Below are 144,179 nucleotides of genomic sequence, written 5' to 3' on the forward strand. Positions count from 1 at the left end.
AGATCCTACAAGATCTGGCTGTTAAAAAAAGTCTGGCTCCTCCTTCTCCTCTGCTTGCTCCCTTCCTCTCTCACCAGGTGATCGCTGCACACACCAGCTCCCCTTCACGTTCCACCATGAGTGGAAGCAGCCTGAAGACCTCACCAGAAACAGATGCTGGCGCCATGCTTCTTGTACAGCCTGCAGAACCATGAGCCAAAGAAATCTCTTTTCTTTGTAAATCACCCAGCCTCAGGTCTTTCTTTACAGCACACAAAGGGGCTAAGACAGCCCGAATGTCCTTCCGTCTTCTCTGCACCTGCTTGACTCCTATTCATTCTCAAAGGCTTTGGGGATCTCCTCTCCGGGGTCTAGAAAGGGACTTTGGTGAATTGACTGTGTGTTCCAGTATAGCCGCCACTCTGTGTGCCATGGTTTGTCCCAAGCACTTTAAATATATTAACTCATTTAATTTTGCAAAAACCGTATGAGGTAGACACAATTATTATTTCCACTTAGCAGATAAGACTGTTGAAGCACAGTGCATCTGCCACTCTAGTAGTTCACCAGAGGAAGTTTGACACAGGGCTCTGACTACAAGGCTGTTGCAAGAACACAAAAAACAAATGGAGGTTGCAAGACAATCCAAAGATGAGAAACAGTAGGAAGCTGCTGCTCCAGGTTGGAGGGACAGAAGGAAGTGGGGATGTCACCAGAGGTGAGGCACTGGGACTGCCCAGCGGGAACTGGAGCTCTAGAGGAGGCGCAACCACTATCAGAGCAGCCACCCCAAACTGAGAGGGGCTTAAGTACCCTGACGTTGCCTCCTCCTACTGCTAAGCTCCACCACTGCTTCCCATTGGCTAAGTTAACCAGCCATTCATTGGCAGGAGCCTGGGAAAATGTAGTCTGCAGAGGTCGCGGTAAAGATGGGGAACAAACTGAGAGAAACAGGTAGAAGATAGGCTCAGAGAAGTTCATTACTTTTTCCAAGCTCTGACAACTTCTAAGTTGCAAGGTCTAAGTAGTTTGGCCCCAGAGTGTGTCCCCTTAACCACTGATGTACACTGCCGTTCTGAGAACCTGGGGCCAGGCACTGAGTCACTGAGTCTCAGACGTGTAAAATGGAAATAATAGTGATATCCTCTATATGGGGCTATGATAAAGGGAAAATAAGTTGACACACTTCAAATATTTTGAATACTGCCTGGAATATCATAAGCACAGTAAGTTTTGGTCATTCTTGCAGAGATAAGGATCCCAAGGGAAGGCAGTGGTCTGGACGTGGGAACTCTGCCCAGCACTGTTCTAGACTCTTTCTCTAGAAGGTAGTTGCTATCTCCATTTTACAGATAATAAAACCAAAGCCTCAAGAGTTTGACTTACCTAGCAAAAGTGGGAGTAGGACTCAAGAATTTGATTCCAGAGTCAACGTGTATATGCCATATTAAAATTCCTGTGTGATGGACTCTCTTCCAGCTAAGCTACGGTTTCTATGGGGACACACCTGTGCCTTTTTTGCCTTTGATTCCCTAGCACAGGCTCAGCACCTGGTGCCTTGGAAGGCACTCAGTATATATTTGCTTCGTGAATTATTAAATGGCCTGGTGATTTGCTGGTGCCGTGGAAGTGGAAGTTGTACAGACGTGTTTCTGGACTTCTTGGTGAGCAGTGAGGTGCTGGAGGCCCAGCCTCTCTTCAGAAACTCATTCCAGGCCATCTCCATAGTGCATGCCCGAGTGTTCCAGCTCTGCCATTTCATCCATCTCTGTGATGGCTTCCCCTGGACCTCCGCTTTGTGGAGGCCATCTATTTTGTACGTCCTCGAGTGCTCAGTGGTGACCAAGGCAAGAGGATAAGAGTCAGAGTGAGGAAAATTGCATCGGGGATTGGAAGAGAAAATGAAATGGAGTAAAAGGTCACCATTACACCATTAAGGAGTTCTCAAGAGTGCTTCATAATCATAATATAATCTGCAAATGCACATCTGGAGGTAATTATATCTACCTAGGACAAATTACTTATACTTTTATCTTAGCAATTGACCTAGTATATGAAGTGGAAGCAATTCACTCTTCTCTGCCTGTTTCCCCACTTAAACAAGAGGGAAAAGATCATTTTCACTGAGTGTTGGAAAAGTACCTTTTCATCCTTAGAGAAAGTCTATAAAAACTGAGTTACTGAATCTGGCTTTGGCATGAGGACATGGGCTAAAACTGAGCTTTTGATCTGTTGCAACTGGTATGTTGTTGGGGATGCTGCCATTTCTTGAAGTTTCTCTCATCTTTCCAGCAGAAAGAGCTGGGCATCTTGTAAGAAGCTGATGTATATTTATTAACAGATAATATGAGTTATGTATCTAATAATGGTTTCTTCTTCCCTTTGGCTGCTTAAAAAGGGCAGAGCCAAATAGGCCAGCACTGGAAGAATGTGGGATTTCACAGAACGCCTTTTATGGCCTAACCACAGCCCTGCTACTCATTTTTCTATCCTATCTTTTTCTCTCATCACTTTTATTTAACTGATTGTATCTTGCTGAATTGTGTGCATCTTGGTAAGCCATCCTCAAGCCTTCCCAGGACAACACAAATAGGTAAATAAATAGTTATTGACTCAAATGTTTTTAATCATAGACTTGATTCCTGGTTTTGCTTTAGTGAAGCACTTTGAGTTACTGGCACTCAAGTAACTCAAAGTATCAATGTTCCATCACTTTCTAGAATTAACCAATCCAGCAGAGATCAATTTATGACAGAAAGCTATAGTATATTAAACTCCAGAGTTCCCAGCTGGAAGAAATTGTAATTTTAGAATTGGTTGATCAAGAAATAGATGTTGACAATTGACTCAATTTTGGTAATGTTTTAAATGAATCTGTATTTTATTAATACATATACAAATGATAAATTTATAATTTGTTTATTGTATTTTATTAGTCACAACCAATCTACATACACTTGAAAATGGTGGCATATACATATGGTGAAAATAGCATTTTCACTGGATCTCAAATTATGTTGGTGAGCTTATAAACTAGAAGATCCCTTGCAAGAAGGCCATAGATTCCCCAGAGGCGAAGCTTTGCAGGCTGGAAATCTTGGCATTCTTCCTTTACTCATTTGTTAAAGCATATTGGGTTAGGTGCTGGTGTCCCTAGGCAGGCTTTTGTACTACAGTGCTTCACGTTCTTGAAAACTGGAAAACAAATGGTTCAAACTCAACCTTTAGTAATAAAATTTCCCTTCTGACTTTCTAGACATGTGTCAAAATTACTTCATTAAATTTCAACAGTGTTTAAGCATGCGTTTGTACTGTGATTTTCACTTATTAAGTGCTCTGATGTAATATCTTATTATTATCAATTATATGTAATTTATCAATTATATATTCCTATTAAAGAACAGGTCTAACAAGAGAGGAATCTGATTTTGTGAAAAAGAAATTGTAGGGAAGAAAATCACTGGACTGAGGTCATGCTGCAAGTTAGAGGCCAATCCTAGACAAGAACTTTGTTTTCTAATTTTTTAAAGAGATGGGGTCTTGCTACTTTGCCCAGGTTGGCCTCACACTCCTGGGCTCCAGTGATCCTCCTGCTTCAGCCTGCTCAATAGCTGGACTACAGGCACAAGCCACCACACCCAGCTAGACCTTTTTCTTTCCTTTCTTCTTTTCTTTTTCCTCCTTCTCCTTCCTTCTTTCCTTCTTTCCTCTTTCTCTCTCCTTCCTTCCTCCCCTCTCTCCTTCCCTCCCTCCCTCCCTCCCTCCCTCCCTCCCTCCCTCCCTCCCTCCCTCCCTCCCTCCCTTCCTTCCTTCCTTCCTTCCTTCCTTCCTTCCTTCCTTCCTTCCTTCCTTCCTTCCTTCCTTCCTTCCTTCCTTCCTTCCTTGTCTCTCTCTACCCTGCTCAAGCCATCCCTGCCGCCTCAGCCTCCCCCACCCCCTCAGAGTAGCTGGTACTGCAGGTGCACGCCACCATGTTCAGCTACTTTTTGTATGTTTGTAGAGATGGGGTTTCACCATGTTGCCCAGGCTGGTCTCATACTCCTGGGCTCAAGTGATCCTTCCACCTTGGCCTCCCAAAGTGCTGGGATTACAGGTGTTTACCACCACGTTGGCAGAATTTTATTTCTTAAAATGATTTTTGCTGTTTTTTCCTTTATCTTATATTGCCTAAGGACTGTCTTTCTTTTTCTTTTTTTAAAAAAATATTTTTAAGTAAACAGGGTCTTAAGCCTCCAGCCACCCCTTCATCTCTTACATTTCCCTCCAGCGAAATTGTGGTACTATGCACACGCCTGGGTCTCCTTGTCCTTCACCAACTTTGGCTCCAGCTGGGGTCTTGAAATCCCTCCGCCATCTATATACAATAAGAAATCCAGATTATCCACTCCAGCTGGCACTTTTTCTGCCACACAGATTAGCTTTTAATGAACAAAAACTGTCACATCGATCTATTGGAATTTTATGGCTGCTGAATGGAATTTATTGAGACCAGCTCAGCAAAGTAGTGTCCTCTATGTCTAGTCATGCCTCAGGAAGGGTCTGGACTTAAACCCCAATATGAAAAAGCTTTCAAATCCCAGCACTTTGGGAAAACGAGGCAGGAGGATCATGGGGGTCGGGAGTTCGAGACCAGCCTGACCAACATGGAGAAACCCCGTCTCTATTAAAAATACAAGCTTAGCTGGGCGTGGTGGCGGGAGCCTGTAATTCCAGCTACTTGGGAGGCTGAGGCAGGAGAATCTCTTGAACCCGGGCGGCGGAGGTTGCCTTGAGCTGAGATCTCGCCACTGCACTCCAGCCTGGGCAACAAGAGCGAAACTCCATCTCAAAAATAAACAAACAAACGAACAAACAAACAAAAGGCCCTCTTGCTTGAACAACGTCCCCTGCAGATACTTTCTGGGCACGAGGGATGCCGTAAGGGCTCCACTTTGCTTATCTCCGTGCGAATCTTTTACTCATCCTGACACGGGCTGGTTCTAATTGATATCCGTCTTGCTTCCTGGGGATCCCTGAGGAATTTTTAAGAGAAAAATGCAACTTGCTTTGTGAACGGAAAACCAAGTTTGGCTAAGAGTAAACAAATAATAATGCAAGAAAAGCGCATGAGAAGAATAAAAATGAAACACAAGCACTCTTTCTTTCCTTTAGGGCAGGGCAGTGCAGGGGAAGGAAGGACAGTGGGAGAGGGTGGGAAAGGCAGAGGAGGAGGCTGAGTTTATTTTTAACACCAAGTTAAAGGCATACTCTGTGTTCTTTCCTTTTAAAAATAGACTTTAACCTCTTGAAGCATTTTGACTCTATTCTGCCTGTGGGGTAAAACCCCTTTTGTGGCTGGCAACTCCCACTGGGTCTTTTCCCATCATTACAGGCTTACTAGCCAAGTAGTTAGAGCGATGGAAAAACCCCAGCATTTTTCTTCAAAGGGTTCCTCATTAGCATATGCACACAGCTTCTGTGCGCCGAGAAGCTTAGAAACACCGGCTGCTTACCTGCAGCTTGAGCTTCCCTGCATTTTTCAGAACTGATGGTTAGGGGAAAATTCTCTTTTTAAAATAGTTTGGATTAATAAACTAATGGAGACAGTCTTTTTTCAGTCCACTGCAAAATTTATTAGTTGAGTTTATGAATAATGCAACATACCGACACCTATAAAATTTGATATGGGTGAACAGATATGGTGATAGCTCACTCTAACACTTTTTGAAGGCTTCCTATGGGCCAGATACTGTCTTTATGCATTTAATGCTCTGAGCAGTGCTCTCAGGGTACATAATATTACCATCCCATTTTACAGACGAAGAAACTTGAACTCAAGGCTATTAAATAACAAACTCAGTGAGTGAGTTTAGGTAAAGAGATTCAAACTCAGGCAAGACAGTCAGTTCAGGTCCACTGCTAGCTCATACCATAAGCACATAATTAGAAAAGACACCCCTACTTTAAGATATTGTTGCTTCCATCTTTTAGAAAGTTACCAAAAATACCAATTTTGTTAGAAGACATTTTGCGGCCACTTACAAGACTGTTGTCACAATAAATATATAGATCTGCAATGTATTGATGAGGTGAAGCATGCCCCCTTAGATGTGACAACCTTGTGCAGTGCACTGCCTGCACAAAGGTACATGACAGCCATTCAGTACACGTACACCTGCAAGCACACATGTGTACTTCCACAGAAGAAAAAAAAGACTGTTTTAGTTTAGTCTTTTGGTCTTTTAGAGGTAACCAGGCTGATCTGACTTCAGGAACAGCTCTTCTATGTGGCTCAGTCTAGAATGAGTATAGATCATATAAAAGGGTCTGAGACTGGTTGTATTTGTACACAGTTCAAAAATACCCTACTCTTACTTCCTCTTTGCTTCTCCTCTGGGGAATAAACACTGAATAAACATTTTACACAGGAAGTTCCATGTATACAGGTGTGTTACAGGATGAGGATAAAAGAAATAGAATAATTCACAAACCTGGGGAGATTAAACTTTTATTATAGAAAATTTCAAACAAATACTGAAGTAGAACAAAAAGTATAATGAACCCCACTTGCCTCTGTGAACCTAACATCCAGATGTAAAAATCATCGGCTGATAGCCATTCCTGCTTCATCTGGATTTCCACTCACTCTCCTTCATATTGAAGCAATTCCTAGACACATCATTTTAGCCAAAAATATTTCAGTACATTTCTCTATAAGATATGAAATCTTTTCAAAATATAACCACAATACCATTATTACATCTTAACAAAAATAATAAGAAGTCTTTAATATCATCATATAGCCAGTGTTCAAAATTTTAATTGTCTCCCAAATGTCCCAAATTTTCTTTTTTCATTTGTCTGTTTTTACCTTGTGTTTGTTTGAAATGGGAACCAACTAAGTTCAAACATCACATTGGTTGTTATGTTTAAGTCTCTTTTAATGTACAAGTTCTCCCTTTATCTTCCTTCATCTCTCTCTTTTTTTTTTTTTTTTAACAGAGTCTGCATTTTGCTGATGGCATCCAGGTAATGTTTAACGTGGTTCTCTGCTGCAGAATCCTTTCTGTATCTGTATATTCTTTTAAGGTGCTTGGGTGAATTTGATCCATAGCCAGGCTTGGAAAATACTGGAGAAGTTGTGTTTCTGCTTCTGGATTTCTTAATGTCTGTTATTTCTTTTTTTAAATTTCATTTTTCTATTTCTTTTTTTTTTTTTTTTTTGAGACAGAGTCTCTCTCTGTGGCCCAGGCTGGAGTGCAGTGGCCGGATCTCAGCTCACTGCAAGCTCCGCCTCCTGGGTTTACGCCATTCTCCTGCCTCAGCCTCTCAAGTAGCTGGGACTACAGGTGCCCGCCACCTCGCCCGGCTAGTTTTTTTTTTTTGTATTTTTTAGTAGAGATGGGGTTTCACCGTGTTAGCCAGGATGGTCTTGATCTCCTGACCTCGTGATCCGCCCGTCTCGGCCTCCCAAAGTGCTAGGATTACAGGCTTGAGCCACCGCGCCTGGCCATCATTTTTCTATTTCTTAAATCCTCTATAGGAAATATGGATTTCTGAATGTCTTGGTTGAAAAAACAAAGCTCGGAGGAACTTGAGTGCAATCACAAAACTACATGTCCACCACCTGTTGACAGATAATGAATGTTGGCTTGAATGTTGAGGGCATCTAGAATCCCTGGTGCAACTAAGGGATTGTTACGGGAACCACTTCTCAGCCAGGCTTGAGACGGGCAATAGATCTGAATTAGCAGTGCTGGAGAAAAAGAGGACCTCCCAGCTGGGGGATTTGGTCTCACTTGAGGCCCTGTAGGAACTAGTAACCAGCAGGTGAATTGTTAATTAGCAGGCAAAGCCTGGCCTGGAATAAGCTGGTGCTTGACTTAAGTGGAGTTTAAATAGCTGGGAAAACAATTGTTCTAAGGATACTTGACTGGAGGCATTTCCAGCTTATGCTTGTGGCAGAAGGAGTGATGTGTTCTGTCTTAGGCACCTCTGCTGCTTCTGTCATCAACCTGGGTGATATGCTTTGGCTGTGTCCCCACCCAAATCCTATGTGTCGTGGAAGGGACTCGGTGGGAGGTAATTGATTCATGGGGACAGGCCTTTCCTGTGCTATTCTCGTGATAGTGAATAAGTCCCATGAGATCTGACAGTTTTATAAAGGAGAGATCACCCACACATGCTCTTTTGCCTTCTGCCATGTAACACGTGACTTTGCTCCTCCTTTGCCTTCCGCCATGATGATGAGGCCTCCCCAGCCATGTGGAACTGTGAGTCCGTTAAGCCACTTTCCTTATAAATTACCCAGTCTCAGGTATGTCTTTATTAGCAGCATGAGAACAGACTAATACACTTGGCTTGCTTTCTTCTGTGCCTCTTTTTTTTTTTTTTTTTTTTTTTAGACGGAGTCTCGCTCTGTAGCCCGGGCTGGAGTGCAGTGGCGTGATCTTGGCTCACTGCAACCTCTGCCTCCCAGGTTCAAGCCGTTCTCTGCCTCAGCCTCCCAAGTAGCTAAGATTACAGGCACACACCACCATGCCCGGCTAAATTTTTGTATTTTAGCAGAGATGGGGTTTCACCATGTTGGCCAGGCTGGTCTCGAACTCCTGATCTCAAGTGATCCACCTGCCTTGGCCTCCCAAAGTGTTGGGATTATAGGTGTGAGCCACCACACCAGGCCTCTTCTGTGCATCTCAAAGGCTTGAGAAGATTTAAAAAACAAAATAAATAACAGAGCATTACATTTTCTTGGTGAGGGGTTTTGGGCTTTCTTTCCCCATGTCCACATTGATCTGTCAACACCTGCTCCAGGCCCCTGCTGTTCTCCTCGCCCCATACCTGCTGCCAAAAGAGGTGCTTGCTGTCAGAAAGCCAGCGGTCGAAGTGTCTCTACCACTGGCTAGCTGGGCAACCTTGGGTAGGTTCCTCAGTTCTCTGAGCTCTGTAATCTTTACCTGTAAAATAAAGATTGTATCACCTGCTCCACCTACCATAAGAGGCCGTTGTGAGAATCAGCCTCTTATGGTAGGTGGAGCAGGTGATCCAAAAGAGTTAAGGTAGGTGAAAGTCCTGTCCTTCATTAAACCACAAATCATCATACAATTGCTCTTGTTGCCTGCTGCCTCCCCTCTGCTTGCAGTCATTCATTCCTGGCTGAGAGGGCAGAAGGTGAACAGGTCCCCAAGACTTTTTAGTTGTATCATTTGGGGCAAGTCATGCTGTGAATTTCTGTTTCCTCATACATAAAATGGGAATAACTTTACCTAGCATTTATTTACATCCTTCTTTATTTACACTGCACCTTGACCCAATGATGTTATCAGCACGAAAGCTGAGATAGACACACATACAGCATCTAACCTAGACTTGGCGCCCAGTCGTTACTCAGTAAATGGGAATTCTTTCCTTCCCTGTTTGTGGAAATTGGACTATGGTATAACCCAGCTGATATGCCTTCCTTTATAAAGAAGGAACTGCTCCCCTAATTGCCGAGGATAGTACTGTCTTCTACTCCTTCACCCTCAACTTTTAATCTCAGTGCTTTGCTCAAGGCCCAAACATGCTTTAAATTCTCTTCGGAAGTCTGTAGACTAGGGAGTTAAATAATGGAGTCTTTTTTTTATTACTTGGGGATAAAAGTTCCTCAACAGCATGTGTGAAAAAGACTCAAATGTTTGTTTGACTACAAAATTAACATGAGTCAACAGTGTGACGAACAAGCAAGAAATGTATTTTAGGAAGTGTGAAGGGAATGGTCCAGTGAGAGGACAGTCTTAGATTCATTCTCCTCTTGTTGGTCCGACTACGCTTGGACTAAAGGACTCAGTTCCAGACGCTGACACCTGGGGACAGATCATCAGAAAGGAGTGCTGGCAAAGAACTTGGGATGCAGAGTGTTTGAGTAACTTTCAGAAAAACTGAGACTCCTTAAACTGCAAAAGATGTATTTCAGGAGAGATATGTATTGTCTTTTTTTTTTGAACGGACTGAACAAAACACCACCACTTTGGATTTACTTAAGAGTAACAATTTCTAAGGAGTATGTAGAAGTACACATTGGAGGTTATGTGACTCCCAGGGGAAGAATTAGGGATGGTAGCTAGAAGTTATACAGCAGTAGTTTTAGTGGTATTTCTGTTTCTATTCCTATTCACAACTCTGGGTTTTTGGAAGAATTGGTTATTAAAACGATTTAAAACTGGGCTTTCTTACAGCCAGTTTCAGCATTATGTTACATACAAAAGACATTCAAAGCAATATTGAAATTGTGAATTAGAAAAGGACACAACCACCAATATACCAGAAATTAAAACAGTTAACAAGAGACAATCAGGTATGACTTTATGTCAATTAACTCAGAAGATATACAAAATGGTTAACTTCCAGGAAACAATAATCAATATAAATTTAAGAAGAAATAACCTAAATTCTATGATCCTGAAAGATATTACATCAATGATTATAGCTACCTATATTATGAAATAACATACAAATATATATATTTTTTTAAAGACAGTCTCGGCTCACTGCAATTTCTGCCTCCTGGGTTCAAGCAATTCTCCTGGTTCAGCCTCCCAAGTAGCTAGGATTACAGGCACCCACCACCAAACCTGGTTAAATTTTGTATTTTTAGTAGAGACGGGGATTTCACCATGTTGACCAGGCTGGTCTCGAACTCCTGACCTCAAGTGACCCTCCAGCCTCAGCCTCCCAAAGTGCTGGGATTACCGGAGTGAGCCACCATGCCTGGCCACAAATAATTTTTTACAGGTGAGTTTTACCAGATTTTCAAGGTATATATAATCCCAATCTTATATAAACTATTCCAGAGAGTACCCCAAAGCTCATTTTATTAGACTGACATCAACTTGAATCCAAAATAAGACAAGGACAGTAAAGGAAATTGTAGGGGGTTCTAGCTGAACAGTGAGGCAGGAAAAGGAAGACATACTCATTGTAAAAACAAAACAAAACAATCGCTATTTACAGAAATTACCTTCGTAGAGTCTAAGAGAAAATACAGACAAGCAATTGGAGCTAAGATAAAAAATCAACAAGTTACTAAGTACAATATTAGTATAAAGCACAATATTAGTATAAAGATGACATCAACATCAATAAATAATTTTTAAAATATTAAATATTATAAAAAGTCAGTTCTTCCTTAATTAATTCAAAACAATCCCACTTTTTTTTTTTGGATACTTGACAAGATGATTTAAAAAGCCATGTGGAAGAGCAAAGGACCAAGAAGTTTGTAGAAGACCAAGATAGGAAGGCTCACTTTAACCTATCAAATATGTCAGTCAGGGTTCAATCAAGGAACTAGAGCCACAAAGGCTGTTATGACATGGGATTTAGTCTAGAAAGCAGACCTTATCCAATTGTGGGAGGAGCTGGGGAGATGAAAATCTCGAAGAAGAAGCTGGGAGCTCAGAGAAGAGTCTAAACCATCTTCTGAGAGCGCTGGCATAAGTGGACAAGTCAGAGTTTACAGAAAAAATTTAAGAAGCCAACTACACATCCAACTACTGAGTTTGTCCTGCAGAGGGAACTCATGGAGATGTCTGTGTTTAGCTGTTGCCTTTGTGAAGCCACCTCCTCTGTGGCTCTTAGCCAAGTATCTGGTAGTAGGTCTTGGGCTGCAGGACCAGAATTTGGGAAGAAGAGCAGGATGCAAAGCAGAGGAGAACAAGGGCAAGTTGGAATCTGTTAGATACTTCTGTGTCTGTCATCCCATCTAACTGTGAAGAGCTTCACAGAGTAAAGGACTCCCCTTCACTTCCACATCCCAAAGTCTCACACAAGGTCTTCTGTTGGCCAACGTGGACATGGAACCAGACAGGAAAGGGAATTCCTAGCTCAACCAAAGTAATGAAATAACCTAGCATGTCAAGATGAATGTTAAAGTTATTGTAATTAAGACAGTGAAAGCCTGGGCAACAGAGGGAGACCCTGTCTCTACAAAAAAAAAATAATAATTAGCAGGTGCAGTGGCATGTACCGGTGGTCCCAGCTACTCAGGAAGCTAAGGCAGAAAGATCACTTGAGGCCAGGAGTTCCAGACCAGCCTAGGCAACATAGTGAGATCCCATCTCTACAAAAAATAAAAAAATTAGCTGGGCAAGGTGAAGTGCACCTGTAATCCCAGCTACTCAGGAGGCTGAGGCAGAAGGATTGCTTGAGACTAAGAGTTTGAGGTTGCAGTGAGCTATGATCAAGCCACCGCAGTCCAGCATGGGCAGTAGAATTAAACTGTCTCAAAACAAACAAACAAACTAACAAAAAGAAATGCTTGTTGTAGGCAAAAAACAAACAAACAAACCAGAAAGAAAGAAAGTGAAAGAAAGAAAGAAAGAAAGAGAAAGAAGGAAATGTTTGTTGTAGGAAAAAAAAAAAAAGACAAAAACCCCCCAAAATAGAGTAATGGAATACAGAGCCTAAAACCAGACCTATTCATATATAGAAATAACATGAAAAAAATGACATTACAAACTCATTAATGATATCACAATATTTGGTTTCTCATATGGAGAAGTGATTGAAAAAACTCCTTACCTCATACCAGTCACAAAATTAAATTCGACGTGGATTAAATAATAAAATCCTAAATGTGAAGAACAAACTTTAAAAACTTTTACAAATAAAATATAGAAGAGTATTGGTATGACTGCACTGAAGAGAAGGATTGATTAAACAAAAGACAAAAGAATACAAAGAATGATATATTGACTAGATTCCAATTTAAAACTGCTTAACAAAAAATGTCATAAAAATGAAAAAGACAAGCCAGACTAAAAGAAGATATTTCCAACATATAACCACAAATAAATTATTATTGTTCAGGATAGTTAAAGGATACCTACAAGTCAAAATGATAAGTCCTAGGGTAAGGAAAGGAATAGGAAATTCACAGGAGACAAGATTTGAATGGCCAATTCAAAATGTTAAAACAGGGCTCACTTATTGAGCACTCACTATATTATTCTAAAGGCTTTACTGAGCATTAACTATATATTATTCCAAATGCTTTGCATATGTTAACACACATATTCCTGGCATTGAGTGCATGAGGTAGGTGTTACAATCTCTTCCTTCTTCCAGAGACAGAAAGTAGGGCTGAAGTCATACAACTAGTTAACAGTAAAGTCAGCATTTGAATACCAGTGATTTGACTCTAAAATCTGAGTTCTTAACTATCTTCCATTTTATCAACTTGTTAAATTTAAACATTTGGCAATACTCACTGTTGTCAAGGATGTGGCAGAATGGGAACAAGTGGACCCCATTTGTTGGGGTGTAAATTGATACCACTACTTAGTTGGAGAGCAATCTGCCTTTACAAATTGAGACTGTTAGGTCCACAGCCTAAAGTCATACCCATATAAACAAGGAACATGTACAAGAATGTTTATTGCTGCAGTGTTTGTAGCGGAGCAAAAACACAGTGTAAAATATTTATACTATGGAGTATTAATATGAAATAATCTAAGTAAAACCCTATAACATAATATTGATTTAAAAAAGCAAGTTGGAAATAGATATATACAGAGTATGATGCCACTCATATAAAATTTAAAAGTATGCAAAACATGACATGGTTCATATACGTTGTAAATTTATAAAACACGAAAAAATAAATTTAAAATTCCGGAAAATGGTTGCCATTATGAAGGGGAATGAAAGAATGAGATGAGGGATTTTGCAGGAAGGATCAATTGTATCTGTAATAATGTATTTCTTTGAAAAATGAGTAAATAGGGCAAGATATTAAGAAACAGCACAACTAGGTGGTGAATATGTTCTATTCTTCTTTGTATTTTTAACTTCAATGGCCTGACCCACATTTTTTATCTCAGTTGTCACTCTTCCCCTCTTTCATATCACTGCCTCATGGGGCCTCCTACCTTTCACTGAACAAGCCATGCTGCCTCACACCACACTTTCCCTCACTTGGGAATGTCTTCTGCTTAGAAAAACCCTGTTCATCTTTCATGGCTTAGAATATTTCATTTAGGAAAGCACCTGAAAGTACACCCATGTTCATAGCAGCATTGTTCACAATAGCTAAAGGGTTGAAGTAATCCAAGTGTCCATCAACTAATAAATGAATAAACAAAATGTGGTATATCCACACAATGGAATATTATTCAGCTGTAAAAAGGAAGGAAATTCTGACACATGCTACAACGTAGATGAAACCTGAAGACATTATGCTAAGTGAAATAAGCCTGTCAAAAATGCACAAATACTGTATGAGTCCAGTTATATAAAGTACCTAGAGTAGTCAAATTCACAGAAGCAGAAACTAGAATGGTGATTGCCAGGGGCTGAGAGAAGTAGGTGATATAGTTTGGCTGTATCCCTACCCAAATCTCATCTTGAATTGTAGCTCCCATAATCCCCACATGTTGTGGAAGGGACCCAGTGGGAGGTAATTGAATCACGGGGGTGTGTTCTTCCCATGCTGTTCTCATGATAGTGAATAAGCTTCATGAGATCTGATGGTTTTATAAAGGGCAATTTCCCTACACATGCTCTCTTGCCCGCCGCCATGTAAGACATGCCTTTGCTCCTCCTTTGCCTTCTGCCATGATTGTGAGGCCTCCCCAGCCATGTGGAACTGCGAGTCCATTAAACCTCTTTTTCTTTATAAATTAACCAGTCTCAGATATTTATTCATAGTAGTATGAAGATGAACTAATATGATAGATAATAGGGAGTTATTAATGAAGACAGAGTTTCAGTTTGTGGAGATGAAAAAATTCTGGAGATGAATGATGGTGCTGGTTGTACAACATTGTGAACATACTTAATGCCACTCAACTGTACACTAAAAAAATTGGCTAAAATGGTGAATTTTAGGTTACATACACAGTTTACCATATTAAAACAAGCAAGCAAGCAAACAAAAGCAAGCTGAAAGGCAACTTATAGTATTATTAGAAGTCTCTAAAAGAGGAGGCAGAGGGAGACTGCCTCCTAGGTAGATGCCATCCAGCCCCAGCCCCTGTGAGCTCCTTGTCTCCTCTTACCTTGTCGATGGGTGTGTTCTGTTTTTCCAGTGATATCTTTGCTTTTTCCTGTAAGGCAAACTCAAGTTGTCACTTCTCCACTTTTGCTCCCTACTCATCACCCCAGTGATGACAGTAAACCCTGGGGTGCTTTCTCTCTTGTTTAGTCTGTTCTTACACTGCTATAATAAATACCCAAGACTGGGTAATTTATAAAGGAAAAGAGGTTTAATGGACTCACAGTTCCACATGACTGGGAAGGCTTCATAATCATGGCAGAAGGTGAAGGTGGAGCAAAAGGCATGTCTTACATGGCAGCAGGCAAGAGGGCATTTGCAGGGGAACTGCCCTTTATAAAACAATCAGATCTCATGAAATGTATTCACTATCACAAGAATAGCATGGGGAAAAACCTGCCCCCGTGATTTAATAACCTCCCCCTGGGTCCCTCCCACAACAAGTGGGGATAATGGGAACTACAATTCAAGATGAGATTTGGCTGGGGACACAGCCAAATCATATCATCTCCCCTTCTGACTAGACCCAGCGTTCTCAGTCCCTTGCCTTTCAGAGTGTATTTCTACCTTCTCCATTGATTTCCCTCCCCTGCCCAGGCTTTGAGTATCTGTTTTCAGAATTGTAACCTTACCTCATGTTCTGATTGCTTCCTGGGCCTGGCAATTTGGTTTTGGCTTCTTGACTCAGTTGTGAGTTGTAACCAGGATTCACCCAGCAACTCAGCTTTGTAGAAAGGGCCAAGCCCTTTTCTGACTGGAACTACGTGATTCCACTTCATGGTTTATCAAATGTGGACTTCCTTGTTATTATGAAATCACTTTAAAGCCTTTATGGTGATCTACTTAAATGCATATATATATGTTTATATATGTTTGTGTGTGTGTTTATATCCATATATATACACATATATATCTATATATAGAGAGAGACAGATATATGTGTGTGTGTGTATATATCTCCCCATTTGCTTGTGGATGCGTAGAAAATGACAGAAACTGATAACAGAAGTTTCTAGAGGAAGGGCAGTCTTTGGTTCAGTGCTGGGGCTGAGTGAGAGCAGAAGAAAAATTCCTTGTGAACTTTCCACCTTTTCTTCACCTGGAATTGTTTATAATAAGCATATGTCATTTATATAATAAAAGTAAATATTCACAGTGAAACACTGTGTTCTAACTGGTATAATAAGCTCTTAGTATTTGATCCTGAGAGCCCCTCTTTCAGAGGCACTGTCAGTTGAATACACTGCTAGGGCTAATGTCAGCTTCCAGGGGAAATCGTCGTTGGGAGATGCAATTTCAGATCCAGCTGGAGAGAGGCAAGGGTGTGGCTGCAAACCCCTTTTCTAATCTGAACAGGATATTTGTAAGGTAGTCACTGTGTGGAGATGAGTGATAGGGCTGCCATTCTGGTCCCGCCACTGCTTCTTCCTCTGAAAGCAATTTAGAGGAGAGCCAAGAGGAACAGAGCCTACCCCTTTAATTAGCCTGCGGAGCCAGGCAAGGTAAATATTTGTGACTGAAACAGTGTGGATCCATGGAAGCTGGGATTTTAGCCTAGAAGCCTTGTGCTGCCAAGTTGCCATGAGACCAGAAGCTGGAGCTATGTTTTGCCTCAGAAAGTGCTTCTGAGTTGAAGAGAAGTGGGAAGGAAATCAGCAGTAGAATTAAGGTCTGTGTATTAGCTGAGGATAATAAGAGTGTATCTATCCCTTAGGGTAAACGCACAAATTTTACCTATTTTTTATTTTGTCTTTATATTGATTTCTTATATTTAAAAAAATTCAGGCTGGGCGTCGTGGCTCATGCGTATAATCCTAGCACTTTGGGAGGCCCAGGCGGGAGGGTCGCTTGAGCCTAGGAGTTTGAGACCAGCCTAGGCAACAAAACAAGACCCTGTCTGTATAAAAAATTAGCCAGGCGTGGTGGTGTGCACCTGTAGTCCCAGCTGCTTGGGAAGCTGAAGTGGGAAGATCGCTTGAGCTCAGAAGTTGGAGGCTGCAGAGAACTATGACGGCGCCACTGCTGGGTGACAGAGAAAGACCCTGTCTCTAAAATAAGAATAACAATTTTTCAAAGTAAGAAAAACAAATAAATAAAAAATTTAGTGTCCTGAATGTTGACTTATTGAACTTCCTGCATCTACTAGCTCATTCTTTGGTTTCCAGGGATCCTGAATAAAAATGAGATCGTTTCACTGCTCTTCTTATAACTTTTCAATGCCTCTTCATTTCTCTTAGGATAAAATCCTGACTCCTGTAGTTCGTGTGTAGGGTGACTGTATGACTGATATTCAAACTGGGATGGCTGTGAATACGAATGTAAGGAAAACAGATGCAAGGAGGACTGTCACGGGAAAACCAAGATGTATCCACGAGACCCTGCTAGATCTGGCTGCGGCCCCAACTCTCCCTGTCCCCATCTGCCCACCTTGCTCCAGGTATGACTCCCTTTCTTGTTGTTCAATGACATCACCATGGAGTCTTCACTGCCCCTCAGTCATGCTCCTGTCTGCCTTATTTATCTTTGGGGTCTCAGATGTCTCCTCAGAGAGGCTTTCCGTGACCACCCATTCTGGAATGGTCTCCCCAGTTGCTGTGTATTTTATCTCTGCACATTTCCGTCATCACATCTGAAATAATCTGTGAAGATATTGTTTGTGCATTTGTTGACTATCTGTATTAGCTACCAGGCTGAGGCCAGGGACTTGTTTGTCTTGCTCACTTGCCTGGCACATGGTAGGGACCCAGTAAATACATAGCATTTACTGGGTGAAGTAATGAACGATCAGGTGAAGATCTTTAAGTTGGACTGAATGACCCAGAGATGCCCACTGCCTTGATTCTCATCATGTGAATTAGGTCCATCTTCAGTAGAAGAGAATGAATGCAAACAGAGAAAAGCAGAGGGAATAGAACGAGAGAGCATGCTGGACAAATCCTGGTTACAGGCGTTACGGGTATACACTTTATCCTTCATTTGTTCCTTAATGGGGTGAGCCATTTAAATAAGTTATAAATAAGCTTCTCCTCCCCTTCCTAGCCTGAACTAGAATTGGGATTGGGGTTCCATATTTACAACCAAAGACTTCTAGGAAAACACCATTAGCCCCTTTCTTTTGGAATATATGTTCCCCTGCCCACCCCCCTTCTTTTTTCTCAACCGGACTGGAGTGCAATGGCAAGATCTCAGCTCACTGCAACCTCCACCTCCTGGGTTCAAGCAATTCTCCTGCCTCACCTCCCCAGTAGCTGGAATTACAGGCTCATGTCACCACGCCCCGCTAATTTTTTGTATGTTTAGTAGAGACGAGGTTTCACCATGTTGGCCAGGCTGGTCATATATTCCCATTTTTAAAGGACAACACTGTGGCAGAATATATTAGTTATGCTCCATTATCAATTTTATCTTCTTCCTTGGTAAATTAAGGGAGAATGGATTAGTTTCATATTTCTGCTGTAACAAATTGCCATATAACTAGGGGATTAAAACAATATACATTTATTATCTCACTTTTCTAGAGGTCAGAAGTCTAAAATGAGTTGAAAGGGCTGTTCCTTCTGGGGGCTCAAGAGAAGAATCTGTTTCTTTGCCTTTTCCAGCTTTTAGAGGCTACATGCTTTTCTTGACTTAGAGTGCCCTGCTCACATTGCTATCTCTGTTTCCATGATCACATTTCCTTATCTGAATGTGATCCTTCTTTATAAAGACTTTTGTGATTACATTATCCAGGATTCACGTTGATAATTCAGGATAACCTCTCCATCAAAAGATATTTGACTTAATCACATCTGCAAAGCTCCTTTTTCCATGAAAGATGACATATTTACAGGTTTCAGGCATTGGGACCTGGGCATCTTCAGCAGGCCATTATTCTGTGTGTCACAAACGGCAATGGCCCTCCTCACCTGTTTCTTCTTCTCATCCCATGGCTGCGATGTGGCTATACCAGCTGGAACTCAAGCAGCCATCTTGGGCCATTGTTTAGAAGTCACGCACTGGGGATAGGGTAGTAGTGAGGTTGAACGCTCTGGGATCCTAACAGTTTTGTGAGCTACTCTGCCAGTCCTAGACTATTGTTCTTCTGACTTCTTTGAGATGCTTTTAGGTTTTCTAAATCTGACCGATACAGTTGTACCCTTTACACTTTTTAAAAATGTTCTCCCATTTCCACTTGGTTTTATATCCCAACTATTTCTCCATGCTATTAAGTATTTAAGTGTTTTACAACAACTGTTTTGTTGTTGTTTTTAAAGACAGAGTCTTGCTCTGTTGCCCAGGCTGAAGTTCAGTGGCACAATCAAGTTCAAGGCTCATTGCAGCTTTGAACTCCTGGGCTCAAGCCATCCTCTCACCTCAACCTCCCTAGTAGCTGGGACTACAAGCACATGCCACCACATCTGGCTAATTTTTTTTTTTTCTTCTTCTTCTTTTTAAATTGTGGAGACAAAGTCTCACTATATTGCCTAGGCTGATTTCAAACTGCTGACCTTAATTAATCCTCCCATCTCAGCGTCCCAAAGTCCTGGGATTACAGGCATGAGTCACCATGCTTGGCCCCACAAACTTGAGTTTTGATGACTGTATAATATTCCACATTTTATTTAATGATTCCTCAACTATTTAAAAATTAGATTATTATTTTTATTTTATTTTATTTTGAGATGGAGTCTTGCTCTGCAACCCAGGCTGGAGTGCAGTGGCATGATCTCGACTCACTGCAACCTCTGCCTCCCACTTCAAGTGATTCTCCTGCCTCAGCCTCCCAAGTAGCTGGGATTACAGGTGTGTGCCACCATGCCTGGCTAATTTTTGTATTTTTAGTAGAGACAGGATTTCCCCATGTTGGACGGGCTGGTCTTGAACCCCTGACCCCAAGTGATCTTCCCACCTCGGCCTTCGAAAGTGCTGGGATTACAGGTGTGAGCCACTGCACCTGGCCAACAATTAGATTATTTTTAAAAATCCTTTTGAATAAAACATTCCAGTGTTTTAACAGAAGGATTATAAGAGGAAATTCATGGTTTAATGTGCATCTCACATTATAGCATGTGCTTATATTAGACCAATACAAATCTAGGTCAGGGCCAGCTGCCGTAGCTTACACCTGTAATCCTAGCACTTTGTGAGGATCCTTCCTGAGACGGGGGGATCGCTTGAGCCCAGGAGTTTGAGACCAGTTTGGGTAACATAAGGAGACCCCCATCTCTACAAAAAAATTTTAAAAATTAACCGGGCTTGGTGGTATCCTTCTGTGGTTCCAGCTACCTGGGAGGCTGAGGCAGGATAATTGATTAATTGAGACTGGGGGTTTGAAGCTGCAGTGAGCGAGTTCCCATCTCAAAAACAAAAATTAAAAAAATGGCTAAGTCGGATGGGAGCAAATCACCCTGGTTAAAAGAACAGCCTCTGTAAGAAAACCTTCAATTTTACCTGCTCTGAATTTGAAAGCCTAAATCCAGTAAAGTGACAGGAACATGATATATGTAATATTTTTTAAGCTATCACAGTGACAGTAACATAGCCCAGGGAACTTAAAAAAGAACAGTTTTTCATACTTGAGTAAAACTTGGTTTTATTAAATATTTTTAGTTGAATTTTCCTGCAAAGAAGGTTGCAGGGAAAAAATTGAGTCATTCGTACCATCGCTGCCCCGTGGGGCAATAGCAAATGACATTCTCTCAACATCCCACACAAATAGCACATTAGGCAATCTTTAGTGCTCTATATTATTTCCCTGAATAACAGCTATAAAAGAAGCTAAAAGGAATGCAAATATAGGTCAATGATAAGAACTCTTTTCTAATATGCAGTCTCAGGGGTGTGGATAATTATAGTGAATATAAAAAGTCCACAATGCATCCTGCTGCAGAATGGCTGTCACTTGCACGTGAAACTTAAGATGTTATTTACTCCCTGTTCATTTAGCTCACCACTCCCTTTTTTTTTTTTTTAACGCTGTATCTTTCTTCACTGCACTCGTTATAGCTTAATATTACATATTTATTTGTTTACTTGTTTTTTTGGCTACATTATTAAAATGTGGCAGGGATCCCGCCCGCCTTCTTCACTGGAATAGCCTGTGTCCAGCACTGTTGCAGGCACAAAGTAAATCACAAACACCTGCTGCAAGGTGGGTGGGGATTTTGGTGATGAACTAAAGGGATGTGGAGGGACTGAGTCATGAAGGCACTGAAGAGGACTTGACTGGAACCTGAGGCAGTGGGGAGGTCACAGAAGGATATTAAACTGAAGTTGGAGGATGGTGAGGGACAAGATCAGACTTGGATTTTAGATAAATAACTCTGGGTTTGTTGTGGAGGAAGGGTTTGGGATGGCAAATAGCCTGGAGTTGGACCAGTGAGGAGGCTTTTGCAACATTCTAGGTAAGTGGAGATAAGAGCCCAAGCTTGAAAGTTGGTAATAATGAGATGATAACAATAATTATCAGTACAGCAAAATTTGCTGTATAGACAGCTAGTCATTACAATCCATTGTCTAGCCTACACTTCCCAGCCTCCTTTGCAGTTAGGTGTGGCCATGTGATTATGTTCTGGCCAATGGGATTTGAGCAGGAAGAATGACCTCCATAGAATTCTCTGGTACATACTCCTTCATTTTCTTTCCCTTTTCTGGCCAGTTGGGATGGAGAAGCTATGTACTGAAGATAACTGGGCATCTATTAACATAGTCCCTGTAAAACCATGTAAACAAATGAGGAAGAAATATCTATTATATAGTCAAGCCATTGGACGATCTTAGGTCTGTTTGTTATAGCAGCTAGTGTTACCCTAATGAATTTTAGCACATGTATTTTTACTAAGCATCATTCTTAATGCTTTATATATGATAACTCATTTAGTCTTCCCAACAGTTTATTTAGGATCATTTTATTGTTATTATCCTCAATTTATGGGTGAGGAAATGGAAACACAAAGGGGCTGTGTAACCTACTGACGGTTACACAGCTGGGAAACGATGGAGCCAGATTTCAGAGTTCTGGCTCTGATATTTTAAGCAATATCTGATTGTGGAGCTGGATAGGAATTAATACCTAAAAAAAAAAGATATAGATGTTCCTTCCTTTCAATTAAACATTCTGAATTAAATTGAAACCTTAAAAAAGTTGAAATGGTCAAGCATAAACATTAATTAAAAAGCAAGTCATTTTTATAAGATAATAATATTTCAAGTAAAATGTAAATAAAACCACCTTAGGTGGGGTTTCCTGGAATCAGACCCTGTGCCTAAGATTTCTATGCAGGAGCTTTATAGGGAAGAATTCCTTGGAAGTAAGGGAATCAGGACTGGGCAGAAGGAGAAGGTAAGCTATAATACAGCCAACACAGAGCCCATGGTGTGGGATGAGTCCTCAAGCTGGGATCACCCGTCAGAGTTATCAGCCATGAAGGCAAGGGGTCTGGGCTTCTGTGCTCCGCCTCAACCAGTCACTGGACATGGGCTGCCAGTGTGGAGGGGATGTGAGCTTGAGTAAGGCAGCTTCTTTGGAGAGAGATTTAGCTGTGACTCCGCACTCCCCTGCAGTTGGAAGAATAAGAATCATGGTCTTGAAGGATCTGAGTGGCACATCACAGTATCCACCACAGAAATCATGAACTACTCTATTTACAAATGTTCAGTTGCTCCAGATTGTCCCACTGGGCTTCAGACTCATGTAGCTCACTATCTGCTAATTGTGCCTAAAGCATAAAAATATATGCTGCAGGAGGATTGACTAGAAATAGGATTTCAGGCTGGGCATGGTGGCTCACACCTGTAATCCAAGCACTTTGGAAGGCCAAGGCGGGTGGATCATGAGGTCAGGAGTTCTAGACCAACCTGGCCAAGATGGTGAAACCCCATCTCTATTAAAAAAATACCAAAAAAATAGCCAGGCGTGGTGGTGGGTGCCTATAATCTCAGCTACTCAGGAGGCTGAGGCAGAGAATTGCCTGAACCTGGGAGGTGCAGGTTGCTGTGAGCCGAGATTGCACCACTGCACTCCAGCCTGGGTGACAGAGCAAGACTCCATCTCAAAAAAAAAAAAAAAAAAAAAAAAAAAAGAGCATTTCAGAGGTGAGCTGGGGTGAAAGCCTTAAATGGTATGCCAGGGAGTTTGGGTCAGAGGGAAGCCTGGTGGCTTCATGAGATGGATTAGCACAAGAATAGAGCACTGGCAAGTAGATCATTCAGGGGCTGTTACAACAGCTCATTGCAGTGAGGAGCAGAGTCTGAATCAGTATCAATGGAATGGAGAAGTGCTGAACTTGCAAAACGTTTTAAATGTTGTATTCAATGGTTTTGATGGCTGAATGTGGAAGACGAGGTAATGTTTGAAGTAAAGTCCATAACTCTATATTGAAAGACTATGAAAGGTGATGCTTTAAGAAAGATCGTGGTCATGTTCACTCTGTGGAGATATGTGGGGCCAGGCATGGTGGTTCATGCCTATAATCACAACAGTTTGGGAGGCTGAGGGGGGGCGGATCACTTCAGGTCAGGAGTTCGAGACCAGCCTGGCCAACATGGTGAAACCTCATCTCTACTAAAAATACAAAATTTGTTGGGCATGGTGGCACACATCTGTAGTCCTGTCTATTCAGGAGGCTGAGGCAGGATAATCACTTGAACCTAGGAGGCAGAGATTGCAGTAAGCCAAGACTGAGCCACTGCGCTCCAGCCTGGTTAACACAGTGAGACTCTGTCTCAAAAACAAAAAGAGGGAGACATGTGGGGCATGAAACCCTTGACTATCTTTTTTTTTTTTTTTTTTTTTTTTTTTTAAGTTGGAGTCTCACTCTGTCACCCAGGCGGGAGTGCAGTGGTGCAATCTTGGTTCACTGCAACCTCCTCTGCCTCCTAGGTTCAACTGCCTCAGCCTCCCAAGTAACTGGGACTACAGGTGCCCGCCACCACACCTGTCTAATTTTGTATCTTTAGTAGACGCAGGGTTTCACTATGTTGTCCAGGCTAGTCTCAAACTCCCGACCTCAAATGATCCACCCACCTCTGCCTTCCAAAGTGCTGGGATTACAGGCATGAGCCACTGTGCTTGGCCCCTTGACTATCATTTTAATTGGCATAATAAAAATAAGTAATTCTCCAATTGGCTGCTTCTTTCTTTATTTTTCCTTTCTTTTGGAGAAACTTTCTGTTGCTTCCTCTGGTAACTAAAAATTAGTTGTGCTTTCCATCTATCATTGGTTTCTTCATCAGCCTGCTTTAACAAAAAGCTTCTTTCTGATATGCCTTTCTCTTTTCAGTTGCAAATCTAAGTGTAACAGAACAAAACATATACTTAAAATAACTAAACATAAAGTTTTAAAGCATACAATGAAATTCATTTTTTTCTTTATTTCTCAGCAGTTCTATCGTGGTCCTTATTAGAAGTTCTAATAACGGTCCTAGATTGTAGGTGCATCGAGAGGTGACATGAAGTGTGCTGGGCTTGGGGACAATGTCCGGTTGTTAGCAGCTGGTTGTTCACAGTTTTGTAGATAAACAAGATTGCTCATTAGAGCTGAGTCTGAATGACAATATTAAATCGCTTTGCACACCTGGTGAGTGTAGCTGTTAGGTAGCTCTAGCCATTGTACTTTGCCCTTTGTGTTTTCTGGAATAAAAGTGATTTTTCTGACCTGATTTAGACAAGATTAAAATCTAGCTAGCCTTTTGCATGCTGTATTTTCGCCAAGAAATTTGAAAAATTTCTAACAGTCTAGAAATTTATTTAAAAAATGGAAAAGCAAAAAGTTAACCATTAAGCGGGATCAAATTTGTGTAGCAAACATCCATGTTGTGTTTACCTGGGTTAAATCAATCATTCACTTAACAAACATTTATTATATAACTTCTCTGTGCCAGGCACTCTTCTAAGTGTGCCGAGAATATAGAGGTAGGTGAGGGAGATGAAATCCTTCCTCTCGCAGAACTTACCTTCCAATGGTTGGAGGCAGAAAATAAGAAATAATAAGAAAGCTTACAATGTTTGTAAGTAGTAGGAAGAAAATAAAAGTTGAGATTTAATTTGCTCTTCTAGCTCTTCCCTCTCATCGTAAGAGGCTTCCCTGGTGAGTAACAGGGTCTTTTATGGTCCTATGAGCAGGATAATGTGAACTCAAACCTATTATGTAGAGAGGCAAGTTGACAGACTCTGGAAATTTATTTGGATAGGGAGGATGGGATTTTAAAACTTTGAGTGTGAATGGATACATATGATTTAAACTCCTGCCTGGGACTGTCACCAGTCATTGTCCACAAATACACTGCTTAATATTAATGATTAACTAATAATAATAAAAAAAAACTGTAGTGGGCACTCTTTAAACCAACTTCTACTTAAGCGACTCGTAGGAGGAACCAGTGTCCGTTCCCTCTGTAAGTCTTGGGCTGGTGCTCAAAACACACTGAACAGAGCTGTCCACTTTGTCCACACCGATCCCTTTCTTCTCTGAGAAGCTGAGTTTTGTGCTTTGTGAGAATCAGAATTGTTTGTTCCCTGACATATTTGTGCTAGTTTTACTTGTTATTAAAATTATGCTATTTACTTTAATATTACTTTAATAACATGAGAGTGAAGAGAGAGAATTACTACAATGACATTTAACTGGAATACTTTGGAAAGACTCACTAATGTTAAATTAGTTAGCAATAAGAGATTAGGAAAAATAATAAACTCTACAGTATTTTGCTCATGAGTATCTTTAAGTTCTCACCCACTACAAAGAAAGAAAAGTTGGAAATGAAAAATGAGATCTTATGGGTGTGGTTTAGGCAAAAAAAAGGTGGTATTGGACCCTTGCCAGTGAATCTATAGTGAGAGAAAGAACCATGGCCTTCCACCAGATTGGCAAATACATTTATATTTATTTAATTTAAAATATAATGTTTATGGGCCAGGTGCGGTGGCTCACGCCTGTAATTTCAGCACTTTGGGAGGCCGAAGTGGGCGGATCGCCTAAGGTCAGGAGTTCAAGACCATCCTGGCCAACGTGGTGAAACCCCACCTCTACTAAAAAATACAAAAAAAATTAGCCGGGTGTGATGACACATGCCTGTGATACCAGCTACTCGGGAGGCTGAGGCTGGAGAATCACTTGAACCCAGGAGATGGAGGTTGCAGTGAGCTGAGATCACACCACTGCACTCCAGCCTGGGAAACAGAGCGAGACTCCATCTTAAAAAGATTAAAAAAATAAGTAAAATATAATGTTTATGAAACCACCTTTGCAAAGATTACAACAGTGAGAGAAGTCTAGCATGGCTGACTCCAACTTGCTTCTAGCTTCACAGGCTGGCAGTCCTCATTCATTCCCAGGTGTACGCCAAGCTAACCATGGGAGGAATTTAGTGCATAGTTTAACTTTGAAACAAGGATCATAATAGTACCTACCTAAAACTGATCATCTCCTTGTTCAGGGGCTGAAACTGCCTTTGTAAGACGAATGAAAAGCTACAAGATTAGGATTATGGAAGGGGCCTGAATTCTGCTAAGGTATAGGCAGAGTTTCTATCATCTCTTATTGCTGAGGAGTCATGTGGCCAGAGGTCACAAGATTTATGACTTCCCCAGTGGCTCCTATAGATAACATCTCTATTGTAGAACCTAAGTTTGGTCTTTTGAGATGTGTTTCAGGCTTTTGCATTCTGGCAACCTGCTAACCCTACCTGGACTTGTGACTCATGACTCAACCTGTCCTGTGGCCCCCACCCAGAGGCAGACTTAGCACATGAAGATTATTTTTTTTCACATTCCTCTGATTGCATCCTCAACCAGTCAAGAACACCCATTCTCTAGTCCCTGGCCCACCAAACTACCCTTGGAAAACCTTAGCCTCTGAGCCTTCGGGGAGACCAGCTTGGGTGATAATGCCAGTCCTTCCACTGGGTGGCCCTGCATGAATTAAACTCATTCTTCACTCCAATACCATGGTGTCAGTGAACTGATTTCTTCTGTGCATCGGGCGGGAAGAACCTGTAGAGTGATTACATTTACAACCTAAATGTATCCCCTTTTTTTTTCTTGACTGACATTACTGATTAGCTCATGAATGAGCAGTTCTGATTGTGTTGAGTAAGATTTTCACTGTTTTGTAAGGTGTGTGCTAAGCACGGCAGGTACTCACGATGCCTCCATTCAAGGAGCTCAGGAGTATTATCCTAATATGATTAGACAAAGAATTGATGTGCCTGCCAATAATTCTTTTACCGGATCCAAATCCCCTTTCTCTCACATGCATAGTGGAAGCACAGAAAATGTTTTCACTTTTCGGCAGCACCTTTCCTTTGAGAATATCAAAGCTCTTACAGGGACAACTTTCTAAATAAGCAATAATGCTCATATTGCCCTAGGGAGGTGGATAGAGGTATTTATGATCCTCTTACCGTGGATGTTAGACCAGTGTTGAGTAGCTAACAAATGCCTCCATGCTGACTCTCAGGAGAACTCTGTTTCTGCTAATCTCCCTGCTGCATTGCGCCCTGTTCCCTCTTCTGAAGAATTCCCGGTATTACTGAGAACTCTGTGAGCATAAAAAGAGCACTTGTCTGTGAGCCAGAACACACAGGCTCAGACCCTGGCTGTGCTACTAACTGTGGCACTGTGGACACTGTTGTCAGCCCCTCTGTATGTGCCTCAGTGCCTTTATCTGGAAAATGGGAATGTCAGTGCTCATGATACCAGAGACCAGATTGTGGGAAAGGAGTGTTTGTCAAAACAAATATGGACATGGTAGCTGCAGATAGTGAGAACAACAGGGGTCTATAGGTTTCCTTCTGTTTCCCTTATTCCCATTTCAGAATTCCTGCTTTCTGTTAAGGTATTTTTGATCACGAGTCGATTTGTAGGTTCTGGTTTGCACATTCATTATTGATGCCAGAAATGAAAGTGTTGCCTCAAATTCTCTTATTCTAGTTTAGCCCATCTACCAAACTTTATTATTTTCCAATGATGGTCTTAGACTCACAATAAGAAATGCAAGGAAAGGACTGGATTACAGCTGGGCTAATGATCTGTTCTGCTCTGCACTGCAAGACCCCATTACATGGTGTTTTCTAAAGGTTTGGGTAACTCATTGTTATCTCTTCACTTATTCACAAAGATACTGCTGATAATAGTAAAAGAAAAAAAGTAAAATGTACTAAATTTCCAACAATAGGGAATTGCTCAGGTAAATGACGTTATGATGGAAGGCTACTAATAGAAGATGTAGATGAATATTTATTGGCATAGAAAGATAATTGTGGCAATTAAATGAAATATTAACTTCAAAAGGGTAAATGTACAATATAATTCCACCATTATTAAAAATATGCATTTGAATCAAACTATTTGGAGGAATGTACAGTGGAGATCTCTGAGTGGCAGGATTATAAACATTTAAATCTCCCTTCCTTACACTTACCTGTATTTTCTAATTTTTTGTAGTGGATATATGTTGTTTTTGGCAAAAGAAAAAAACTGATTTAGGTTGTATAAAATCCTGTTCCAAAAGCTATTTGTAGGAATGAAGAAAAACATTTTGAAAATAAGTAAGTGCCAACTCTAAAAAATTAATTAAGCAGGGAAAAAAATTTTAAATGGCAAAAATGGTGGGAAGGAATACAAATAGAAATAAACATAAATAGCAAAAATGAATTTCATTCTTTTTTAAAAGGATAGAGTCATTTAATGACAAATGTTTGAAATAAACCAAGTATCAATCTCCAACCTGTTTCTTCTTAGCTGAATTCTACCTGAAAGTGCTTCTAAAAGGAGCTCAGAGTCTGGGAAGTAAGCAGGATACTTTGAAATATACAAAATAAATAATCATAAGTAGCAACCGAATCTGATTTCTTTCTTTTTTTAACTTGCAAAAATATCACTTTAAAATAAATCAAGTTCTTAGACAGAGGGCAAATATATTTATCTTTCCAACCATAATAAAAACTGTCAGTTATCAAGTGCCTTTTATGCACCCATGTGTCAGATACTTATAAGTCTTTCCTCAAATTCATTAAATTTAATGGTTGGTTTATTTAATCCTCACTGTTTTAGGAGATAGGTATTATTGTGTTCATGTTATAATTGCTGAAAACCAAAACTCATACAAATTAAGTTTCTTTTCTAACTCTTACATAGTAGAACCAAATGACCTTTTAAAAAAATCATGTAACAAATATTTATTAAATCTACTTTGTATTCGCATTGTGTGTCATGTGCTAGGAATAATACCAATGAAAATACATTGTGGTCCCACCGCTTAAAGAAGCTTGTATTCTGTGTGAATGCCATGAAGCCAAACGTTGTAAATGTGATGAATCTCACAAAAGAGGAAACCCAGGATGTGAAGGGGGAGGTCATCTGGTTTGTGACATCTGTCCTGTGGTCAAGACATTTAAACTGAGATCTGAAGCATAGGTAGGAATTAACTAGGCAAAGAGTGGTCGTGCAAGACGATTTCTAGTAGAGGGAAGGGTGTGTGCGAAGGCACTGAGATTTTGCTATAGCAGTGTGCTACAACCAACTACCCACAACTCTAGTTTGAAACAATAAGCATTGATTCCTCCCACATGAGTCTGTGGGTCAGCTGCAACTGGTAGGGCTTGGCTGGACTCCAGGGTTCAGGTCTCCCTTGTATGTTACTCATCCTGTGTTGACCAATAACTTCCGGGAACATGTTCCTTACATAGCACACGATAGGAGCACAGGAGCCCAAATGGAATCACACAAGCACATTTAAGGTCTCTTAACATGTTCAGGAACACTTCATTGGCTAAAGGAGGCCATACGGCCTAGCCCAAAATCAATGGGATGGGGAAAATATTTTACCCATTGTGGGTGTTATTTTGGAAGAATGTAGATGAATGTGGATAAATCATTTAATATGGGAAAGATGTGAAAAATTGTGAACGATGATTCAATCAACCACGACTAGGTTTTTCAAGCAATCCATTGCCAATATGGCTAAAGAATAGTGAGCCAGGGAGTGATAGTACTGGTTGATTTTATAATTGCCTGTCCTTGGGAACTTCTTTTTTTTTTTTTTTTTTTTTTTGAGACTGGGTCTCACTCTCTCCCCTAGGCTGGAGTGCAGCGGTACGATCTTGGTTCACTGCAACCTCTGCCTCCCAGGTTCAAGCGATTCTCCTGCCTCAGCCTCCCGAGTAGTTGGGATTACAGGTGTGAACCACCACACCTGGCTAATTTTTGTAGTTTTAATAGAGACGGGGTTTCACCATGTTGGTCAGGCTGGTCTCGAACTTCTGACCTCATGATCCACCCACCTCGGCCTCCCAAAGTGCTGGGATTACAGGCATGAGGCACCGCGCCCAGCCGAGAACTTCTTGTTATAGAGGATATTTTTAATATATTATATATAATAAGCATTATACATATATAAGAAGCACAAAAATATACTTACTTCAAAAAATATATTTATGTGCTTACTCAAAAAAAAAACGTATCCAACTTCTACTTGAAGTTTATTCCCAGAGAGAGAAACACATTGAAATAACATGATTAACCCACAAAGCTGATATAGTGTCCATTGACTTAAATGTTCCTCCTTAGTTATGTGCCAAGCATTGGGTCTCTGTGTAACAGTAGCACATTTAGAAACTTTGCCTCAGAGGCAATGAAACCAGATTTGAACCCCTGAGCAAATAGCATTAAATTTGGTTGCTGCTCATTCTCCTGGAATGAAGGTCAGCTATTTTATACTCAGTGAATAAGCCAAACCAATCGTAAAACGTGAGGAAACATCTCATTTGACTACTTTGCCTCATGAAATGTGATCTTCTATTTGGTCAGATCATTTTTGATAGTGTTACAAGAATAGTTCAGTTTATTTTTACCCATTGCCCTACAGATACATTCATTTGCTTTGTAAGTCCTGAGGGCTAATGCCTGAATGAACAGGTGGGGGGACAGGAGTTGGCCAAATATAAACTTGTACAGTTCACGTGCTTAACAAACATGGGTATTTTTTTTAACAAAAAGAAAATTCACTTAATACAGACAGCCACTGCATTATTAGCTGTTATAGTATATTCTGCCACAGAAAACTATATTAGTTTCAATTGAGGTGATTTTTTTTTTCTTTGGCAGATAATAGATTAAATAGAAATCACTGCCTCCGTGATGCCTCTGTTCTGGAGCCTTTTTTTTTCTTCATCTATTAAAAGCTCAATTTTATAATCTTGAGGATTTAAAATAGAATCTATTAGTTTTTCTGACAATACTTATTTCCCATAAAAGCTTTTTTTTTTTTTTTTTGTTAGCTAGCTCACAGTAAATTTCATTGCATGTACCATTTGAAAGGAAATCAGAGGTTCTAATAAATACAATGGATTTGGAACAGTTCTTTGCCCCTCATTTTTTTTTTCACAGTTATGTAAGCCTCCTGCTTAGTTACATTATTGTATTTTATCACTCAGCTTGCAAAGCTGTATTTAAGAAAGATGACAATTTTCTGGTTTCCTCTTCTGAGATACTTTGATTCTTCTTCTTTGAGTATGGCTTTATTTGTGTTTTCCTGCTGTCTAAGCCTGGGATTCTTTCATAAGTCAGCATACTTCGTACATTCCAAGTAACAGCACCATTTAGAGAGGACGATCAGTTACACATTCCCTAAGAGAAGATGCAAGAAATGGAAGGAAAAATACCTTCATTGTTAGAGACAGATGCACTCCCTAATTGCTTCCTGATGGTTACTTTTAAAGGAGCTATGGGAATCCACAGATGTATGTCTGTTGAGGTGTCTGTCATTCAGTGAGTTTAAGAGGCATTGATTTCTGTCAGTGAATCATGGGACTTGATTACAGAGAACTGGTAGACCAAGCTCAGGTTTAATTCATGAGTTCTGTTCACAGGTCTGTCACTTCCCCTTGGGCTATTTTTGCACAACCAAGAAATTGATTTACTTAGTTTTTTCTTCTTATAAAAATGAGGTAACAATATTATCTTTAGAGCAGCTTTTAAATGTTTGAATATGCCCAACCAAATAAAATTTTTGGTTGTATTGCAATGTTAATAAAATTAATTTGATGAATATTTCTTACCTAATTTCCCTCCTTCCCACAAAACTGACCTGTTTACCTAAACTGACCAAATTAACTGATTGTTTTGCTATGGTATAGACCCAAATTCTTAGTAGAATTACAACCCTAATTGATAATGGTCATATGGCTCTTACACCTTGAAAATGTTTAAGCATTTAATATCAGCTGATACAATTTTCTTTAAAAATGATAGGATGATATCAGATCATCTTTTTCAGGATGGAATGAGATTTAAATTAAAATTCAGTGTTACTGAATTAAATCGTGTAGTTTTATATACTTTGTTTAGATATAAATCAGCTTGTTATAGTGAGAGAACTTGAAGCTTTAAAGACCTGAATATGAATTTTGATCCTTTCTCATTTTGTGATCCTCCAAAACCCAACCGTATTGAATGTTAATTATAAAATGAGCCATATACCTGTTCTCCCTACTAATGGGTGTTTATGAAACACAAATGGTGTAATGAGTATGGAAGTTATTTGAAAGTTGTAAATGGTCATACAATGGGATTTAAAAGAAAATTTAGACACAACCTGCTTTCATTGTTACTGTTTAACAACAGTTAACTGTTAATTGTTTTGTATTTGCAGTTTCTGGGCAAGACAGGAAGATAAGAAAAAAGGAAAAGGAGAGAAAAAAGAAATAAAGGTTGTCTCAGCATATTTAATCAATAGACTAAATAAAATAAGAGACTTCAGCAGAGATGATGAATACCTGATTACTTTTAAACAATTGTTATTCCTTTTCTGTTTGTTTGTTTGTTTTGCTTTTTTTTTTTTTTTTTTTTTTTTTGAGACAGTGTTGCCTAGGCTGGAGTGCATTGGTGAGATCATAGCACACTGCAACCTCAAACTTTTGGGCTAAAGCAATCTTCCCACTTTAGCCTTCTGGATAGCTGGGATTACAGGTACCCACTACCATGCCTGGGTAATTTTTTATTTTTTTGTAGAAACAGGGTCTTACTATGTTGCCCAGGCTGGTCTCAAACTCCTGGCCTCAAGTGATCCTCCCACCTCAGCCTTCCAAAGTGCTGGGATTACAGGCATGAGCCACTGTGCCTGGCCTAAGAATTATTATTCTTTATCAAAACCATCTTGAAAATATTTTTTTTTAAAAATAAGATACTATTCCCAAACTCTAAAGCATGTAGAAAATAACCTATTAAAGAACTTACCAAGAAAAATTTAAAACTCAATTGTTGGTTTGAAGAGATCTGAATAAATAGAAATATATACCACATCTTTGAAATACAAATATGTTAATTTCCCTCAAAATTAACCTATAAATTCAATGTAATTTCAGATAAAATTATTGCAAGGTTTTTTTTTTGTTTTTTTTTTTTTGTTTTTTTTTTTTTGAGGACTTCAACATACTTACTCTAAAATTCATAGGAAGGAATAAAGGTTCATGATGCCTAAGTCATTCTGAAAAAGAAGAGCAGAGAGAAGGAACTCACCCTTCCAGACAAAATCAGTATGGGATCAGTATCTAGGGAAAGAGCAGAGAGTGAGAGCCAGACCTGAGTCTACATGGGAACCTGCTTTGGGATAAACATGGCACCATCAATCAGTGGGGAAGGGATGGATTGCCTAAAACCTACTACTTGGTAGTGGAGAAACAGCTCATTGGTTCACTATCTCAAGCATAGGCCAAAGAGGAATTCAGTGCAAAAGTAAAATTATAAAGCTAAAATGAGATATTAGAGGTGTTAAAGAAGGTACTCAATACACAAACCATAAGTTGAAATTATTGTTATTATTATCTTTTGAGATGAAGTCTCATTCTGTTGACCAGGCTGGAGTGCAGTGATGCCATCTCAGCTCACTGCAGCCTTTGCCTTCTGGGTTCAAGCCATTCTCTTGCCTCAGCCTCCCCAGCAGCTGGGATTACAGACTTGTGCCACAATGGCCAGCTTATTTTTGTATTTTTAGTAGAGGCAGGGTTTCACCTTTTTGGCCAGACTGGTCTCAAACTTCTAACCTTAAACGATCTGCCCACCTCGGCCTCCCAAAGTGATGGGATTACAGGCATGAGCCACCATGCCCAGCCATAAGTTGAAATTTTAACAGAATTGACTATATTTTAAAAATTTAAAATTCTGTAAAGGGTAAACACAATGAGCAAAGTTGACGAAAAAGGGAACAGAATGGGAAAAGATTTATAATATATAAAACCTACAAATAATTAAAATCTAGAATACACCAAGAAGACTCAAGGGAGTTTTTCTGTAAAATGGGGATAATGGATAATAATAATAATTGTAGAAAGTGACATGCTCAGCACAGAGCCTGAAGTACAGTTAATACACATTGTTTGCTATTACTGGTTTATCTACTCTTATACTCTATGACAAAACACATTTTGTGTGGAGTCATTATGTATGGACCCCAAATTTCTGGTTTTTGCATGGCCTTATGTTGCCAGCTTATGGAGTTGCAGAGAAATGTATGAATGAATATCCAGCCATTCTCAATATCCACAAACCCTGTTGACAAATGTCCCTAGATACTCCAGTGGTTAAAAGTGAGGAGAGTGGCCGGGCGCGGTGGCTCAAGCCTGTAATCCCAGCACTTTGGGAGGCCGAGACGGGCGGATCACGAGGTCAGGAGATCGAGACCATCCTGGGTAACACAGTGAAACCCCGTCTCTACTAAAAATACAAAAACTTAGCCGGGCGAGGTGGCAGGCGCCTGTAGTCCCAGCTACTCGGGAGGCTGAGGCAGGAGAATGGCGTGAACCCGGGAGGCGGAGCTTGCAGTGAGCTGAGATCCGGCCACTGCACTCCAGCCTGGGTGACAGAGCGAGACTCCGTCTCAAAAAAAAAAAAAAAAAAAAAAGTGAGGAGAGTAACAGTGGCCATTCCTGTAACACAGAGGTGAAGAAAATGCTGTGTGTGCCACTGTAGCTGTAAAACCAACTGCCGATGACACCTGCCAGGTGACGTAAGGAGAAAAGTATGTTTCGTGGCTTGAGGTGTGAATCTTGTGACTGTCATATTCTATCCAGCCTGAGGCTGTGCCCCAAGGGGGCTGTGCCTGGAGATGGAGAGGCTGGGCGAAGCTGCTTCCCAGGCCTTAGATGTTTGTCCAGGTGTTGTGCATGGCTGTGGTGGGTGGGAGGGCTGAGCGGGCCAGCCACTTTGTGCTGGGTTTGCTGGGGACTCACTCCCATACCCAAGGGCAGATTGGCTATAGAGAGGTGGCTTTGCTCACTGCCAACCAAACCTGCTTTCTGAAAGCAGAGCTTTGTCTTTTTCTGCTTTATGACCTCAGCTTTGGAGAAGGCTTTGGCTCCCCAAGTGTGGCCCAAAAACTTGGATGATGATGCACAGGGTAGAAGGCAACAAACAAACTGCCCTTGGTGGCAGTGACCTGAGCCGGGTCCACTCCTTGGGCTTGGGTGGTGAATACAAAAAGTCAGCCAGCGCCATCCTGCTGATAGGGAAAGAGGGACTAATGATAACCCTGTACCACGTACTGCCCCACAGACTTTCTCCTTCAATCCTCTGCATACCTGTGAAACTCTTATCTATTTTACAGATACAAAAACTGCAGCTCAGAAAGGGCAAATGGTCTGCCCAAAAGTACCTGGTTTATAAGTGACCCACTGGAATTTGAACCCTAGGTCTGTTGAACTCTGAAACTTATGATGTTTTCTTTTGTATTGTGTGTGTGTGTGTGTGTGTGCGTGTGTGTGAGTGTTTTCACTTCACCACTCTTTATATCTGCAGAGTGGAGTAGGGAGTAGGTGGAGGTGGGATGAATACCATGATAGGCCCCCGTGAACCCAAATCTGTGGCTTGGTGGACTCCAGGGAATAATGCATGGCCAGTCCCATCCTTGTCTGATCTTGGCAGATGCTTCAGTAAGGTTATAGAAAGCTCATTCCACTTCCCAGTGCTCCACTTGAACATGTGCTCCTAAGCTCAGCTGGTTTTAGGTGTGGCTTTGGTTTCTGAGCAGAAACTCTCTTCCCATGAAATAATGACATCCTTAAAGTGTTGTGCTTTGCTTGTCATTCAGAGAGGACAGCACTTCCGGGAGATGCAGGATACGATATGGATGGATTCCCAGTCCAGAGAGGAAACCAGGCTCACCCTTTACTACAGGAAAGATCTTGCTCCCTGACCTGCCAGCCAGGTGGAATTTCATTTCTTTGTGCTCTCGGGATCTGGTGCTTTGAAGAACTGGCTTCATTAGCCACTAACAAAGACGCAGTTGTTGAGACATCAGCAACTGACTTTTTTGTGTGTGCTTAAGAGATCACAGATATTTTTGTGTCGGTGCTATCAGAGGTTGGAAGGATTGCTATAGCTACATGTTCTTGCCCCTCTCCCTAAGGTCTATGGAAATGAGAAGCAATTATAATAATTATGATAGTGATAATAGTAAACCAGTCACTATATGTTTTGTGCTGGGCACCATAGTAAGTTCATTTTATGTTCAAAACAACCTTCTGAAGTATGTGTCATTTAGGACTGGTTTGACTGCAAGTAGCAGAAACCCAATTTCAATGGTTCAACCATTGAATAAATCCAATGGAGGGATTTATTTTTCTCATGTAATAGGAAGTCCAGCTGTAAGCATTTCAGGGTGAGTATGCAGGCCCCGTGGTGCCATCAAGAACCCAGTCTCTTTTGCTGGAGGCTTTCTTCCTCAGGTATGCAGCGTAGCTGTTCTATTTTGTGCTTCACAACTAATTTTTAGGCAGGGAGTATTTGAATGAAGGGAGAAGCTAAGTAGCACAAACTGACAAGGTGAATGCAAGCTGGATGTGTGCCCTCTAACAGGCTTTCTCAGAAACTCCAACTGGTACCTCCTCTTGCAGCTCCTTGTCCAGAACTGCGTTGCATGACCACATCTAGCTGCAAGAAAGCTGGGTAATCCAAGAGCATTTAAGTGAGCCCCTTGGTTAGTAAGAAAGAAAAGGGAACTAGCTATTGGTTCCATAACCAGTGGTGCCTAGCTTAAGTAGTTAATGTTTGTTAAAATTTACAGACAAAGCAAGTGAAATTGGAGAAGTTAAGTATTTACCAAAGGCCATCTATCTAGGGAGTGATGGAGCCCAGATCCGAATCCAGGTATGTCTGACTCCAAAGCGACATTCCCAAATGCTGTTTAGAATTTGTTCCTGATGCTCGGTGGTGTTTGGGCTGGATAACAGAGGACTTAAGGGGGTTCTCTTATGGGACTGGGAAGGAGAATTGAGTTTTCACCTTCTTGAGAGTAGTGCTAAGATCATTGTATAAAAGATATGGAAGGCAGATTTTGGTACAAGGTAAGGAAGTGATTACTCACAATTAGTAATTAACCGGTCTATGGACTGTGTAGCTCACTCTATGACCAGGAACATTTATGTAGCTTGGAGGAGATTCCTTAACTGACTGGGAGTTTGGGCCTATTGTGAGTTCAAGATTCTAAGTCCATGAAACAAAAGTGGCTGAGATAGACCCATCATGATGAAAAGAGGGCTTTCGGTTTCTGCATAGATGCTTCTTGATTTGTCAGTTAGAGTGACCATATAATTAATTTATAGTCCAAACTGGGGCATTTTTTAGAGTAAAAAAAGGATTTATTAGTAATTACGCTGCGACAACAGGCAAACACCAGAATCATCATGGACCGAGTGGAAACCACGGCTACCCCAGCAGAAGGCTCCTGATGGATAATGGAATGGGGAGACCTGGGCTTCATAGGAACTGACAGCTGGGTAAACATCCAGAAAAGACAGACACCCCCAAGGCAGACCTCCTCAATTCTGTAGGCTAAACCTCCCAAGAGGCCCTGCCTGTGATGACAGATGTTAAAATCTGATGGGCAGGAACAATGAGTGACTACTGAAAACATGGGTCTGACACAGCCCCTCAGGCCCTGAGTCTTCCTTAGCGTGACTCATTTTTGGAGACATTGAGCTTAGGTAATGCCGTGTGTCTTACTGAGTCATGAACGCAGCCCATTCTAGGCTGGGAAGGCAACTGGATTTCACATCCCCTGATATTCTTCTCAGCTTTTAAAAACTGCTCTTCTGATTTGCTCCATGACCTTGGGCAAGTCACAACCTCTCTGTGTGGTTTGGCTTCTCCTTTAGTGGAAATAAAATGGAAATAATAGTTATGCAAGAGGAAAAAAATGATTCAAGATCTTCCAATGAAAGTTGGTGCATAGAGCCAAGTGATATTATTATTTTCATGACAGTTATTAGCAGAGCTGCTTCTTGTCCCATCCCCTGTCATTAGGGCACAGGGCATGGAATAAACACAGGTTTGGCTAGTGACTGGTATTTGATGATGTTGGCACCAGAGAGAAGGGGAGGAATTTCTCTCTGGCTTGTGTTTCACTATTAACCTCCTTGTGCCTGGATCTCAATGCCTGCTAGCATGGAAACTGGAAATCTGTGAGAATCTCAGCTATTTGTCTCATAGAGAGGCAGCCTATTCAGAAAACCATTTCATAATGATGCCATTACAATATTGTCTTTATTCTTTCCTTAATTCCTTTATTCAATAAATATTGATTGAGCATGTCTGTGTGCCAGGTTCTGTTTCCCAAGGATAGAGCAAGAGCCATAATGACAGCATTAAGCTTTCCAATGTTTGTTGAATCAAGGAATTTATGAGATGTGAAGTTTGGAGAACTGATCTCCTGCTGCAATCTTGCATCTCTCTCGTCTATCCTGATCCCCGAGATATATTTCTAAGAGCAAAACTGCTCTTGTTACCCATTTCCTAAAGGAGTAAAACTGAATTTCTCTCTCTTTTTCTTTTTTAGAGGGAGTCTGGCTCTGTCGCCCAGGCTGGAGTACCGTGGTGCGATCTCAGCTCACTGCAAGCTCTGCCTCCTGGGTTCACGCCATTCTCCTGGCTCAGCCTCCCAAGTAGCTGGGACTACAGGCGCCCACCACCATGCCCAGCTAATTTTTTTATGTTTTTAGTAGAACGGGGTTTCACCATGTTAGCCAGGCTGGTCTCGATCTCCTGACCTCGTGATCTGCCCACCTCGGCCTCCCAAAGTGCTGAGATTACAGGTGTGAGCCACTGCGCCCGTCCAGCAAAACTGAATTTCTTAATATGGCACAGAAGAACCTTCAGGGTTGGCCTCCGTTCACCGTTTTGTCTCTTCTCTCACTGAGCCCCTTTTTGGACCACAAGTGTCAACTATTAGGACTTCCCTACAGGTTCCTGAATATTCAGTTCTTTCATAACTCTAGGCCAGAGGGCGGCAGACATTTACTTGTAAAGGGCCAGATAGTTAATATTTTTGGTTTCCTGGGTCATGTGATCTCTGTTGCAACTACTTGGTGCTGCTATTGTAGTGTGAAAGCACTACAATATAATATAATTGCATTGGAAATATATATATTTCCAATGGAAAAAAATATGAATGCATGAACACGGCTCTGTTCAACTAAAACTTTATTTACAAAAACAGGCAGCAGATGGGATTTGGTCCACAGGCTGTAGTTTGCTGATCTCTGCTTTAGGCTTTTGCTCATTCTGTGGTCTTTTACTTGTCTACATTAAACTCCTCCTTTCATCTGACCAACGCCCAATCAATTGTTACCTCAAGTCTGAGGTCTTGCCACACTACCCTGGGTGGAACTGGCCACGCACTCCACTGTGTTCTGTACATACCACCCCCACAAGTAACAGAAAATTAAAGCTGTGTTTTCTCCCGTAACCATATTAAAAGCTTTATTTATTCATTCACTCACACATGAACACATTCACGGATTCATTTATTTTACAACATTTAACGACCACCCACTATGGGGCAGAGTTGATGACTTTTTAGTTTTTGTACAACACCCAGTGAAAATACAACACATAAAACGTGCTTAATACATGCTTGTGAAGAAAAGGAGATAGAACTCAATAAAAAAAGTCCATTGCCAAAGATACATCTGCATCTTTGTTGTAAGTGCCCAGAAGTGAGGCGTTGTCTTTATTGATTTCGAAGCCTCTCCACTGTGTGGAGGGGTTTGGTCAGTTAATTGTATTTGGAGCTTTTCTTTTAAGGTTTCTGTCACCAGGTCTGGAATAGTTTGGTGGCTCCCACCTGTTGTCTATTCTTATCCCTTTTCCTAGAACTCAGGATCCTGTTTTCTGGTGACCTCTTATGGTGGGACTAAGAGTAGTAGCACCAACTTCTAAACTCCCATTTGGGCAGGTGACTGACTTACGTGAGTTTGAGGTTTACCAACATAGTGCAGTGTGTTCCTTGTTTTTACTGTTATTTTTAAGTAGGAGATCTGTTTTTTCCATTGCTCCCTAAGAAAATAGGGCTATCTGAGCTAAGGAGCTTAACCAGCTCACAGCATGGGGATAGTGAAATAGTTTCCTTGCAGAGTCTGAATCTTTTGTTTGTTTGTTTTTTATGTCCAGTCTCTGGCTCTTTGAGAGCAATTTAAAGGTAAATGTAAATATGAAGCTTCTTCATTACTCATATTACAGAAATTATTTCATGGTTTTATGAGCCAAAAAATATTTTAAGTAGGGCTTAAGTCATTTTCTTAAATTTACAACCCATTCTAAATGTAAACAGAATTATATTTAATTGGTTGTCACCAATGGAACCAAAATGACTTCATTTGGTTTCAACCTGGTCAGATATAGATTTTCAATGGTTACCAGGAAGGAAATGTGTTTATAGTCAGAGGCAGAGAAAAGGAAATGGTTATAGCTGGTTACAAAACAAGCATAAAACCTCCACACTGTTTCTCATGTTACAAGAGCAAATAGGAAAGAAGCCACAAATGGCGATGGTAGCACAGAGTGTGTGTTGAGTAAACACTAGAGAAACGGGAGAATGTTCTGGGTCTCTACTTTTTCCATTACAAAGGCAGCAAGGGAAGCCGCTGAACAGAGTACAAGGCTGTCTGTTCACTAACTCACCCTCACAGGTAATAGAAAATCAAATTCAAGTTCCATTGCGCCCAGGGGCTCTTCACTGATACATCAATAATGTGCCTGCCCTGACACTTTAAGACTGGTTACTCTTATGAGGAAACTAAGGTGAGAAGAAACTAAGGCAGAGGAGGTGGGGAGTGGAGCAGGGTCACAAACTGACCTTTGGTTACAAAAGAAAAGACAGTGTTACTAGCAGGGCCATGAGACGTAGTAAACACAGCCAGGGCAAAGTAGAGAGCGTGCAAGCTAACTCCATTGTGACAAACACTCATACAATTTGGTGATAGGAAACTTCTGGCAAGTTCCTTATTGGGTAAGCTGTTGTCACAAGTGTGTTTTGAATGGGTTCGTAACAATGTGTATGTGTTTTAGATGGGCAAGACCGGGACAAATGAGTTTCATGAATAAATATGCTACTTGCTTGCCTGAGGTATTAAAATTTAAAATAAAATGCTATCTTCACTCTTGTTTCTGGCATGAACAAATACTTTACTTTTGGCAGTTCTTATCAAAAGTTAAGTGTCACCATTTGGCAATGTCTATTAGAATGAAAACTCACATATCCTCTTGATTCTGTAATTCCACTTTAAGGAATTGATTCTGTAGTCCTATTCATACATATATGCAAAAGTATGTTTGTGGAAGCAAAAAACTGAAAACCACCATTATGTCTATTCAGAAGAGGCTGGGCAAATTATGGGACAGTCATATTATGAAATATAGTGCAGCTGTACAGATTTGCAGCAAACTTCACAATATCTGTTAAGTTTCAATGAAGAATGTAAGAGTATATGTAAGGAAGGGGAGGGGAATACGCACACACCACACACACACACACACACACACACACACACACACACACACACACACACACTAGGGCAGGGGGCCCCTGTCCCCAGGCAGCAGACTGCTACTGGTCCATGGCCTATTAAGAACCAGGCCGTACAGCAGAAGGTAATAGGCAAGCGAACGAGCTCTGTCTCCTCTCAGATCAGCGGGCATTAGATTCTCACGGGAGTGTGAACCCTGTTGTGAACTGCCCATGTGAGGGAACCAGGTTGTGCACTCCTTATGAGAATCTAATTAATGCCTGATGATCTAAGATGGAACAGTTTCATCCCAAAACCATCCTCCACCCACGCTTGTCCGTAGAAAAATGGTGTTCCACGAAACTGGTCCCTGGTGCCAAAAAGGTTGGTGACTGCTGCATTAGGGGACTTCAAAAAGTTTATGGAAAAAATTAAAAGATAAAAATAAAAATATAAACTTTATTTCTCAACATAATAAGCTCCAACAAGTTCAAGACACTTTCGTAAGCAGTGATAGCCATTTCGTGCATCCCTAAAGAACTGAGGGTCCTGGGAATTTAACCATATCAATGTAATCTTTTTTACCTTATTAACTGAAGAAAAATGGGTATCCTTTAAAGATTTCTTAAGATTAGGGGGAAAAAAAAGTCAGAAGGAGTCAAATCAGGATTGTATGGTGAATGTCTAACGATTTCCCACTGAAATTCACAAAACCGTCCTCGTTTGATGAGACAAATGAACAGGAGTATCGTCACGGTGGAGAGGGACTCTCCGGTGAAGCTTTCCTTGGAGTTTTTCTGCTAAAGTTTTGGCTTTCTCAAAACACCCTCATAAGAAGCGGATGTTATCATTCTTTGGCCTTCCAGAAAGTCAACAGCAATGCTTTGAGAATCTCCAAAAATTGTTACCCTGACCTTTGCTCTTGATCAGTCTGCCTTTGCTTTGACCGAACGACTTCCACCTCTTGGTAGTCATTGCTCTGACTGGGCTTTGTCTTCAGGATGATACTGGTAATGCCGTGTTTCATCTCCTATTGCAATCCTTCAGTGAAATGCTTCAGGATCTTGATCCCACTTCTTTAAAGATTCCACTGAAAGCTCTGCTCTTGTCTACAGCTGATCTGAGTGCAGTGACTTTGTCACCTTTCCAGTGAAAAGTTTGTTCGACTTTAATTTTTCTTTCAGAATTGTGTAAGCTGAACCAACTGTGATGTCTATGGTGTTGGCTATAATTAGGCTTATGCTGATTATGTTTATAATTAGGTTTATGCTACTAACTGTCAGTCCTCTGTAATTGGGGCACAAACAATATTATTATTATTGTTATTATTTTTGGGACAGGGTCTTGTTCTGTTGCCCGGGTTGGAGTGCAGTAGCACAATAGTGGTTCACTGCAGCCTTGACCTCCAAGGCTCAGGTGATCCTGCCACCTCAGCCTCCCACGTAACTGGAACTACAGGCCTGTGCCACCACACTTGGCTAATTTTTAAATTTTGTGTAGAGATGGGGGTCTCACTATGTTGCCCAGGTTGGTTTCAAACTCCCGGGCTCACGCGATCCTCCCACCTTGGCCTCCCAATGTGTTGAGATTATAGACGTGAGCCAACAATACTAACTTTTTCCTCGAAAATATATGCGAATGGTCTGCTACTGTGGGCTTCATCTTAAACACTGTGTCATCTCTTCTTAAAATGAATTAGCCATGTGTAATCTGTTGATTTCTTTGGGGCAGTGTCCCCATACACTTTTTGTGCAGTTTCAATGATTTCACTATTCTTCCATCCAAGCTTCACCCTAGATTTGAAGTTTGTTCTTGCTTCAATTTTAGCAGAATTCATGTTGCTCTGACAGAGGCGCTTTTCAAACTGAAGTCTTATCCTTCTTACTGCCTCAACTAGATTCTGTCCAGACATGTTATAACAGGTTAGTATGAGTTTATTTTGGTGCAAGAAAAATGAAAATCCATGCTTAGGTTTTTCATAATATGCATTTTCCATAAACTTTTAAAAGACTTCTTGTGTGTGTGTGCACTTATGGATACATAGACTATTTCTAGAAGGATACCCAAGAAATTTAACACTGAATGTTTCTATGAAAAAGATTGGGAGACTGGGTTCCAGAGGTCGATAGAAGTTTACTTTCCACTCCATATTGTTTTGCCCTGTTTGAAATTTTTATCAGCCAGGTGCCTAAATCATTTTTCAAAAAGAATTTTAATGGAAATGTCATTCTTTCCAATTAATTAGGGTTTTGCTGGTGATGGTATCAGTGCCCAGTGAAATCGACTGAAATATGTGGATTGAAAAAAAATGGGTGCCCTTTAAAGATGGACTAAGATTCATGGGCTAAAAATGGTTTAAAACGTTTTGAAAGAGGGTATCTTTCAGCTATGTGTATATTTGGGAAAAGTATTTCGGTAACTAATGAATAATAGAGAACGTTGATTTGGGCTGCTGTGGATGACTGAAGAATGCATGGAAGGATAAACACTAGCTGATTTATTTACTTTAAATAATACCCTGCTCATTCCCAGGAGCCAACAAGGTTGGTGGCTTTTAGAAATCAGTCACATGGGCTGGGTGCGGTGGCTCACACCTGTAATCCCAGCACTTTGGGAAGCTCAGGCGGGTGGATCACGAGGTCAGGAGTTCGAGACCAGCCCTGGTCGACATGGTGAAACCCTGTCTCTACTAAAACTACAAAACTTAGCTGGGCATGGTGGCACGTGCTTTTAATCCCAGCTACTGGGGAAGCTGAGGCAGGAGAGTTGCTTGAACCCAGGAGGCGTAGGTTGCAGTGAGCCATGATTGTGCCATTGTGCTCCAGCCTGGGTGACAGAGCGAGACTCCATCTCAAAAATAAATAAATAAATTAATTAATTAAAAAAAAATCAGTCACATAACAACAACCTAGCAATTTCCTTCTAAAGTTGGGCTCACGTGCAGAAAAATGAAAGTACAGAAGAGTGAACAACACACATTCTTTTTTGAGACCTGCGGCTGAATCAACATTTGGTGTTTTGGGGGAAAGTAAACGACAGCACCCCCTTCATTTAGACATTTTCATTAGCCAGTGTTCTCTCTTGTAATGTGGAGTTTATTGTTAATTCACCCATCGTTTATCTATGGCTTCTCTCTTCTCAAACAGACTGTAAGCTCCTTCAGTGTTGGGGCGGTGTCATTCATCCATTTGTTCATTTATGGATCAAATATTTAATGCATAGCTACCACATGCGTAATGCTTTGCTGAGCCCTTGGGGAGGCAAAGATGGAGACATATTCCTTGCTTTCAAGGTGTTCAGTCTTTGAGTCTCTTCTAGTCTCATGGTCTAATAGGTAGCCTCATTCAGATCTGTGTCTCCCAAGGTTACGGACACACAGAGGGGTCAAGCAGGTGCTTAGTAAATGCTGGTTGGTTGTGAAATTGCTCAGACTGTGAACCCACAGTGGTGTCATGATACTGTGGGTGTGTATTCCATTTTTGCTGATGGATTTTAAGAAATCACCAGACAGTTGTTCAAGATCTCTTTAATAATAGCTTTTAGAAGTATACTTTCTTTTTTCCTTAGATTAGACATTTCTGGACCTGGCAACGGAACCTCTTTTAGGGCTGAAACTAAAGACAACAATGATTCTGACCCAGGGGCCTGGGCTCTAAACTCCTTGGGAAGTGGGCCCACTTTCCACACGGACAAACACGAACGGCAGCTCATGAACAAAGAGGCACAGGAAGAGGGAAGGGGGTCAGGAAAGGTGACATTTCCCGAGTGCCCGCACAAGGCCTGGATCGCCACATGCTTCAATTCATTTATGAACAGCCACTAGAGGAACACGGTGACACTGAGGTGGAGAGAAAGAAACGAGCGTTTTGGCAGTGGATGGGGTCTGGGGGTGAGTAGGCAATGGATATATTTGTATGTATGTATGGTGTGCTTATTGTTTAACATTAAATACAGATTTATCAAGCACTCTTCTACATGCTACATGCCCAAAGAGGTGTAAGCCACAGTCTGAGCTCTCAAGGAGGCAAATGGTATAAAGAAACATACCCTAAGTTAAATAACAAGCTGAATGAACATGGTATAACATTATAGATTTTAGAGTTGCCTGGATCCAGAGGGAACATTTGATCCAGAGTTTCCAGAAATGTTGTCCTCATCTCACTGATAGGATGCAAGATGATTTGGGTATTATACAAACGTTTAAAACTTTCATTAGGCATTCATGTTAACATGCATTAGAAAAATCGACAGCGTATCACGCCCTCTGTGGTGGCACATGCCTGTAGTCCCAACTACTCGGGAGAATTGCTTGAGCCCAGGCAGGGATTCAAGGCCAGCCTGGACAACATAGCAAGACGCTATCACAATAAATAAATAAATAAATAAATAAATAAATAAATCTGTAGCATATCAGACTCTTGCATACATGGATATTACTGCTTCCCGTGAGGCTACATATGAAAGTGAATTGATTTAAGGATTATCTAAAGGAAAACATCAAGGTAGTAGCTGAGAACAGGAGAGTGGACTGGACTATGGTAAAGATTCTCTAAGTGTTATTTGAATGACCTGAGTTTGGGAAATTCAGATCAAGTGCAATCTCCAGGATGCAGACAGAGTGAGTGAGTTATCCAAGGTCGCAAAGCGAGTGGAGATCACAGACCGGAACGCAGCCTCCGCCCCCACGTCTTTATTCAGTCATTTCTTCCTACTTTGCAGATGTGGAAACTGCAGGCCAAATAACAATTTCTGTCTTTCGAATGCAGTAACTGCCTTGAGAATCTGATTGCAAAGTAGACAGCATAGAGTTGCCTTCATGAAAAATCAAGGTTAATATTTATAGAGTGCTTACTGTGCGTCCCAGTGTTATAAAAATTTCATACATATTAATTTATGTTAATCCCTAAGCCACTCTGTGAGATGTGCTCAGATATTTCTACCATCCCTCTTTTTGTATGAAGAAATTAAGAAACAAATATCAATAGCTTTCTTAAATTATAACCTGCAGAGCTGGGATCTGAATCCCCAGGTAGTCCAGCTCCAGAATTTGTCTCCTTAACCATTACACATACAGCTTACCAACAATAAATGGAGAGGTGAAAGGGGCAACTTGTCTACCTGGTGAAATTGTAGAGATTCTGCTCAGACAATGTATTACTCCCTTGTTCCTTCCTGTTTCACATTTTTCAATTAATGCCTTGTTCATTCCATGGAGGACATTGTTTCTTCGTGCCACCATTTTTAATTAATTAATTAATTAGCATTAATTAATTAATGTTTTAGAGATGGGGGGTCTCTCTGTGTTACCCAGGCTGGTCTCGAACTCCTGGACTCAAGTGATCCTCCTGCCTCAGCTTCCCAAGTAGCTGGGATTACAGGCACCACCTGCAGTGCCCAGCTCACATCATCACTTTTTAATCTGCAGAAACTCAGATTCCACAGGGAGAAATCTGTGACTACCAAGAACAATTCTTTTATAAAAATAAAATGTGTTGGATTTCTATGATAAAAACTCTAAAGAAATAGTCCCACCCCTAAGGTTGAAGAAAGGAAAAGAGTCATAGGAAATGAATGCAGAGAGGGTAATTTTGGGACATGGTGGGGCTGAGAGTGACACTGGAGAGGAGGCCCGTGTTAGGACTGGCCCAGCGCACCACAGGGGGCTACCAGGTGTTGAGAAAGCCCTGCCTGGTGCACAGCACTTGGCACAGCACCTGGCATAGAGCAGGTGCCTGAAAGCTTTGTTGAGTGGATGGAAGCCTGGATGGAAACAGAAGCCAGGCACGGAGGCGGGTGCCAGTACAGTGACTGGAGGTGAGAAGGCATCAAACACTTGACCTACTGTATAACTTTGCTCAGGTAAGCCCAAGAGGCAAGCACAGCGCCAAATCTCCAATCAGCAGACAAAGGAGCTGTGAGTAAACCATTCACTGTGCTGCTGCTCTGGCTAGAAAGTTTTGCTTTGGGGAAATCCTTTTCATGTTTGTTACCTATTGGTAGCAGCCCCGGTTCAATCCTCTGACCTACTCTTCCTTAGATGAACAGCCCTCACTCTCCTTCCCTATAGGGTGCCTCAGGGCAGGCCAAGGCCATCTGGGGACCATCGCCAGCCTCCTTTGTGCTGGTGCCAGAGAAAGATCAACCCGTGGCACTTTTCTGTATCTCACCAGCAGGTGCTGACAGCTGAGCCATTCCATGCACCTTTGGAGCAAAGAACTGCCGGAAACCAGGGCCAAGTTCAGAGCCTGAAATTTTTTGAAAGGCTACAAGGAGAAATCTGGGGGGCCTGATCACACATTACATCAGCCGTATGTGAGCGGAGGATGCCACCGATGCGAGGAACCCAGTACCTGTCAGAATTGCGCAAGTTTTACACAGAAGCACTTAAGTGTTGCAACATGACTCCACATCTTTACCAAAAATGTGAAACATCCACCCAGCACACACTTTAAAAACACTAAAGCTCCTCTCCACCAGGTGGCTAAGGCTGCTTGATGAGGCTGACAGGAGAGGAGCTTTGCAGGGGGCCTGACTTACTGTAGCTCTTGGCCCAGGGAGCTGAACATGCAGTACTTTGCACCCCAATAGCCTTGGGCAGCCCAAGCCTCTGATAAAATGTACTTTTTTGTGTGTTTGTTTTTCCTGGCAGTCTCATTTTGGGTTATAAATGGCTCATTATTTCCATCCCATAGATCCATTCTTGCCTCTGTTGCGTTCTCTTTCGGCTTTCCAAAATAACCGAAAGGTTGGTAAAATCAACGCTGGCGAACGGCTTGTTCTGACCTTGAGCAGAGGCCGAATTTCCACATTGCTCAAGCCATCTACGGTTGCTCCCGTGTCCGAGAGGCTGGCTGGAAAGGCCTCCTGAAAGCAGGGGATATAATTATACTTACACTAAAGCACTTGTTGCCATTAAATGCCAGGAAGTGGCATGGACCTTCCCTTGCTCCTGCCCTGCAACCTTTTTGGAGGACTATTGGGTAATCATCAGAGGTTATAGAGTTGGAACAGCATTCCCCCCAGATAGGTCATTTTCCCTGCAGGACAGCTTGGAGGCAAATTTTATTAAGTATCAAGTAGCTGACCCAAAGCAGTATAAATAGCGAGAGAGCATATGACAAACCCAGAAATGAATGTGGTTAAACCCCAGGCTGAAGATATATAATGTGTTTACTATTATCAGCACCTGCATGAAAATATTTTTACCCAGTAGCCTTCCAGGAAAAGATGAAACATATAAGTGATGTTATTAAGGCTTAATCGTAGAAAAATAATTTTGACCCTACTGTTGGAAGTCAGTGGGCTACAGAATTAATTTGGGGAAGGGACCTGAGGATAGTTTGGATGTGACTGGGTATCATAGGAGGTACAGACGGACCCTGATAAAACATCCCAAGTTCAGCCAGGTAAAAGCCAGGGGAAAAAACACATGGAGGTGTAGTTTACATTGGGTAGGAACTGTAAGCAGTCACTATCAGGCAAAAGGGACTTCCGAGTTGGAATTTTTGGAGAGAAACATGGAGAACATTTTAATTCAGGCCTGTTTTCCTCCATGTTCCCTACCTTTATTCTAGGACATACCACAGAGTACAAACCATGCTTTAGTGATATTGATCAGAACACAGATGACTGAGTTATGAGAGGCCATGAGCTTTCCAAGGTCGGTTTCCTAAACCAGTGCTTCTCATCAGTCCGGTCCCCGCTGGCCAGAGCTGTTGATATCCTGGAAGATAATCTTATATTTCTGCAAAGGTAGGAGAAGGCTCTGGGGAGAAATGGTGTAAGTTTTTATTTTTTATTTTTGATTATTATGGGGACATAATACGTGTAGGTATTCATGGTGGAGGTACTTGTGATGTTCTGATACATGCATGTGGTGCATAATCATCACATCATGGTAATTGGGGTGTCCATCACCTCAAGCACTTATGTCTTTTTGTTAGGAACATCCCAATTCTACTATTTTAGTTTCATTTTTGTTTGTTTTTGAGAGACAGAGTCTTGCTCTGTTGCCCAGGCTGGAGGGCAGTGGCAAGATCACGGCTCACCGCAACCTTGACTTCCTGGGCTCAAGTGATCCTCCGGCCTCAGCCTCCCATGTAGTTCTATTAATAGAACTAAGACAAAAAAGGCCATAGGCTTTCAGAGGCCATGGTGACCACAAGAGGCTGATGCACCACCATGCCTGGCTAATTTTTGAACGTTTCCAAGAGAAGAGGTCTCCCTGTGGTGCCGAAACTGGTCTCAAACTCCTGGGCTCAAGTGATCCTCCTACCTCGGCCTTCCAAAGTGCTGGGATTACAAGTATAAGCCACATATCCAGTCTAGCAATTTAAAAATATACAGTAAATTATGGTTGACTGTTGTCGCCCGGTTGTGCTGTCAAATACCAGATCTTATTTAACTATAGTTTTGCAGCCATTAACCATTCCCATTTTTTCCCCTTGCTCCCTGCTACCCTTCCCAGCCTCTGGTAACCATCATTCTACTCTCTATCTCCGTGAGTTTGGTTGTTTTAATTTTCAGCTTTCCCATATGAGCGAGGACATTTGAAATTGGTCTTTCTATGAGGAATGGCATGAGTTTGACATAGAATGCAATGTGTTGAAGCACTCAGAGTCAGCAAATTTCCAACACATCCCTGGCCCTGCCTACAGCCTGCAGCTTCCTGTATGCCTTGTAAAGGGAGACTTCTGTTTCTACCAGATCTGAGTTCTAAAGGTGTTTTTAAACATGGCAATATTGTGTGATTAACCCTTTGAAGAAGACAGTAGCCACCTGAATACATCAGTTCTTACGTGTTAATTAAAAATCAGTATCTTTACTTTGTATCTATTAATAGAACTAAGACAAAAAAAGGCCATAGGCTTTCAGAGGTCACAGTGACCACAAGAGGCTGATGCAGTCAAGAAATTCTTCACAGAGGGCATGGGGCGTGGATGTGGCTCTGTCACTTTTTCCCAGAACCACCCTCACTCCTGCAAAGACTGTTGACTCCTTACCCAATATTCACTCTCCATGTCTTCCTTAGTAGAATAACTGCAGCATGGGAAAGTGCCTGGCTAAAAGGCTACATTTTTCATCCTCCCTCGCAGTAGGGGTGGCTAATGAAATCCCAGGAGATGTTGGGTGGTCAGGGTTGCCAGATCAAATAAGGGACACTTAAATTAGAATTTCAGTAAATAATGAACATTTCATTGTTGTTGCCGTTGTTGTTGAGACCGAGTCTCATTCTGTCACCCGGACTGGAGTGCACTGGCGCCATTTTGGCTCACTGCAAGCTCCGCCTCCTGGGTTCAAGTGATTCTCCTGCCTTGGCCCCCTGAGTAGCAGGGATTACAGGTGTGTGCCACCACACCTGGCTAATTTTTATATTTTTAGTAGAGACGGAGTTTTGCCATATTGGCCAGACTGGTCTCGAACTCCTGGCCTCAAACGAACCACCCACCTCGGCCTCCCAAAGTGCTGGGATTACAGGCATGAGCTACCTTGCCTGGCCTACCCCTTTTGTCTTTTTTCCCATTTTCTTTTCTGGGATATGGATGCTATGACTAGGGCTCCAGCCTCCTTCTTGGGTCATGAGGTTAAGGATGGCAGATACAAAAGACAGAGGACTGCATACCTTCAGACTTTCTTAGGTGTGATAGTAACCATTGATTTTCTTTAGCTGCTTGTTGTACCTCTGTGATTTGCATCCAACTGCTCTTCCTAACTGGTGTAGCCATAATAAAGGGTGCATTGTGGCGGCAGCAGCTGAAATTGATGAAGAACCAGTCAGTAAAGCAAAACAGAGTTGGAGTGAAAAGAAGACACAGAAGGCTATGTCCAAACCTGTCTTCAACAGGTTACGGGGGTTACTAGAGTCACTATCCGGAAATCTAAGAATATCCTCTTTGTCATCACAAAACCAGATGTCTATAAGAGCCCTGCTTCAGATACCTATATAGTTTTGGGGGAAGCCAAGATCGAAGATTTATCTCAGCCAGCACAAGCAGCAGCTGCTGAGAAATTCAAAGTTCAAGCTGAAGTTGTCTCAAACATTCAAGAAAACACACAGACTCCAACAGTACAAAAGGAGAGTGAAGAATACAAAGTTGATGAAACAGGTGTAGAAGTGAAGGACATAAATTGGTCAAGTCTCAAGGGAATGTGTGGAGAGCAAAGGCAGTCAGAGCCCTAAAGAACACAGTAATAATATTGTAAATGCTATTATGGAATTAACAACGTAACCATCTGAGAGCAACTTTTTTTGGTGTCTCAAATGAGTGACTGCAGCTTGGTTTGAAATTTGTACTGCTCCTATCATAAATAAAGTTAAGGCTTCTTATTGGATGAAAAAAAGAAAAGAGTGCATTGTTATTTTTGGCATTTGGTTCAGTCCGTTTACCATGTGTCATTTTGCATTTGCCTCTTGTGTATAATAAACCATTCTACTTTTTTTTTTTAGGGATGGAGTCTTGCTCTGTCGCCTAGGCTGGAGTGCAGTGGTGTGATCTTGGCTCACTGTAACCTCCACCTCCCAGGTTCAAGCAATTCTCTTGCCTCAGCTTCCCGAGTAGCTGGGATTACAGGCATGTACCACCACGCCTCGTTAATTTTTTTGTATTTTTAGTGGAGACCAGGTTTCACCATGTTAGCCTGGCTGGTCTCGAACTCCTGACCTCAAGTGATCTGCCCACCTCGGCCTCCCAAAGTGCTGCAATTACAGGCATGAGCCACTGCACCTGACCCTGATTTTTGTATTTTTAATAGAGACGGGATTTCTCCATGTTGGCCAGGCTGGTCTCAAACCTCTGACCTCAGATGAGGCCCCCGCCTTGGCCTCCCAAAGTGCTAGGATTGCAGGCATGAACCACCATGCCCGGCCTTTATTTTCACTTACTATATTTTTCTAAGGACCCTGAGAAAAGTGGATAGTGTTCCCTACATTCTTTGAAATGGTAGCCCTTAACATGAGCTTCTACATGGTGTTATTACCTGACTACTCTGCAAATTGCATTTAGGTAGTTTGAGTAATTGCTTTAGATAATTAATAATAATAATACTTATTAAGCAGAATAGTTCCTATCTCTGCACAGAGATTTGTTCTGAAAACTCAAGACCCATGAAACGGTACTCTGAAACCCCAGAATCATATTTCAAAACAGTTTTGACAACTGTCTTATATGTTGTAAAGATTAGCTAAGGAGAGTCATGGGCACAGGAAAAGCTAATTTGCAAAGCACCATCAATAATTCAGGAATGATGTAAAACCTAACTCCTTCAGCCTTGTTAGCAAGTCGACTGCTTTGGGTGTCCACTGTGAGGTATTCTGAGAAACGAAAGGGGTCCTAGAATTAGCCTCCTTGCAAATGAGCTCAAGCTAACTGGCCTAGAACCAAAGAGAAGTGACCTGGGCTAGGAACTGTATAAATACCTGCCCTCCCTTTCTGCAGTGGAATCTTTCGAAGGTTAAACAACAGTAAATAATCAACTAAGATTTCTCAGAGTTGCTGCATTTACCTTCCTCTACTTTTTTTTTTTTTTCTGTCTTTGCCCATGAAGATGAAGCAACTTTGGAATGAGAGCAATATTTCCTTTTAGGACTCCCTGCTTCAGACATGCAGAGAACAAGCTCAGGCCTGGCCTGACTGGCAGAGACTGCCTGCGGGAGAGAGCTGGGCTTGAGGTATCGGTGAGGGATGGTGAGTTAGAATTTAACAGAAGGGGAGGAGAAGAAAACTCATATGATTTTGTAAGTTTCCACACAGGCCTTTCAGCAACATCTATCAGCAAAAGAGAGGCAACAGAATCTTGCACCTTGAAAGTCATTGGGGGCAAAGAGGGTCTGGGAGTCAGCTCCTGGAATATCAGCTATACTACAAAAAAGAAATAAGTAATGCAAAGGAACAAGCAATACACATATGTAGAGAGACTGACCTAGAAGATCTGGCCTTGGTATCTGGGAATTGGTAATGATGTCATGATGGTTAGCTCAGAGGAGATGATGGATGAGCCCACTTGTATGCATCTTTATTACAAACGCAAATAAAACTTGGAATGATGTGAGTTGGCAGAAAAAAACAGTCAATCTGTTCATTAGTGTTCTCTTCACAATGTGAAGGGGGAAAAGAACTATTTTTTTGTGTCCAGGGAATATTGAGTTATGTATAATATTCATTCAGCAAACATTCATTGAGTAATGACTGTTTGCCGGCAGTACGCGAGGTGCTGAGAGTGCAAGAATTGTACAAAGCCCCTCCACTGCCCACTCTCGATAAGAGGACAGCCAGAGGCAGTCACCTTTTGTTTACTATGTTTCTCTTAAGGTAAAGACAATCGCTGCTCAAAACAAAAGTACATATCACATGTTGACAGGCAAGTTTGCAATAATTCTTTTTCTTTGTAAGGGGTTTATTACAAGCCCAGGAGTAAAAGTTAGAAGATCTTTTTTTTTTTTTTTTTTGAGACGGAGTTTCGCTCTCCCCCAGGCTGGAGTGCAGTGGCCAGATCTCAGCTCACTGCAAGCTCCGCCTCCCAGGTTTATGCCATTCTCCTGCCTCAGCCTCCCCAGTAGCTGGGACTACAGGTAGAAGATCTTTTTATGTTAGAAATCTTTTCTCTGCCACTATATACTAAACACTTTAGTCAAGTCCTTTAATTTCTCTGGGACTAAGTTTAAACATTTATAAAATCAGGTAATAGAAAGTAGAACTAGACTGATTTAATGAATCCTGGTTTAGGACAAGCAATAAGAGGAGGTTGAGGGCAGAGAGCCACTAACTAGACACTTAGAAACAGTAGGACTTCAGACTCCTTAGCCCTCAAAGTGTCTTAAAGTCTTAGTTTCTTCGTATGAGAAATGGGGATAATGCAATACTTTTTGGGAGGGTGAAATAGATTAAGATAATGAACTTGGTTCAATGCAGGTCACAATAAGAATCGCAGTGTGAATGTCGCTGTTTTTATCCTACCCTGAAACTATTTGAATCTTTTCAAATCAATTCCTTGTTTGTATGAACAGATACTGCATGTACACATGCCTCTCTTACATCACTGACCTCTCAGGAAGCAGTTAACTGGAAAATTGCAACATATTGGGGGCATAAACATGGAATGGATTCACTTTTTGGTCCCTAAAATCAGCACTTTGTGTGTGTGTGTGTGTGAGATGGAGTCTGGCTCCGTCTCTCAGGCTGGAGTGCCCTGGTGTGATCTCGGCTCACTGCAATCTCCACCTTCCGGGTTCAAGTAATTCTCCTGCCTCAGCCACCTGAGTAGCAGGGACTATAGGCGCCCACTACCACACGTGGCTAAATTTTGTATTTTTAGTAGAGATGGAGTTTCGCCATGTTGGTCAGGCTGATCTCAAACTCCTGACCTCAAGTGATCCACCCTCCTCGGCCTCCCAAAGTGCTGGGATTACAGACGTAAGCCGCCGTGCCTGGCCCCTAATCAGCACTTTCCATGGTGCTGTGTCTAATCCCTTTTTCTGTCCAACAACATCCAGGGCAGATTGTAGAAATCTGCCGTTTTAAAAAAGTAGGTCTGCATAATTTAAGTCTCATTCTGGTTCACAGCTTCTCTCTTCCACTCCACCCTTTCCGAGGCTCCTTCAGTGTGTCAAGTGGGGAGGAGGCGAAGAGGACGGGATCAGTGTCTCTCAGCTGCCCGCACACATCTGCAGTCTTTTCACGATGTCAGTGCTGGGCCACAGCCTTACTCTGTTGGCATGTGGGTGCTCCCATGTAGCAAGCACCCAAAGGCTGGCAGCATGCTGTGGGTCTTTGGAGGGCCCCATGGGGTTTCTTGGCTCTACACTTCAGTAACCGGGACGATGTGGCTCTCTAGATGGGCTTCCTTTACCCCCTCAGCTCCTGCCACTGCTGCTACCTTCACAACCTGTTTTAATATCACTCTGTCTCTCTAGTGTCTACTGACTTGTCTCTAGGCTTATGTGTAGTTTTCTTGGCATTTTGAGATGTGTTACAAGAAGGCATACATCTCAAAAGTGATATGTGCTTTTATTTCGAGCAGTAATTTTCATTATCTTAGAATCATAGTACAAGTTTGCCCTTAGATACTCATAACGTAAGCAAATCATTCCCATGACATTTCCTTCCTTGTCCATTTCTGGGTCACCCTCGCACTGGTCATCATTCATATACTTTTCTGGGTTCCCTCACTTGGCATGAAACCTTGTCCACTGTAGGCCCCTGCTGGAGTGCATTTCCTGTCTTCTCAGCTGCATCGTGAATGCCTCCAAACAAGGACAGGGCCACACACCGCTCTACTTCCACACAGGATAGCACCCATTGCACCCCATCACGGTCTGTGGGTCACAGGATCCATTCCACAAATCCAACAAAGACTGTGAGTGCCTCCCTGCCTGTGCAAGGCACTGGTAGTGGCACTCAAGAAATTACCACTCCCGTAGATGAGGTGGGCAGAGAGAACTGAGGGGAGCTGGTGACACCTTCCGCTCTTGCACTCAGGGATCCCTTCTTCCACGATTCCTCTGTCCCCAGTCTGATTAGGAGGGAAAGAGGATAAGAACAGAAGCTAGTACAGTAAAAGTCAAGACCTGAGAGGATAGCATCCTAGCATTTATTTGACAAGGGTTTCCTACTCTGAGGTGTTCCAGCAACGCCCCCGACTCTGGCTGTGTGGTGACTCCTGTGGCATGCACTTTTTTGTTTTACTTCACTGTGAAATTTCTTACCCCACTGTTGGTGGATTACTCGGTTGGTTATCTGCCGCTAATAAGACCAAGGTTTTCCTTCCCATTTCCGCAGAGATCAAGCCAAAGTCCTCCCTTTGTGTCAATGTTCCGCCTCCTGAGTTGGTTCTGATGACTGGCCGGCCCCACCTCCTCTGCCTCACTCCTGGCCATGATTAGTTTTTCTAATATAACTATCCAGTCTTTTATTTTCTCTGCTGACATATTTTTAAAAGTATGCAAGAGATTAAAAATGTGATGTTCCCTTTTTATCAGATTCTTAAAGAATCTGTCATTCATACTATGAAACTTTGAGTTTCACAAGTTTCAGGGCATAGTGGCTCACACCTGTAATCCTAGCACTTTGGGAAGCTGAGATGGAAGGATAGCTTAAGCTGGAGTTTAAAACCAGTACAGTCAACATAGTGTGAGTCCTGTCTCTACAAAAGATAAAAAGTAGCTGGGCATGAGGGTACACACCTGTATTTCCAGCTAGTTGGGAGGCTGCAGAGGAGCTCATTGCTTGAGCTTAGGTGTTCGAGGCTGCAGTGAGCTATAATTGCACCACTGCACTCCAGCCTGGTCGATACGGTGAGACTCTGTATCTACAAAAAAAATTTTTTTTAATTAGCTGGGTGTGGTGTGAGTACATGTAGCCCCATCTGTGCAGGAGGCTGAGATGGGAGGATCACTTGAGTCCAGGACTTTGAGGTTGCAGTGAGCTATCATTGCACCAATGAACTCCAACCAAGGTGACAGAGTCTGTCTCAACTAAAAACAAAAGACAAGAAAAACAAGGATGGGTTAGTATACGTAAACACTTTGTTTTGAATATATATATTTAATAAGGGTATTTCCATTTAAAACTTGTTAAAGAGTTCCTGCTCTGATAGAAATAAGAACCCATTTGTTCATCCCATTGTGGATCTATGTTAAATGCGTTTTAGAACAATAAAGCATCCTTTCATTTTAGGGATTATTTACCACATCCATAAAATTCTTAACTTAAAAAAAAATTACAAGCCTGGTGCAGTGGCTCATGCCTGTGATACCAACATTTTGGGAGACTGACACAGGAGAGTTGCTTAAGCCCAGGAGTTTGAGACCAGCCCGGGCAAGACCCTCTCTCTACAAAAAATAACCACATGGTGCATTCCTGTAGTCCCAGCAACTCAGGAGGCTGAAGCAGGAGGTTACTTGAGCCCAGAAGTGTGAGGCTGCAGTGAGCTATGATGGTGCCGCTGTGCTCCTGCCGGGTAACAGAGCAAGACCTCATCTCTTGAAAAAAATAAATAGGCAGTTACAGCATAACTTACATAAAGCACACAAATTTTAAGTGTTTAGCTTAATGAATGTTTACATGTGCTTCCATATTTATGCTAGTAAGTATGTATATTGGAAATATGTTTTCTTTGAACATACAACTCTCCATTTATTATATCTGTTTTCATTTCTACCTTATAACTCTTTTTAAAAAAGTTCTTATTTCTTATCAGAACAATGGGTGAGAATAAGGAGAAGAGAATGAATACTGACTGAGTGCTACTCTGTGTCAGGTACCTATTATGCTTCTCAGAGAGACTATCTGATTCAGTATTTAGACAAACATCATAGGGGCCACTCATGTTATCTTTGTAATAAAGATAAGGAAATTGGGTTTTAAGATGGCTAAATAATTTGTTTTCAGTCATACTGTTAGAATTAGACATGAGGTCCGTTTGGTACCAAAATTTTATGATTTCTGTTAGACAATTACAAAGAAGCCATGATATACTGTCTTGTCTTGGGTGGCCCTGAAAGCAGAGCCTGAGATATTTTATTTGAAAAGTGATCCCAGAGGCTGGGCGTGGTGGCTCATGCCTGTAATCCCAGCACTTTGGGAGGCCAAGGCAGGCGGATCACTGAAGTCAGCCTGATCAACATGGTGAAACCTTCTGTCTACTAAAAACACAAAACATTTGCAGGGCATGGTGGTGCGTGCCTGTAATCCCATCTACTCAGGAGGCTGAGGTAGGAGAACTGCTTGAATCCAAGAGATGAAGGTTGCAGTGAGCTGAGATCGCGCCACTGCACTCCAGACTAGGCAACAGAGCAAGACACTGTCTCAAAGAAAAAAAAAAAAATGAGAAAAATTATTCCAGAGAAGAGGAGTAGGGAGCAAGGGATGTGAGACAGGGAAGGAGGAAAAGCCCAAAAGAGGATGAGTTACAGGTTTGGCCGTGGCTACAGACAACTTCTCTTCTATCTCACTGGAACCTTCTGAGCAGCCTTATGAATTGTGTCTCAAAAATGCATACTTGGAAGACAAAAGAAGGAACTACCTAGCCATTAATTCCTGTCATCTATTGGCCAAAGATGGTCTCAACAGCCTTAGCCACCCTCTTACTTCTGGGTTATAATGTTTGGGTGCCAAGCAGGTTCCCCTAGGTATACTGCACCTTGTCATGAGAAAAGACCTGGTACAGGAAGCAAGAGGTATGTGGTGGAGACCCAGATAAGACCCTATGAGATCACACTCATGTGAAGCTGGACAAAGACTACATGGAGCTCAATATTACAGCAGTGGCTGCACTTGGAGGTGGGGCTGAGAGGATGTGAAGTGGTGCGTGAGAGGTATCCAGTACACATACCAAAGAATGCTTTAGTAATATAGACCCAGATTGGGAAACAGTTTTCTAGTAACACACCTCTTCTTGTTGCAGAGATTTCAATCTGAACCTATTCTTCTGCTGGTGTTTATGTTCAGACATCAGGCATGTTTGGCAAATTAATGGGGCAGACTTGAGAAAATCTATTTGTATGTATCCATATGCATGAGTTCTTTGCTCTTTTCCTGAAGGAAGGGAAAATTGAGTTTTATGTACAAAAGCCTAGAAAGAGCTATGGGAGAAATGAAAGGGCCAGATGGCAGCTATCCCATGACAAAGTCTGAACTCTATGGAAGAAAAGGCTCAGGCAGAAAGAGTAGGGTGTGTGTGTGTGTGTGTGTGTGTGTGTGTGTGTGTTTGAGACGGAGTCTCACTCTGTTGCCCAGACTGGAGTGCAGTGGTGTAATCTTGGCTCACTGCAAGCTCCGCCTCCCGGGTTCACGCCATTCTCCTGCCTCAGCCTCCCAAGGAGCTGGGACTACAGGCGCCCGCCATCACACCTGGCTAATTTTTGTATTTTTAGTAGAGACAGGGTTTCACCATGTTAGCCAGGATGGTCTCGATCTCCTGACCTCGTGATCTGCCCGCCTTGGCCTCCCAAAAGGCTGGGATTACAGGCGTGAGCCACCGCGCCTGGCCAGCAGTACAAACTCTTTAAAGGCCCAGGTGACAAAATGCGATAAAGAAGTAGGGAACTGGACATTCTTCCTACTTTTTCATGGTTCTGCAAAGAAGATCAAATGTTTATAACACAATAAACACAGTTTGGTTGCTTCCATGAATGCTGTTCCATGTGGTCTGATTACCCTGTATATTTAGAGACTAAGGAAGTTTTTATAAGAACGTTAACAACTGTCATAATTGGGGATTGGCCAGTGGGGGGTGGAGTGGGACTCAAGAGACTGAGCTAGCCTTCAGAGATGGTGCAGGGGTAGTCCAACCAGTAGAAATAGGAAGAAGTCTTGGCAAGTGGGTAGAGCTCAGGATCCAGTTGCGGATAGCTCTAGTACAGATAGCTGCCGTTCAGAGAGAGTGGAGAGACTCAGCCATAGGAACTTGGTAAGGGGATTATATCAGGAGAGAAGAAAATAATATTCTAGGCCTGGAAGAAATAGCATACAGAGTTGGAATCCAATATGTAGCCCAGGAAGGCATGGAGGGGGGAGCCAAATATAATCTAAAACAGATGTAATTATAAGGCAACTAGGGCAGAATCCAGTTACTAAAAATAACCAGCCTTGAGACTGACTGGCGTAAGGCTCCATTCAGTTCCTCTGCTGGGGATACATCTGAAAGGTAGAGACTAGCTTCTAGCTACACAGGCAAGCGCGCAGCAGGGGCACGAGCCAGACACGTCTCCACAGGTGCTTATCAGTAAGCTCCATGCGTCTGGATCCACTGACAAGGAAGCAGGTCCAAAATGATTAAAGCCTGTTTGCAACAGTCCTTCTAAGAGAAGACTTGTGTTTTGTTTGTTTGTTTTTTGTTTTTTTTTCTGTCTAGCATGCCTTCTCCTCTTCTTCTGCTAACGGAACTACTTTTTTATGGGGAATCTCTCATTTCCCAGAGAAGTTAGCATGTGATCTAAGTTCAGTCAATCAGAGAAATCTATTCCTTTGGCATGGGAATAGGCAGAAAACCCTAGAAAAAGCAATCAAATTCTTCCTTGAGATTTGATGTTTAAATGCAGAGAGAGAGAGAGAGAGAGAGAACGGCTCTTTTTTCAGTATTGGATCACAAGCTTGTAAAGATGATATAGACCAGAGTTCCTTCCTGTCACCTTTCCTGGATACCTAGGGAAAGCCATCCATAGTGAGAGACAATGAGTCCAACATTAAGAGAGAATCAAAAATGAAGAGAGATGAGAAATGGATGGAAAGAGACAGTCCTGAGGACATTACTTGGCCCTGAATCCAGCCATGACTGAAGCCAAAGCTATCCTACTCTTTCATGAGCCAATACATTCTTCTTTACTTAAGCTGGTCTCAACCCAACTACAATTGGGTTTTGAAACTTGCAATGTAAGGAAATTGGACAAACGCATTTGTTATTTACTGCCTCCATCCACAGCTAATCTGAAATTTAGAGTTGGTAGTTGGTACTGACAGTACTCACTCAATCCTGGCCTTCATTGCTCTTCACAAAGACACACTGGCCACTGCGGTGAGCAGACGGCCACTGCTCTCTGCCTGGCAGAAGCCTCAGTGATATTAGATCTGAGTCTTTGCCCAGCACTGTTTTTGATATATACTTGTTCTTTGGAGCTCACCCCTTCCTCTGTCATATGGTCTTTTCAGACTGTGGATGAAATCTTCAGCCTTTTCCACTTTGTATCAAACTTACAATTGAAATCCTGTTGGGCCGGGTGTGGTGGCTCACGCCTGTAATCCCAGCACTTTGGGAGGCTGAGGCAGGCAGATCACAACGTCAAGAGATCGAGACCATCCTGGCTAACACAGTGAAACCCCATCTCTACTAAAAATACAAAAAAAAAAAAAAAAAAAATTTAGCCTGGTGTGGTGGCGGTTGCCTGTAGTCCCAGCTACTTGGGAGGCTGAGGCAGGAGAATGGCGTGAACCCGAGAGGCAGAGCTTGCAGTGAGTGGAGATTGTGCCACTGCACTCCAGCTGGGTGACAGAGCGAGACTCCATCTCAAAAAAAAAAAAAAAAAAAAAAAAATCCTGACCTTTCCTCTGAACCTGGATGCCTGTTTTAAATTTCTATTTGAGAATTCCATGATCACCTCACACTCAACAAGTCTGAAACAGAACTCAGCAGTGTCCTGGTGCTGACGATGGCACCAGCATTGTGCCTGTCATCTGTTCTAAAGGAGCTCAGGACATGCCACCCCAAAATAGGCCACTTTGGCAGATTGATGACGTTGAGCTGAAGGCATTTGAGGAATAGCAGATGCAGGAAGGGCTTTCTGACCACCCCTCCCCTCCACATTTTTAAAAATCTAAACAGGCCATAAAATTTCCCATGAGAAAGGTGTCCACCCTGTACCAGCAAAAGAAGAACATTCCTTAAAGAATCATGGTGTGGAGAAGAAAAGAGAGAAAGAGACAGAGAGACAGAGAGAGAGGAACATTCTTATCACCAGGGACTGGGAATCAATGCTGAAATGGATCTGGACAAACAAAGTTACCAAAATAACTCTTATTTTCCTCTAGTTCTCTCTAATATATATCTTAGTCAGTTCCTCACAATTTACAGTCCCCGGTCAACACCCTTTTGTCTTGTTATTTCTTCACAAATCAATAGTTTATTTGTCTAAAATGCACAAAAGCACTAGGCGCGGTGGCTCACAGCCATTATCGCAGCACCTTGGGAGGCTGAGATGGGAGGTTTGCTTGAGACCAAAAGACTGAGGCTGCAGTGAGCTGTGTTCACACCACTGCACTCCAGGCTGGGTAAACAGAGCAAGAATCTTTCTGTCGGGTCATTTTTTCAGCATTCTCTTGTGAAGGCCCCTGTTTATATGCAAAAATTGTAATAAAACTTGTATGCTTTTCTCCTGTCAATCTGTCATATATCAGTTTAATTCTTAGGCCCAGTTGGAAGAAGGCCTAAGTAGGAAGAGGAGACTTCTTCTTTCCTCCTCAACAGCTCATTCAGTCCCCTAATTGTTCATGCCACCTTTCTTTTCCTCATCTTCCTCATGCTAAATCATGAAGCTCACTCAATTTCCTTCATGTCTACATGAGCCTGGAGCTGCATGTGGTTCTAAAGGTGGGTAGAAGACTGGATAGGACATGACCCCTGACTTGAAGAGTTTGCATTCTAGTAGAGGAACTATGAAATCAGAATGTGCTCTGTGCTACAGCAGGGGCAGCAGCAGAAGGACCAAGTGACCTAATACAAGATAGGGGTCATGCCAGCTATGGGGGATCAGGGAAGAGTCATGGAAGAATTTCAACAGTCCATGAAGGCAAAAGGACATTATGAAAATAAAAAAGGGAGCCAAGAGAACAACTGATTAAAGTGCACTTGGAATGAGGATGATATGGTTTGGCTGTGTCCCTACCCAAATCTTATTTTGAATTGTAGCTCCCACAATTCCCACGTGTCATGGGGAGGGACCCAGTGGGAGGTAATTGAATCATGGGGGCGGGTCTTTGCCATGCTGTTCTCATGATAGTGAATAAGTCTCACGAGATCTGATGGTTTTATAAAGGGAAGTTCCCCTGCACATGCTCTCTTGCCTGCCACCATGTAAGACATGCCTTTTGCCTTCTGCCATGATTGTCAGGCCTCCCCAGCCACGTGGAACTGTGAGTTCATTAAACCTCTTTTTCTTTATAAATTACCCAGTTTCAGGTATGTTTTTATCAGCAGTGTGAAAATGGACTAATGCAGAGGACTTTTGTTTGCTGGTGCATGGAAGTGGCTAGGGAAAGCGCTGGGAGATGGTGCTGGGCGGGTTGGGATTGACACTGTGGGTTGATTATGCAAAAGTCATTCACAGCCCTCTTTTTTTCTTGTTTGCCTATATTACAACGTTTCAGAAAACTGAAACATTAGCTTCTCCAGCTTTCCCTGCAGCTACGCATGACTGAGTTCTAGCCAATGAGAGTAAGGAGGGTACAATGGGTAAAAATCATGGGAAAGTGGTTAAGTGGACAGGATGTGCTAGCATGCTCACCTCCTCCTTCTTCCTATTTGAGAATGCACAAGAATACTCATGAATACAGCTGCCATCCTGGTATTATGAAACCCCCAGGAATCAGGGCATGTTTGTAGAATGGCAGAGGAGAAAAACAGAAAGAACCTGGTTCCTTGATGACATCATCTGGCTATTGTGAAGTCCTGAACTTCTTTTTCCCACACTCGTTGTGCATGACAAACAAAAAACCCCATATGAGAAGTCACTATTAATCAGGTTTTCTATTGCATGCAGCACTGAATGCCATTCTAAAGAAAAGGAAGTTTATATTATAAACCGTTACATGAAGGTGAGAGGATGCCATTATCAGAAAACTCTCCCCTTTTGCTGTTCACTGTCCAGACCCTTCAAAGCCCAGTTCACTGGAGAACCTCTTTATGGAAGTTTCTGTCTCTTGTCCGGGACCCCTTAATTCTTACTGCTTGTTGAGCAATTATCAAGTTTGAGTTAGAGACACGTATTGTTACTGATTCCTCAGGGACTTATCTATCCACAGTAGGACTGTCAGTGTCTTATGAGCAGTGACCATGTCCTGTAATTTCTCTCTCGAAGTGTGCAGGCTGGAGAGAATCACATAGTAGGTCAGTGCTCAGACATGGGAATCTTGGGTTTGAGCCCTGAGGCCATCACCAAATATTCGTAGATCTTAGACAAGTTTTTTAACCTCCGTAGGCCTCAATTTCCTCATCTGAGGAGCAGAGATTGGTAATAGAATTTGCCTCCTGGGATTATTGTGACACTCAAATGAAATATTTGCATGAATTCCTTAGTGTCATTTTAGTCATCATTATATATGTAGTAGATGGTCTGCATCAATGACCTCTCATATCCTGTGTTTTCAATGTGACTTTGCAACTCTTTCCATTATGAGGTCAACTCCATTTCCCCACCCTTGAACCTGGGCTAGTCTCATGACATTCTTTGGCTAACAGAGTGTTGCAGAAGTGATACTGTATGAGCTCCCAATCTAGGCCTCAAGAGGCTTTGTACATTTCCAGCCCCTCTCTTGGGACCCCTGCCTTTTCTATAAGAATAAGTTTAGAAGAGCTGCTGAAAGATGGGAGACCTTGTGGAGTAGAGATGAGTTTTCCTAGTAGAGACCCTTTTAGACCAGCTAATCTGCCAGTTGGCAACAGACACATGAGTGAGTCCCATCAAGATCAGAAAAACCACTTGGAAAACCCATACACTTATGAACAATAATTAGTGTTACTTGTTTTGTGCCAGTAGATTTTGGGGAAGTTTGTGAGGCAGTTACCTGCTATAATCTATCCAAAAGACAGGAGAAATTTTGCCTATTCACTGCTGTATCTCCAGTGCCTAGAACTGTCTATTGATAAGCAGGTACTCAATATATATGTCGAATAAATTCCTGAATGTAATTATGATTACTATCATCTCAGAGACTCATGGTGAGGAGTGAATGCGATAATGAAGGGAAAACATTTCACACTGTTCCTGTCACACAGTGACTTCTCAATAAATATTAGTTATTAACCAGGTGATCGACAATGACTAGTTAATTGATTAACATATTTTTATTAATATAAAACTAGCTAATGAGTAACACTGTCCTAAGCCCAGTTAATCAAGCAATTCTCTGTCTTTCAGAAAACCTAATATTAACCACAGTTGGGTTCTTAGCTTGCAGAAAGTCCATCAATCAATCAATCATAGATAACTTCTCCAGAAATCCTAGAGGACAAAATTCTGCAATAACCATCCTGGGAAATGTGGAGCTTGGAGCTGAGGACGTCATCTTTCTACCAACCACCATTTTACTTTTCTGTTTTCTTTCTTCTGCTACTTTCCCAGCATCAGGCTACTGTGTAATGAGTTCCCAAGTCCTCTTGGAATGCTTCTTCTTCTGCCCTAGATGGGCATTTCAGTACTCCATGCTTGGGAGCCCCCTCCTTTGAGGCACTGCCAGTAACCAAGGGGGAAGGGGGTGTGTGTGGGGCTGGCTGATGAGGCATGAAGCCTGGGGTCACTCCTTCATTACTCATTATGAGGCCGATCTCACGTGCTAGCTCTGCTTTGCTATTGTGAAAAGAGGCCTTTTCATCCTCACCCAGCAGAAGTTCACACTTTGTAATTTCTCAGTGACCTCGTTAGTTCCCAAATTACTTTTGGCTAGCAAGAAAGATGAACACATTGTACCTTCTCTAAGGGACTCATTATTTCCATTCTGGAGACTGTCATTTATGAAATTCTGACTTTCTTTCATCATGTATTTACACTAGGCAAAGCTAGGAATATTGTAATTGTCTGTGATGTTTTGAAAACACTTGTCACAAACTGAAGCCAAATGCTGATTAATGTTAAGTGTTTTGAAGAACCAAGCTTTTGGCTCATTAACTGGACTAGAATGGCATTACCCATCAGCTTCAAGTTCTGATAATTGCTCATCACAGAATGGCGCTAATTTAGTAATAATGTTGCTGACAGATTTGTATGTTTTCCCTATGTTGAACATTATGCACATGTAAAGACTAGTGTGAATGCCAGACCTGGAATCAGGGGACCTGGTCCCAGATGTGCCACAGTGTGACCATGGGCAAACAGTCTTATCTTTCTGTGTCTCTGTTTCCTTATTTATAAAATAAGGAGCTTATATAGGATGATCTTCAATATCCTTTTTCACTGAAATTCTATGGTGTCATCATTATGTAGTTTGGTCTTGAGTTGCATAATAAGCACAGATTCATTTTAGAAAAGGCATAAACGTTGGTATACATGGAATATGGGAAAGATTGTCAGTTTATTTCCCTTCTTCTGTACATTTTTTCTATATTAAGCGGGAAAGAAATGTTCCCTGTCGGGCTTGCAGGATAAGCCCTTAATCAAATGTTACATACCATCTGTTTGAGACAGTATTTGGTAAGTCAAACTTAAGTAGCTATAATCACTGTGGAATCCAAAACTGTTTCCTGTTATCCTGTCTGTTTTCTGCAGACAGGAGATAGTCTAGCTTCTTAAGCCAGTACAAAACAGTAATATTGCAAGGAAGAAAGACATTTATTTTGAGGCTCATACTTTGAAACTGTTTATTGAATTTGCCTCCCCCTTTCTCCCCTAGATATTCTCCCACTTATTTACGCTGCTTCTCTGCCTCACTCTTCTCTATCCAAGTCCTCTACCCCCTCAACATGTCTCACTGTCTTCCTCTCTGTTCCATTCCTTGGCATAATCCTTGGGGATTTCAACATACATGTTGATAATTCTTACCTTGGCATTAGAAGAGGACACGCCCAAAGGTTAATGATTGGTTCAAGGTCACACAGCTATCTCATGCCAGAGCAGGATCAGTTATCGGAAGGATTAATCAGACAATGTACAATGTAATGAGTCTGTGGACCATGGATTCATAGAGTGTGGACCCATGAATTTCCCTGCCCCCAACAGGTTAGAATAAAGTGAATACAGAGCTCCGTCAGGCTGCCTGGCCTGCTGTCTGCAGCCCTTGGCGCTGGTCATTTATTTCTCTTTGAAGACTATGAAAATACCTTATGTTTCCTTCCAACATTAACCACCGTTTCTTAAAGGCCACCTTTCTATACGACTGGCTGGATGACATCTAACACACTCCCTTTTCTATTTGAGAGGCTGGGGTCATCCTCTGGAACTATCGGCCATTTCTTGCACCTGTGGAAGTGGTGACAGCTGAGCAAATGATGAAGATTCTCTAGGGTTCACCACTGGTCTGAGTCCATGGGGTTGGGTTACCTAGGTATGGGCATCCCCATATGGATACGCTTCTCAGGATGGTAAGTATCACATAAGCACAGCTCCTCAACTGCTGCCCCGTGAGTCTGTTGTCACTTGTCAAAAGCCAATGCCGCGGATTGTTTACTTGGTATGGAGACAAGGCACCACATCTTTCTTGACCTTTTCAAGTTCTTAAGTTCTAATCTTGAACAGCAGTGATGCTGCAATATCTGGAACTAGCAAAGAATACTGATGAGAAAATGTGGGATTGTGGGGGCTGTGACTTCCCAGGACTCACCTTGCACAGCTGGGTGCAGCAGGGATAGGGAAGGATTTGGGGTTTAGAGGTACAGATTGCCTTTTTATGGTTAGAGAAAGGTCCTGGGGCTGGAGGGAGCCTGATGATCTGCTCTGTGTGCAAGGGGAAAATCAACTCTGCACGCGAGAGCCTGCTTAAAGGGCCGTGCCAGTTCTACTGTAAAAACCAACTGAAAGTGGTGGATGGTGGGCAGACATTGTTATTGCCATTCCAAAAAGAAAACAAACAAACAAAAAAATGAAATTGTGGGTCTGATTTAAGGTCACCCTGCAAGGAGCTCTTGCCTGCTAAAAATGAGAGCTAAGTTCTGGGTCAGGTTACATCTTTCTATTCTTTATCTTAACCCTCCCACTGATGGCTGAGAGCTGCTTCTTACTCTGACCTACGGGGTTTTTTTTTTTTTTTGGACTGGAGGGAGTACCACACCTCCAGGTTCTGACCTTTGATGGGGTTGGGTAGGACCTAATGGCAACATTTGGATCATACTTGACTGAGGTGATTGCTCTATCCAGCAGAATAGGTCTTTCGTAACTGGTTTTCAATAACGGAGGTGATTTAGACGTGACCTCGTAACACAGGGGAGGCAGCAAGAGACTAACATCCAGACTCTGAGGTCAGATTATTCTAGGCTCAAATCCCAACTCTTGGCTTTGCGATCTAGGCTGTGTGATCTCACTGTAGCTCAATTTCTTGGTCTGTAAAATGGGTTAAAAAAAAAAAAGAAAAAGAAAAAAAAGAATCCTTAGGATGAGTGATATGGTTTGGCTATGTCCCCACCCAAATCTCATCTTGAATTGTAGTTCCCATAATTCTCACATATTGTGGGAGGGACCCGGTGGGAGGTAATTGAATCATGGCGGATTTACCCTCATGCTGTTCTCTTGTGAGTGAGTTCTCACAAGATCTGATGGTTTTTTAAGGGGCTTTTCTCCCTTTCCTTTTGCTTGGCACTTTTCCTTGCTGCTGCCATGTGAAGAAGGATGTGCTAGCTTCCCCTTCCACTATGATTGTAAGTGTCCTGAGGCTTCCCCAGCCATGTGGAACTCAGTCAAGTAACCCTCTTTCCTTTATAAATTACTCGGTCTCAGGTATGTCTTTATTAGCAGCACGAGAACAGACTAACACAATGAGATAATCTTTGGAAAGTCCTTGCCTCAAAAGGTATTCAGGAAATTCTTTTTCTTTTTTTTTTTTTTGAGATGGAGCTTGCTCTATTGCCTAGGCTAGAGTGCAGTGGCATGATTTTGGCTTACTGCAGCCTCTGACTCCCAGGTTCAAGCGATTCTCCTCCCTCAGCCTCTTGAGTAGCTGGGATTACAGGCATGTGCCACCATGCTCAGCTAATTTTTGTATTTTTAGTAGAGACGGGGTTTTGCCATGTTGGCCAGGCTAGTTTTGAACTCCTGACCTCAGGTGATCTGCCTGTCTCGGCCTCCCAGAGTGCTGGGATTACAGGCATGAGCCACTGCGCCCAGCCAGAAATTTATTTTTTCACTGTCCTTCACCCCATGCACATGCGGAATACAGCAGCAATATGCTAAATCACATTAAAAAATAATAATATACTAAACATGACTGGGCGTGGTGGCTCACCTGTAATCCCAGCATTTTGGGAGGCCAAGGAGGGCAGACTGCTTGAGCCCAGAAGTTGGAGACCAGCTTGGGCAACATGGTGAAACCTCATCTCTACAAAAAAAAAAAAAAAAATACAAAAATTAGCTGGGTGTGGTGACGCATACCTGTGGTCCTAGTTCCTCAGGGGCTGAGGCGGGAGGATAGCTTGAGCCTGGGAGGTCGAGGCTGTGGTGAGCCTAGATTGCATCACTGCACTCCAGCCTGGGTGACAGAGCAAGACCCTGTCTCAAAAAAATAAAAATAAAAATAAGATAAATAAAATATAATAAAATAAAATAAATGTTATGCTTAGGTAAGCTAAGTGACTCAAGAGCTAGCAAAAATTAGGTTTTTAGGGTTAGCTATGTCACATGCCAAGTATAGATTTTCTGTTACTGGGCTTTAAACATACTAATGAGAGAATGTTTGTGCTCCTTGGATGGAAGCACCATACAGTATTTTATGCCACTTGTACCCATAAGGAAGTACTGAGACAAATGGAACCCCATAAGTTGTGTATTGTAAGTGATTTGGGCCCTCGTTCTTCTTGTGCTACCAGGGCATGGGATCCACAAGGAAGGGAAGACTATCTACATGAAAACTGCAATTGTATGCCATACCTTACAATTCTAATTACTGAAGATTTAGGTTGAAGCCCAGCTTTTTATATAGGAGGTTTTTTGTTTTATTTTTTGTTTTTGAGACAGGGTCTTGCTCTGTTGCCCAGGCTGGAGTGCAGTGCCATGATCACAGCTTACTGCACCCTTGATCTCCCAGGCTCAAGAAATCCTCCAGCCTCAGCCTGCCGAGTAGTTGGGACTACAGGCACATGCCACCACTCCTGACTAATTTTTTTTTTTTTTTTTTTTTTTTTTTTAGTAGAGATAAGGTCTTGCTATGTTACTCAGGTTGGTCACGAACTCCTGGCCTAAAGCAATCCTCCTGCCTCAGCCTCCCAAAGTGCTGAGATCACAGGTTTGAGCCACTATGCCTGGACTATATGGGAGTTTTATGATCAAGAATTAAGAAATCAAAAAATATAGCTCACAGAATTGACTCTTACTTTTAGATGTAATCAGTTTGAAACAATGACTTCAATACTTAAAGTTTGAGATCATTATATTCTGCTATAATTCCCTTTTATTTTCCCCCACCACCCGACAAACCAAAGAGCAGGTTTGTTCTACCCACGTTATGGTCCACAAGATAAGCTTAATTGAAATCTCTCTATCTGTGACACACTTAGATTGGCAGTGGGTGAGGGGGCAGGTACAAAGCTATGTCACATAACCTTTCTTCAAGTTATATATTAGGTAAAAGTAGCTTATTATTCAAAATAATCATTACACATACATTTCAGGTAGAAAACATAGTTGCTTTTCATTTCTATATCTACTAGAAAAGTAGAGCTGCTCTTTTAGGCTATGACATTCCAAGTTCTGATTTGTATGTAGCTGGTGGTACAATGGCCTTCCAGCTCTGGACGTAGAAGGTGACGGTGTGCCCATCAATTACATTGATGGATATATTAGGCATCATCTGGTTACAGGCATTCCTTCCCGACATACTACTCAGCTTACATGAATACAGTATATCGTAAGAAGAAGAGGATGCAGCCAATGTGCTCTCAGTAGGACATAAACTTCAAGTTGTATTTATTTTATTCATCTACTTATTCACTCATTCATTCATTCACTCAATCATTCTTCCAAGATGTATGTAATACCTGCTATGTTTCAGGCCCCACACTAAATGCTGAGCTTCAGAGATGGATATGATACCATAGCTATCTGAGATGAACTAATAGTTTAAACAAGATTTCTTGCCCTGTGGTCCATGGGTCCTTAGTGAATCGGAAGTCAGGCTTAGGGAATCTAGAAATCTCTTGAAATTAAATGCAATCATTGGTCTGAACGCACATATACACGTTTTTCTGAGACAAGGACCCATAACTTTCATCAGATTATTAAAGTGATTGGGATCCAAAAAGATTAAAGAGCAACTGGTCTTGATGGGAAGAAAACCCAACCTCAGTTCCAGCAGACAGCTGTCAGCTCTGTAACCCTGGCTGGAACCCAGTGGGGAAGCTTCCCCGAGTTTCCTCCCCTGGGACTCTACCATCAATGTGTCTTCATCTCTGATTCTCTCTTCTCACTCCTAAGTTACTCTTTTCTATTATATTTAGTTTGTTTTTTTAAAGTTTTTTAATTTTTAAATTTCTTTCTCTATTGCTTCTCCTCAAATTCCTTTTTTTTTTTTCTATATTCTTTTTTATTTCCTTTTTAACTTTTAAGTTCAGGGGTATAAGTGCAGGTTTGTTACATGGGTAAACTTGTGTCATGGGGATTTGCTGTACGGATCATTTCATCACCCTGGTGAATTCCTTTCTACCATATACCTTCACTTTGAATTTATGATAAGGAACATATGATGGGCCCAGTAAATCACTGTTTCCATTGGGACTGTTTCTGCCAGGACATCTCAAAGGTTTTTGGATGCTCATTGATAGCCTTTGAACCAAGCACCAGCTCTGCTCTAATTAGCTATACCAGGCTGGGAGTAAGGGGAGAATCACTGGGAGTAGAGTGTGGCTATCGCTATACAAGGCCCTGCCTCAGAATCCTCCTGGGAGAGACTACAGGCAAGGACGTTTCCTGAGAAGTTAGTTGTAGGAGTGACAGTCCCTAATTTCAAGCATGGAGGATAGATTAGGGGAGTACATTGGACCAATGTAGCCATTACCTTGCCAGGTCCCTTTTGGGATAGGTTAGCAAGATTGTGTGGCCATGGAATACCAGAAAACTCACTGTCCCATGCATATTTAAAACCTGAAACTTTGGCCTTAGTGTTAGCATAACCCAGCTAACTGGTAACAGTGACTGTGAAAAGCACAGACATTCGAACAAAGTGTCTTTATTTCTGGTCCACCATAAACTCTTACTTGTCCCAAGTCAGGTGCCAGGGATCCAAAGACAAATAGGATTGCAACCTTTCCTTGCAGAGATCACATAAGAATAGAAGTTATATTGTTTGATATAAATAGCTAACTTGAAATGGCAATGGGCTGGAAACCAGAGAGCTGGAATTCTGGCGCTGACTCTGTTGCTTACTGCTTGTGTAAGCCTGGCTCTGTTATTTAAATGCTGTGAACCATAGTTTCCTTATTTTAAAATGGGGATAATAAAACCAACTTTGCTTGGTGCTATGGTTATCAGAAGGACGAAATAAGATAATATATGGGAAAGTGTATTACTGTAAATTTCTAAAGCAAAACAAGGCTTACAAAAAAATCATTGCCTTAGTTTTGGGTATTATTGGCAGAACAGAACCATTCATTACTGGCGCCATGCTAGTTGCTATCATTAAATACATTCTTTGTCCTCTCAAGGTCTTTGTGAATAGGTCTTTTTAAAAAAATCTGGTCATGTTGGAAATGTGTGTGTTTTAATGGTATGCTTTGGTTTCAAAGGACATCTGATAAAAGCTTTAAAAGTTTAAAAGTACAAACTGAATAGTAAAAGCACCAGTTAAAAGTTAATGAAGCAGGACCCATCAGGAAGGAGGCTGTTGGCTGAGGGTGAGACAGTGCCTCTGTCTTTTGCAAGAAGGAAGTTTCTAACTCCTGAGTTATGCTAAAAATTTCCAGAGGGATTGATTGATACAATGCCTACAGTTTTATTAAATTCTCTATAGGACTTTTTGCCCATAGCCACCGAAAGTTCCAGAGCAATTATGATTTTAAGTGATTTATTCATGCTGAGTTGAATAGATGAACAAGAGTTTCTTTTCTGATTTTACTCTGGTAGTTGCTCTTGCACATAGCAAAGTAGCCAAGGCTTTCTTTTGAACTCTTTTGATTCCCTGCATGGCTATGGTACTTTAATTCCACTGAGGAATTAAATTGCTTATACTTTGAAGTATTACTGACCTCTTTGTTTCCAGTCTCTCCAGTAGAAAGGCAAGATTCTTGGGGACAGGAACTGGGTTATATTCCTAATAACACTTACAATGCTATAATGGATAGCACATAAGATGGCACAAGCCATATTGAGGCAGAATTCTGAACAGGAAATAATTATCTATTTTTGCCCTATCTAGGTTCTTGGATCATTTAGACAATAGGCATGATTTCCTGGATCAGGTGTTTGTATGTAACAGCACTTGAAATGGTTGCTTAACTTTGGATTTTATGAAGCCAACAAAAGGATTTGTTGAAAATGACCAAGTCAAGGCCGGGCGCGGTGGCTCAAGCCTGTAATCCTAGCACTTTGGGAGGCCGAGACGGGCGGATCACGAGGTCAGGAGATCGAGACCATCCTGGCTAACACGGTGAAACCCCGTCTCTACTAAAAAAATACCAAAAAACTAGCCGGGCGTGGTGGCAGGCGCCTGTAGTCCCAGCTACTCAGGAGGCTGAGGCAGGAGAATGGCGTAAACCCGGGAGGCGGAGCTTGCAGTGAGCTGAGATCCGGCCACTGCACTCCAGCCTGGGTGACAGAGTGAGACTCTGTCTGAAAAAAAAAAAAAAAAAAAAAAAGAAAGAAAGAAAGAAAATGACCAAGTCAGCCGGCCGCAGTGGCTCGCGCCTGTAATCCCAGCACTTTGGGAGGCCGAGGCGGGCGGATCACAAGATCAGGAGATAAAGACCATCCTGGCCAACATGGTGAAACTCTGTCTCTACTAAAATACAAAAAAAAAAAAAAAAAAAAAAAAATTAGCTGGGCATGGTGGCATGCCGCCTGTAGTTCCACCTACTTGGGAGGCTGAGGCAGGGGAATCACTTGAACCTGGGAGGCAGAGTTTGCAGTGACCCGAGATCGCACCACTGCACTCCAGCCTGGCAACAGAGTGAAACTCCGTCTCAAACAAACAAACAAACAAACAAACAAAAAGACTAAGTCTACTTATTGCAGTGAGGCTCATACATAGTTTACCGATCATATTTAGAAGCAAGAAACTAAAAATTCCCTGATGGTGGTATTCATCATCAGTTTTTCTTACCTAAGGAACTAGTGGTAATGCTCAACTAGGACTGTAGTTAGAGAATTTTGGCCCTGCAGTCTAGCAGACTTGAATTTGAACTTCAGCTCCACCACTAACCAGCTGTGACCTTGGTCAACTTGCCTAAGTCCTCTGAGCCTCTGTTTTGTCATCAGTAAAATGGGGACAATAGTAGTACCTAGTAGATAGAGGATGTTGAGAATATTAAAAGAGGTGAGATATGTTTTTGTTTTGTATTGTTTTGTTTTCGAGCTAAGGTCTTGCTCTGTCACCCAGGCCGGAGTGCAGTGGTGCGATCTCAGCTCACTGCAGCCTTAATCTCCTAGGCTCAAGCAATCCTCCCACCTCAGCCTCTTAAGTAGCTGGGACTCAGGTATGCACCACGCTGCCCTGCTAAGTTTTGTGTTTTATTTGTTGTAGAGATGGGTTCTCACTCTGTTGCCCAGGCTTGTCTCAAATTCCCGGGCTCAAGTGATCCTCCTGCCTCAGCCTCCCAAAGTGCGGAGATTACAGGCATCGGCCACCACACCCAGCCTGGGTAGCATGTGTTAAAGTGCTTAGCAGAGTGCCTGGCAGAGAAGATGCTATCAATGCCGGGTAGCAATTATGATCAGCCAATGGAATAGTGTTCGAGAAGGGCCAGGCTGCAGCCTTTTTACTGTGCCCCAAATTGTCCTCATCTCAAGGGCTCTGTGCTGGGCCTTCCTTCCCTTCTTGCTTTCTTAGTCATTGCAGATTATCGTTTTCTTTGCTTTTAAACCCTGGGAATGGCTGCCTAATGAAGGTCCCTGTCTCTATCCTGAGTTAGGATTGGGTTGTCTCTAGCTACTAACTATATGCAGGATCAGTGTGATTCTGTATGCCATAGTGATTAGTGGAGGAGGATTTAAATCCCTCTGGGCCAGGAGTCCTTTTTTGCTGGGAATGCAAACTGAAAACAGATTTGCAGCTATCTCGGAGTTCATGATGCATAACACCACTAAATAGCCAGCAACCGAGGCTCCAGACATTACAGTTTAATCACTTCATGCCCAAAGCCATATGGCAGAAGGCAACTTACTGCAGCATACTGAAGCGTCTCCATTAAATAAATGCCTTTTGATTTACTAATCATTAGCATTACCTAGATGCTGACTTTAAGCATGGGCTTGAGGGAGAGGTAAAATCCAGAATGTATTTTGGGGAATGCTTTTTTCTGCTCTGTACTTTGGAGGTAGGCTTCTGTCTGAATTGACACTTCTTGAGCTACCCAAAGCGAGTGTGCTTTTTGGCATTAAAGATCATTTACTTCATTAAAACAAAACAAAACATTGGTTTCTTATTGCAGTAGGTCAGAGCAACTAGGTGACTATGAGTCTCACTGTGGGCTCTGAGGTTTATGTTAGGCCTGGATAGTTTGGCCAGGTAGAATGTTAAGGAAGGGAATGTGAATTATTCCAGGTAAACCCGTAAAGGGCTGACACAGCTTTGCTGCCAGAAAAGTCTAATTCTCAGTTGCACAAAGTCTTACCGTAGAACTGTTGAACTAGAGGAAAGCAAGTCTGTCTTTCTATGAATTTATATCTGTTCTTTGCTGAAGTTCCAGACTTCTACCAGTCTTCCCTCAGCTTCCTCTCCCAGCACTGTTGTTGTACTAAAGGCCTCTAAATTCAGGTCAAGGAATCATAGTTACATCTTGTCCACTAGATCAGTGTTGCAGATGTGTCAGCTAATCAGAATCTCTAGCTCGGAGGAGTGATGACAGTCTCTGATAACTTGAATATAGCTTGAAAATGTAATATAGTTTGTAACATTGCCAGGTGGTTTCTAAACAATCAAGTTCTCATTGAACTGCAAGTTCCTTGAGAGTGTGGACTGCTTTCTGTGTTCGTATTCATCACATCTGGCCAATGGTAGACCCACAATACATGTTTGTTGAATGAATGAATAAACATAGCATCTGTAATGGGCTAATGAAGGTACTGTAGTATACATTTGATGGAAAAGGCAGTGTGGAAGAGACTGACATGGCTTGTCAGAAGGACAATGAGTACCAACAAAGTAACATGGAAATGTTAAGGGAAGACAAGGAGAACACTAAGAAGTCACAATTAAAACAATAGTTCGGTAAAACAGAAAGTCACGACTGAAGACTGAGAGACCAAGTTTCTTTGTGAACAAAAAATGAAGCCTCTTCTTTTTATTAAAGAAATCCTCCATCATCACTGACGTTTCTTTCTTGAGTTAAAATGTTTTTGTCTCTGTTTCAAAATAGCCCCTTTATTTCTATGCTATATTTTGAGCATATTTTTATCTTTCCGGGAAGGCAGTGGGTGAGAAAAATGTTCTTTCTAGAGAAAACTACTCACCTTTTCTCATTTGTTCATTAAAGGCAGGATTTTTAAAGTGACATATCCAGGCCATCCCATAATAGATTTCCCTGGAAGCAAGTATGTAAATGAAAGTTTGAGGTGAAGTCAGTTCTTGAGTCCCACAAGCTCTAATGTTCTTATAAATATTTCACTACGCGCTAATAAAATCTCTCTGTTTTCCTAGGATGGATGATAACATAAGTTCTTCATCACTTGCAGCAACTTCTCTGAGATCATAAGAGAAATTAAGCCTTGATACATTGACGGCTGCTATTGAAGAGTTAGTTTCAAAACCATCAATTACCCTCAGCCCCACCTAGAAGTATTAAGTGAAAGCCATCAGGCAGATTTATAATTAGAGATTGAAAATGCTGACCCGGTAGCTCACAGGGCCTTTCAAAATGCTGTCGGGAACTTGCTCAATTTTACAAGGCTATTGGAAGAACATAATTAAAGACAACAGGGGGGAAAATAACTTTAAGAATTTCAAGGTGGGAGAAGGGCAGCAGCTAGAAATCATTTTGATGAGAGGGTTGTCCCCAAAGCTCTCCTGTGAGACCTTCAAGGAAAACTACAACGTCAGGTTAAATGACAACAGAGTTTCCTTTTGTATCAAGCCTTATAGATGCAGAGTTAAGAAGCTTAATTCCACTGTGTAGAAGAGCAGAACACTAGTGCACATATGGGAGTTACTTCCTGGTTTGAAGAATTAGAAAGCAGGGTCCAAGCACATGCCTATGAAGTTGTGGAAAATTTGCTACAACTTAATAAGGTGGTGTGGTTTCCACTTCTGTCACCCCGAATAATAGGCCCGTGATTTTTCAGCACATGAAGTCTGTAACACACAACTGTGTATGGAGGACCTACTCTGCGCCAGGCATCATAATGGTTTGGGAAGACAAAGACCAGCTTTGCCCTCATGGAGCTCTGGGTCTAATGAAAGAAGGAAAACAAGTCCGTGGGAAAGTGATTGAGATGAATGAAGGTTGTTTGGGATCAGAGGAGAAGGGCAAGTATAGCAAGAGATGTTTCTGTTTGTGTGGAGAGTGACTATGTCCGTGGTACACCACAGGCTGTATAGACTGGTTGAGGACTTCCTTTTCTGGATGGTAAGGCTGAGCAGAGGCCACATGAAGGCACTGAGGAGAAAAATGGCTTCCCTTTAGTTTTACCTCCTTTCCTTTTCAGTGGCGCCCTCTAGTGGAAGTGGCAAAGAGCCAAGGGAAGCTTAAATAGGTAACTGACTTCTAAAACGTACGCTCACTGACAAAATGATGGTGAACAATTCGTTCTGTGTAGGTAGGACGTAGGCATCTCCATATTGTAACACTGGAGGGGAGAAAAACCAAAGCCAACATAGAGCCCTTGATATCCCCTTGGTAATCAGGACCTAGGGGTTTACAGTAAGGAGCAACAGGCAACAACATTAACCCTCCAAGAGCACACTATCAAAATGAACTTGAAATAATGCACTTAGTTCCATGTAGTCCTTAACCTCCCTGTGAGAAACCTGCACATGCCTTGCTTCCTAATTCTTCATCGGGAACTCAGGGCCAGGATTGGTAGTGCTGCATATAGAGCTGTGTTGGGAAGAACTGTAAGACTCAATGAAGGAAGAGTGTAGTGATCAATTAGTGATGTCTGCCAAGGGTATGGGAAGGGATGGGGGCAGCACATGTGCTGTGTATTTGCCAACCCTGAACTGGGACATATTTTCAGTAAGCTGTCTCTGCCATGGAACTGTAGTGTACAAAGCTAACTAGTATTAGTGAATACTAGTTACTAGTACTAGGATGCACTCGTAACTTCTCTGGCATGAGATAATAGTGCCTTTGGTGACATTCAGTGAAAATTTTCACAGACTTTACCAGTACTTTTCATAGATGACAGACACACTTTGGTAGATATTAATAGTCTGGGGATTAGCTATTAAGTTGGTGCAAAACTAATTGCAGTTTTTGTCATTGTTTTTAATGGCAAAAACTGCAATTACTTTTGCAACAAATAGATACACTTCACTGTGGAAGAGAGAGAGTTCGTTTGGATGTTTCATATCTAGAGGATATATCTTTCAAGACCTTTAAATTCTCCATGTGGATACGCACCAAATATCCTTCTCATTGCTAATCTGATTCCTTGTTTCTGGGAAGGAAGAATCCTGGTTAATGAATACCAGTATTGTTCTTACTGGGAAGCTATTCCATCAGTGGGGATAATGATAGTATCTCCTTGATAATAAGTTGACATTTGGGGTTACATGCCACTTCTTTGTAACTGTAAATTGTAAAGAGACTGATTATGCTTACAAGTTTGGTTAGTTAAGTTTCTCACTTTGTTTACCCACCACAGGGCTCCCCTCTCCGAGAATACTCTCTCTTTTAGAGCTCTCACTTCAGCAATCATAGGAGTTGGCTTGCTTGCTTGTTGGGGTTGAAAGGTAATCAGTGTTCCTAACAGCACTGATAGCAAAGCTGGTCACCGCTGCTCTTAATGGTAGGCAATCTTATAGTTGGTAGCAGAAATGATTCAATTACACTGTCAGTAATATATCTTTTTATTTTTTATTTTTTCATTTATTTTTAGTAGAGACAGGGTTTTGCCATATTGCCCAGGCTGATCACAAACTCCTAGACTCAAGCAACCCACCAGCCTCGGCCTCTCAAAGTTCTGGAATTAGAGGGGTGAGCCACCTCACTAAGCCAATCTATCTTTTTTGATAAATGTTTTTAGTGCATAAACTTTCTAGGTTAAAGATATGATTCGGGAAGGGTCAGATTTGGGGCCCAGTCTAAATTTTGTGATTGGTGAATTTTAGCGGCCTCTCAAAAACATTTACAATGAGTAAACATTATTAATGTTAGAAGTTAATTACTGGTCAGTCTCAGTGGCTCACGCCTGTAATCGAAACACTTTGGGAGACCGAGGCAGGTGTATCACCTGAGGTCAGGAGTTTGAGACCAGCCTGGCCAACATGGTGAAACCCCATCTCTACTAAAAATACAAAAATTAGCCGGGCATGGTGGCACGTACCTGTAATCCCAGCTACTATTGGGGCTGAGGCAGGAGGATTTCTGGAACCTGGGAGGTGGAAGTTGCAGTGAGCCGAGATGGTGCCACTGCACTCCAGCCTAGGCAACAGAGTGAGACTCCGTCTCAAAAAAAAAAAGAAAAGTTAATCACTTATTTGTGTTTAGCAGCATGGTAAATAAAAAGAAGTATTTAAGACAAATAACTTCATAATCTGAGGTATATAATTTAGTTGCGGACATAAAAGATTTAAAATAATAATGCAAGATAGCATATACTTTATTACTTTTGTGGGCTGGAGCAACTCCTACTGGTTTGCAAAACCAATTGCTAAGTTTTCCAGTTTTGTGAGCTAGTTATTAAACACAGCCATTATTAGAAATTAAATTATATAAAGTTATAATTAAATAAAGTATACTAATAACAAACGTAATAAATAGTCAAAACTCATCACTTTCTAGTTGTTTTACTACCTTTCACTATTATCTCTGATCTTGAAGTTATTTCTGTGTATTATATCTGTGTGGTAGAAATACTACATAGCAATATGCCACAGTGCGTCCCTTCCTGACTGTGGTCAGTGACATCATACTGGTGACTTGAAATAGCCGTGGTGGGAGTGTTTACACCACAGAAATTGAATGCGCAAACCCGCCAAACCCAGACTCCCACCTCTCCACCCCCAGAGCCAGGTGCTAAACATTTACCAGCACACCGTTGCATATAAATATCAAATAGGAAGTACGGACTCTAAGAACCATCACTGGCCAGAGGAGAGTGCGATCACCTGAGGTTTGGGGGTCAGAGAGGTAGGCTTTGAAGCTGGCTCTGAAGCAGACTTGTTTTTATGTGGGTCAGGACCACCCTCGGGGATATTTAGAACCGGGACAAATCACAGAATGCCCACATGTCCCTGGACGTTTTTATACAGGTGAAATCAGGTTAGCATGAGCATTAACAGTCTCTGCCAAGGTGAAACAAAGTAAATAAAAAGGCAACAGTAAGCCTGAAAAGTGTGTGTGTGTGTGTGTGTGTGTGTGTATGTAAAGGATGTGGTGGGGTGATCTCACCCCCTCTGGCTGAGTGGTCATGGGATGATTGGATAACCTTAGTTATCTGTATAACCTATAGATATCCAGTGATATCGACTGGAAAGAGTTAAAGACATTTCTATGCTTCTCTTTCAGCCACTAGCTAAAGCCCCAGGGACAAGGTGTTCCCTTTGATCTTGCTGTACATCTGTAATAGAATTTAAAAAGATTGGGGAAAAAAAAAAGGTAGGCTAATAGAAAAGGCAGGTTTAGGAGGCTTCCTGGAAGCCAAGGAAAGGCAGTCTTCGAACTAGCACACCGGATCACTGTGTTTTCTACCGTAACTCATTGCAGACCTCCGAAAGCCTCTTGGGGAAAAATTATAACAATACATCATGGTGTTTATAATATGCAGGGAAAGTATATGACGACAATAGCAGAAAAATTAAAAAAAAAATTTGTTGTAATAAAAATGATTAAAATGGTAAATTTCATGTTATGTACATGGTACTAAAATTATAAAGATATTAAAATAATAACATTTTTTCATTCTCTCCTCCTGGGTGAGAATAGGGGAAGTTACTGTTTTCCAATTGATGAAGGGAAGATTCTCTTGATTTTTCCTTTTTTTCAGATGGAGTTTCACTCTGTTGCTCAGGCTGGAGTGCAGTGGCGCAATCTTGGCTCACTGCAACCTCCGCCTCCCAGGTTGAAGTGATTCTCCTGCCTCAGTCTCCCAAGTAGCTGGGATTACAGGCATGTGCCACCATGCATGGCTGATTTTTGTATTTTTAGTAGAGACGAGGTTTCATCATGTTGGCCAGGCTGGTATCCAACTCCTGACCTCAGGTGGTCCGCCCACCTTAGCCTCCCAAAGTGCTGGGATTATAGGTGTGAGTCACTATGCTCAACCTTGAGATTTTTTTTTTTTTGGACAGGGTCTCGCTCTGTTGCCCAAGCTGGAGAGCAATGGCATGATCTTGGTTCACTGCAACCTCTGACGCCCAGGTTCAAGCGATTCTCCTGCCTCAGCCACACGAGTAGCTGGGATTACACCTCTAACTAATTTTTGTATTTTTAGTAGAGACGGGGTTTTGCCATGTTGGACAGACTGGTCTCGAACTCGGGACCTCCAGTGAGTCACCTGCCTCGGCCTCCCAAAGTGCTGGGATTACATGCATGAGTCACTGTATCTAGCCTTCTTGTTTAAAAACAAAAGAAACTTTAAATAAATAAATAAATAAGTAAATAAATAAATAGGTCAAGGGCAATAATAGAAACAAAGTGGCAATTGCAATTGTTGAGGAGTTTTGGAAAAAATTAAAATTAAAATTAAAAAAGGCTTGAGCCTTAGCAGCTAACTGGTTACTGAGTAGCCCCGTGAGGGAAGTGGGAAACAAAGGAAGAGAAGACTCAGGACAAACAGGGTCAGAGTTATTACTGGGGACTAGAGCCAGTGTCAGGTGAGGAGAGGCTGCTGGATCATGAGAAGCTCATGTGACAGGTGGGTACCATATTTCATCAGTGCTGAGGTGCCCGTTGTGTCACAGTTGAACAACTAAAATCAGGATGCATCTTACACTTGATGATGTCAGTCACCATTGTCAGGGTGGCAGTCATTGCTGGGCATGCAGAGACTTGGGCATAGATGTTCATATTGTGGTCTTGTGTTATTTAAATAAATATGTATTTATGTAAATTTAGCATAAAAATGAACATTTCTAATAAGGAAGCATGATGTCACGGTTTAATTGCGTTTTTTCACTTCTTCATGACAGATTAAATGATGGCATGTCTTATGATTGGTGGCACGTTAGTCAATGAAATACAGGTTAATTTGCCGTATATGATTATAAATTAACTATTTACAAATCTGTGTTCCATTTACACACTGTTTTGGGTCTTCTCATCTAGTAACTTTGTTGAACCAGAAATGTGTGAGTTAGATTGCTCAAAATGCTCACTCAGAGGTGGCTATTCTGCATTCAGATCTGGCCAACAATTTACTAAATTTTGCTGTTAATTTCTAATAATGTATGTCCAAACAGCAATGATTTTGGCTTGGTACTGATGGATACTAAAGTTTATAATTACATCTAGATGAGTGAGGTTCTGTGTTTTTTCCTTAGCATCAAAGAGCTGAGCTGCCTTCTCATCTGTCCTCTTTGCAGTAGTGAACTGTCAATCAGTGTATCAGACCAGTGCCCTCCTATGTGCATGCCTGGGAGTAATCTCCTTCATTAGATATCCACTCTAAAATGCCTCTGCAAGCAGAGTGAATGCCATGTGTAAAGAAGCTGTGACCAGACAGTGAAGACTGTGTTTGGGAGACCATGGGTAGATCATTTGCCTGTAGTGGATTGGCTGTGTATGGGAGAGAGCCACAGGTAAGGTGGTACATTAGACTGGTACTGTGTTCATTTGGGGACAGGTCACAGTGTATACTGTGCACACTGAGAGTCACATACAAGTCAGTGCATAGCGAATCTTTTGTTAAGTGGGATACGCAGGCGAATGAGGGAATAGGAAGCTGCCATGCTGCGATACAAAATTCTCGACAACCTTCATGAAGAATGATGGCTTCTATTCCAGGTGCATAGTTGTAGAGCATAATCCATTTCACAGCTGGAGGCCTGTTTTATTTTTCAAATGAAATTGGAGAGAGAGGGGGTGGGAAACTTGTCCTCTGATGGCTTAGCAGAGGCAAGGGTGGAAGATGGAGGATCCAGTTCATTTGTTTTCCTTTCATTAGGCTCCTGAAAAAATATAGACTAGGGATTTAATTGCATGATTTGCTTCTATCTCTGAAAAAGCTGGATTAGTAATTGCATTAACTTGTTACTATGCTTTGCTCTTAGCGATAATATAATTTTAGCTATTGCTTCCTAATTATAGGGTTCTCATTGTTCTAAAAATCCCATTCAGCATGTGTTTCATTTTCATTTTTATGAAGGGCATTGTGAATAAGAGCCCACATCTTTGAAAGACCTAAGCTGAGTTGAAGCGGTGACTTGCCCAAAGCCATTCCCCACTGTGACAAGCTGGGTGCTACTGTGAATTTTATCCTCCATTGATGAATAATGCTATTGGCAAAGACCATATGCTCTGTTGCTTGCTGGAGTCCAGAGGCACTGCACAACCGAAGGATAATCACATCAAGCTGATGATGGTTTTTATTGGGTGGTAGTAATGGCAGAAGTAATGACAGTCATTAAAATCATGCTTCGAATCGCTTTGGGTCTTCAGAGCACAGCTAACTCAATGTGTCAAGGACGGGTCACTCCCAGAAGCTGTCTGGAAGGATTGCCCATCGACCCTTGTTCTTTGAGAATTGCAGGGCTGGCAGAAGGCAGCAGTCGGCCTCAGGTCTTCACCATCTCTTGCATCTACACTGGTGCTTTTGGTGTTTCTAGATGATCTTATTTAGGTGAGAATCAAAGTGGACTCATACAAAACTGAGCTAATTCATAGAAAGGCAATAGAAAAATACCCTTGAGATGTTCCACTTCAATTCAGCAAATACAAAATTTGTGATACCTGGCTACGTACTCAGTGCTAAAAGCTCTAAAGGATTTGGAGAATAAGATAGTTACTCTTCTGTGGGACCTACTCTTTGGGAAGGGAGGTGTCTATTCACAGGCAACTATAGTGCAAGGCAACATGTGGTATTATATACGTGTTACAGGAGAACCTGATGGGTAAGCTGGTTCAGACTAGGATGATTTGACAAAACATACCTGGAGTACAGGGGAAAAATATACAAAAGTTAAACTTCCTCCAAATTCCTCAAAGGTGACCTTGAACAAGTCATTTAATTCTTCCTCTGTCAGATTCACCATCTGCAAAAAAAGGAATATTGGCCTAAAAGATTAAGCATAGGGCAAAGAACCACTCAATCTATCTCACTGAAAGTTTGAGATGATAACAAAACCCTGAATTCTAGGTATAATCAGAGGAACAGGAATTCCAGGTGGAGGTACCAGCATTAATAGGGGCCTAGTGGCAAGAAGGTGTTTTTCTGGCTGGAGCATAGGATTTTTGTTGATATTGTGTGTGTGTGTGTGTGTGTGTGTGTGTGTGTGTGTGTGTGTCTGTGTGTCTGTGTGTCTGTGTGTGTGTAGAGGTTATATGCACAGGCTCTTTCTTGATGAAGATAATCTCCCATTACCTTATTCCTCTCCAACAGTCTCTTTAAAATACTAAGAAAGCCAAGACAGAGGCTAGTTATTTCTTAGGTTACATCTAAAAAGATATTTATACAAAGAAAAGAAAGGGGACAAATAGATAATTTCTGTATTTCTTATATTTCTTGACTCATACAGAAACATGACTCAGATAATGACTTAGGGGCAAACTGAACATTTATAGCTGTTACCTTAACTAAGGGAAAACATTCTTCATAGCAGATAGTCTGAGTGCCAGAAAAAAAAAACCCACAGATTTTTATAGTCTGGTTTCAACCCACAGAATTCTACCTGCAGAAGAACAAATACTCGGAAAAGACTATAGGAAAATAAAAAGATTTAGCAGAAATATTAAACTAAATGAGATTTTATTAACGGTATTACCTTACATTTATTCAGTGCTTTACAGTGGCCTTTTTTTCATTATTTGATTTTATGCTCACCACATTCCTGGGAGTGAAGCATTTTTGATACTATTCTGCCCCTTTTTCCAGATGTGGAAACTGGGGTTCCAAGAGGTTCTATGACTTGCTGTGAATTTTACACTCAACAAGTTCTAGAATTAGAACTTGAACTTTGAACTCTTGCTGTAAGACTCATTCCAGCACAGTGTGTTGTCTTGAGGTCACACAGGCAGCCTACTCTCCTTATTTTTCTTGAGGAAACAGGTTCAGAGAGGTGAAGTGACTCACCAAAGATCCTATAGTTGATGGCTGTGCTAGACCTCAAAGCAGGATGTCCTAACTTCCTGTTGTGTGCTCTTTTCATAATGCAAGGCTCTACAGGATATAAATTTGAAATAAAATGTGTTAACCCATTCACTGCTCTAAGAAATACCTAAGACTGGGTAATTTATAAAGAAAAGAAGTTTAATTGGCTCGTGGTTCTGCAGGTTGTACAGGAAGCATAGCAGCTTCTGCTTCTGGATAGGCCTCAGGAATCTTCCAATCATGGCAGAAGGCAAAGGGAGAGTGAGGCATCTCACATGGCAGGAGCAGGAGCAAGACTTGGGGGATTGCCATACACTTTTAAACAATGCGATCTCACAAGAACTCACTCACTGTGGCGAGGACAGTACCAAGGGGGAAAGCCTCTCCATGATCCAATCACCTCCCACCAGGCCCCACCTTCCACATTGGAGATTACATTTCCACATGAGATTTGGAGGGGGACAGCATCTAAACTGTATCAAAAACCACGGTAGACTCCTCCCACGTAGTATTATTTCCACAGGGCGATGTCACTGCAAATGATATATGGTAAAATTCCTACAGGTAATTTCAAGAAAAATAAATAAGAACTAACATACTATGCATTTGGTTCTTTAATTACTTTATGAGAATTAACACATTCAATCCTCCTAACTACCCTATGAGGTGACCATGATTGTTATTTTTATTTTATCATTGAGGAAACTAAGATACAGAGAGGTGCAGTAATCTGGCTAAGTAAACATAGCCAGAAAATTGTAGACCTAGATACAAACCCAAGTAGCAAGGCCCTGAAACCTCTTAGTCACTCAGTTATCAAGCCAGAATATAAAAATATTTGGGATTCAAAATAGGTGCTGAAATAAAGTCACATTTCCTTAGGAAACTCTTTTAACAAATTGAACAAATTAATAATGCCAATAACAGTATAGGGTAAATGTTCAGATTAATTAAGCACATAAATAGCTAATGTCTGTTATACATCATCATCTTATCTAGTCACTAGCCAAGTTTTATACTGCTGAGTTCCCAAGACCATAGCAGATCTGGAAATTATATGCTGTTGCATTTTTAAAAACACCGTCTATGCATTGCATAGACATTCAGATCAGTGTTTTTCTTATTAGTTTGACCCACTACAGTTTCTTTTACTTTACACACTTGCTTTTATTATCACATAGTAATGATATCTTGGGATTATGAAGAATTGGCTACACAATGGAAAACTAGACACCCTTTAAAAAGAAAGAAATTCTGTCATTTGCAACATCATAGATAAACCTGGACGACATTATGTTAAGTGAAATAAGCCAAGCACAGAAAGACAAATACTCCATGATTTCATTTACTTGTGGAATCTTAAAAAGTGGAACTTACAGAAGTAGAGAATAGAATGATGGTTACTCAAGAATGGGGGTACAGGGTGGGAATGGGGAAAGGGGAGATGTTGGTCAAAGGGTACAAAGTTTGAGTTAGACAGGAGGAATAAATTTCAGTGCACAGCGTGGTGACCATAGTTGATAATGACTTACTGTATATTTCAAAATTGCTCAGAGTACATTTTAAATGTTCTCACTAGAAAAAAAAAAAGGTAAAGAGGTGAGGTGCTGGATATGTTAATGAGCTTGATTTAATCGTCCCTTGGTGTATCAAAATGTCACATTATACCCCATAAATATATATAATTATTGTTTGTCAATAAAATACTTTTCTTCTAAATAGTTTGGATTATTTTATTTATTTTAATGACATGTCAAAACATTAAGAGTGCATGAACTTTTTGTCTCTCTTTTAGAGATGGGAAAATTGAGTGAAGCAGGTTCAGATTTCCTGGAGTGAAGGGGGCAAAACCAGGGCAGTCCCTCCTGCCGTCTTTAGAATGCTGCTGTGGCGTTCAGTGGAGAAAGTTGGGGATGGGGGTATTGAATGAGCACTGCCCTTGGAGTCAAACAGGCATCTGACCATGTTTCTTTCTGTTCCTGAGGATAAGACTCAACCGCTGTCTAAAGATTCTGAAGTCAAACACTCAAATGTACAAACACTCAAGAAATTCCTCTGGGCTTTGTATGTTCAGAGACTGAAGAGATGTAGCATTCTCTTGTAAGAAAATTTTACCGATTCAACTGAGAATATGCAGAGGGAATGAACAAAGACTCCTAGTCTCCAGAAATGGTTGCATTTCCGTATGACACACCATCTCATGAAATCTCTCTGCATTTATAAAAGCTGTTTTCTTCCTGAAGATGTGCAGCTTGTGCAGAGCTAATTACTCCCAAGTCCTTGGGGAATGCAAATATGCAGACAACTAGCATCATGGCAAAGAAAAAGAGCCCTCAATGTTTTTTTTTTTTTTTCCCCTTTTGTCCCTTTTTTTTTTCTTTCAGTAAGTGCAAATTCTACTATAACCTTAGTAACTTAGTAGTTCCTAAACTCCAGGAAAGCTGCAAGCCATTTACTTTGCTTATTATTTATGAAAAGCAATAAAAATTGCTTTTCATAAATAATAAGAGATATAAAAATTTCCTATTACGTCTGTTTGGTCTTTCAAAATAAATTAAAATGGATAATAATAATATCTTATTTAGTCCCTGCTGTGTGGCAGATACTATAGAACCATGATGTCATTTACTCCTGACAACAGCTACAGAAAGTAGATATCATTCTCTTGAGAACTGTGACAACTGCCATCAACATGACATTGCTATTTGGACTTAGAACTCAGACCACCTGTGTCAATATAACTTAAGTTACTTGTTCTGAAAACTTTTCATAGAATAGATAAGACTGTAAAGCAACAAATAACTTCTCTGCTTGCGTTAGGAAATTCCTTCTGATCAGTTGATCTGAGATAACAATCTGCTCCTCCTGGGCAAATTGCTCACTCTCATCAAGCCATAGTTTACTCATCAACACTTGCTTTAAGATCCTCCCTTTGTCCACCTTGGGCTAAGGTTACATCATGATCTCAGCCCAATTGCATTCAGTTCCCTTCTTTTTTTTTTTTCTCTTTTTGAGACAGAGTTTCGTTCTTGCTGCCCAGGCTGGAGTACAATGGCGCAATCTCGGCTCACTGCCACCTCTGCCTCCCGGGTTCGAGCAATTCTCCTGCCTCAGCCTCCCCAGTAGCTGGGATGACAAGCATGCACCACCACTCCCAGCTAATTTTGTATTTTTAGTAGTGACGGGGTTTCTCCATGTTGGTCAGACTGGTCTCGAACTTCCAATCTCAGTTGATCTGCCTGCCTTGGCCTTCCAAAGTGCTGGGATTACAGGCATGAGCCACAGCGCCCGGCCTTCAGTTCCCTTTTTGAAAGACTCTTGAGATTACCTGAACCAAGATCTCAAAACTCTACAAATATCCGCCTCTGACTTCTTTTTTCTGAGGTACCACTAAGACTTTGTCAAGATGGTGTTTTCCTTATTAAATTGTCTGACAGCATTTGAGGGAGTTTAACAATTCTTGTTTTACAAATGAGCAAAGAGAGGCCCAGAGTGTCAGTCATTTGTCCAAATTCACTCCCTTAGTTAAGGGTTGGAGCCAGGATTCCAGTCCAGAACTGTCTGATCCCATCCCATGTTCCTGACCGCTCTGCTACTGTGCCTTTCGGTTGCAATGAGAATTCAGTTTCTTTGGTTCCAACCATGGACATATTTGACTTTTGAAGAGTAAAAGAAAATCCAAGCCATGGTTGTCTTAGTCTGTTCTTGCTACTATAACAGAACATCTTAGATTGAGTAATACATTAACAATGGAATTTCTTTCTTACCGTTCTAGAGGCTGGGATGTCCAAGAGCAATGAACCAGCAGCTGAGTCTGGTGAAGGCCTGTTCCTCATGGGGGTCTTCTTGTGGTGTCCTCACATGGTGGAAGGGCAAAAAGGGCCAAATGAACTCTGTTAAGCCCTTTTATATATTTTATTTCATTTTCGAACAGGGTATTACTCTGTCACTCAGGCTGGAGTGCAGTGGCATGATCACAGCTCACTGCAGCCTCAACCATCTAGGCACAAGTGATCTTCCTAATTCAGCCTCCAGAGTAGTTGGGACTACAGGTGTGCACCACCATGCCTGGCAAATTTTTAAATTTTTTGTAGAGATGGGGTCCCCCTACATTGCACAAGCTCTCAAGTCCTTGTATAAGAACATTAGTTCCATTCATGAGGCAGAGCCTTCATAACCTAATTACCTCCTAAAAGTCCTGCCTCTTAATACAGCTGCACTGGGATTGAATTCCAACATGGACTTTGTAGGGAACACAAACATTCTAACCATAGCAATGGCCCAGTTTACAGTCCCGTGTAAAGCAGCTGCCATGTGACCTTGTATGTTTAATTGTCTACGGGAATCCAATACTACTTCAGAATAAACCCTTACCAACATTCTCTGAGTAAAAGATGTAGGTCAGGCAAGGGCCAGGAAAACCAAATCTATAATTGATGTGACCTTTAAACTATCAGTATATTATTCAGCTGGTATATTAGTTTCCTAGAGCTGCTGTTAACAAATTACCTCAAAGTTGGTGGCTTAACGCAACAGAAATTTATTCTCTCTAAGTTCTGAAGGCCACAAATTCAAAATCAGGTCTTGCTAGGGCCACGTTCCCTCAAAAGTTCTGAGGGAGAATCCGTCCCATGCCTCTCCTGGATTCTGGTGGCTCCCAGCAACCCTTGGCATTCTGTGGTTTGGGACTTTATAACTCCAACCTCTGCCTTGGTCTGCACGTGGCTTTCTCTTTTTGTCTCTGTGTCTTCTTTTCTCTTTCTTGGAAGGACATTTCTCATTGGATTAAAGTCCCACCTCAGTCCAGGATGATCTCATCTTGAGACCCTTATCTTAATTACATCTGCAAAGACTTGTATTCAAATAAGATCACATTCTGAGGTTTCAGGTGGACACATCTTTTGGGAGCCACAATTCAACTCACTACAGCTAGTAAAGTTTGTTATCGACCCTGTATTAGCATCAACACTATTACATCTAAATAAAAATGCCAATGAAAAATAATATAAAGAATAACAATAATAGCTAATTTTTTAAAATGTAGTCTTTCAAAAAATTTTTTTTGAGACCGAGTCTCACTCTGTCACCCAGGCTGGAGTGCAGTGGTGCAATCTCCACTCACTGCAAGCTCTGCCTCCCAGGATCGTGCCATTCTCCTGCTCAGCCTCCCGAGAAGCTGGGACCACAGGTGCCCACCACCATGCCAGGCCAATTTTTTTTTTTTTGTATTTTTAGTAGAGACAGGGTTTCACCTTGTTAGCCAGGATGGTCTCAGTCTCCTGACCTTGTGATCCATCTGCTTCGGCCTCCCAAAGTGCTGGGATTACAGGCATGAACCACCGCACCCTGCCTCAAAATTTTTTTATATGAAACCACTGTTTATGGGATATTACAGTGATCAGATGATGTTTGATTACAGCAGTGCATATATGGAAATTTTAAATATCTTATTCATATCATTGATTCTATGTAAACACAATGGCTTTGTGAAAAGATCATTTTCTAGAAATGTATCAAACATTTATCTAGTGCATATGGTGTTCCAAGCACTGGGGAGATACCTAAATGATGACAGTACTGTCATTGCTCTTCTCCAGTTTGTAAAAAGAGAAAAGTGAGAAGAATGATGAAAAAATGGTAGCTCGATGACCACCTCCAACTTAAAACCATCTATGGAAGAACATATTAAGGTTCAGAATATATGATTCCCATAGATGTTAGCAAGATTATTTATAATAACTCTACTGTGTTTTCTTCCTGTGTTACTCCCACACTGATAGTATATCACGGCAATTTCTGAACTGCATATTTTAACCACAGTTAACTAGAATTTTAAAAACTTTTTTGACCCAGTGGAAATACATTTTACACTTGACCCAGTATATGAATCACTGAAATAAGTTTCACAAATCAATATTTACTCTTAGAAATATGATGAATCCTGATATTTTCTACTTTGCTGTACTTTATTAGTAATTTAAATTGATTTCAAAATGTACCAATGGATAACCACAGTTTATTAAGTAGCATCAATCATTCTTTACCTTATCCACCCAAACACACATATATTAACAGGATTTCATAGTGAGTAGCATTATTGCATTTCATACAGTTAATTTTAGGACATAATCTCATTTATATTACTTTGGTAGGAACAATATTTCAGGGGCTTTAAAGATACAGTTCAAGGCCAGGCGTGGTGGTTCATGCCTGTAATCCTAGTAATTTGTGGATGCCAAGGGAGGAGAATCCCTTGAGGCCAGGAGTTCTAGACCAGCCTGGGTAACATAGTGAGACTCCCATCGCTAAGAAAAATTTAAAAATTAGCCAGACATGGTGATGTGCACCTGTAGTCCTAACAACTGGGAAGGCTATGGCGGGAGGATGGCTTGAGCCCAGGAGTTCGAGGCTGCATTGAGCTACGATGGCGCCCCAGCCTGGGTAACAAAGTGAGATCTTGTCTCTTAAAAAAAGATAGAGTTGGGCTGGGTGCAGTGGCTCATGCTTGTAATCCCAGGACTTTGGGAGGCTTAGGTGGGTGGATCACCTGAGGTCAGGAGTTCGAGACCAGCCTGGCCAACACGGTGAAACCCCATTTCTACTAAAAATACAAAAATTAGCCAGGTGTGGTGGTGTGCACCTGTAATCCCAGCTACTCGGGAAGCTGAGGCAGGAGAATCGCTTGAACCTGGGAGGCGGGGGTTGCAGTGAGCCGAGATCACACCACTGCACTCCAGCCTGGGTGACAAGAGTGAAACTCCCTGCCCCACAAGCCCACATAAAAAAAATGCAGTTTAATAACTGGAAAAACCACATTAGATGATTTTACATTTGATTGCATATTGTTAGAACACATTTTTGAATATATTAATGCATTTAAAACATGAATAAATGATACTTTGCATGTGTTCCTTTTCCCCCACAGACCAATTTTTTCAATTGCCCTACAGTAGCTTCCTTTTGCTGGTGCCTTTGGGCTGCCATGGCACCAACCCTGGCTCTACCTGTGCATGATCTTATAGTTCTGTGGTTCTCCCCTGGTTCAATCACTCTGTTTCTATGATTCTGATTGGTTCAGCATGGTCAGCTGCTTGTGTCCGCCCTAGTCAGCAGTGATCTGATTGATTGAGGTTGTGTAGCCTACATGGCTGCTTTCCATGGCTTTTCTGAGGGGGTAGATATCAATCAGGGTCCCAGAAGGTAATAATATACTGCAATTGGGAAAACTAGAGAAGATTTTAATAAGAAGTGATTTATAAAGATCTGGGCATAAGAAAACCACAAGAAACCACAAGGGATAGTAGTACAGTATCCTTGGGGGTAACTGCAGGGCACCAGTATTACTCCTGGGCCCAAAGAGGCAGTTACCAGAACTTGGGGAGAGAGCCAAGTGGAAGGGCCTGCTGAACAGGACCTGCAACCTTTAATGAAGGTGTTACCAGCAGTGAATCCGACAGGTCTGCAGTAAACTTGATCCTTGCCTCCTTGGAGGAAAGAATTCACTCAGAGGGCATAAGGTAGTGAGAGACACGTTTTAGAGCAGAATTAAAAGTTTATTAAAAAGTTTTAGAGCAGGAAGGAAAGGAAGCAAAGTACACTTGGAAGAGGGCCGAGCGGGCAACTTGAGAGATCCAAGTGCCCTGTTTGATTGTTGACATGGGATTTGACTCATTGGCATGGTTCCGGGGTTTCTGTTTCTTCTCCCTTGATTCTTCCCTTGGGGTGGGCTATCCTCATGCACCGTGGCCTGCCGGCGCTTGGGAAGGATCGGGTGCACAGTGTGTTTACTGAAGTTGTGCGCATGTTCACTTGAGGCATTTTTCTCTTACAAGTATATGACCTTCCTCTTCCGTTCCTAGAGGAAGGTCATATACCAGTCAAACTCCACCATTTTGCATCTTAATGCACATGCTTGAGCCTGCTCATCCAACTCCTGAGATCTTATCTGGAAGCTGCTAATCACCAGCTTCAGGTGTTTTCTGTCTGTTGTTAGACTAGCTTTCCCTGGTGCCAGCTGACACCAATTATTATTTTAGCAAGACAGTTTAACAACTGCCCGACCATCACCTGATGGCTGCCTGACATTTCTGGGCTAAGAGGCCCTCTCCTTCCCTGCTTATGTCTGCCTAACTACCTACACTAACAAAGGGACACAGCCAAGCTGGGTCTGGGGTCTGGGGTGGTGGTGGCAGGGAGGAGAATTTGGACGAGCAAATACGAAGTATCTCAAAGCACAGGAAGCACGGATGAGAAGGGAATGATTGGCATCTCAACCACAGAGGTAAATCCACAAAGCTTTCTGGAGGAAAGCTTTTCTTTGTTTTTTTAATACTGCTGGAAATGACTTAGGAAGCCCCTATATGCCAGATACTCTTCTAAGTTTGTTATCTGTATTAATTCATTGAATACTAAAATAGCCCTCTGAGGAGGATACTGTTGTCCTTTGTAGAGGTAGAGGGATGCTTTTCATTGAAGTCTAACGTACATAAAATGCACATATATATGACAGATCCATAATTTTCACAAAGGCAACACACTCAGGCAATCAGCCTTCAGGAAAGAAAACATGACCAGCCACCTAAGACTCCCTTTCCAGTCTCCACCACCCTCAATGGTGTTGATATCCAACACCAACACTGAAACCGCCTTTACAAAAATTGTATCAGTAAGAAGAATTGTAACAGTGAGCTGGGCTACTCTCACCCCACCCCCATCTTGCCTTTCCCTTAGTTATTCCTGGGCTTTGGGGCTGAGCTGAATTTGAGAGTCATTTGGGTAAGTTTAAATGATGATAGGCCTTCCCTCAAACTCAGTTGCTTTTCTAAAGCTACGGGGAGGCCTCCAGGCTGGGGGAAGGAGAAGAGCCTGAGTCTGTTGCTAAGGTATAGACATGAAGAATTGTTAGTCATTATTCCGGAGGTTATAGGAGATGCAGCTTCCCCAGTGATTTCTGCAGATAACATTTCTGTTGTAGGCTGGCTTTTTGAGATATCTTTCCAGGTTTTTTTGCATGTCTGACACCCACGGCTTCACCTTGAGGCTCCACCTGGACCCTCAACCGCACTCCTGTGGCCCCACCCAGAAGCAATTCAGTGCACAGGAGGACAGCTTTGACCCCCTATGGTTTCAGCTCTGCCCCAACCAATCAGCAGCAGGCCTAGCCACCCCCATCACTTCCCCCAAACTGCCTTTGAAAAACCCCTAACCTAGGAGCTTTGGAGGAGAATGATTTCAGTACTAAATTGGTCCCCACGTGGCATGGCCGGCCTTGTGTCTGTAAAACTCTTTCTTTAATGTAATGCCATGGTTTTTCTTTGTGCAGTCACAAGAAGAACCCCTCAGGCAATTACAACACTATCCTAATATCCAACACCAATGAGGATTTGTGCCATTTTTTGTACTTTATGTACTGAAGTCGCACAGTACTAATTCTTTTGTCTATGACTTCTTAACTCAACTTTATGTTTGTAGCAACAGACTTAATTTGAAACGCAAAATTTACCATTTTATTCGTTTTGAAGTCTACTACAGTTCAGTGCCATTAAGTACATTCACAATGTCATGTAGCCGTCACCAGTATCCATTGCCAGAACTTTCTCCACATTCCAAACAGAAACTCTATACTCATTAAACAATAACTCCATTCTCCCCCTCTTACCCCCAGCCCCTGGTAACCACTATTCCACTTTCTATCTGTGGGAATTTGCCTATTCTAGGCACCTCATATAAGTGGAATCAAGCGGTATTGGCCTTTTTGTGTTTGGCTTATTTCATTAACATTGTCAGGCCTCTGAGCCCAAGCCAAGCCATCGCGTCCCCTGTGACTTGCACTTATACGCCCAGATGGCCTGAAGTAACTGAAGAATCACAAAAGAAGTGAAAGTGCTCTGCCCCTGCCTTAACTGATGACATTCCACCACAAAAGAAGTGAAAATGGCCAGTCCTTGCCTTAAGTGATGACATGACCTTGTGAAAGTCCTTTTCCTGGCTCATCCTGGCTCAAAAAGCTCCCCCACTGAGCACCTTGTGACTCCCACTCCTGCCCGCCAGAGAACAACCCCCCTTTAACTGTAATTTTCCTTTACCTACCCAAATCCTATAAAATGGCCCCACCCTTATCTCCCTTCGCTGACTCTCTTTTCGGACTCAGCCCGCCTGCACCCAGGTAATTAAAAAGCTTTATTGCTCACACAAAGCCTGATTAGTGGTCTCTTTACACGGACGCGCATGACAAATGTAGTGCTTCCCATGTTCATGGTCATCCTCATTTCTTAGGTGAGAAAACTGAGGCAGAGGAACATTAAGGAAGGAAGTGGTGAGCCCAGGATAGAAGCCCAGGCAATCTGGCTCCAGTGCCTGAGTGCTTAGGAGCATCATTGGGCTGTTTATCCATGAGCCTTGTGTTCACAGAGTCAATGATGGTAGTTATTCAAAGCATGGGCTGGCTGGATGGCTCTGACTGCTTCTCAGAGCCTTCTGACCCAGAATAAAACAACTTGAAATCCACATTTTCTTTCCTGTATGGCAAAAGCAAGAGTTTCCCTTTGTCTTCTTGCGTCTGGCTAAAAGAGCAAACTCTTTCCTCTAATTGCAGACTCTTACTTGATTGTTTCTGCAGTCCCTGCCATTCGTCGATTTCTATGATGACTCTGCTCCCATCCCTGAAACCAGCTTCCTGGCACTCACTTCAGAGCCACCATTTGGCTGTCTCAACACTCCCTATTGGGTAAAACTCATCATTCCACTGTGCACAACTCTGTACAATTTGCTCAAAATACCAGTTTTGTGCAGAGCCGCTTTTGACATGGGAGCCAGAGCAATCCATGTTGAAGCCAACGATGCCAGTCTGGCTATTGTTAGGAATGGCAACCCTGGTTAGCACACACCAACCTGCCTCATCCAAAATGAATTCAGGGGCCAGCAGAGATCGAGTCCAAGCTCTTCCCTGACTTTGAGCAGTCAAGCCACAAAGGGCTGGTGCATATTTACCAACAGTCCGCACATGTTTGACTTGTCTTTGCCAAAACCACTGAATTCCAGCATCTCAGAATGCTGGGTGCCAAGAAAAGGCAGGTAGCCATAGTTGTCTTGGATGGCATGACTCAGCAGCAATGGTGCTCTTCAGTAATGAGGTACTGACTTTTGAGCACAGGAATAACGTGCCAACACTATGCCACAAGCAAATTTTTTATATTGGGAATTTGCAAACATAAGGCTCTTTTTGTACCTATCAGACAGTTAAATAAAATTTGCAACACTCTGCCAACAGATTCTCTTTCGGCAATACAATAAATTACATTACCTTTCTGGTCCCATTTGTCATCAAAGACAAGAAACAATCTAACCAAAATGCTGACTCCTCCTCCTCTGCTGGAGCTTTAATTATTAGTGTTTTGCAGCTCAGTTCCAGCTACGTTTTCCTCCTGTGTGATCTTACTCATTTAAATGCCATTTGTACTTGTCAGAACCCACTTAGTTACAAGTAACAGAAACTAACTCAACTCTGAAGCAAAAATGGGAATTCATTGATTCACATAATTGTGATGTTAGCTCCAGGACTGACATCCTCATGGGCTTCAATGCTGCATCAGCACGTGGCCTCTCTCCCTCTGTTACTTGGGTCTTTTTTTCTGTTGTATTGGTCTCATTCTCACTAGGCTACAGTCCCAAGGTGGTTTAAAAAAACAAAAAACAAAAAACAGGGCCGGGCATGGTGGCTCACACCTGTAATCCCAGCACTTTGGGAGGCCGAGGTGGGTGGATCACGAGGTCAGGAGTTCAAGCCCAGCCTGGCCAAGATGGTGAAACCTTATCTCCACTAAAACTACAAAAAATTATCCAGGCATGGTGGCACACACCTGTAATCCCAGCTACTCTGGAGGCTGAGGCAGAGAACTGCTTAAACCTAGAGGGGCAGAGGGTGCAGTGAGCCGAGATTGCGCCACTGTACTCTAGCCTGGGAGACAGAGCAAGACTCTGTCTCAAAAAAAAAAAAAAAAAAAAAAAAGGCCCTGGTAGCTTCAAGCTTGCATTGTACCAGTTTAGCAATTCTTCTGTAAAGAACAACTTTTCCTTCCTGATTTCCACCAAAAGTCCTTTGGCTAATTCTTATTGAAATGATCCGGGTTATCTGCATAGCCCCGAATAATCACTATGACCGGGTAAATGGTTTATGCTGCCTGTTCAGGCCTGAGACTTCTCCTTACTTCTTGGCTAGAGGAGAGTCTGAAACTTTGATTAACAGTCTGTCATGATTCTTAGCCAAGAAGAAGGGATATTTCCCCAAAGAAAATCAGGATCCTTTTAGCAAAAGACATGGGATATTTTTCCCACACAGAACTATACTATCTACATGCTAAAGGTTTCCAAATTTATTTCTTTCTGGTCCAGATCTCACCCCTAAACTATAGGTTCGTATATCAAATAACTTTCTTGACTTGTCTTATGGGCATCTTAATCTTACTGATACGGTTTGGCTCCGTTGTCCCCACCCAAATCTCATCTTGAATTGTACTCCCATAATTCCCGCTTGTTGTGGGAGGGACCCAGTGGGAGATAATTTGAATCATGGGGGTACATTCCCCCATACTGTTCTCATGGTAGTGAATAAGTCTCACGAGCTCTGACGGTTTTATCAGGGGTTTCCGCTTTTGCATCTTCCCCATTTTCTCTTGCCGCCACCACATAAGAATTGCCTTTCACCTCCCACCGTGATTCTGAGGCCTCCCCAGCCATGTGGAACTGTAAGTCCAATTAAACCTCTTTTTCTTCCCAGCCTCGGGTATGTCTTTATCAGCAGCGTGAAAACAGATTAATACACTTACCTTGTCCAGAATGTATCTCTTGATTATGAGCATCACACCCCCACCCTATCCTATCCCCAACCTGTACTTTCTTTACTTAAAGCAAGAAGAACGGGCACTGGCTAACTTAGGCAGACAGAATGTGCTGGAAGGCTTTGGGACTTGCAGAATTGATGGCAGGCTAGAGTCCTGGACTTGGAACTAGGAAGAACAGCAACTGCCTTGCAAAGGAAAAAACTGATTAGGAGGCAGCGCCTGGAGGGACTGAATTTTGTCCTTCGGATTCACATTCCAGGAAAGGATTACCTGATTGGATTATCTGTCATGTATGGCCTCTCAGCTTGACTATAACTCATAAGAAAGAGGTGTTCCTGTCAGGTGCAGTGGCTCACACCTCTAATCCCAGCACTTTGGGAGGCTGAGGTGGGCGGATCACCTGAGGTCAGGAGTTCAAGACCAGCCTGGTCAACAAAGTGAAACCCTGTCTCTACTAAAAATACAAAAAAATTAGCCGGACGTGGTGGTGAGCGCCTCTAATCCCAGCTACTTGGGAGGCTGAGGCAGGAGAATCGCTGGAACCCAGGAGGTGGAGGTTGCAGTGAGCCAAGATTGCACCATTGCACTCCAGCCTGGGCAACAGAGCGAAACTCCGCCTCAAAAAAAACAAAAACAAACAAACAAAAACAAACAACAAAAAAACAAAAAGTGTTCCCTAATAAGAAATGAGGGTGCCATTAGGGAAATGGATGCTGGACATTCAAATACCCGACACATATCCCCTCTACACCCTGTTCTTCACCAACTCATTAGATGTCTTCTCCATTTGACACGTTACTCAAGTAAAAAACCTGGCAGTGAGCCTGAGTTCCTCACCTCTCCTTGCCTCCACATCCAAGGTGTCAGCAAACCCCTACAGCTCTGCTTCAGAAAGGTATCCTAACAGTGTCTATTTCTGTCTCTTTCACCTCTACCTTCCTCATCCGCACCATGACTTTCTCTCAGCTGGAATTCCATAATGACCTCCGACTGGTTTCTCTGCCTCCCCTTCTGCTCCATGCAGCAGCTAGCATGATCATCTCAAAATACAAAACAAATCCTGTCACCCCTGCTTAAAGCCTTGCAATGATCTCTTATTGATCTTGAAATAACATCTAATCAGAAGATAGTCCTATGACAAAGTGGTTATGAACCGAGACTCTGAAGCCAAATTGCCCCTTACCAACTAGATTTGCTTGGAAAAGTTATGTAGCCTCTCTGGGCCTCAGTGCCCTCATCTGAAAAGCGGGAATAATAATAGTATTTAATTACAGGATTGTGTAATGATTAAATTACTTGGAATAGCATCTGACACAAAGTAAGTGCTAAATAGACATTAGCTATTATAGTATAAAGACCCATTTGATCTGGTGCCTGCCATCTCTCTGACTATATCTCTCTCTACTCTCCATTCTTTGTTTCCATGGTCCCACCAGACTGACACCCTGATTTTCTTAGAACATTCCAATTCTTTCTACCTCAACACCTTTACATTGCTCTTCTGTGTGCCCACATGTTCTTCTACCAGATTTCACGTGGAGCTTAAATACCACCTTTTCCAGACAGGCCTCACAGTGTCTAAAGTCACTCTTCCTCCCCACCTTTGTTACTCTGTTCCATCACCCTGTTCATATCCTTCAGTGTGCTTATAACATTGAAATGATCCAATTTATTGCTTTTCTATTTATTGTCTGTATTCTTCTCTAGAATGTGAGTTCCATGAAAAGAGAAAGCTTGACAGTCTTGTTCACAGCTCTTAAAAATATACTTGGCACCTAATAGGCACTCAAGAAATGCTTGTTGAATGAATTAATGAATTTCGGGTGACTGAAGGAATGAAATGTTTGTTAAATCAACAGGATCAACCTTGTCATTGAACCACATACATTTCTGCTTCGAGAGTTCCTAGCAACAGTGTGTTTCAAGGTATCACCATTGTAAGTATAACTGGGGTGGTAACTCCCAGATACAAATTATTTCCTGGATGTAATTTTGCTTGTTTTGGGTTTCGGTGGGCTTCTATTTTTGCTGTTCGGTGACTGAGTCAGCTGTAGGACTGGGGAAGTGCGATGGACAGGAAGTCAGGAATCCTGGCTTCCCATAAGGGATCTGATTCTCAGTAGGTGTGTAACTGTGAGAAGTCATCATTTCTGTGAGCCTTAGTTTCCTTGTCAGTAATGTTGGGGATGAAATATAATGGCTTCCAAGGATATGGAGAAATTAGAACTCTTGTGCGTTACTGGTGAGAGTGAAAATGGTGCCGCCACTGTGGAAGACATTAGGCAGGTTCCTGAAAAATTTAAAAATAGAATTAGCATATAATCCAGTAATTCCATCTTTAGGTATACACCTAAAAGAATTGAAAGGAGAGACTTGAACAGAAATTTGGACATCCATGTTCATAACAGCATTATTCACAATATCCAAAAGGATAACCCAAATATTTATTAAAGAATAAATGGATAAACAAAATACATACATATATGTACACACACATACACACAATGGAATATATTCAACCTTAAAAAGGGAAAAAAAATTCTGACATAAGCTACAATATAGGCAAACCTCAAAAACATGCTAAGTGAAATAGGCCAGACACAAAAGGACAAATATCATATGACTGCCCTTATCTGAGGTACAATTTGACTTTAGAGTAGCCAAATTTATAAAGAAAGAAAGCAAAATAATGGTTACCAGGGGCTGGGAGGACAGAGGGAATGGGGAGTTATTGTTTAATGAGTGTGAAGTTCCAGTGGGGCATGATGGAAGGGTTTGAGAGATGGATGGTGGTGATGGTTGGAGGATGATGGAAGGGTTTGAGAGATGGATGGTGGTGATGGTTGGGGGATGATGGAAGGGTTTGAGAGATGGATGGTGGTGATGGTTGTACAACAAGTAGATGTACTGAATGCCACTGAACTGTAAACTCCAAACAATTAAAATGATACATTTTATGTTATGGATATTTTACCACAATTGAAAAATAATAGCGCCCTTTTCTCGAGGTAGTTTCAAACATTAAGTGAGTTAATGTATGTCATCATCTACCACAGTTGGTATTCATAGTTAAATCGGTGTGAAACTGTAAAAACTGACTGTAGGCAGTGGTAAATAAGGAGAATCTTTAAATCTTGAAATATTTATCAGCAGAGACATTACAAGCACATAAGATGTAGTCAAAAGCATCCCGGAAAAAAAGCAATGATGGATGAAATGTGTGCCTGGCCGCCTTTACCAATATTTCATTCTACTTTAGCTGAACCCAGGGTAAGTGGAGGGAAGTCCTTGTCTGCAAATAACTGGATCATTATCACTGTTTATTCTAAAGCAGGCTAACATATTTGGAGGCAAACTCAGTTTACGAGTGGTGACAAAATGCCAGAGAGTCCCCCTCACTCAGCAGCGGAAGCCTTCACCGGTTGTCTTGCATGGGTGATGGTGGACACAGGGTCAGGACTGGACTCCTCTTGACTTTTCTCTGGGAAGGCAGCTCTGCCCCGTACTCTTCTATTATTCCTTGGCTCATTAAGGAAACATCAACTCACCCAGCCCTTGAAGTTTAAGTAACGAATTCTTCACTCCAATGTGGGAAGTCTCGAGGTGTGAAGAGTTCACAGTTATATGATAATAGGGACTCTGTAAGGTTAGAGACCTGACACTTTACCCTCCAAGGTTTTCTTGACTCAGAGCCTCTCTCGGTTTCCCTACCAGCTTGACCTTTCTTGATCCCATTGCCCTGGTTCTTGAGAAAACCACATTCTTTCTGGCAGGTTCTAGGCCCATGTCCTAGTTCTTTCCGTGGCTTGGAAAGAACAGCTCTTTGGTCAGCCTCTGGAGTACCATTCAAAGCTGATTGCTCTGCCTCTGGTGTTTACATGTCCAACATTAACTTAACCCTTCAAGGGCTCTCCTGCAGCACCCCATGCCTTTATCATTTGAATAACTTCAGGTCTGCACACCCTCCCAGCCCCAGCTTTTCCTCTCACAATTTCACCCCTAATCACTTTTGCTTGTTAGTTTGGGCATCAATTTCTCTGCCTTCTGGTTCATTTTTGCTGTTAATGTCTGTAAGGTAGTTGCTCTTGCAAGTTACAATGAATGCACAAAGAGAAGGGGAAGGACCTGCCGGGCACGGTGGATCGCACCTGTAATTCTAGCACTTTGTGAGGCCAAGGTGGGTGGATCACCTGAGGTCAGGAGTTCAAGACCAGTCTGGTCAATATGGCAAAACCCTGTCTCTCCTAAAAATACAAAAATTAACTGGGCCTGGTGGCACATGCCTGTAATCCCAGCTACTCAGGAGGCTGAGGCAGGAGAATTGCTTCAACCTGGGAGGCGGAGGTTGCAGTGAGCCGAGATCGTGCCACTGCACTCCAGCCTGGGTGACACAGTGAGACTCCATCTCAAAAAGAGAGAGAGAGAGAGAGAGAGAGAGAAACAGAGAGAGAGAGAGAGAGAAGGGGAAGAACCCTAGTCATTCATGAATCTAACCCATATGAGATGGAAATCTCTCACATCCCCCACCTCAGGCAGTGTGAACACAGGCCAGAGAGCATCACTGGGTAAGAGCACAGGCGCTGGGGGCATTATCACTCATAAACTGAGTAACCTCAGGTGTATTTCATAATCTCTCTGTGTCTCAGTTTTCCTCTCTGAAAATGGGAATAATAGTAATGGTACCCATCTCGGACTGAGTTAATATATTAAAAGTATGTAGAATAGGCCGGGCACAGTGGCTCACGCCTGTAATCCCAGCACTTTGGGAGGCCGAGGCAGGCAGATTGCCTGAGATCAGGAATTTGAGACCAGTCTGGCCAACATAGTGAAACCTCATCTCTACTAAAAATACAAAAATTATCCGGGCATGGTGGCAGGTGCCTGTAATCCCAGCTACTCGGGAGGCTGAGGCAGGAGAATTGCTGGAACCCGGGAGCCGGAGGTTGCAGTGAGCCAAGATTACACCATTGCACTCCAGCCTAGGTGACAAGAGTGAGACTGTCTCAAAAAAAACAAAAAACAAAAAACAAAAAAATGTAGAATAGAGCTGGCATGTAGAAAGTTCTCAATAAATGATGGCTTCATTAAAAGTTTATGTAAATCTGTCTCTAATTTTCTTTTGAGAGAGTAGCAATGAAAGAGTGGGGTACTCATTCACTCACATAACACAAAACCTCTTGTATTGGTACTCTTTTGGTTGCAAATGGCAGAAACCCAGGAAGCCATGTTAAGAAAAAAAAAGTAGGAAAGAAAAGGGAGTCAGTGGCTTCTGTCACTGGGGAAGATACTACAGTTGCTGAAGGAAAAGTTTTAGGAATCATTGCTACAAAAACTGGGAAGAGACTCACTCCAGCTGGGATTTTCTCTCTCCCATCTGCCTCTGTCTCTACTGCTTGTGTCTTGACATAATTCTCTCCTATTGCAGATGGCCTAGACTTTTCTACATAGCAAGAAACATGTGTACTGGCCAACCTAGCATAGCCATGTCAGCAGAAGAAATGTTTCATTAATATGTAGATCAAATATGCCATGGCCTATTTGAACTAACACAACATATAGATGAAACACATCCAACAACATAGTGTATTGACGGGGCATGGCGGGGTGAGACAGGGGGTCCAGGAAGCCGACTCTGGGGGTTTAGTGTGCCAGATGTTGATTAAAGAGTGTTCTTTCATTAAAAACCTGTAGAAAAGAGGCAACAGAAGCAGCACTGGGCAAAAGGGAAGTTGATCTGTAAATCAGGCCAGATGATTTAAACCTTGGTCAAGCCCACAGAAGCGGTGGTGCTAAAATGCCGTGTTAGAGATGCTTTACATTGAACCACAATGTTGGACATGGAGTCTCACGTTGGTTGATCCCCGGATGTGGGCTTTTCTCAAAAGGACATAACCTTAAATAAAACCATTCTCTTGTTCTTCAGGGAGGCGGCCCCTGAAGGGACTCTTTGCTAACAGCACTACCTCAGCTGTGGTAATAAGTCCTTGACTGAAATGGAATCTAGGCGGCAATCATAGTGTCTATCATTGAGTAGAAATTAATTTCTTGCTCATCTAACAGTCCTGGCAGGTGTCCAGCTAGGCAAGTAGGCTCTCTTCCATAAAGTCATTCAAGGACCCAGGTTCAAATGCGGCTTCACCAAAACATAAGATCTCACTGCCATGTGTATCTCGCTGGCAGAGGATGAAGACACATGGAGGATCACACACAGGAGGATTTTACAGGCCAATTCTGAAAGGGGCACATACTATTTCATTGACACGGCAATGCTGAACTGCAAGGAAGGCCCTGTGCACAGGAAGAAGAGGAAATGGATTTCGGTGAACAGCTATCAGTCTCTACCACAGATGCTTTTACTCCTCCTCTCTCACCCCCTGGCTTCCAGTCCCAGACCTCCTCACTGTATGCAACCTCCTGGAGAGTGGTTGCTTTTCTCATGAGCAGGAGCCTACTGGTGCTAAAATGACTTGTTAGAGGTGTTTCGCATTGAACTGCAATAGCTGGACATGTAGTCTCATGTTGGTGATTCACTCCTCATCCACTCCCAAACACTGATGACTATGATTCTCTCATGACCCAGTCATATCCCCCCAGTTCCCTGGATTGCTTTTCACTCTGAAGACTCTGCCTTCTTCATAGTAGGATGTATCCCTTGATAATGCTTCTCCCAAAAGCCTCCTCTCCTTAGAAGCTTTCCAATTGAGCAGATTCCTGCTATTCTCCTCTTCTCTCTTCCTCTTTCAAGTTAAGACATGGAACTCAAGCAGACATATGTATACCCTGTCCCCAACTCCTGAAGCTTTCCTTCCTCCTGACTGTGCTTTAAGACATGAAACTGCAATGGGCTCCTCTTTATTTTTAGTTTTTATATTTGGTGTGTTTTGTCTCAGCTTATTGTTCAACTGCTTTCTACATCTGGTTTTAAGGATCTAAGTGGCAGAAAATTTAAGAAGTTTTTGCACAGGACTTAAAAAGCAGTGTGTATGTATTTAGGCATTGAGTAAGTCCCTCCCTCCCTTTTTCCCTACCTTTCTTCCTCTCTCCTCCCTGTAGCAGAGATAGTTAGCTGACTACCAAAGATTCACGCTCCCTTTCCATTGTGTAGAGTTGTTGCTCAACCAGGACCCCCTACCCGCCTTCCTCGCCACACCCCCATTTCTAACTGAGGCCATATGACTAGTCAAGGAGTCATTTGTGTCACCTCTGGGCTAAAGTGGTGAGCATCTGCTGTGCCTTTCCCATGACATGTCTCATGTTTGCACTGTTTTTAGGGGCCACATGTTGAAGATGGCAGTGTCAAGATGGAAGAAGGCTGGATCCCTGTGTTACCACTTGGTGGAGAGCTGTCCAAGCAGGCACATCTGCTTTAGACTTTGCACAAGCCAAAAATAAACTGAGAGTGCCAGGCGCGGTAGCTCACACCTGTAATCCCAGCATTTTAGGAAGCTGACGAAGGTGGATCATTTGAGGTCAGGAGTTCGAGACCAGCCTGGCCAATATGGCAAAACCCTGTCTCTACTAAAAATACAAAATTAGCCAGGTGTGGTGGCACATGCCTGTAATCCCAGCACTTTGGGAGGCCAAGGCAGGCAAATCACCTGAGGTTGGGAGATCGAGACCAGCCATACCAACATGGAGAAAACTCATCTCTACTAAAAATACAAAATTAGCTGGACGTGGTGGCACATGCCTGTAATCCCAGCTACTCGGGAGGCTGAGGTAGGAGAATCGCTTGAACCCGGGAGGCAGAGGTTGCGGTGAGTGGAGATCGCGTCATTGCACTCCAGCCTGGGCAATAAGAGCGAAACTCCATCTCAAAATAAATAAATAAATAAAAATAAAAATAAAATAAACTGAGCTTGTTTACTGCTGGGCTTGCATTTAGCCTACTCTGACTAATATACTCCCCTTCCTTTATCAAATATTTCTTAGCACCTATTTGCTAAGCACCATGCTGGATATTAAGAATACAAAGATAGGCCGGGTGCAGTGGCTCACGCCTGTAATCCCAGCACTTTGGAAGGCTGAGGTGGGTGGATTGCAAGATCAGGATTTCGAGACCAGCCTGGCCAACATAGTGAAACCCCATCTCTACTCAAAAAAAAAAAAAAAAAAAAAAATTACAAAAATTAGCCGGGTGTGGTGGCACATGCCTGTAGTCCCAGCTACTGGGGAGGCTGAGACAGGAGAATCGCTTGAACCCAGGAGGCAGAGGTTGCAGTGAGCTGAGACCGTGCCATTGCACTCCAGCCTGGGCAACAGAGCGAGAGTGTTTCAAACAAAAACAAAAACAAAGATAAATAAAACACAGTCCCCAAACTCAAGGAGTTCATAATCTAGAGGGAGAAATGGGTGTATACTTACATATTTTTGTTGCAATGTGTTAAATTCTGTATTACAGATATGTACAGAGTATTATGGGAAGGCAGAGGAGGTAGTTTGCATGGGGACAGGAGTGTGGAAAGGATGACTGGAGGTCAGCAAGTCACTGACAGGTATTCCAAAGAGATGAGCATGAACAAAGATGGAGTTAGGGAAATCAAGTTCACGGGTATATATGCGTGGTGGAGGGGAAAAGGGATGAGGGGACGACAAACTAGGGAACTTTTGTTAGGATATGCTGCTCGTGGATTCTATTGGAAAGGAAGTTTATTGAGCGGGGATAATTAAAACAAGCCTAAAATGTAATTAAATCTCTACTTAAAAGTAATAGTCTTCCTATGGGACCATGATACATCTGACTTCCCAGGGAAAAATATCACTGGGACTCAACCTTGAAGGTTGATTTTCACATAATCTTTAAACTCTAATAAGTGCTTGATTCAAATGTAGCTTGACTCTGCTTAAACGGAATGAAACTGCTATTTCAGAGTCAGATAATTACCTGCTTTTCACATCCTATGTGCTTAGAAATCTGCTTTTTCTGGACCACCAACTGTTTCCTCTGCTTTCCAGAGAGTTCTGATAGCCAGTGGACAAAAGGTCTTGCTGAAGTTCTAATGATGGTATTACACTGAATCATACGGGATGGTCAGCATTCGACTATTTTGTACTCAAAATATGGCAGTTTCATAAGGTTCTGCCTAATGTAACCACAGGTTACATTTTTTTTTTTTTTTTTTTTTTTGATATGGAGTCTCACTCTGTCACTCATGCTAGAGTGCAGTGGTGCAATCTCGGCTCACTGCAGCCTCCGCCTCCCAGGTTCCAGCGATTCTCCTGCCTCAGCCACCTGAGTAGGTGGGATTACAGGCATGCATCACCATGCATGGCTATTTTTTTGTTATTAGTAGAGATGGGGTTTCACCATGTTGGCCAGGCTGATCTCGAACCCCTGACCTCAGGTGATCTGCCCGCCTTAGCCTCCCAAAGTGCAGGGATTACAGGCATGAACCACCGCGCCTGGCTGGTAGTTTTAAATCCTTGATCCCAATTCTTCACTCCCTGTAGCAGCATGTATCAGAACCCTCATCGTAGCGCCAACACGGGAGCAGTATAGTTCTCTGCTCCTTGACTTTGGGTTCTGCCACAGATGTGCCTTGAGCAATGAAATATTAACAGATGGGATGAAAGAGGAGGCTTACAATGTGCTTGTGCAGTTGAACTTTGCTTGTGCTTCTGTATCACTAGGAGATGTATAGCTTCCTAGGTCGTCCCTGCATTTTCATGCTGGACCCAGAATGATGGAAGTTTTCTCTCACTTGTAAAGAGACCCAAGACAGGAATATTCCTTTTCCACCTCTCACGATTGTTGTCTGAATGTTGGCTAGAACTGGGGCAGCCATTTGAGACCATTACAAGAGCCTGCCTTGAAAAGACTAGCCGGTGCACAGAGGGCGGTAGAGCGGTAGAGCGGTAGAGCGGTAGAGCGGTAGAGCGGTAGAAATTGCCAGCCTAAAACCACTCTGTCTCTACATCTCTTGCTATATGAAATAATAAAGGTTCTTACTTTTTAAGTCATCTCATTTGGATTTTCTTTTCTTTTCTTTTCTTTTTTTGAGACAGGGTCTTGCTCTGTTGCCCAGGCTGAAGTACAATGGTGCAAACATGCCTCACTGCAGTCTCAACTTCCTGGGGCTCAAATGACTCTCGCATCTCAGCATCCAGAGTAGCTGGGATTACAGGAATGCACCATCACACCTGGCTAATTGTTGCATTTTTTGTAGAGATGAGGTTTTGCTCTATTGCCCAGACTGATCTCGAACTCCTGGGCTCAAGAGATCTTCTTATCTTGGCCTCCCAAAGTGCTGGGATTACAGGTGTGCGTCACCATGCCCAGCCTGGATTTTCTATTAACAGCTATTTGTAGCATCTCAATGGATTGCTCAGGAATCATACACGTCATGACTTTCAATTGTTAGAGATGTTTAAAGGTGTAAAAAATCATACATGAAAAATTAGATAACTCTGTCCACCTTACAGATGGAGTAAGATTTGTTCAGATGCTGCTAGAAAACGCCCTTCGAAGGCTGAAACAAGTTTGACTTCTTTTGACTTGAACAGATTATTTTGGTTTATCATCAAACTATTTTGTGTTATTTCCATTCTTTTGAAGTACAATTTCCTTGAATGAAGGAAAAGGTGTAAAGGTATAGATATTGTGTATTACATATTTTCTTGATCAGGGGTTTACAAACACAGCTAATTCATTATTAACGTCCAGGCACAACTCTCACTCTTCTGTTAGTCACTGTAGGAAAAAGGCAACACTGCATAGTTGAAAGAGCAGCGTTTTTGGAGTTCATTAGTCCTGAGGTCAAGCCTTGGCTATCTGGGCAATCGTGTGCAAATCGCTTAATGCTCTTAAGCCTCAGTCTCCTCATCTGTGAAATAGGGATAATGATATGAACTTCAAATTTGAGGAGTGAAGTATTAAGTGTCTGACACATAATAGGGGCTCGTAAATGATCATTGTCTTCCTTTTCCCCAGCTCCCAAGACAAAACGCATCTTTGGTTTTAAAGATTACTAGGCTCAGATATCATGAGTGCTTGGGCTTGGAAAAACCCATGCCATACCGCTAAAGTCAGGAACAATCATTTCAGAAAATGAGGAATAAAACAGAGCTGTCTTCCTGGAATGTACCACGTGTTCTCAGAAAGAAAGCCAAGATATTAATAGAAGATGGTATTAAAGATACCCTCACCTTGGTCCCTCAACTCATATATTTTTATTGTAAAATATATGGCAAGCAAGATATCTTTGAATAGGGCAAGATATTTTTGTGTTTTTAATTTTATTTTCATTTTTTTTTCTTTTGAGATGGAGTCTTGCTTTGTCACCTAGGCTGGAGTGCAGTGGTATGATCTCAGCTCACGGCAACCTCTGCCTCCTGGGTTCAAGTGATTTTCCAGCCTTAGCCTCCCAAGTAGCTGGAACTACAGGTGCTTGCAACCATGCCCAGATAATTTTTGTATTTTTAGTAGAGATGGGGTTTCACCATGTTGGCCAGGCTGGTCTTGAACTCCTGACCTCAAGGGATCTGCCCACCTCAGCCTCCCAAGGTGCTGGGATTACAGGCATGAGCAACCATGCCCGGCCTATTTTTAGATTCATCTGCTATTCAAACTCAGGAGCTATATTTCCTTTTCTCCTTGCTAAATGCCATTTTCTCCATGATGTCTCTCTCCCTGTTAGGATAAGATGTTTTGATTATCTGGAATTTGGTAACATCAGTTTTTCCAGGCAGGGTGTGTGTGTGTGTGTGTGTGTGTGTGTATCTTTCTAATGGTGACAGTTCAAGGCTTTCTGAAGGAATCCAAGCTGCATGAACCAAATCAAAATTTCCTATCCCCTCTGAAATCCCTGACATTGACTTCTGTTGGTTTCTTTGTACCTTGTCTTCCTCCCCCAACGGTGCCTGAACATCAGGGATCTCCCTGGGGCTGCACGAGCTGATGCTCTGGTCGACAGTTTAGGCAGCTCATGATGTTGGGTGCATAGTTCACTTGGAATGAGGACTCTACATGAAGAATAGTTTTGAGATAGATTCATCAACTCATAGCTTTTTTATTTTGTTTATTTGTTTATTTATTGAGACAGTCTCGTTCTGTTGTCCAGGCTGGAGTGCAGTAATGTGATCACAGCTCACTGCAGCCTCAAACTCCTAGGCTCAAGTAATTCTCACACCTCAGCCTCCCACATCCCTGGGATTACAAGTGTGAGCCACTGCGCCCAGCAGACTTTTTACAGAGGGCAAAGCTAGGCACAGATCACTCATCATGCATTCACTGTGTGTCAATGACCATTCTAGGCAATGGGGATAAAACAGTGAGTAAAATCCTAACTTCAGGAACTTACATTCTAGGGAAGAGAGGCACACGATAAATAAAGAAAATAAATAAGAGATACTGTATATGGGCTCTGGAAAACAAATTAAACAGGAAAGAAGGGCATTTTATTCAGATTAGTTGGGAAAGCCTTCCCAAGGTAACGTTTGAGAAAAAACTTGAGGGGGTGAGATCTAGGGACAAGGACTGTAGGCAGAAGAAACAGTAAGTACAAAAGCTTTGCTGCCTAGAGGCTGGTGAGGCTGAAGCAGAGTGGGCAAGGGGTGTCACTAGATGGAATCAGGGAGGGGATGTGGTCCAGATGGGTGGACTTGAGCTTTCACTCTGAGTAGAATAGGAAGCTGTTGGCAGAGTTTGAGCAGTGGAATGACATGATATGACATGTTAAAAAAGATCCTCCTGGCCACTTAATAGATTGCAAAAGAGCAAGGGTAGAAGCAAGAACATTGCAAACATCCAAGTGAGACACAAGGATGGTCTGGACAAGGGTGGAGCCAGTAGGGGTAGGGAAAAGCAGAGCTGTTCCAGATTACATTTTGAAGGCAGAACCAACAGATTTTCTTGCTAAAGCAGGCATGGAGTATGAGAGCAATACAGAGCAAAGCATGACTCCAACACTTTTGGCCTGAGCCACTGGAAAGATGGAGCTGAGATCCACTGAATGAAGGACTGTGGCTGGAACAGGATCTGGGGGAAATGGCAGAAGCTCAATTTGGATGAGTTTGAGATGCCTTTAGACACCCAAGTGGGGATGTTGGGTGGGCAGCTGCTTGTATGGATCTGGAGTACAAAGTTCCTGAATATAAAGCACTCAGCCCAGGGCTCAAAGCAGAGCGATACTGAATGAGTTGCAGCTCCCTTCTGTTCCCATATCCCTGACTCCCAAATTTTGTTCATGGAAATTCATAGAAGAGAAGACTCCCAAGACAGTACTGTTCTGTGCTATTATGTTTCTTCTCCTTACCTGTAGCAGCCTGGAGCTGCTTTATAGAAATAAATGACTTGATCCAAGGACCAAGTTGGTTTCCTTAGCCTCAGCTTTGTGAAGAAGATGACATAGGCTGGGTGTAATGGCTCACACTTGTAATCCCAGCACTTTGGGAGGCCAAGGCGGGTGGATCACCTGAGGTCAGGAGTTCAAGACCAGCCTGGCCAACATGGGAAACCTCGTCTCTACTAAAGACATTTAAAAAACAAATTAGTTGGGCATGGTGGCGCACACCTGAATTCCCTGCTACTTCGGGAGGCTGAGGCAGGAGAATTGCTTGAACCTGGGAGCTGGAAGTTGCAGTGAGCTGAGATGACGCCACTGCACTCCAGCCTGGGCAACAGAGTGAACTCTGTTTCAAAAAAAAAAAAAAAAAAAGGCATAATTATGGATACAGTTCCTCTTTCTGTAGCCAGCAAAAATACTCAGTGCTTTTAGTCAGTGTTCTTCATACGTTTTTTCTCTTGCCCTTAAAACATGCACCTTGTGCCAGGGGAATGCTTTCCTCTCTGGATCCCTCAAAAGAGCTCCAATTAATACTTTTCTCATTTAATATTTTTGGTTTTTTCTCTCCTGCTCTGGAATAATCTTCCTCTTTGTCCTTACCTTTCTCCAATTCTCCTATCTCCCTTCTAATTCTCCCTAAACCTTGGATCTAGTCATCCACTGGAGACCCCATTTTCACAACTTTCTGGTATGTTGAGTCCTGGTTTCCTTGGACAAGGTGATGAGAGATTGTTTTCGAAGTTCTTCTGGAATTCGCTCCTGAAGGAATTGCTGCTGGAGGAGCCTTAGACGGTCCAATGACCTCTGGGCATTTCGGTGATCAAAGTGGCTGTAAGAGACTCTCTTGTGTTTCGATTTCCAGGGATAGTATGCACCCCTACCCTGTAGGTCCTTTTAGCTTGCAGAAGGTAGCCATGAACCAAGAGGGGCCCATCATTCCACCTGGAGCAAGCATCTTGCCTGCATTTACTTTGGGGTGAAAAGTTTTATCAGGGGACCAGCTCCTGGAGTTTCAGGCTCTGAAGCTAGTCCTTGAAGATTGGGGAAAATATATCTAGTGAAGGAGAGGAGGAGGTGAGGAAACAGCTTCTGGAAGCAGCAAAACCTTCTTAGCTTCTGACTCCTCCTCCTGTCTATGCAACAGGGAGAGGGGCTGTGCATGGTCCAGGGCCCTTGGCTGGTCTCCCTATTTTCATGTTTGGTGCTATCTCAGCAAAGTTTTTGTTTTCTAGAATCGGCTGTAAACAGGACGCACACCATGTTTCCTGTATGGCTTGTTGGCTTTTATATGACAGGTGTGTCTCGTGGCAGGAACAACAGCTCAAGTGTAGCGGAGTCTCATCAAGAGGGCTTTTCCGCTCAGTCGTCCCTTCTGTTTCAGCTGATTCTTGGCTCTGTGCTTGCGAGCATCTGGGAAACTGGGCATGGAAGTAATCCCACCCTTTGTTCGATAACTAGCAGACACACAGGCGAGACAAGCCAGGAGCACAGCCAATTCCCTTAAGGAGTGTAGGCAGAGACCATGCCAATGGGAGGACAGGAGGCAGGGGCTCTGAGCACTGCCACCAGCGCACCAAGTCAAGCTGGCATGCTCAGACTCTGGCACGGGCTCCAGGTCTCTGACCCCTCCTCTTATTCCATCCTTCCTGAGGATTCATTAAGAGTGCTTAGGGGAACACAGAAGGCTTTTTATAGACATCCTGGTTCAGCCTTGGTAGGGTTGCTGAAAACAAAAAAATATTTCTGGAGTGGAAAGATCTTCAGAAATGTTCTTGCCAAAAAATGTTTTATTTAGTTCTTTATCTCGGGTCATATTTCTGCAGGGAGGATTTTCCTAACACCTTCAGAGCTCAGAGCAGTGCCATATGCATGAGGTATCTGTGTGTCAAGGAGATGGGAGGAGCACAGTAGGGGCGTGAGAAGGTTGGCTTTAGCTTTAAAATTTTGAAACTTATGGAGGTTTCCGGAATCACCAAGCCAATAGCGCTGATGACCCAAGCCCCAAAAGTGCTGAGGTCCTGTAGGGATCCTCAGCCACACTCATTGTTTCCATGGAAACAATAGAACTTTCTGATATAAAATAGAAGGCAACCTATAGACATCACACTTACAAAAATAGAGATCTGGTTTTCATCTCTGCTTCTTGGACTGGGGCCAGCTTTTCCTGTTGTCTCTTTTATGGAATTTGAAATAAGGAGCCGAAGAAAAACTCCTAAGTGGGAAAAAAAGACTTCATTCCCTGAGTCCGAAGAAGGAGTCAGTGAACGGGTTTCAAATCGGCAAGTTTTGCCCAGCAGCTTCCCTGCACGACACTGGAGACCCCACACTGAGCTTGTTTTTAAGTGAGCCCCTGAGTTCTTCTTCTTGTTTTCCAGTGTCGGGACTTCTAAATTACAGGGGCAACAGCCCAGGAACGGAAAAACTGCTCTCATCTGCTTTCTGGCCTGTCTCCAGACTAAAGCAGCTGTGAATATCTTGAGGTTTCCAGTGTGGCCTGTCAGAGACTGCTGGTTTGAATAATCCTGATGAGATCTGGAGAAAGAGCACGGGCACATGAACATTTATAAGCAGGGTAGAATCTTTATCCCTTTCAGGTTCATTGGAATGTCACTGTCACTACTGATAAATCAACAGTGTCATCTTTTCCATTACCTCAGTACCTCACATAGAGAGCATGATGTAATGGAAGGATCCTTACCGCACGGGTCAGAGTCCCAGGTTCTGGTCCTGATTCTGCCTCTGTGAACTGTGTGACCTTGGCTAAGGCGCTTACGCTCTCTGGGCTTTACTTCAGTCACCTGTAAAGGGGAAGAGGTAGACACTAGATGATCTTTTTGTTTTCATTTTTCTTTATTATAAAAACACATAAAATTGACCATCTTAACCATTTTTAAGTGTACGTTTCAGTAGTACTAAGTATATTCACATCATCATGAAACAGATTTCCAGAACGTTTTCATTTTGCAAATCTGAAACTATATAGCTATGAAACAACTCGCCTTCTTCTCTTTCTGGAAACCTCTGGTAACCACCATTATACTTCCTGTTTCTATGCCCCTCCTATGACCTCACATAAGGGACACCATACAGTATCTTTCTGCTTGCAACTGACTTATTTCACTTCGCATAAAATCCTCAATGTTTATTCATATTGTATCAAGTGTCAGGATCTCCTTCCTTTTTAAGGCTGAATGATATTCCATTGTACGGATATACCACATTTTGTTGATCCATTCATCCACTGATGGACATTTGGGTTTTGGCTTTTGTGAGTAGTGCTATTACCATGAGTATTCAAATATATGCTCAAGACCCTGCTCTCGATTCTTTTGCGTAAATACCCGGAAGTGGGATTGCGGGATCACATTTTTGAGGAACTGCCATACTGTTTTCACAGTTGCTGTACCACTTTACCTTCCCGCTAAGAGCAAACAACGGTTACAATTTCTCCACGTTCTTACCAACAGTTGTTATTTTCTGCTTTTTTTGATAGTAGCCATCCTAATGGCCATGAGGTGATATATCCTTGTGGTTTTGATTTGATTTCCATTTATCTGATGATATTGACTATTCATCTTTAACATTTATAGTTCTAGATTCTTTCTGTCTTCAACCAACTTTTTAAGCACTTTTTTCTTTCTTTACAGGAACAGATAATAGTTAATTACCAAGAAATTGAATCTATCAATGACTCTGATAGGGTTTGTTTTTTGAGTTTTTTTTTTTTTTTTTTTTTTTTTCGTGCTGGGCTTTTGCTGTGTTAAGTGGTGGGAAATGAGGATGTGTTCTTCAGGACTTGATATAATTGAATGTCTGTCACTTGAAGGAAAGTGTGGTGTGAATCTTTTTCCTTCCAAAACTAATGCTTCTTCACAACTAACTATGTGTTGATCATTTTTCTAAGTGCATTACATATATTAACATATTTAATCTTCACAGCGACAACAATCATATGAAGTCTTAGTATTATCCTTATTTCACAATGATGAAACAGCACAGAGAGGGCAAGTAACTTGCCTGAGGTCACACAGCTACTCAGCTAAGGCCAGAGGTCTCTCTGCCTCCTGTCTCTCTCAATCTCAGCCATTGCCTTGGATAAAAACCTCTTTAATCTTTATCCTATTACACAGGGATGCTTTTTGCCTCCCCACCTCCTCCTTTCCTTCCACATCATTCAACTGTGCCCTCTGGAACTCTATTCATAGATCTTTAACATTTCTCCTAAATGTTTCCTGTCTTCTGCTATCAGCTAAACCTTAGTTTCCCTAAGGTTCCTGCTTCCCTTTTATCCTTCTCAAGTGGCGAGGGCTCATACTCACCTGCCCTCTGCCTCTCTGGGCTGGGAGTTAGGAACTAATATCTCTCTTGCTCTCCAAAGCTATTGCCAGGTCACTATTCCTTCTCTCTTATGTAAAATTTCTATTGGCTTTGTGGTTCACACTTTGTCCTATGTCATCCCTATCATGTGTCAATCTGCCCCTCAGTCTCCAACATTCACATGAGATTTGGGGCTGGGCGTCGTGCCTCATGTCTGTAATCCCAGCACTTTGAGAGGCCGAGGTGGGTGGATCACTGGAGGTTAGGAGTTTGAGACCAGCCTGGCCAACATGATGAAACCCAGTCTCTACTGAAAATACAAAAATTAGCCGGGCGTGCTGGTGTGCACCTGTAGTCCCAGCTACTCGGGAGGCTGAGGTATGAGAATCTCTTGGACCTGGGAGGCAGAGGTTGCAGTGAGCCGAGATCTCACCATTGCATTCCAGCCTGGACGACAAGAGTGAAATTCTGTCTCAGAAAAAAAAAAAAAAAAAAGATTTTGACAGCAGGCCTTTTCTCTCCCCCATGTTCTGCCAGCTGCCAGCTGGGTAACTCCAGTGTCCAGGAAGGCAGTCCTCCTGACGCACTAACTCTCCCGATCTTTAGTTTCGGCCTCAATGTTTTCATGTAGCCTGTACTTTGCCATGCAGGATTTTAATAGCCCTACCTTGCTGCGTCATCACTCAGGATTCCCTCATCCCCAAATCTCAAACTCCTATGTCCTCCCGGCTCACTCATTCCCTTACCCCCACTACCCCATCAGTTAGCTCATGAAGGTGTCCAGATCCTAGACTCTTCCTTATCCACACGGTCTACATTCCCTCCTGGCTTATCCCCCATCCTCATGGTCATCTGAACTGTTTTCTCATTCACATCCTTAGCAGTATTTATGCCCATATCCACCTTTTCTTCCTCCTATTTTGGAGAATGAAGCATCTCTCCTTCCTTCAAAATCAATACTTCAACCTGTGCCCTCCATGCCTGCTCTCCCTTCTCAAGGTTCTTCCTTCCCTGCCAATCATTCCCTCTCTGCCCTATGTATTCACCTTCCTCCATGTCCCTGTGGACAGGCTCAATCCTTTCCCTCTGTCTCCCTCTAAAAGCTGAATAGGCTCAACTCTTTCCGTCCTCCCTCCTGTCCTTGACCCTGCATCCCTCCCTCAGATGCTGTGCAACCTTGCTTCTTCTCCAGGTTTCTGGAAAGAGAGTCTCTACTCATTCATCTCCTCTTCACCCTTGGGTCCACTGAAATTTAGCTTCTGTCCGTGAAGTATTTAGGTTCATGTGAGGCTGGGTTAGAAGTTTGAGGGTGGTGAGTGAATGTAAGACACCTGCCACTGACTCAGTGGAGTTGAAGGCTAAGTGGTCTTCTAGGAATTCAGGGCCAGGGGCTGAGTGAGCTCGAGGAGCATGGCAATGTCTGCAATGAGCATGAGTGGGAAAGGATTGAGTGCCACTTTGTGCATCTCAATTGAAGTTCAACTTGCACACTAATTGGAACACAGAAGAAGTGAAGGCATTTTACCCTCCTCCCCTGCTCTTTGGAACTCAGTTTTCTTCTTTGTACAGCATGGGGAAGGACCAAATGGTCATCAGATCCCTTCCAGCTCTCCCTGTCTTCATATAACAGAATCTCTCCTAGCAATGTCTTGAGTTTGTAGCTACCTAGGAGACAAGCCTTTCAAAAATTGCTTACAAAAAGGCCTGTGTTCTTTCCACAGGGTGTTTTAAACAAATATCAACAAAAACAAGTTTTTAAAAGACATTGAAATTCATTTCATAATAGTCTGTTACCTCATTGCACCTCTTGTTGAGTAAGTGAAACCAGTGTGTGTGTGGTGTTGATGGTGTTATGAGAATTAAAGCCATGATGCGGTTTCCATCCAAGTTAGTATATGGGCATTTCAAAGGGATTTTCAGACACAACTTGAAGGAATGACTAGGATTTGGTTAAATTTTGGGTCAAAGAAAGGCTGATCGTTTTTGGACAGATAGGGGCTTTTGTGGATGGAGCTGGACAAAAAGAATATGAAAAGAATGAAGAATTCAATCAGGCAGTAAAGAGATTAGTTGAATCCAGCCTAGGCTAGGGGTTACTGAATTCCATCTGCCCAAATTAAGCTGCTCTAAAAGGGCCAGTATGTTTGCTATTGTAAGAGAATCCAACATGTTCTGACCATAAAAAGTTATCTTTATGATAGCAATATAAAATCTGTAACATTTTAATCTTGAGATTTGTAAGGTGAAAGTTTATAAAGATAAGTTTGTAAATAGAACTGGAATATTTAAGATAATTCAATTTATATTTTTGAGTTTATTTGATCAGAGTTGCAACAAGAGATCTTTAAATGCTAGGGAGGTTTTGGCTTGTTGTGGTTATAACTTCATCCTGTCAAGCATTTGAAGCACGTAAAAATAAATCTGAATATATCACACTTATAAAAGCAGTTTAAAATTAAGACTATTTAATTGATTAGATTTGTACATGAGCTTGATTATTTGAGCAGTTTAGTCTGTTGACTGGAGTTTCTAGATATTTGTCAGAGAAATTTTGAAGGCGATCTTGTGTTACTGGTTTTGTAGATAGAGTCATAGTTTGAATTGAAAGTAATGAAAACCATGTTTTAAAATTTGTAAACTTGGTAACACGAATATGAATTTAAAAGTGAATTAACTGAAAAGGCTTTCCATGGAAAGGGCCCATAATATGGGATACGGGAAGAGGATGAGCAAAAAGAGGAAGAATCAAAATGTCCAGAGTGTAGGAGGAAGGGGAGGTGTCTGGTGCTGCAGGAAGGCAGGTACCACAAGAATGTATTGGCGTGTACTGAGGACTGTGACCTGAAATATTTTCCCTTACATATTTATAACATGAATATTTTTGAGAGTGTCCAAGTTTTTATCTTTATCTTTCCATGTCCTTATTTTAGAGGTAACAGATCAGGACTAAACTAGAACAAGGTAACACTCAATATTGAATGACACGTTAGCTAGATGGGGAATATTGATTGGTTTCTCAGCACTTGAAGAGCAATGTTATATCACTGCCAAATGATTATCTTATTTTGACTCTTCCAGAAACTGGGGACCAAAAAGAGGTAAAGAAAAAACAAGCAAAACTTCTTAAATAACCAGCAGGTCAAACCAAACCCATGTTCATTTCTGGCTCTCTCAATTGGCTTGAGCTAAATGGTGAAGTAGCAGAAGCAATGGTCTTGGAGATGTCTTGGGTTTCCCATTCTGTCTCCCCCACTTAAAGTTATGCCTTTGTTTTCTCTACACATCAGATTCCACTCTCAGGGAGGATCTGACTTTGGTCTACACTTTGATGCCAATTTAATTTTGTGGGGTAATTTTTCTCTATGTCTTGTGTTCAGTTGTGGATTGGAAGTAATGGTACAAGGCTATCCCTATGCATCTTCACTGAGAATGCCATTAGCAGAGGCAAGATACAGGTAGAAAACCGCATAATTTATATCCCTGCAGAGAGATTTCTGTAAGAGAAAGGGCTGCTAGCAATACTTGCTCTGGGATTGTCCCAGCAGAGGGGATAGATGGTAGCCCTACGGATAGGCCAGCAGTTCTTAAATCAGGCTAGTCATCATAATCATTGGAAGAGATGTTTTAAACAAATTCTGTGGCTGACGTTTCCCACTTAAATTCTGATTCAGTTGCTGTTGGGTATGGTTCACGGTCAGCCCCACTGGAAGAACAACCATTGGAATCCCAGTGACTAGTTCACTATCTGGCAAGGATTACTTAAAGAAGCAGGTGTATAGTGTACCCTGCACTCCATTTGCTTCTTTTCATTATAACAACAGCACAGTCAGGATGTAAGGCACAGATTTACTCCATTTTACTTAAATGGAAGGCAAAGTCCTAAGTTACAGGTTCTAATGACAGGCTCTAAACTTTATCTTGTCCTCTCTCTATCTCTTTCTCCCTCCTCATCCATCTGTCCCTCGTATCTTTTTCTTGTCCCCTTCATGTTGTTCTAGAACACTCTCATAGGCTGCTTCTGGCTCCTTTTACTGGCCATTCATCCATATTGTTTTTATATTCTTCAGAACAAGTAAAACTGAACACATTTCTGTTAGTTTTGAGAATAAGGTACTAACAATGTATCTTCTCTGCCTGGATAAAGTGACAAGGAGTTTTATGTGTATATAATACTACTTCATTTCCTTCTCAGTACAAACCTGGAGGTAGGAGCTTGACTCAGAAAAGTTAACTCTACTCTCCAAAAGGTCCTTGCCTGGAATGGGCTCATTTTGGTTTTCATCATCACGAGCACACGTTGATTGAGTGCCTAGTGCAGGCAGGGCACTGAGGCTAGCTTATGCAGTCCTGAGCTTGCTAATTAGATCCCACTGCTCTTTCCTTGGTACACCCTGCCTTGTGGTATTGATTAAAGCCAGCACATTAAAAATAAACCTTGAAAACTTTAGATCTTTGTCTTGCTCTTCAAAAAAATTGCATTCTCTCCAATCCCACAAATGCTACAACTTAAAAAATACAGAAAAGCACACAAAGAAGCAAAAGATCACCAATAATTCTAGTAACCAAAGAAAATTACTGCTAACTTTTTCATGTATATCCAACTCTCTTTTTACTAAATGCATGTGCACATACATTTGTAACATCCTTATACTTTATATGTACGAATTTGACCATTGCAAGTTTATATATAATTTTCTATTTTTCCACACTGTTCATAGTATATATAATGGTTGAATGGACAGGATTCCATTATTTAACTGACCACTATTTATTTATATTACCAATCTTTGTTGATTCCTTGAATTGTTTCAATTCCCACTTTTAAAAACAAGTCTGTGTTATCTAGCCCAGTTGGCCTTCAAATATCAAGGCTATAGGCAAATAGTTGTAAACATGCAAGAGTGAGAATACATATAATCATGATTCCATCCTGAGAAATCTACTAGACAATAAATGTATCCCACCAGGAAATGACGAGGTATCAGCAAAGCACTGATGGTGAGTGCTGATAACATTTAATTGTAGCTCTAAGACTTAAACAAAGATGGGAACAGAGGTGAAAGAAAAATATGTAAATATTATACATTCTGATAAATTACAGATAATATAACTGAAAACATTGAAGAAGATAAAGGGAAAGGAGGAAGTAAAATAAGATTATTGATTGATATGTAGGTAGTAAGTGGCAGACAGGAGATATCATTTAAAGGTACAAACTAATTGTAGAAGTCTATGTAAGAAAAATGGATTATGACCATTAAAAAATTAAGTATTAGTAAAAGGTAACCACTATGTTAAAAATGTAAATCTTTTAAAATATCAAAATATATATAACAGTAGTAAAAAGAAGAAATATTTTATTGTATTTGCAAGAATAAACATATCAAGAATAATCTATAAATTCATAAAACTAGACACTAAAGGGGCTCGGGGACAATAAGAGAATATAAAGGATAGGAATAGGGTTATTATTTTTTAGAGTTTTCCTTCTTGTAGTTTTGACTTTTGAACCATGTAAAAATTATACATATTCAAAAAATAAAATTAAATCAAAAGAATGAAAAGGGCAACAACAAAACTGAATATAAAGAGAAACAAATGAACCTAACTATATATCCGATTCTACAGCAAGTATTCCTACATAGAAAGCAGAATTAATTCAAATAATTTTTTTCTTTTTCTTTCTTTTTTTTTTTTTTGAGACAGAGTCTCTCTCTGTTGCCCAGACTGGAGTGCAGTGGTTCAATCTCAGATCACTGCAACCTCTGCCTCCCAGGTTCAAGCGATCTTCCCACCTCAGCCTCCTGAGTAGCTGGGGTTACAGGCATGCATCATCAGGCCCAGCTAATTTTTGTAGTTTTAGTAGAGATGAGGTTTTGGTGGGTTGGCCAGACTGGTTTTGAACTCTTGGGCTCAAGTGATCTGCCCACCTTGGCCTCCCAAAGTGCTGAGATTACAGGCATGAGGCACCATCCCCAGCCTCAAATAAATTTTTAATACACCTTAATAAAAATATTTTATGAAGAGAAAGAATTGTAAAGAAATATTTAATTTTACTTGTTGTTTGTGGTGGTACAATACTATTGCTAAGTAATACTAAGAATATTCTGTGCATATTAAAGCATATAGCAAACAAAAAAACACTTAATTTTTGTGGAAATGAGGGTTCTCACTGTGGGAGAAGATAAAATATAAAAAGGGAGAATGGAGGAAGGTTTTTCTATGACATATAATTTGAATAAGAAGTATCAGTATGAACTCATGTTTCTTGAAAGATATATTTCTTAGCTCTGTGCATTGACAGGGTCTAGAAACAATGATATACCACTAGCAATGAGCATATCTAGTAGCCAAATCTTGGTTTCTAAACAGCACTTTTATTGAAAAGAACTAGGGAAGTTTGGAGAAACTGCTGATTCTAGGTGTGAGACCAGGAAAGCAGAAGGTGAGCCTAGAATCATGTGTGCCAGAAAGTAAGGAAATGCTCAAAGACCAATGGGACTGGGTCAAAATGATGCAGTAACCAAGTTATGGTTGCTCCCATTGGACAAATTTGAGTCAATATGAGCATCTAAAAAATAATGATGGCAATGGGGGAAAAGGGAAAGCTCTTCTTTACAAAAGAATGCCAACTAATAAATGTAGAAAGAAGATGGAAGTAGAAAATTACTGGGCATGATACCACTGTAGTAAATGTACCTTTGAAGGATTCTGGATTTTAAAAGCATATATATAAGATCATTTTGGTGACAATTGGCAATTTTAAAAATCTGTATTAGATAATATTGAATCAATGCTAAATTTATTGAGTGTGGAACTACGGTTATGAGGAGAATGTCATCATTATTGGAAGACACAAGCTGAAATATTTAAAGCTTGTCATAATGTCTATAAACTAATTTGAAACCGCAAAAAATAAGTATATATAATGATAGTGATAAAGCAAATGTAGCAAAATGTTAGCAATTGGTGAATCTAGGCGAGAGTTATAGGTGTTTATTATTTGGTAACTGACATTTTTTTAAAAAATAAAAAGCTGGGGTTTAAAAGCTTCATTAGAGAAGGAAGAGGTAATGTAACAATAAGGTATTATAAAATTACAATATCAATACTTTAAAATCTCTAATGAGATAATGGATCTAGGCAATGAGCATCAATAACTGCTAAAACCATTAGGTGAAAAATTGATGAAAAGGTATATAATGGAGGGATTAGGCTGAGAGCACTTGAATCTGCTAATTGATGTATACACCACTAAAAATGGGATGAATAGCCTTATGTGCCTACTGATGTGATGTAATATGAAGTACACAGAATCATCTATAAAGTATTCTTACCCAAAAAAGAAAGAAAGAGAACCTGGTTTCAATTGAGCCTCAGGCTCTAATTACCAGTTTACAGGGGAAAAACCAAAACAAAACAAAAAACAAAAAAAACGATTAAACGATACAAGAAGGAGACAATTGATCAAATCCAGAATATGAGAAATTCTACAGGACAAAATGACCTTATTTTTTCAACAAATAAATGGCATAATAAAAAGTGGAGACAATGTCATAGATTACAGAGACTTAAGAGAACTCTCAATTAAATCCAACCTATGAAAATTTTTGGATCCAGATTTAAACAAATTGTAAAAAGACATTTTTGACATTCTGAAGTTGCACATGAATGTGTATTGGAGGATATTCAGAAATTATTGCTAACTTGGATGGTGAAAGAATGACAGCAGGTAATATTAATATCCAAAAAATTCTTATTTTAAAAATATTGCAACTAAAGTATTTAAAAGACTAATGCCAGATGGCTGGAATTGCATTTAAAACGTTCCAGCCAAAACAACAATGAAAAAGAATGGTGGAGAATAAATAAAACAGGAGCGGGGTAAAATGTAGAGAATTAATAAAGCTGGGTGGGACCTACACGGTGGTTCATTACATTATCCTCTTTATTTTTGTGTATATTTGAAATTTGCATTATAAAAAGTTTTAAAAAAGCTATAATGAAGCTTCACATACAGACATTTTTTGTACAACTTTCAGATTATTTACTAGGAATAAATTTCTGGAAGTGGAATTGTGAGGTCAAAAGGTATGCATATTTTGAAAATTTTTGATACCTATTGCCTAGTTGCAATAACAAGTAAATACCTGAACTTTTAGCCAAAATTATGTATAGCTTCTCCAGAAATATTTAATTCCTGTTAAAGAAATTTCAAGCATCGTTGAAAAAATGGGAGTGATTTTTGTTTGTTCATTTGCCAAGAGAAGATTATCGATGTCTCTTCTGATGACAGTCCCCATCCTCATAGAATATTGGTTATTAAAGTCATTCCTCATTACTGTCTGTGGATGCTGAACTAGTCACACATCTGAGGAGTGGCTTTCACCAAGTAGCTCTTCTGTTCAGATTCAGAGCAAGAAGTTGAGTTGGCTTCCCTGGTTCCACTTTTTGAATTAAGAGAATTTAGGGTTTTGCATCTTTATACAATGAGTCAGAGAGATTTCATTCTACAATGCGAGGACCTTGTTGAAAGGTGATTCCTTTCCTAAGTGAACTCGAGAAGACAGCACAAGTGGTAGTTATGCCTGGGGAAAAACAAAAGGATCAAAAAGCAGTAAGGGCTGATGAAAGGGCTATGGCAGGGGCCTCCGAATGTCCTAGGCAAAGTATGATCATCAGAACTCTAAGGAATAAGAACGGGGAAAGGACTGGTTCTTTCTTATCTCTCATGTATTAATGATTTGTCATCTTTAGCCAATATAAGAGATATCCTAATTGCAGGAGAGAAGAACATGGATTTCTCAATGATTTCCTTGTCTACTCCTGGACTATCTGTTTCTACCTACCCCTCACAGCCAGGGATGCCCTTGTAGCCAAGCTTGAAGTGGGTTTTGGAAAAGCATCGGTTGGATTTGTTCACAGACTGTTTAAGTATGTCAAAGTGATAGGCCACATGCTCTACTTAACAGCATGGGGCACAAATTAAGAAAAACACAGGCATATTGGGAAACAGTTTTGCCGCAAAACTGAAGTACAAAGGTTCATGTGACTGACTACTCACTGATAAATGTGATTTTGAAAGACGATTTGCATCTTACAGGGATATTGCCTTATGTAGACCCAAGATGTTGTATGGAGAAACACTTTGTAGCATAATGGAGTTCTAGATACCTCTAAATATTCCCATCTGTTATTTGGGCTGGCCTTGCCTCATTACACTAGAGGTTAGTTCCTACCTCAAAATTTCTTCTGTGGGACATGGGATCTTCTTTATAAGGAGACCTATGGTCTGATGGTGGAGCCTCCATAAGAGCTTTGATGCCCCTGCAAGTTAGGGTTTGGAGTGGTAAGAAAATCAGCCTGTAGTAGAACCAATCTTCAACCTTCTGAAATATCTGGTAACATGCACAGGTCTGAATGCTCTAGAGTCACTGGGGTCCCCCAAAGCCTGGATTTTTTTTGGAATTCTAAGAGCATGAGTTATTTGTATCAGTGGCCTCAACAGCAAACTCAGGAACAAATTTATTTCGATTCAATATTCTGATTGAGATGAACTAAAACCAACTTCAATAAAATCTAAAAGAAGAAAATAAGAAAGGGAAGGAGGGAGGAAGAATTTTACAAAGACAGAGGGGTTCATCTCAGAGACCAAAGGCACACTTATACATGAGCCTCAGGAAGGGATGGGGACCCAGGAGACAGAAAGCCAGGGAACTCAGTCTTTGTCATCTGTCTCATTCTTTTTCCGTAGATCATGCTTCTTAGCTCACATGTTGTAATTATAACCATCTTAAAAGATTGTATTAATATCTTAGAGCCAGTCTTATGGCTCTAGCTTGAATCAGATGTTAATTTCTGACCCAATCAACGATGGCCAGAGAGGAGGGTGCATATTGCAAATATAGCCTTCATGCACCTTGTTCAGAGAGGGAAGAATGGTGGTAAACAGGGCAGAAGTACTAACAATTATCTTCTACCCACCATCTGAATGTGCTTACCCACCATTCTACACCATCCTTTTACATTTACCAACTATTTATTAAGTACCTATAATGAGCATGGTTTTGAGCTAGGTACCATGAAGACACAAAGAAGAGTCAGACATATTCTATCGATTTGGGAAAATAGAACATTAATGCATTAGAAATTAAATGGTACCCCAAGGTATTCAGCAGAAATGACTAGTGAAAAAAGAATACAAGTCAGTTTGCAGAGGATGTGGTTGAAGGATCACAGCATATTTTAGGAGTCATCTGCACAAGACTTCCTTTCAATGGAGGACTCCCTTCTACAACATTGGTGACAGGCACAGGGTCTGCCAGCCTTTGCTGGAATGCATTCAGAGTGTTTTGTGAGGTGGAGAGCCTTTACCATTGTTGACCAAGTTAATTATTAGTCTGTTCTCCCTTATAGTAAAACAATATGAGCTGCCTCATCATTTCTTATCATTGATCCTACCTCTGAGTGTCCTTTACATGTAATATCCTAGTCAATATTTAAAGGGTGATGATGGCTTTCTCTCACTCCTACCCACAAGAGTTGACTGTCCTCAACAGTAACTCTTCCCACATTCTTCAACGGTTACTTAGATGACTTGTTAGATCTCTCATGGAGCTCATTCCCCTCATCTGAAAGTTTTATCTATAACCTTCTTAAATTAGGGAGCAAGATCTAGACACTATATAGGGGCTGACCTGTGCAGACTATAGAGGGAATGGGATGAGATATTTCTGCAGTGGTGCTTAAAAAGGATGGATGGCTATTGTAGATAGTGAGTCTGGGACTTCCAGAAAATCAGGGGGCTTTTTTGCTTTTTGTTTTGTTTTGTGTTTTGAGACAGAGTCTTACCCTGTTGCCCAGGCTGTGCAGTGGCACGATTTTGGCTCACTGCAACCTCCGCCTCCCAGGTTCATGCCATTCTCCTGCCTCAGACTACTGAGTAGCTAGGACTACAGGCACACACCACCATGCCCAACTAATTTTTGTATTTATTTATTTATTTATTTAAGTAGAGACAGGGTTTCACCATGTTGGCCAGGATGGTCTCGATCTCCTGACTTCATGATCAGCCTGCCTTGGCCTCCAAAAGTGCTGGGATTACAGGCATGAGCCACCATGCCTGGCCTTGCTTTTGTTTTAAATCAGACTTCTGTCCAAGTAATAGCCAATCCTATTCTCTCAAAATGTGCTTCATAGACCACCTGTATCCAAATTAATGGAAATTATTTGTTAAAAACAAAGACTGAGGGCCCCTCTCCTAGACTATTGAATCAGAATCCCTGGGTTTGGAATTGAGAATCTATGTTTGTACTAAACTTTCTAATGTTTCTTACATACACTGAAACTTCAGAACTATCAATATGGTGGTTAAGAACACAGAATTTCTCAACTTCTAGCTGTGTGACCATGGGCAATTTACTTGACTCCTTTGAGTTTCAATTTCCTCATCTACAAAATGAAGATAATAATTCCTCAGAGGATTTTTGTTGAAATAATAATGTGTGTGTAGTGGACACTGTTATCTACCCAACTGCCAATTCCCAGCTCACCCTCCCCTTCTTTGCCAATGGGGCTCAGTTTTCTTTGGGTGGGGTGGTCACCATTCCATGTGTCCAAGGTAGGTGAACCAGAGGTGAATCATGATTGATCTAAGATTATATTGTCAGTTCCATTTCCTTTGTTGTTGATTGGTAATGGGTAATGTGATTTAATCCTAGACAATGAGATGTCAGGGGAAATTTGTAGGAAGCTTTTGGGTACAGTTTTCCTAAACAATAAAAAGAGATATGTGGGAGGTGTGCTTTGGTAGATGTTGAAATATCTGTGTGGCACCTGGAATCATTGCAGCCATTGTGCAACCACAAGGGGAGATGTTACCTACACATGGAAAATAGCAGAGTTGGAGGATGGATGCTCTGTGGTGTCATGCTGATCAATTAGCCAACCCTGGGACCAACCACTCCTCAGCCAATGTGAGACAGGAAACCACCAAGCCCCTTATAGTTAGGTACTCTTACTTGCAGCCGAAAGCATTCTAATAGGTACAGCATGTAAATCCCTTAGCAGAATGCCTAACTCAATATTTGCACAAGAAATGACAGCTGTTATATTATTATTATTAATAGAAATATTGGACTTATTTTCCATTAAATTTACATCAGAGATTGTAGTGCCAATCCTATTATAAGACACATCTGCTCAAAAACACCTGCTGAGGGTTTGTATTTCTCCTTAGTTTCCACCCTTTGTTCTAGCCTAATGAAATCATGGTGGTTCTATTATACAATGTATATCGGTTCTCCTACCCAGCCTTGAGTTTGCCATAGATTTGACAAATTGTTCAGCCTTTTAAGTTTTCACTTATATTTCACCTCCCTTGAAATATGGTTATGATTTTAATAGGAAGAAAAGAAGGCTTTTATGTTTGAGGCAGAAACATACTATGATTGAGAATTATTCAGAGAAAAAGCCTAATTTCATGATTTGTCATGGGTGGTCCCAAGTTAGGCATTTTGGAGGGCAGCTTGTGGAGAGTAAGGAGTTGGAAATTTATCTGGCAAATCCCTGGAGGGCTGGTGAGGCAGTTAGCTGAAGTTAGGTGCCTGCCCAAGGTCATTCATGATGGCATGACCAAAGTGGGATTAGAATTCACAGTCACAGTGCCTGGAATTCCTGTGCGTGACTGGACTTTGCTACGTGATGTTACTTGGGGGCAACACTAATTATTATGGCAACAAAATCCCCAGAGAACGAGGGGAGGGATAATGGCGGAGTCATTGACTCAAAGAGCGGTACAACTGGAAAAGATCTTGGGATTATCTGGTCCAACACTCTCATTTTACAGAGAAGGAAATTGACATCCATAAAGGTCAAGTAATGTATCCAGAGTCATATGGCCAATAAGTGGCAGAGCAGTGATGAGGATGCTTGTCTTATGATGCTTGATTTAATGCTTTTTCCCTGATTAATTTATTACAAAATTCTCCTTCTAGAATTTTATTACATGAGAGCTCCAAGCATTTGGCAAAACTGTAAAGTAGACTGCATTCTCTTACATCTCTTATTAGATTAATTGCTTAATTTTCATTTATTCTACTGTCTAGTTTTAACAGAACTTCCTGTGTGTATTAGTCTGTTCTCACGCTGCTAATAAAGCCATACCCAAGACTGGGTAATTTATAAAGGAAAGAGGTTTAATGGACTCACAGTTCCACATGGCTGGGGAGGACTCACAATCATGGCAGAAAGCAGAGGAGAAGCAAAGGCATGGCTTACATGGTGGCAGGCAAGAGAGTGTGTGCAGGAGAACTCACCTTTATAAAACCATCGGATCTCATGAGACTTATTCACTATCACAAGAACAGCATGGGAAAGACCCGCCCCCATGATTCAATTACCTCCCACTGGGTCCCTCCCATGACACATGGGAATTATGGGAGCTACTACTCAAGATGAAATTTGGGTGAGGACACAGCCAAACCGTATCACTTGAATTCCCAGCAAATGTGCTAGGTCAGTGCTTACTTCCCTGGTTGGTCTATCAAGTCATATTTGTGACATATGTCTATAATGGAAAGAGGCTGACTTTTGTGGTTCTGGAAGCCAGTATTATTACTTTTTATTTAAATAGCATATATGAAAATTGGGGAAATATTCCTCATGGCTGAACTATCAATTATGGAGCACCGTGTGTTAGGAATTGATCTTAACACAACACACTGGATATGTCACTTTTTATTTTTATTAAAAAAACTGAGAAAGTCCATGTTATTGTGGCAGTGTTACAAATAAGGAAATTGGGGCTCAAGGTGATACAGCTAAAAGCTGTACAACTGGAATTAGAAATCAGGTTCATTTGAATCCAGAGCCCTTAATGGATTTCAGAAAAGAGGAATGAGAATTCTGATAAGTTTAGGAATGCAGAGAATGAATTTGAGGCCTAAGGCATAGACCACAGAGGACGGTATTGGGAGTAGAGTGATCTGAGTCATGTGCAGAGGTAGTGAGGGCACTAAATTCCAGGAAAGGCAGTCACCAGAAACCAAGAGGTTTGCCTATTTCACAATGTTGCCTGGAGCTGATCCTGCTTCTGAAAACCTACCAAAAATATGTTTGGTTTGGAAGGAAACATGGTACCATCCATCAGCCAATTAAAGGTGCCCAACTAAAAGTTGAGGTTTTCAGACTGACGTTTCTTTCACAAAGAGAACTGGACTCTTGAATTCCGTCTCATGAGGGAGAGGTAGCCTCATTCAGCTTTGACAGATGGTATAGAGTAGGGGTTTAGAGCATGGGCTATGAATTTAGAGTTAGTCTGTCAAGTCCCAAGATGCCAGTTACCAGCTATATGACCAGTGTCTTTAAACACTAAATTCCCATCTGTAAAATGGGATAATAGGACTTACCTAATGGCCTTGTTGCAAGGGTTTAGTGAGATGATGCATGTAAAACATGAAGCACAGAGAGAGGCACTCAGTACATAAATATTCACAGCCATGCTCACCATCGTTGTTCCAGTGGCTCTGTGTGAGGAATTAGAAGAGCAGGGCTCTACCTTCACACTTCCTCTACAGAACTGCATTCCTACTTCCTTCAGGAGGCCACACAAATTTTTTGGACCTTCATGTTGCTCTAGAAAGTCAGCACAGGAGTGTGCATGGCCATGCAACCTTATGTGACGTGGGAAGTAGGACGCCCTGCAGAGAGAATGCCTGGCTCCCGGTGTGTGTTACCGTCACTGATGATGCTTTGGGGAAAGTAGTTTGTCTCCGAGAAAGATTTGAAGCCAAGCTGCCTTGTTCCTAAAAATGGCTACAAAAGTCCATTTTCTCAATTTGCATCTGTGGGATTTTAATTTATGGAGGTATGGACTAAGTGACAACAAGGAGAGGCAGATGCTATTGAAAGTAGAATTTATTACTTGCTCTTCCTGAGAAGAGGAACGCCACATCATGCAGGTTCTGTCAGGAGGGAGAAAGGAGTGAGGGCAACACTTCGGCTAGAGCCTTGTTTCTGCAGGAAAGGTAAGGCAGGGAAGAGTAAACAGTTCAGCTTTGCCTAGTTTGAATAATCCCAGCAGGCTTTGGGTTATCTAGGTGGTCTGTGGTTGCTTAATACCTGGCCCTGAGAAAATTTACCACAGGGAAAATATTGGCTAGTGTGTGAGAGACAGATAAGGAGGTGGTTGGTGAATATAGTCTTGAGTTTGGTTGGTTTGTGTGTGAAAGGCATGCTTATAGGTAAGTTATTACCTTTAGGAATTAGCTAGCCCTGTGAGGGGTGGTCTCTTCTGGGGTTTGTAAATTCCCCAAAATGTTGAAATACCAGAAGATATCTAAAATAAAAAACGTGATTGATATACTCATTCATCAGGCCCCACCTTCATTCCCTAGCTCCCTACCCCTCAAGGATGTCTGAAAATAGATGAAGTCATAGGTATCAAGTGCACATGTCCAGCGGTTTTGGGTAGAAAAGCAAGAGCAGCCTGGTACCGGTGGCCTATAATCCTAGCACTTTGGGTGGCTGGGGCTGGAGGATCTCTTGAGTCCAGGAGTTTGAGAACAGCCTGGGCAACCTAGCAAGACCCTGTCTCAAAAAAAGGAAGGAAGGAGGGAAGGAAGGAAGGAAGGAAGGAAGGAAGGAAGGAAGGAAGGAAGGAAGGAAGGAAAGAAGGAGGGAGGGAAGGAGGGAAGGGAGGGAAGGAGGGAGGAAGTCAGAAGGGAGGAAGGAAAGAGAACTTGTAGGCTATGGTGAAGGATACTGAAAGTAGCTTTGTATTTCTTCTCAGATTCTGGGGTGTCACACACTTTACAAACTGTTTACAGCCTGCACAGGGAAAAGAAGAAGAAAAGCAACGAAAAAAAAAAGTTATGAGAAAACCTCCTACCACACAATCTATCTTTCAGTAGCACTACTAGGCAACCTGTAAATTCACATCAGGCCTGCAGCTGCCTGTTGCCAGTTTAGAATCCTATTTGCCATTCTAGAAAGAAGTCTATGTTATAACTGCAGATTTCACCTCATAAAAACAAATACCACCTAACTCCTGCCCACACAAGAGCATTTATGTTGTGAATTATTCTCTGTATCTCATTTTCCTTTAGGGTAGATATTTTTGTAAGAGGTGTAAAATATTTAACAGACTGAATCAACTCTGTGCAGTGTTTTACAGGTACTTTGACTTAATAACCTGTATATATATTCCTGAGCCTTGAGCATATCATACAATGATGGTTCATGCCCACTTTCCATGGCCACTTGCAGCCAAATAAACTGCAAAGTCAGGCGTGGCTCCAGTTTTATTGCCACAATCTCAAGGCACTATTCACACTGCAACTTATCTTCTGTGTGTTAATGGGTGTCTTGCTGATAAAGGTCATCCACATTAGGTACAGCAAAACAAATCTTGAGACCACAGAGTTGGAAGTATTGCATTTATTCTCAACACTGGACAAAGGTGTTTTTCCCTCCTTCCTTCCTTCCTTCCTTCCTTCCTTCCTTCCTTCCTTCCTTCCTTCCTTCCTTCCTTCCTTCCTTCCCTCCCTCCCTCCCTCCCTCCCTCTCCCCTCCCCTCCCCTTCCCTTCCCCTTCCTCCTTCCCTCCTCCCCCTCCCCTCTCATTCCCTCCCTCCCTTCCTCCCTCCTTCCCTCCCTCCCTCCTTCTCTCCCTCCCTCCCTCCTTCCTTCCTTCCTTTTGTTCTTTCTTTTTTGTTGTTGTTACCATGTTGCCCAGGCTGGTCTCAAACTACTGAGGTCAAGCAATCCACCCACCGCAGCCTCCCAAAGTGCTAGGAATACAGACATGAGTCACCACGCCCAGCCAGTGTTTTCATTCTTTCTAATGATACTAGACATGTACATTGCTTTGATCTCTAAAATTTGATCTCTCTAAATATTTATTGAGTATCTACTCGGTTATAAGCTCCTCAAAGGCCTATTCATATTTTTATATCCCTTTCATAAGCAATGAACTGTAGCAGGCACATACTGCGAGCTAAAATGAATACTTGATCAGGTATTTGTTTTACGGCAGCGTTTCCCAAAGTATATGCCCATGGTCCACCAAAGGTTGACAGGATCCATGTGATGGGCACTGAATGAATAAATTAAAAAATGCGGGCCTGGGGCAGTGACTCACGCCTGTAATCCCAGCACTTTGGGAGGCTGAGGTGGGTGGATTACCTGAGGTCAGGAGTTCGAGACCAGCCTGACCAACATGGTGAAACCCCACCTCTACTAAAAATGCGAAAGTTAGCCAGGCATGGTGGTAGGCGCCTGTAGTCCCAGCTACTTGGGAGACTGAGGCAGGAGAATCACTTGAACCTGGGAGGCAGAGGTTGTAGTGAGCCAAGACTGCACCATTGCATTCTAGCCTAGGCAACAGAGCAAGACTCCATCTCAAAAAAATATATATATACATATGTGTATATATATACACACACACATATATATATGTTTTAAATTTGATTTGCTGTGTTGTCTTGTAAGATATATTTCTATTTTTTTCCCTTATAAGAGTTTTAAATGGGTGATCTTTATCGCTGACATAATTGTAAAACGCTTTTGAGTTCCACCCCGCATTTCCAACTAAAATAAAATCCACCATTGGTTGTACTTGCCAGAAAATTAATTTTAAACTTTGCCATGATGTGTTTATCCCCGTGGGAGTGTGCCCTTGCCTGGGAACAATGCTGTCTTGTCTGTAGCAATGAAAAAAAGATTGGGATATGTTCACTGTATACTATATGTTGAACACTTACTATGTACAAGGCAGTGTTCTGTGTGCTGGAGATAAAGCAGTGTCTCGGTACAAGGCAATGTCTTTGCCCTTGTAGCACTTACAGTCTGTTGGGGACAACAGATAAAAATAAGTTAATGTATAAAATAGCAGGTAGGAATGAGTGTTATAAGAAAAGGTAGAGAGAGAGTGATGGGGTCGGAGGAGGCTATTTTAGATAGGGTGATTGGAAAAGCCCCTATAATGAGGTGACAACTGAACAGAGACCTGAATGAAGTGGAGGAGTGAGCATATAGCTCTCTGGGGAAAGAGTGGTCCAGGGGGCAGGAACAGGAAGTACAAAGGTCCTGGGGTGGGAATATGTTACATTTTATTTTATTTTAAAATTTTCTTTCATAAGGAGGCAAATATGTCTTTCCGTTATTACTATTATTATTATTGTTTTGAGACATGGTCTTGCTCTGTCATCCAAGCTGGAGTGCAGTGGTACGATCTTGGCTCACTGCAACCTCTGCCTCCCGGGTTCAAGTGATTCTCCAGCCTCAACCTCCCAAGTAGTTGGGATTACAGGTGTCTGCCACCATGCCCAGCTAATTTTCATATTTTCAGTAGAAATGGGGTTTCACCATGTTGGCCAGGCTAGTCTTGAACTCCTGACCTCAGGTGATCTGCCCACCCTGGCCTCCCAAAGTGTTGGGATTACAGGTGTGAGCCACTATGGCTGGCCAAGTACAACATATTTTAAATTGACTGCCTGCAGAATAGGTAGTAAATAACATAGTGGTACGAAGAGTAAAATGTAAACTTGGCATTTAAGGAGGAGTGAAAAAGATAAACGAGTAATTTTTCAACTTTCAGCTGTCAAGGAGCTTCAAAATCGTACTTTGTAGAAATAACAGTGTGTCAGAGGATAGATCATTGGCTCATAGGCCCCAGAGTATTTTTCTTTCTTTCTCATATTTAATATGCCAAAATAGTCTTCTGTCTTCACTTTCCTCTGCTTGTTTGGACAGGTGTCAGAAAATAAGATAGGCATTTTTCTTATAATCACAGCTTTCCTCCTTATGTTATATGCACATACACTCAGTTATGCACATACACTCAGTTATGCACATACACTTAGTTATGCACATACACTCAGTTCTATTCAAGTCTTCAGTCTAGCTGGTGTTTATATTTTTTAAAAACAGGCAGAATTGGGTGATTAGCGAAACTGATTCTATTTACTTTGAAGTACTACATGAGGCAGTGATCTACGCCTAAATGTTGGTTTCCAAAACAAAATATTTCTACGGATTTTTCTTTCTGCTTCTCTTAGCCTACTGGTACCTTGCATCTTGGGAGCAGGGGGATCATCATGCAGCCCTGAATAGTGTACCATCAGCATGAGTAGCTCCATGTAAGAGCTGAAGCAAGTTAATGATGGGAAGAAATACATTCATAGTGTAACAGGTGTCAATATTGACCATAGCTCTTCATCAGAGAATGTGTCTGCCCAACAAAGAAAGCACTTCAGCTGACCCCATTGATGTTTACTCATCCGTGGGGCCAACAATGTAGTCAGTTTGAAGACAAAAGATCACACAGGGACTTTCTTAGAACTATAAGGAAAAGAGAACCTATTTTCTGCTTGGAGCTGCTGAGAGGGTAAGAAGTAATGTAAGAGCCAACAGGCATCATTTTGTTAGCATGAAGAGAAGTATTAACTGAAAATGGTGCCAACCCAGGAAGCGCAGAGCTGGGACATTGTTCGCAAACCTGGAGCCACCCATACCTGCAGCCAGGATACCGCTCTCTGTTTCAGTTATAGGAGCTAATTAATTCTGAGCAGAATTTAAATATTTTCTGCATTTTAAAATTTGTCTTTGCCTGAGAAAATGAGTTGGGTTACTGTGTGATATGGTTTGGATTTGTGTCCCTGCCCAAATCTCATGTTGAAATGTAATTCCCAAGGCTGGAGGTGGGGCCTGGTGGAAGGTGATTGCATCATGGGGGTGGTTTCTCACGGTTTAACACCATCCCGTTTCCTGCTGTCATCCCAATAGTGAGTTTCCATGAGATCTGGTTGTTTAAAAGTGTCTGACACACCCCCGGCTCTATCTCTCTCTTCTCTCTCTCTCTCTCCCTGTCTCGCGCTCCTTTCATGTAAGACGTCTGCTCCTGATTTCCCTTCCACCATGAATAAAAGCTCCCCGAGGCCTCCCTAGAAGCAGATGCATCCATGCTTCCTGTACAGCCTGAGGAGACATGAGCCAATTAAACCTCTTTTCTTTATAAATTACCCAGCCTCAGGTATTTCTTTATAGAAATGTGAGAACAGACTAATACACTGTGACCTACCAGTGAAAGAGTAACTTTCATCTGACTCCCTGCTGGTGCCTCCCAGCAGGATACTAGAGCATCCAACAGATGGGAGAGGATGCAGGGAGACCAGTATCCCTCAATTGCCATGAGGAAAAATTTCAATGCTGGACATATGTTGGAATCATCCAAAGTATATGAATCAGGGCAGTTTTGTGAGTTAGGAAACCTCAGCCTTTATTCTTTTTGCTCTGTTGTAACTTGAATAGAATAAAAATCCATCACAACCACAACCACATCCAATCTGAGCCTTGCTCTTCAAAAATTTTAGCCACGCAAAGCCTACATTAAAAGACATCTTTGGCTGGGCGTGGTGGCTCATGCCTGTAATCCCAGTACTTTGGGAGGCTGAGGCGGGCAGATCACTTGAGATCTGGAGTTCAAGACCAGCCTGGCCAACATGGTGAAACCCCCTTTCTACTAAAAATACAAAGATTAGCCGGGCGTGGTGGCGGGCGCCTGTAATCCCAGCTAGTCGGGAGGCTGAGGCAGGAGAATTGCTGGAACCCGGGAGGCGGAGGTTGCAGTGAGCTGAGGTCTCTGTCTTAAAATAAAATAAAATAAAATAAATCTTCCAGAAAAAATACACAGATAGGACTCCATTAAAATTAAAAACTTCTGTGCATCAAAAGGCATTATCAACAGAGTAGGAAGGCTATCCACAGAATAAGAAAAAATATTTGCAAATTATATATATTATAGGAGATTAACACCCAGAATATATAAAGAACTCTTACAGCTCAACAACCACAAAACAAATAACCTAATTTTAAAATGGACAAAAGACCTAAACAAACATTTATCCAAAGAAGATATGCAAATGGCCAATAAATACATTTAAACATTCTCAACATTACTAATTACTAGGGAAATGCGAATCAAAACCATAAGGAAATACCACTTTACACCCATTATGATGACTACCATTATTGTTTTTTTAAAAGGCCAGACATGGTGGGTCACACTTACAATCTCAGCACTCTGGGAGGCAGAGGTAGGGGGCCCACTTGAGCCCAGGGATTCAAAACCAGTCTGAGCAACACAATGAGACCCTGTCTCTAGAAAAAAAAATTAAATTAGCTAAGTGTGGTGGTGCACACTTGTAATCCCAGCTACTTGGGAGGCTGAGGTGGGAGAATTGCTTGAGCCCAGAAGGTTGAGGCTGCAGTACGCCATAATTGTGCCATTGTACTCCAGCCTGGGCAACAGAGTAAGGCCCCGTCTTCGGAAAAAAAAATAAATTAATTAAATAAAACAACAGAAACAGTAAATATGTGTTAGTGATAGAGACAGGAAGCAGCTAAAGGTCCCATGGCAAAACCCCCGCCCTTGAGCCTAAAGCAGCCTGAAGGCTGAAAAACCGGACCCGCTGGTCCCGGATGAAGCCTGTCATTTCCTGATTGATTCTTTCTGAATAAAATGCCACCTGCACACTGGGAGGATGGGGTGGAGCCTTAGAAAGTTGATGGTGTTTGCAGTGGGGAGGAGCCTGGCTTCTCCTGTTCCTGTGTAGTGACCTGAGATTCAATCTGTAAGCCGGTAAATCTGCTAGCAGGACTCTCCCTCTCTTTGCTAAGAGTTATTTTGCCTTTTTCCTTTTTGCCCAATAAATTCCATTTTCCTTACTCTTCTACATGTCCGCAAGCCTAATCTTTCCTGGTCGTGTGACAAGAGCCTGGTTTTAGCTGAACTAAGGAGAAAGTTCTGTAACATTAGTGAGGATGTAGAGAAATTGGAACCTTTGTGCATTGCTGTGGGAATGCTGCAGCTGCTATAGAAAATGGTATGGCGTGTTCTCAAAAACTAAAGCATAGAATTACCATATGATCCAGCAATCCCACATCTGGATATATGCCCAAAGGAATTGTAAGTGAGGGCTAGAACAGATATTTGTACAGCCATGTTCAGAAAAGCACTGTTCAGATTAGCCAAGGGGTGAAAGCATGCCAAGTGTCCATTGACAGATGAATGGATAAATGAAATGTTGTATGTACATATAATGTGGAATATTATTGTCTTAAAAAAGGAAGGAAATTCTGATACATGCTATGACATGCATGAAACTTGACGACATTGTGCTAAGTGAAATAAGCCAAACAAAGGGACAAATACTATATGATTCCACTCATGTGAGGTACTTACAATAGGCAAACTCACAGAAGCAGAAAGTAGAATGGTGGTTGTCAGGGGCGGGGGAAAAGGGAAATGGGACATATTGTTTAATAGATATGGAGTTTCTTTTCGTGATGTTGACAAAGTTCTGAAGATAGATAGTGGTGACGGTTGCACAACAATGTGAAAGTACTTAATGCCACTGAATTGTAAACTTAAAAATGGTTTAAAAGGTACATCTTAGGTATTATATATTTTATCACAACAAAAAATATATATAAGATATCATCCAGAAGAATTGTGCTTCATTTAACAAACAGAAGATGCTCCCTATCTTAATCAGTTGATGTTAGGCAGGAAAATGGGAAGGCAAGGGTGAGTGACTGTGATTTTTCAGATTCATCATCTAAACTAGGGTTTTTACATTCAATTAAATATTATAATTAGGTCATTTGCAAGAATGGAGCCTGCTTGCATGAACTTTCATCTTTCAACAATGATAACAGAAAGAGGAATAATAGACACTGGTTGCTAACTAATGCCCCTTACGTTTTTTGCATCTTCAGTAGCTGTAGCAGGAAATAAAAGCTTGTCTTTTTTTTTTTTTGAGATGGAGTCTCGCTCTGTCACCCAGGCTGGAGTGCAGTGGCGCAATCTCTGCTCACTGTGAACTCTGCCTCCCTGATTCACGCCATTCTCCTGCCTCAGCCTCTGGAGCAGCTGGGACTACAGGTGCCCGCCACCACGCCCGGCTAATTTTTTGTATTTTTAGTAGAGAGGGGGTTTCACTGTGTTAGCCAGGATGGTCTCGATCTCCTGACCTCGTGATCCGCCCATCTCGGCCTCCCAAAGTGCTGGGATTACAGGTGTGAGCCACCGCGCCTGGCCTTGTCTTTCTTTTTAACTTTTTAAGCTCTGCCAGTCTTGCTTGGCTTAACTGTTGAGATTCTTCACTTCCCTGTAACGTTCTTCATGTAGTCAACATGAATTTACTCAAGTTTGAGTAGATGTGATGGTTGGTGGTTTTGTGCAGGTTCTTCTGTTTGCTCTTCCAGATAGACTCATTCTCAGCCCTTCTCTGTTTTATTCTCTGCTTTGGGAGGAGATAATTATGGGCTGTATCACTTTGGCTCCATTACTCTCTGGCTTCTAGCACAGTTTGGCCATGGAGAGGTAGCAACAGGAGATGAAACAAGCAGGAGGAGAGTGGTCTGAGCATTCTCCGGATGCTCCCTGCCTCACCATGGTTTTGGCGTGGCTGGGATCCTCTATCTATCACTACTTCATCTGTAGGGCAGCTCCCCTCCCTTGACTATAGATCTCACTGCACCCTGGAAACACCATTTCTCTTTCTTGTCCATTCAAACTTAGGGGAGGTAACAGCCCCAATTGTTGCTAGTCCCTTGGCATTCCTTGATGCTTATTGGTTTCCTTAACCATGCCCAAATCCTTGACACAGTTCTTTCATTTCATCCTCCTCAATTAACCCTTTGAGTATGTCATTCAGTTCCTTCCAAGACTTTGACTAACACAGACATTCGTATGCCATAAACACTGACTCTTCTGATGGTCCTACTTCCCTAATAAATGCTTATATGCCCAGAGAGAAGAGCTTAAAAGGCCAGATTGTCATTGATGGCTTGATGTTCACATCTCCTAAATTCACTGACTATATGTAAAGCGTTTATCACAGTACCTGGCCCACAGTAAGCATTCGGTAAGAATTATTGTTGTTGTATCATCATTATAATAACCAGAGAATGGCAACCATTGTCTTTTTTTATTCACTAAAGAGATGGACTTTTTTTTTTATTCACTAAAGAGATGGATCATTTAACTGCTGATATTTTATTTCACTGTTATTGGGGGCTTAATACATTCCAAGCCACTTAGTGGCTTTACTTCATTTAATCATAGCTCAGAGCAGTGCTATGAGGTAAGTACTACAGAATTATTATTTCTGTCTGGCAGATGAGGATATCAAAGCTTAGAGAAGTTATGTGATTTGCCAAGATCACACTGAGAGTAAGTGGTAAAGCTGAAATTTGAACACAGGCTGCTGGCTCTGGAACCTGTGTTCTCAAGACATCCACAGCCTGCCAAGATAAGACAGGCATGGTCCCTTTCTTCTTGGAGGTAGAGAGGAAAACAAGCCTTAAACAAGTAATTACAAATATGATGCATCTTCCTGGACAAATCTAATCTCATCCAGAGAAAGTGACATTTAAGCTGAGAACTGAGGGAATGAGATGGTCTGCCTTTCATCTGCAGATTTGGGAGCAAGTTGGGGCAGTGCTGTCAGTGTCTCTTCTTGGATTGTCGCAGCAACACTTAGCATCTTGCTCTGAGCAAAGTCTACCATCAGCAAATGTTTCTTGACTCGATTGAAATAAAGATACTTAATTTCTCCCCTATGGATGACTACTTCTGGTGGAAATCTTCCTTAATAATCGCTTGTAAATCAAAGTCTTCATAGTGCTTTGTAAGGTCCCAGAACCAAACTTGCCTCCCAGTTACCTGTGACACCTACTAATTTCAATAGAAGTGACATGCGTTTACTCGAAGGGAGAATTTGGTTGACAGGATATTGCATAGCACTTAATGACAATTCCATCCCCTTCAAATACACAGTTAGTGTCTATAATCATTGTTTAAGAAGATTACATGTCACATGAATTAGAGGTTGTGGAGTTGGAGCCACCTCCACTGTCTGATTGTTGTACGTTCCTTATCCTCTTTTCCAGTTACTTTCCTTCTCGGATTAACACCATGTTATTATTTTTTCTGGCACCCGGTTTTCCAGGTTTAAAAAAAGAAGAACTATAGTACAATAACTGAAATTATTTTAGAATTAGATTGTAGGGAGAAAATCATTACCAAACAATGCTCCCTGAAGATCTTTCCTCATTGGAAGCATTGTCAGTCCAGAAAAGTTCAGCTGGGGTCTGTCTGCTGTGAACCCCAGAGACTCATTCTGGCCTCATGCACCTGTTCTCTATTTTCCTAGCACCATGCTCAGGAAGGAAATGTTGCCTCCTGTTTAGGCTGTGGTTTGGGATCTGTGACTCATCTGGATATCCCTCTGCATGTTAAAAAGTATTTCAAGCAAAGAATAAACATGTAAATGTTTAGTGGCTGGGAGCTGCAGGCTACAGGCTGAGATGTATCAAAAAAAGCATTTATCAGACTTTCTAGTAATGCTCTTATCTACATCAACATCATTTGCTTTGTTTTTTCTTCTTTGCATTTCTTCTCTATCTCCACCACTCAGATTGCATGACAGAAAAAGTACTAAATGAAGGGTTTGGAAACTCAAGTTCTGGATTCAGTTCTGCTACTGACCTTAGTACCAGACACAAGTCATTGAATTTCTCTTGGGCCTGATTCCTTCCTTTGTTCAAGAAATATTTATTGAAAACCTACTATAAAAGCTACTTTACCTGGGATTCAGAAGTAAAGAAAACCTACATAGTTTCTGCTGTCATAGGATCCTTACTAGCAGTCCAGTAGGAAAATGAGATGTGACCACAAAAAGACAGAAACTCAGCCTTGTGATGTGAAGTCAGGTATTTGTCTGTAAGTCTGTGGCTTCCTTGTCTATAAAATGGGTACGGCTGGATGTGGTGGCCCACACCTGTAATCTTTGCACTTTGGGAGGCCGAGGCAGGCAGATAATCTGAGGTCAGGAGTTCAAGACCAGCCTGGGCCAACATGGTAAAACCTCATCTTTAGTAAAAATACAAAAATTAGCCAGGCATGGTGGTGCACGCCTATAATCCCAGGTACTCGGGAGGCTGAGGCAGGAGAATTGATTAAACCAGGGAGGCGGAGGCTGCAGTGAGCCAAGATCGTTCCACTATACTCCAGCCTGGGCAACACAGTGAGACTTTGTCTTAAATAAATAAATAAATAAATAAATAAATAAAATGGGTATAGCATCAGATATGCTATATTTCCCAAATATTAAAGCATTATTTAAAATGCAGCATCTGCAAAGGAACTAGAATACCCAAAATAATTTTTAAAAAGAACAAAGTTAACGAAGTTATACTATCTGATTTTAGGACTTACTAGAAAAGCTAGAAAATCAGGACAGTGTGGTAGTGGCATAAGGACAGGTATGTGGATTAATGCAGCAGAGTTGATAGTCCAGAAATAGACCTACACGTACATAGTCAACTGAATTTTGATAAAGTGCCAAGGTAAGAACAGCCATCAATAAATTATACTGGAATAACTGGATCTCTATATTAAGAAAGGTACCTTGACCTTTTCCTCACAGCATACACAAAGTTTCACTCAAAACAGATCGTAGACCTCAATCTGACAGCTAATACTATAAGCCTTGTAGAATAACACATAGTAAAAAATCTTTGTAACCTTGGGTTAGGTCAAGTTTCTTATGTAATAGATTACAAAAAGCATGAACTGTAAAAGAGAAATTGATAAATTTGGCTTCATAAAGAGTTAAAACATTAGCTTGTCAAAAGACACAATTCAGAAAATGAGAAGCTAAGCCATTAATTAAGAGAAAATATTTGTAAAGTATATATCTAACAAAAGATTTGTATCCAGATAGCATTAATTTCTCTTATAACTTAAGAAAACAATCCAATAATATAATGAGAAAAATATTTGAATAGACAATGCACAAAAGAAAATATATAAACTGTCAAAAATCACATGAAAAAAATGCTTAGCATCATTGGTAATTAGAGAAATGCAACTTAAAACCACAATGGGAGACCACTACACCCACACTAGAATAGCTAAGGTTAAAAATACTGGCAATAATAAGTGTTGGTGAGGCTATAAACCAACTAGAAATCTCATATGCTGCTGTTGGCAATAGAAAACAACACAGACGTTTCAAAAAAAGAAGCTTCTTAAAATGTTAAACATACACTTACCACCCAGTAGTTCTGCCCTTAGGTATTACCCACATTTCACAAGAGAAATGAAAAAATATGCCCACTGAAAGACGTACATGAATGTTCATAGTATCATTCCATAATAATACCAAACTGGAAACAATCCGAATGGCCATCAACTGATATATAGATAAAAGGAAAATGGTGATATACAGTTAAATATTAACAACTAAAAGGAATGGAGTTGATGGGAGTACAGGGCACACTACCCCCAAAATATGACTGGAGGAGACCATAATACACCATCTCGAAATATGCCTTTTTGGCATAAGGATTATTTTGAGTTGATTCTTCTGGGAAACAGCAGACACAGGAGAAGCTCTGAAAATGAAAGCAGAGGTTATCCTTTTGTAAGAAAAATGTACAACTATAAAGGAAATCTCCATTTGTGAGGTTGTCTCCCTCTCTGTACCAGGAGGAAAGGATGGCAGATCACTAGACACTCTTGCCAATGGAGAAGGCACAGGCTTAAATCTGTACAACAAATCTACGCCTCATTTATGGGGCTTTTCCTGGCCAGCTCCCCATAGCTAGGCATTTCCCACACCCTTCTTTCTTTACTTCAGGGGACATGGTACATGACTGCAGTCTCAAGTCTAAGCAAGCTTTTGAGATCTACTCTGGTGATTTTATTCACTTTTCCCCGAGTCTCTTCCACATATGTGTAAGGTATACATGTGATGAATCTTCTGTTTGTTTTTCTCTTATTAATCTGTTTTTCGTTAAGGGTCTGTCCCAATTAAGAACTAATGAAGGGTAGAGGAAAAATTATTTTTCCTCCCCTCTGGAGTACTGATACAACAATGTGGATGAATTTTAAAGGCACCAGGCTAAGTGAAAGAAGCCAAAAACAAAATACCATGTATAGTACTGTATGATTCCATTTTCCTGAAA

At 41.6% G+C, this 144,179-nt stretch overlaps 2 long non-coding RNA genes and 1 pseudogene across 3 annotated transcripts; 2 read left to right on the forward strand and 1 right to left on the reverse strand.

The window, feature by feature from the left end:
- The first annotated feature begins 37,082 nt into the window (after window positions 1-37,082).
- LOC139356681 (uncharacterized) lies at window positions 37,083-106,012 on the forward strand. The gene is made up of 3 exons (XR_011608975.1): window positions 37,083-37,112; window positions 100,402-100,479; window positions 105,814-106,012. It is a non-coding gene; the product is annotated as an uncharacterized lncRNA (long non-coding RNA).
- LOC105483716 (nascent polypeptide-associated complex subunit alpha pseudogene) lies at window positions 51,397-52,065 on the forward strand (annotated as a pseudogene).
- Window positions 67,191-85,528, reverse strand: LOC105483714 (uncharacterized). 2 transcript variants are annotated; one of them, XR_011608973.1, is made up of 5 exons: window positions 85,378-85,528; window positions 84,547-84,648; window positions 79,782-79,903; window positions 76,749-76,819; window positions 67,191-68,480 (listed from the first exon to the last, which is right to left on the reverse strand). It is a non-coding gene; the product is annotated as an uncharacterized lncRNA (long non-coding RNA). The 2 variants fall into 2 exon arrangements; XR_011608974.1 differs by lacking the exons at window positions 67,191-68,480; window positions 76,749-76,819; window positions 79,782-79,903 and adding an exon at window positions 83,976-84,269 and having other exon boundaries at window positions 85,378-85,500.
- Window positions 106,013-144,179: the final 38,167 nt, after the last annotated feature.

The sequence above is a fragment of the Macaca nemestrina genome, chromosome 10 (genome assembly GCF_043159975.1).
Source record: "Macaca nemestrina isolate mMacNem1 chromosome 10, mMacNem.hap1, whole genome shotgun sequence".
NCBI classification, from domain to species: Eukaryota; Metazoa; Chordata; class Mammalia; order Primates; family Cercopithecidae; genus Macaca; species Macaca nemestrina.